The following is a 137,596-nucleotide window of genomic DNA, read 5'->3' as shown; positions in this document are numbered from 1 at the left end:
CAACACTAATTTTGGCGCGGCTTTGGCAGGTTCATGTCACGCCTAGGGTTGGGTATTGTTTAACTTTTTTTCCCCCCGATACCGGTGCTAAAATGATACTTTTAAAACCGTGCCGATGCCTAAACTGTGCCTGAATCGTTACAAAAAAATAGTTTGTTTATTGCTAAGGCCATACGGTAAAAATGAAAGGCTTTATTAAAAATGTAATAACATAACAATAACTTATTTCCCCATTAAACTGCTGTTAAAACAACCACTAGATGGTTGTTTTTCAGACAATGGCAGCTGCAGACTGTTGGACGTCCCGCTGTTGGAATCCTCTACAGTAAAATACAGTCACACGTCACACCGTTTAGTTGTCAGCATTTAAACGTGTTTAATCCAGCTACTAGCTAACTGTAGGCTAACGTTACCTGCTGCCAAGTGTTGCTGCTAACGTCCGTTTTGGAGCATCAGAGAGCAGCTCAAGCACTTAAGTGGCACTGAAATGAAGCACCAAAATCCGCGTTACAATATGGTCCGGTAGATACCGGTCGTTTAGGCACCGGTGCCATATTAGCACCAGGTTTTGGTACCCAACCCTAGTCACGCCCATAGTTACTATATATAGTCAGTAAAATACAGACATCATGAGCAGAGATATAAAGGATAAAATAAAGGAATTTCACTGAATGTGAAATTGTAGAAAAATGGGCATTACTAATGCCAAAAAAAACTGTAGTGACATGTTGCAGACGCAGTTAATGCCACAGCCTCAGAAGGTCGAGCCGAAATTCAAACGAAATGGTCCGATATTAAAGATGCAAAAAAAAGCACCTAGCGCTACATTGAGAAAGTGTTTGCCTTTTTTTCACATTCAAAGTTTCTATTGAGGTTTTCGAATTTAGCTTCAATTGACATTTATTTTTTTATTCTTACACCTATCTTTTCTTATTAAACAGCAAAATCGTGAGAGTTTCTGTCTTTCGCCTTAATGGCTTTTAAAATCGCAATTTTGAGCTCATTGGTCAATGACAGTTATTTGATATTAGGGCTGGGGATCGCCACTGATTTTCCCAATAAGATTTTCAATTCAATATTGATTAAGGATATTTCAGTAAGAATATCAATTCTGCTCGGATATGAAATAGATTCTCGGATAATCTGCTTTAAATTGTACAAGAAACCCTCTAAATTGGTGCATTATTAAAAATATAGTTTACTAGGGCTGCAACTAACTATTATTTTAATAATCGATTAATCTGTTGATTATTTTTTCGATTAATCGATGAATTGGATAAAAAAAAAAGCATTGATTTACATCAACTCAATACATACATACTTGTTTTAGTTAATAGTTGTGTAAAGGTAAGTAACCCAAATAGCAGATACAGACAAGACAGAGAGACACACACTTAGTCATTAAATTATTACCATCATTGTAGTAAGTGCAAGTTAAGTTCATTTATACACCACACACTAATATATTTGTCAACAATAACTGATATGGGACAAGCACATAATATATACATGACAACAGATTGAAAAATAAATGGGCCAAAAAAGGCGAGTGAATAAAACCGTGTCTTTAGTCTTGCAAACTATACCACCCCTGCTTTATTACTGTTATTAACAAGCTAATGCTAGCTTGTCATGCTAGTCAGCTGGATAACGAGTAAACCGCAGCACCAGAAGAGCTACTGGAGAACTTCACTTCAGAACGGAACAGAAGTAGGATAGTGTAGTGACTTTACCCTGCTGTTGAACTCCCTTCCTCCTCATCAAGGACTCCAACATGTTTACGTTTTAGGTGCTGACTCATCACCGTGGTGCGCCCGTGCCATGCCGTGTCGCTTTTGCTTATCTTGCAATTAACACGTTTTTGATTTATTTAGTCCCACACCTTGGATGACTTAGGTCGTACTGATTTCTCTGCCTCCGCCGTGTGTTTCAGAACAACGTTACGGGTCTCTCCGGTCTCTCTCCGTATTTCCTCTACCCCCGCTCTGCTCTTTTTTTCTTTTCTTGCGCTCCGCTCTGCGCTCAACTCAATTTTTTTTTTTTTTATCTCCGCGACAAGTGCCGTAATAGTTGCGCGACACAACGAATCGATAATTAAATTCGTTGCCAACTTTTTTAGTAATCGAATTTTATTGATTTTATCGATTTGTTGTTGCAGCCCTATAGTTTACATTAATAATTAACACCAAAATAGTTAAGTAACATGAGCACACTACAGCTGTTTTGGTTACTGGGAAGGGCTGTATGTTTTGTCTGGTTTGTAAAAGGTTATTGATTAGAATGCAGACAAGATGTTCCTTTTAGGTATTTTATTGGAATGAAGGTGCGTATAAAACATTATACAGGTAAAGGGTAATTTATTTTTATTTTTCTCAACCCATTTTCCCATGCATTTGTGTCTAATAGACTGATTTGACCAAAATTCTTTGAAATTGGTACAGTTTTGAACAAGAACGCAGAAACGGGCCTGCGCGAACCGAATGAGGTCATTATAGTTGACCGACCACCTGTATTCATTTGAGCCAAAGGGAGGGAGGGAGAGAGAGAGAGGTGGCTGTGAGGCTCGCGATATTGGTGTTATGTTGTCAGGAATTGGACCTGTTGCTGCCAGATATCTGTGATGTGTCCTGTGATATACCTCGGACAAAACGCTATGTCACAACATCAGAGAATTTCCCCCTCTAATCAACAGGGCTGTGGTAGAGACATGAGCAAATATGAGCCATTGTTAGTGAAAATCTTTTAGATAACACAAAACCATGGATGTATTATAGCCTATTGACCGCACAAAACACTTTGCAGCCTTTTATCTATTTCTCGCAGTGCAATTAACACAACGTAACATTAAGTAAAATGAACAACAAACCTCAATATTACTTAGTTACCAAAAAAGTGCTTTCTGTTGTGCAGAGAGAGTGGTGAAGAGACCACTATTATTAAATATACCTTAAGCCATACATTCTGAAAATGGCCATGCCAGTTTTTCACTCGCCAAAATTTAGCCGAACTTTGTAGCATTGTTTAGCAACAGGCTAGCATGACATAGATCCTAAGATTGTCTAGTTTTTAAGTATCTCCACTCTAAAACCTTTAAAACTTGTTCAAAATGAAGCCCGCTTCAGCCTCTTAAAACACAGATCTTGGGATTTCATTAATCAATTTGAATCGGAAAATCAATTTATTTTTATTTCTATACCCAGCCCTATTCGGTTTAGCCTTAGTAATCTCACACGATACTGGAGATCCCTAGGGAATGTTGACATGTGTTTGTCGACAGTTCAGTTTGCAGGCTCTCTCGGTAAGCTGACGGTCTCCAGCGTCAACAACCCTCGCAAGATGATTGATGCTGTGGTGACAACCCGCACAGATGATGAGGTCTGTTTGCATGTTTCTCTTCTTGTACACAATGGTCTCTTTAAATTGACTTGACTTTGCTAAATTGACTAACAGTAGAGGATGTGTAGGATATGTTCAGTGTTTACAATTGAACACTTCCTGAAGCTGCTTCACAGTTACAGTCACAAACCCTTCTCTTTCACTGTAAAGCTTTGAGGCAGCTGTAGGAGGTGCTGAGTTTAAAGGATATTATATTATATATAGCATACTAGCATTTTTAGGTTCATACTTGTATTGTATGTTTGTACACGTTTACATGGTTTAATGCTAAAAAAAAATTAGCATGCTACTTTTCTAAAAATTTCTACTACTGCCCATACAGTGAATACAAGTGCAGCAAGCCTGTATTCACCCTTGTATGAGACTCTCTGTAGGAGCTCCTGTCTCATTAAGCCCCCCACCCAACAAAGTCCAGTCTGCTTTGATTGGCCAGAGTGTTTCCTGGAATCTGCTTTGCGCTCCGCAGCCTCTGCTGTTGTTTTACTAGTTGAAGTTGGAGCAACTGCAATGGAGCATATAACAACTAACAACTTTGTACCGTGAAAAATCACCAATAAAGGCTTCTAAACCAAATACTACACAACCGGAAATTGAGGAGAAATTACCAACATTGGCTGCCAAGATTACAGTTATATGGTGTTAGCATGCAAGTTACTAAAATATTTAGCAGTAGGCAGAGGTGTATAAAGTACTAGAGACCCATACTTGAGTAAAAGTGCTCTATCAAAAAAGTGTCTTGAGTTGAAGTGCTCTTTAAGCACCCCACTTAAGTACTAAAGTATTCAAAGTATTCATGTTGTATTTGCAATACTTAAGTATTGCAAATAGTTTATTTTAAAATGTACTCCTCAAGTACCAAAAGTACAAGTATTGTGTTATTAAAGAAAGCAGTCAAATTTTGAATATATTGTTGGAGTTGAACTTTTTACTTGGTATTAAGACATTAAGTGCATTACAGGCTTACAAGCTGTACATTGCTGGATATATGAAGGAAGTTTCTGAAGTAAACCCAAAAAGGTGCATTAATGTCACAGCTGTTATAACTACTATTATCTGCTAGAACAGTGGGTTATTAATCATTTATTAACAAATACTGAAATAAAATGTGTGATGTAGTGGAAAGTTAGCAAGCTAGCAACATACAGATAAACTAGCAGTTTCACATCACAGGGTAAAACGGTTAACATCCAAGACTCACTGCAGACTGAAACAACTCAGGACTAGCTTAATCTGCTGCAACAATGGCTAAATAGAGTACAAACTTACATTGTCTCTGACTTCTGAACAGGCGACCATAATGAAAAGAAACGCGACGCGATCTCTGGGATTTCTTACGTAACTAACGTAGCCGTAACTACACACACTGTAACCTACACAGTCTCCGTAGCGTGAGACATTCACAACAGTAACGAGTAACGATGCAGAACATACAAAATGTATCGGAGTAAAAGTATTAAACTCATCGAAAATATGTACTAAAGTAAAAGTGGAAGTAGGAGAAAAAATAATTATAAGTACAGATAGTACTGAGACAGATTTTTAGTACTTAAGTACAGTAGTTCTACTTCGTTAGTAGGCTAACGTTAGATTGTAATGGAACGAACGAAGCAGCACTTTCTACCGGCAGAGAAAGGCTTCAGAACCAAACGCTACTCAATCGGACATGTTTCAGCAGTAATGCAACCTGGAATTGGGGAGAATTTAACGGAGTTAAAAATTTGTGGAAACCCTCTGCTGCACATTTCACTAATTATTTGCCTGGCTTTGGACAGAAAAGCCTGTCAGCTGCCTTGTGCTTTGTTGTAAATAAAACAGAACCACAAAAAAAACATTTTGTGGTTCTTAAAAGTAAGAAATCCATAGGGCAGTGGCAAAAAAAGCAGTTTGAAAACAGCACAGTAGTGTGTAGTGCCATAATGTTATATTTTACTCCGGTTTTTCTGGAATATTTCCTTTGTTATTAATGCCGTACCTGTTTTTTAATCTGAAGTATTTTTTGACTGTCTACCTCCAGGAAAAAAGAGAGAAGCAGGTTTGGAATAAGAGGCGACAGATCCTCTACACTGTGGAGAAGGTAGGTCAAGGAAGCTGTACATGTCAAGCACTTTTTCAAAATGCAGGAAAGACTCTTGGATCCTAAATGTTTTCATGACTCTTTTTGTACTTCCTTCCATCTATGTCTGTCCTCCAGATGTACAGTTTGCTGCTAGAGGTTCAAGACTTTGAGAAACGTTTTGTCCAGGTGCCAGAGGAGGACAGGGAGGCTCTTCTAGAGCAGCATAAAACCAACACCTTGCAGCTGTGCAACTCTCTGCGGGAGAAGGAGTGGGACGACAGGTAGGAGGGAAGGATGGATAAAGTACAGTACAACTAATAACTGCGTACAAAACATAATTTTATGTTTGGGATAATAAGAGAGAATTAAAATGCCCAATACTGTATATGCCTATCTCCACGCTATTATTTTCTTTCTCCTGATTAAGAGTGAGTGATGAGCAGTGTGTGATGATCATGTCAGTGAGGAAGGGCAAGCGGCTCATCTCCAGGCTCCTCCCTTTCCTGCCCTCACCCCAAGCTGCCGCCATTGTCATGGCGATTTCTCGCAACCTTCCTGCCTTGGCCAAGAAGGACAAGCAGGACCAGGTAAACCATTTCACAATGCAAGCTCTCAGCATTATAGTCTTTCTATGCCTTTTTTTCTTTAAAGGCGCAGTAAAAAAACAAAACAGGTGCTGCGCCTTAAGGCCTTTCCACACCAGGGATGTTTTTTTTTGTGCAATTCATTGTAGGGGTGGGCGATATATATCGTTTACGATAATATCGTCATTGTTGTGTTAACGATGTGCAAATTGACATTATCGAGTATTTAAATTAGAAAAAAACACTTCAAAACACGTATTGGAACCATAGATTGGAACGCTACACATTCACTAATGTCAACAAAGATGGCATTGCGCGATTGTGCAGCGGCTACTAGCTCTCCTGTCGGTGTATATTTATACAAGTACAGCCACACTGAACTAATCAATATAGGACTACAATACAACACAGCTGTTAGAGAGCCTTCCAGGCGGCTCACAACATCCCAGAGGACACAGCCAGACCGGGCGCTCCAGGTTGTTGTCGGCGCTAGCACTCCGAGCTAGCTACCGGCAGGATGAGAAAATAACTCCTGCAAGAGTCAGACCAGAGGCGGAGGACTGCATTTTTGTGCATAATGAATGGAGTACCGACCGCAGGATCGTTGCCCAGCACGTCTCACCTGACCTGGAGCCCTGTCGGTAATATACAGGCCATTTTATTTACTACGAAAACAGCACACTGCCGTCTACATATCCCCCGATGCTAACGTTAGCACAAGTTTGGCTCACTGCTAACTATAGTGAACAAACTGCAGCGCGGGGGGGGGGGATACATATTGTAGCAGGGGGCTTTAACAAGGCGTCCTTAAAGTCTGTACTCCCCAGCTTTTTTTTCCAGCATGTAGATTGTGTTACTAGAGGGAAGAACACACTAGACCATGTATACTCTAACATCAAGAAAGCACACAGAACTGCTCCTCTCCCTCACCTGGGCCAGTCAGATCCAACTATTCCTGATCCCAGCATAAGTCCCGGTCAGAAGGACTATACAGCCAAGTAGAAGGACTATCAGTACCTGGCCTGACACTGCCCTATCCCAGCTCCAGGACTGCTTCCAATAAGGACATGGTTGTGTGCAATATGTTACAGAACAGAGCCTTTTGTTTATTATTATGATTTCATCTTGCTTGTATGCTGCACAACTTACATTACAGCAGAGATGTGCAACTGAAGGTGTACTCAGAGTTCAATGTTCCTACACTAGTTCAATTAGTATTAGTATAGTAGTATTTTGTACTGTCTTTACTTGAATACTTAAATTTTAAAGAAAATAAATAAGAACTGTTTTCATTCAACATTGTGCCCATTATCATCAGTGATTAAATAATTCAGACTTTTAAAAACACATTTTTAAAGGATATCGTCTAATTATCGTTATTGTCAAAATCGGAAAAAATATAGATATTATTTTTTGTCCATATCGCCCACCCCTAATTCATTGTTATTTTTGTAAGTGTTTTCATTTCTAAGCTTTCGCACTGTGAATAAAGGCATCAGATTATAATACAACAACATAGAGGCTGTAGTCCAAACCATAAAACAAAGCAGTGTTTCCCATACATTGATTTATTTGGGCTGGTTGAAGGCTGGCTACTGTTACAATTCCAAACGGTTTTCCCATTTTCTCATTAAAAGACCAAAGCTAATCTAATTAGACACAGTAAACATTGTATATGTTATAAAGACAATTAAACGATTACATATATTGAGGCTTGAAAGCCAGGAATTTTACTCTTATGGTTTCCTTGTGTAACGTTACATCTAGCATTGGCTATGATTCAAAACGCCATGGTGTTGCATCAGATGAAATAAGATCTATTAATGCAATTGTAACACTTGACAGTACACCGTATACGGTTCAAGTTTACAGACAACGGTTTCCTCGTTAAGACACATGAAATGTTTGTCTTGTTCTGCAGTTTCTCATTGAATATCATTCATGTGAATAAAGAATTCTTTTGCATAATGAAATAGACCCAGTTTAATAAACTATGCGATTGTCAGAGTTTTACAGCTACCTGCACTTACTACTAGCTGTCTTTCATCCTCTGCCCTCCTGTTCAGGTGCTGTGCTGGTTAGTGGAGCCGATTTCTGCTGTGATCCAGTCATTATCCAGCTCTGCCCTTACAGACTTGCTCCAGGAGCTTCAGGGCAATGAGGGCCAACTGGCCACAGTATTGCACAACAAGGTACACACACACAAAGAACATTGATATTATAGTAATCAAATACTATTACAAACTTTTCAAGTTGAACTTTTTGATATCCCCTTCAGAACACAAGACAAACTAATCTAAAATTTGATTAAATGCACAGCCCTACCCTGACAACTGTAAACTGCAATTGGGTTGTGTTTACTGGAGAAAATGTGGTTCGCAAAGTAAGATGCCTTTAACTCCTCAACCATATCGTTAAAGGTGCAGTAAGTAAGATTGTTGATATTTGAACAACTGCCAAACAAATACAACCCCCCCTTCAAAAGCTCCACCCCCCAGATTAACGGACAGCCGGCCAGCACATTCACATACCTGCCTCCCCCCTTTGTTTTCCATTTACAGAGCCAGGGCAGGGCAGGATTTATTTATTTATTTATTTTTTTTTTTTTTTTTTTTTAGCGCACACAGAAAATAGAGAGCTAGGTGACTGTGAGGAAATATTCACTGAATTTGACAAAAAGTGTATTGGATTAGCATCACTTACCATACCCTTGAACTCAGGTATGGGGTCTTTGTAATAGAGATGGTTTAACATGGAGCTTGGTTGATTTTCACTTTTGTTCAACCCTCTGGCCAGGGGGATGAGTTGGCAGAGGGAACGAGTATTTTACTTGGAGCCACTTTATCTAAACTAACTTTGGTCATCTGCAGTTCAAATGACGAGAAAAGTCTGATGCTCATCACCTGTGTTGGAAAGCAGTTCCTGAACACCAGAGCAAGTCCTCCACCCTGGCTCCAGGTTTTTGGAGTGCTAATAAATGAACAATCCAGTGGGCACGGTTTGATTAGAGAGCCGTATCTCTGTAGTTTGCTCCATTCAGCGTTCCCTCAACTAGGCTTGTGCCGATTGGTGATCAGATTGTCTATTGACGATTGAAGGAAGGATCAGTGATTGGTATTTCCTATGCTTATATCAGAGTTATAATATATAGAATCCGTACCTTCCACATCATTGCTCCTTGTTTTTGCTCGGTTGTTCAACCTTGGTGTGTCAAAATCACGTCCAACCAATTACATTTACCACAGGTTGATTCCAATAAAGGTGTAGGTACATCTCAAAGATAATAAAGGGAAATGGGAGACACAAGAGAAACAAATTCGCGTTGCAAACACCTTTGTTTGTTTCTGTCTAGTTTGGTGTGACACTGCTGTATCTGATCCTGAGTGAAGGAGAGAGGATGCAAAGTTCCGACCCTAACTGTCAACTCATGGATGACAATCGATGGTAAGCTGTTTGTGTGTCAGTGATGTCAATTACTTTCTTGTGTAGTCTCATGGAGTCAATGTCAATTAATACATTTAATACAATGGAAGTGTATCCAGTGTTCCATAAGATGCACAAAAATGCGTATTGTTCATGCCAGTTTACTAATTTGTGCGGTAAGAAGAAAATCAATACCACAGCAGCTCTAGTCATAATGACGCATCCCAAAATGGCTCTGTGCCCAAGGCAAAACCAAGTCATGAGTCATTTTTCGTTCCTTTTCTCTTCATGCTTCTTTAATTATGTCTCACTTCAGTTGTTTGCATATTAATCCACACTGACCTTCTCTTTTTACATCCAGGACGGAGTTGGTGTTTTCAGTGACGAGGGAGTTGCTCAGCGTGCCGACCTCATCGCTCTCTTCTCCCCTCTTCACCCCTCCCAACCTGCTCTCACTCTTCTCACGCTACGTTGATCGGCAGAGGCTGGAGCTGTTACAGGACAAGCTACAGTGAGTTACATCAACGCACAAAAAGTGTCATGTTGCATTTTGTTAGCTGCTTTGCGTGGACAAGCTAGCACAAAGAAAACAAGCTGGTTATACTGAAAACCGCATTCGGAGTTACTCCTTTTTTAAATAATTTTATTTAAGTGTCTGTGTTTATATAAGATATTTATGTTGTAATGTACATAAAGATCGTGTTGATGTAAACTGCTAAGATGATTCGGGAACTATTGAATGAACATGTTCTTTCATTGTTGTAGGAGCACAAGTATAAAAATAAAAACTAACAGTTTGTTCATTGCCTTTCTCAGGATCTCTTCTTTGTCCTGATAGAAGTTACAACAGACATCAACACAACCCCCTGCCCACCGGATGCAGACGTGTGTGTGTGTGTGTGTGTGTGTGTGTGTGTGTGTGTGTGTGTGTGTGTGTGTGTGTGTGTGTGTGTGTGTGTGATGATGAATTGAATAATTTTGAATTGAATTTTAATACAGCAGAATCTCTTTTGTGTTTAGCTTCTGGTGTTTGCTTGTCTGTGTGAATGAACGACAGTGACGGCGCATGAGAGATGGACTGTATGATGATGATCTGCATTTTTAAATATCTTGTTTACGATTATGCCTGTGATGAACCTTCAAATTAAAAAGTATTTCTATTTCTAGTGTTTTAGTCTGATCTTACACTGCTAAAACCAAACGTGTGAAACATTATGTAGTCCACCTACAACATTGTCAAACTCTCAATGGACAGTTAAAAAAAAAAAAAAAAATGCTGCCTTTTTCGTCCTTATCAAAACCTGGTTGCATAATCTCGATAAACACATTCTGCATATGAATGCAACGGGATAAGAGTTTGTAATCGGAAGTGTTCTAGTTTCTGTTTGTCCTACAATCACAGTTGAGGAGGCTTTGGATGATGTAGGTAAACAGTACATGTGGAAAGAAAACAAGGCGAAACGCATGGCGGAATTATAGTCTTGCTTTGCCAGACCTTCCTCCACAGCGCTGCGGGGGAGGGTCTGGTTAGTCAACACAACATTCCGGGATGGGAGAAAAACATGCTCTGGTTTATTGCCATTTCTTTAAACCAATCACAATCGTCATGGATGGCGCTAAGCTCCGCAGGGAGCCGCTGCAAAATAGCCTCGGGAAGGAATTTGTTTTGGTGGAATGTGTACATTCAAAAGTAGTTTTAGTCGTGCGAGAGAAAACTCAGATTGGACAGATGGTCTAGCTAGCTGTCTGGATTTACCCTGCTCTCTGCAGTTGTAAACTGAAGAGCAGTTAACCATAGTCCTCACAAATCCACCGGAGTTTAAAATTCCAACACAAAGAAAGAGGAAGGAAACAGACATCGGCGAAAAGACATGCATCCGCGGAATTTCCTGCGGCACCGGTGCAATCCCGGAAGTGGAACATCTTGGATATAGACAAGCTGAATAGAGGAGGCAAAAGAAAGTCCCAACAGATGGCATATATATTTCAAAATGAAATCCTTTGAAAATGGCTAATTAAGGCTATATTTTAACTCTAACTCAGATTGATCTGAGAAGGAAATCTGCTGTTTAGAGACTCATTTCACTTCAGAGTGACAGCAGACGACCTCACACTGTCACTCAGTCAATATCAGACCATTCTTAAGAATTTAAAAATTAAAAGCCCTTGAAAATGGCTTATTAATGCAATATTTTAATTCTGATTCAGATTGATTTGAAAAGGAAACTTCTGTTTACGCACTTCAGAGACGTACATAGTACACTACCACAGACTGTCACTCAGTCATTATACAGAGCATCTGAGTGGGATTGCTCCTTGGGCCCGTGAAACATCATATCCCACTGATATATCTTTTGTGGACAAGGAAGCATTAAAAAATATTACAGATACACAAAGTTTACAAAGTATTGTGTATTCTTTTCTTATTGTGTACAGTTTACTTTTTTTGTTTATTCACATACTTTTATTTATTAAGACATTTTATATTTTGTGTGCATGTAAGTGTACAGTATCTGGAAAATTATGTGCTGTATCTACTGTATATTGTTTGTGTGTATAGATTGTGAAAATCAACATGAGACTATTCTAATATTGTCTGAGTGTTATTCTGAGCTGCTGTGACTGAAGTGAAATGAGTCTGTGTGAACAGATCAGTCTGAGTCAGGGTTAAAATATAGCATTAAGTTATTTTCCAGGGCTATAATTTCAAAATTCTACATCAATTTGTCTGATATTAACTGAGTGACAGTCTTAGATGGTGTACTATCAATCTGAAGTGAAATGAGTCTTTGTAAACAGGTTTCCTTTTCAGATCAGCCTGAATAGAGTTAAAATATAGCCTTAATTAAACATTTTGGGGGGGCTTTTATTTTGATATGCTACATCAGAATGTTCTAATATTGACTGAGTGTGAGGTGGTGTTATGTTAATCTGAAGTGAAATGAATCTGGTAAACAGGTTTTCTTTTCAGATCAACCTGAATCAGACAAAATACAATGCTTTAATAAGACATTCTCATGGGCTTTTATTTTGAAGTCCTACATCAAAATGGTCTGCCATTGACTGAGTGACAATCTGAGGTGGTGTACTATCACCTGAAGTGAAATGAGTCTGTAAATAGGAAGTTTTTCTTTTCAGATCAGCGTGAATCAGAGTTAAAGTATAGCGTTAATAAGCCATTTTCAATGGCGTTAATTTTGAAATTATACATCAGAATGGTCTGATATTAACTGAGTGACAGTCTGGGGTGGAGTACTATCAATTTGAAGTGAAATGAGTGTGTAAACAGGAGGTTTCCTTTTCAGATCAATCTGAATAAGAGTTTAAATATAGCCTTCAAGGGCTTTAATTTAAAAATCCCTACATCAGATGTGAATTCTTTAAAATGTCACTTTGGGGTGGTGAAATTAGTCTCTGAAAAAGATAGGTTGTCTTTGAACACAAATTAAAAATGCTGTTTTAATGCCTTTGGCAGCAGCCATAAGGGGGGATACTAACTTCCCAGGTGGTGTTATGGTAGGAGGTGTAGTGCACAAATTTATGGTTTATGCGGATTATATATTACTTTTTGTGTCCGAACCTAGCAGATCAGTACCCTGTCTACTCGGGATCATTGACTCTTTCTTGATATGTTCAGGTTATAGGGGAAATTGGTCCAAGTCAGAAGCGTTACCTTCAATGCCCCGTAACAGCCTTGCAATCAGATGCATTTTGGTGGCCAAAGCAAGGTATCGTATAACTTGGTATCTCATTCCCTACCCAGTTAAAAGACCTAGTTAAAGTTAGTTTGGATACATTATTTAATTAAATATGTTGTGATGTTAATAGATGGGCGACTCTCAAAAGCAGGGAAGGTCAATGTTTTAAAAATGGTTTGTGTTCCAAAGCTGAACTACTTTGTCCAATATCTTCTTCTGGAGATTCCCCTGTCATACTTTAAATGGTTTGACAGGATAACAAAGACATTTATAGGTTTGGGTCTACCGAAAATGTGCTATTATTACTTTGCTTTTTACTTTAGGCATGTGGTCCACTGGTCACTTCCTACTGAGAGAGCCCCACCCTGGTATTGTATCTGTTTTTGCCCCATTATCACCCTTGCGATGCCTGTCTGTTAAACTGTATGGTAAGGCAAAAACACGTCAGATAATCTCTTGCTTAAATCTCGTTTGAACTGGATCCATATCTAAATATTAATGTTTAGCGAAATCAACAATGACATTATTTTCTCTATGAAAGCCATTGACAAAGACGAAAACTGGACATTTAGGCTACTCGATAATTTTATTTGAGTTAGTTTTGAAAACAGACATCACAGTTTTTGTTGTTGTTTTTTTTTTTTTTTTTTTTGTAACGCCTCGTTTTTTTTGTCGGTTAACGACAATGATTTTTCCCGCCTAGTTTTTGTTATTTCGTTAACGATTATAAACTCGGTGTGTGTGTGTGATTATGTGTCACAGAAGTGGTTTTGAGTACTTTGCCAGGTGTTTACGTGTGTGTGTGTGTGTGTGTGTGTGTGTGTGTGTGTGTGTGTGTGTGTGTGTGTGTGTGTGTGTGTGTGTGTGTGTGTGTGTGTGTGTGTGTGTGTGTGCGTGCGTGCGTGCGTGCGTTTTTTGTAAAAGGAGGCTGACCCACACAACACTCACTATAAACCAAATCTACCTACGGGTATAAATAGTTACCTTGGCCGTGACGGTGTCAAATAATACATGTTTAATATTATCTAAAACATTGTTTTATTTAAGCGGACGAAGATGGATGGATGGATTGTTTTATTCCGTAACACACAAATTGGTAACTAAAATTGAAAAAAAAAAACTAAACCTTGCAACAAAAAGTTAGTCAAATTAAAATAACCTCGAGGTATCATTACCTATACAGGTCTGGTAAGTATCTCCACGTTGGCTTAGTGTCTCTTCTGTGGTGTTAGGCATAGTGGAGGGACAATCGTATAGTATGGGATTAGTTTTGTGACTTTAATTCCAAGCAAAACTTCTGAAGTATCAAACAAAAAACACTAACTCAAGCAAAAGAATTGTCACCTCAAAGGTAAAACTTAAAACTTGCAAACAAAACATTTGTGTAGTTGTAAACTATTGGTCTTATATTTGTTTGATATTATGTCCTTTTGTTTACAGTTCCCTCTGCTTCTTTCTCAATGATCAGTCTTTTGCTCTCTCCATCACGTTTGCAGTCATGCTCCCAGCTTTCTCCTTTGCGCTCCCTTTATAGTTTTGTGCTCATCTGTACTTTCCTAGTTATGACAAACACTGGCTATCCTAACTCTAATTACATGTCTTCTGTTGCATTTGCAAGCAGGTCAGCAGAAGGAAAATGTTCATAGTGTTTTTAAAGCCTACACATTTGCTAATGGCTACTTAAAAGCAAGTTATTTTAATTGTAAATCACACAACCTTGGAAGCCTCAGTTAGTATACTGTCCTGTAATTTAATGTGCTTACATTGTCTTACTGTAATTATATTTTAAAATGCACATAATATATAAAAACATTTTTTTACATTCACCCTTGTCTGTTTGGTTCATTATATAAAACAGGAAATAAGGTTGAGACTATTATAATGCTTTATTTTTAGTCCAATATAAAACTTCACATACATAATGGATATTTGAACATATTTTGCTGGGGCCCCGGTGGTAGAAGAAGCTGGAACTCAGTGTCATTATTTGCAGTACATCACAGGTCAGGGTCAGTTTTTCATCACCAACAATACACAAACATACTGAGTAATTGGGTTATGTATATATTTCACATATTCAGTTTCACCTAAGGCAAGCTGTATTTCTCTGCTGACTTGTGTCTGCAACAACACGTCTGAGGGTGGTGCAGGAATATCACACACAACTCCTGGAACGCCTGGGATCATCTGGTCTCCTGAGCTCACTGAAGGCCCACCGCTCCAGTCTGGACGACAGCCTTTTCTGCAGGACAGTTCTCTGAAGGGCTGGGATGCGGCTGTAGTCCTTCTCTTCCTTGACTTCTTATTGTAAAGCTTGAAGTACCTTATTGGATGATAAAAAGTGTTTGAAATTAGCTCAATAATAAATAATTGTAATAAAGCCTGCACTCTAGAAACATTTTTCTAGCTTTCCTGAACACTTATTTCTGTAATATTATTGATCACACTTTCTAGATTCCTACCTCCACGTTGACTACATGTGTAAAGTAAGATATGGCCAGCCACCAGGACACATGCACATCACATCAAACCATAAGGATCACTAAGAAAAGTATTTGTCAATACTTATTACAATAATAGTTAGTTAAAGTACATAGTTTGGACAGTAGTAACACTATGCATTCATTCTAAATATTGTTGCCATTTACAGTGCTAAAAAATACGTCTGTTATCTGCCATCTTAAGGTAGTGCAAAGAAAGAAGAAACGGTGTGTACAGATGGAACATTATCTAATGTCGAACTATATATAATTCATTACATTCACCGCTTCTACATTGTACAACTTAACCAATACCCTAGCATTGTGTATTATCAGGCCAATAGCAACCACAACAATTAGTAGTTAGCTGGATAATCATTTTTCCTAATAGACCATAATATAGCTACGTTACTAACCTAAGGTTACCTGGGAGAGCATCGTAGCTCTGCTCGGGTCCTGCAGGTCTCTACAGAGAGAAGACGATAATTAATACAGCTCCATTGAGTAAGGCCACACGAAGAATACATGATTCCCATGGTAAATTATTAGCTCAGTAAGGTAGCCGGTGGCTACTAGTTTTAGATAACGCTAGCAGTATAGCTAACGTTAAATGCTAACTTAAAAAAGCTTTACTAGCTAGCTAGCTAGTAACTTAACACAACGAAACAACAAATGTCTAGTAACCATGCTTGCAACGTAGATCACAGATAATATATATATTAATAATACTTACACTTTATTAATCTTGTAGGAATCCCCTGTGGAGTGGCTTGTGTGTCCTCCAGACCAGACTCTGAGTCTCTAACGTTAGTTTACCTGCACTGAGGCTGGCTGTCACTCAAACTTTCCCTTAACTTTACCTTAACACTCATTAGCCAATGGGGACGCACCTCTGTAAGACCCGCCCACGCGAGATATTTGTGTCAGAATCACAAGCAAAAACTCAGGGAGCGCAAAGGAGAAAGCTGGGAGCATGACTGCAAACGTGATGGAGAGAGCAAAAGACTGATCATTGAGAAAGAAGCAGAGGGAACTGTATACAAAAGGACATACTATCAAACAAATATAAGACCAATAGTTTACAACTACACAAATGTTTTGTTTGCAAGTTTTAAGTTTTACCTTTGAGGTGACAATTTTTTTGCTTGAGTTAGTGTTTTTTGTTTGATACTTGAGAAGTTTTGCTTGGAATTGAAGTCACAAAACTAATCCCATACAATCAACAATATGCTTCTCTTTGCCTTCACACTTAAAGACCAGACTCCAGATGTGTTCTAAATGTTTAAAACTGCCCCCGAGTCCCATAGTATTGATCAGGAAACCCACAGTCAAGATCTCTACAGGAAACTAGTGCAGCCACTGAGCTGAAAAAATAAGAACACACTGAAGCCCACGACTGACCAAACTTCACCTGCAGCCTCTCTCTGCTGAGCCTGTGACGAAGGACGGCCTCTTCAGGCAGGTAAAACTGGCTGCTTGAGAATCAGCCAATCAGGAGCGGAGCTGCGCTGTGCGCTGCTGTTCGCTGAAGAAGACTGCTTAAGTGTCAGTTTCGGGAAATTTTGGAAGAGAGAGGTGGCGTCGAAAGACTGAGCAGTTTTATATTTAAATATATATATATATATATATATATATATATATATATATATATATATATATATATATATATATATATATATATATATATATATTATTTCTAAGTTCCTAGATTTGTATGCGTGCAACTACCAGTAAGTAATACTGATGTTTGTTATTCGTTTTTATCTCATAATTATGTTACACTGTGTTTATTGCGATGCAATAATGTGGTGGCACGTTGCTGCTTGTTATTGTATAACGGCGGAGCCTCGCACTGCACGTGTGTTTATTTAGAACGCTGCATATTAACGGAGGTGTTGCTTAGCAAGCCTTACGTGTCTCAATTGGAAACCATTGTATGTTGTTCTTGCACAATGTGTAACGTTGTTTATGTTAAGAAAGAATTCTGCTATTCATAATTATTATATGTTCAGCATGTGGTGTATCGTTGCAATTAATGTGCAGTAAAACTAATCTTTGAAGAGATATAGTGTACAAAAGCATGTCTAAGTTTTGTGTTTGCTTAGCATTTATTATGACACTCATTTTAAGTGATATATAACAAAATTATAATGTAATCATTATTTGACATTTATATAGTCTACATTTTACTGATTTATCTCTGTTTCAGACACTTTTTCTAATATTGGAATTTATTATTATTATTTATAATTTTTATTATTTATAATGTTTTTAAGCTTACCATCTTGTTCTTTTTTCCTAAGGTAGTTCTGGCATAGCTTGGACTTATGTTTTGGGTCATTATCTTGCTATAGGATGAACCCCTGACCAACTAGGCGCATACCAGAGGGTACTGCATGGCGCTGCAAAATGCTGTGGTAGCCATTTTGGTTCAGGGTGCCTTTCTCTCTGTACAAATGACCGACCAAACAGCCCCAGACCATCACGCTTCCTCCTCCATGTTTGACAGTTGATGTCACACACTGAGGAACCATCCTTTCACCTACTCGACGGCGAACAAAATCCTGCGTGATGAACCAAAGATTTAAAATTTTGATTCATCAGTCCATAACACCTTCTTCCAGTCTTCAGTAGTCCATTGGAGATGTTTCTTGACACAGGCAAGCCTCTTTTTCTTATTCTGACGTCTTAGCAATGGCTTTCTCGCTGCAACTCGACCTATCAAACCTGCAGCTCGAAGTCTTCTCTTTACAGTTGAAACTGAGACTTGCTTATTACGACCACTATTAAGCTGTGCTTGAAGCTCTTGTCCTGTGAGCCGCTTATCACGCAAGCTGTTGATTCTCAGAAACTTGTCTTCCGATTCTGTTGTGGCTTTGGTCTGCCAGACCTCTTCCTGTCAGAGTTTCCCCCAGTTTCTAAGTGCCTTTTGATGGTGAATACTGTACTCATTGACGCCTTGACTTTCTTCGCAATATCTCTGTAGGAAAGACCAACATTCTTAAGTGTTATGATGGTCTGTCTCTTTCATTGTTAATTGCCTTTTTCCTGTCATTTTTATAGCAACACACTACTTTCTGCAGTGCAATAGTGTTCAAATAATGCTCACGAGGGTATGGTACCACAGTGTGTTCCAACAATACTTTTATACAAACAGAGGGGGTTGTAAGTAATCCAGACAAGTTGGAAAACCTGTGGGAATTGGTAGCACCAACTTTCAAAGTTTGATCAACCTCCATTGCTGCAGAACAGCTTTACGTTGTTAACCCATTTCTTGTTCCCTGAAAAAGGCCTTTTTGTAAAATACTGAAATGTACATTATTTTTCAGTTTTGGGTAAACTTACTTTTTTTTAAACCTCAGGCAGTTCACCACTTACCATTTCAAGCTATTCATTGGACTTGAACTGCTAAAATTTGAATAAAAAACTAAAACAATTGAGGTGTTCTAAAACTTTTGACCATTATTGTGTACAAGTCTCACAGCATATGGAGAGGGGGGAGATAAATCAGACCCTAAGAACTATGTGACGTTCGTGGCAATGTATACTAGACTTTGTTGATTAAAAGTCAGATTGTCTTCCTCCCAAAACACCTCACCACCAACCATCTATAAACCCCCCCCAAAATCTAATTAATAAACATGTACACCAGACAAAAAATTGTAAGATAAAATATATATTTACTTTTTTGTTGATTTCAAGAAAGCTTTCAACTCTATTTGGCAGAGGCTACTTTTACAGACTTCTACACTGGGGTATAAGGGGCAAAATGTATGATCTGGTTAAATCAGTGAATTTGGAAAGTATGTGTGCTGTTAAAATTGGAGAAAAACTGAATTCTTCACCCAGAGAAGAGTTATTCGGCAGGGTTGCAATTTAAGTCTGACCTAATTCAATGTGCATATTAATTGCTGTTGAGCTGGATCAATGTGCTGCTCATGGCCTCTCCCTCGATAGAGAGGTGAAGTCTCTGTTTTATGCTGATGACCATGTTCTACTGTCTCCTACTGAACACGGACAACAACAACAGCTGGACATAAGCCGCATTTTGACTGCAGAACCCTTTCCCCGGAACTAGGAACATTTCAAGGAACTTGTTACATTCTTAATGTTAATAATCACATTCAACCACGAAGGTACAAACTCAGAACATCAAGAATCGCTTAGAAGTACACCAGCTTTAAATAAGCCAAACTAATGCGTAAGTGCAAAATGTCAGTGCAACAAGTGCCATTTTTTTTTTCCTATAATCATCATCTTCTTAATCTGGGTGCAGTCGGAAGAGATGTGTTTTTAGCCTGCGGCGGAAGATGTGTAGACTTTCAGCTGTCAATGGGGAGCTCGTTCCACAATTTAGGAGCCAGGACAGCAAACAGTCGGAATTACGTTAAGTGATTGGATGTTCCTTGGGGAGCAGCAAGCAGATTGGCCGATGCAGAGGGGAGTGGATGGGCTGGGGTGTAAAGTTTAACCATGTTCTGGATGTAAGCTGGGCCTGTTCCTTTCCAGCATGATATGCAGGGACTAGTGTCTTGAAGCAGATGTGGGCAGCAACTAGAAACCAGTCAAGGGAGTGGAGGAGCGGTGTAGTGTGAGAGAATTTGGGAAGGCTGAAGACCAGTCAAGCTGCTGCATTCTGGATGAGCTGCAGAGGTCTGATGGCACTTGCAGGCAGACCACCAAAGAGGGAGTTGCAGTAGCCTGGGCCACGTCCGGGGAAAAAAGGGGACACGCCAAATCTATAGATGAGCCGCAGCTGAGCCGCGCCTGATTGAACCGTACTTATAGTTAGGCTAGAGGAAGGTGTGAAAAAAATGTATACTGGGAACCAAGCGATCAGCCCATTCCGAACAGGCATGCGATCAAAACGGGTCTAGTATTTTAAATGCCATAGTGTCCATGTTTACCTATGGCTGTACCAGTTCATCAAATAGAAAATAATCTGGTCTTTGACATTATTTAATACACATTTAGCCAAACTTCTGCCAGACATATTTGACATCTTTGAAAACTTTGAGACATTGACAGGAAATTTACATTACTGCATGGGATTGGGATGGCGCAGTGGATGTGACACATGCCTTTGGTATGAGAGGTCTGGGTTGTACCCACTGTCATACAGTACATCAACCAATGTGTCCCTGAGGAAGACACTTAACCCATAGTGCCCTAGATGCGTGCAACCTCTGGAGCAAAGTGCTGTAAATCCACAGTTGTGCATGTTGTGGTTAAAGTTATGGGATAAGTGTTTAGAGTTTTGAAAACTGGCATTGAAAAACGAACTACAGATTGGTTTACATGAACTGCTGCTGTGCAGACTGTAGTTAGAGTTTTGCACATCTGTCTCCAGTTGTGCCCACTGTTGTGTAGCCATAAAAAAAATTTTATGACTCGATACATAGATAAACTGATTGCTGGATGCTGAGTATCACTGAACCCACGGATGGAGTTTGCATGTTGTTTGAATCATGTGTTAACATGGACATGAATATTGCGGTTATGAGGCTTATCCTGTTTTTGATCACATTCGGGATATGATGTTTACATGGCACAAACGTTCCCTCATAGCTTACAGCGCATCCACCTCTCTCTCCCACAAAACGCTTCAGTAAAAATATTTTCATAATCTGGTTGTCATGATATGATGAAAGTACGCTAGGAGCACAATACACAAAATATTATAAGATCGGCTGATTTCTGGCGCAGTAAACTGCTTCAGCGGGTGGTTTTTGTGCATACTATGAAATAGAATAGCCACTGCCTGTGTTATTATATTTCCTGGGTCACATGATAGTGATATAACCAAAAGATTTATTTGTTTGAAAAACTAATACAATAGCTTTAAATATTTAGAATATTAAGAAACAATTAATTATACAGCAAAATTTGGTAGTGTTACAACTCTACACATGTTTATTTTACTTGTACAGTACACTATAATTGTACATGTTATCTCAGTATTTGGTAATTCATCTGCTTTAACACCCTCTGAGGTGACAGTGTGGCCCATCCCATGTAGTTGACACTGCTCACCTTGTACTGTATCTTTTCTTTGCTGGATTTTACATTAGCCTCTTTAGCTCTGGCCATCACTTTTCTACTATCTAATCATGTTTTTTTTCTCTGACAATGCAGCGATTATCAAGTTGTCAGCAATTATGTGGACTCCTCGAGGAATTTCCCAGTATTGTGTTTCAATATGCATTCATTAAAGTGAATTGACTGGCAAAACAATCAAAGGCAGTTAATAACAACACACAGACCAAAACTAAAACAGACATTCCGCACCAGAATGGAAATTTCAAAGGAGATAATACTGGCTTTTATTTAGCATTGTTGTCAGAGAAGATAGTATTTCAACTTAGCATGTTTCCTTAGTATATGATGACATATTGTGGTGGTCATTTTTCATTTAATACAATAAATATATTACATATTGTTCCTTTAAGAGTCATGTCGAGTTCAGTCACGTATTTCTCTATTGTGATAGACTCTGCCATAGGATGTGCCCAACACTGATGTCACTCGAATACTGTCTTATCTTGTCTTAAGTCTTATGCTGGCAATAGGCTCGGAAAGCTGTTCTGGGAAGCACCGCGATCTGTCACACGTTTTCTTCCTCTCAGAAACTATTCAAAAAGTACTTGCAACTACAATACTTAAATGCTAGCAGGGTTTAAACATGAACATAAAAAACAAACAGTTTAAAAATATTTTAGGAAGAAGGGTGTTGGTTTACAAAATTTACTAATTTGTGTCACTGAATTGATCAACACAGGGGGTATTCATGGTCCACTACTGCCATCTTGTGGGAGGGGGTTGTCAATTAAAATAAAAATAAAAAAAGGTAGTTAGTGGCTAACAAAGACTACACATGTATTCAGAGCACTCACATAAGAACGTAGAGCCGCTAACATTCTAAACTCTATATTACTCCCCCTACATTACTCCCACGCATAAACATAACATTACGTGCCTGTCATTGGCCCATAGTTGTTTCCAGATTTCTTATCTAGAGTAACAGCATTGTCGTGTCAGTAGCGACAGAACGCAGCGACAGAACACAACTCTGCTGTGTAGAAATAACTTTTGACAACGATATCGAGAGGAGGTTTTTAATGTTTATAGAGTGAAATTCAACAGGTGGCTCCGTGGCGCAATGGATAGCGCATTGGACTTCTAGTCAAGCACTTGAGCAGTGATTCAAAGGTTGTGGGTTCGAGTCCCACCGGAGTCGAATTTTTTTTTTTTTTCCCAGTCGCGCTCCTTAAATTACAGAGATTTTGTGACACAAATAGTATGGTTCTGGTGTATGTTGGTTTTTAAATGCAGTCACCTAACTTGTGTATCCGAGTGGATCATGGTTCTCTTAGCTAACCGTTTTGCTTTCCTGCTTTCTTTTACTTTTAGCAAAAGTGTGACTTCAGATAACAAACAAGTCACATAGTATTGATGACATGCTGAAATAAATACATAAAATTCATCAATGAATGAATAAATGTTGGCAATTAAAATATGAAATATGGAAATAGATAAACATTTATTTAGTTAATTGTTTAAGTATTCATTACAGCATATTCATGTTTTGTCAATTTTATTTATTTATTAAAATATATATTTAGTCAATTAGTCAATTATTATTGACTCAATTATTATTATTATTACTTAGTCAAGTAATAATAATTAATATTATTATATAATTAATTATATTATATAAATAATTAATTCTAATTATATTATTTAATTATAAATATTGGTAATTGATTAGGAAATTAAAAAAAATGATTATTTCTACAAACCCACATTTATACTTTTCTATATTTCTACCTTTTTCATTTATTAATTTCGTTTCTGTATTTATGTTAATGAGGTAGATGGTAATCTAATCTATCAATCTAATCTAACTGTTAAACAAGATTAATCGCAGAATTGATTCAGGTCCACTTTGCCTTACAGTGTGGTTACCACCAACCTCATTAACATACACAAATACTGAAATTAAGTTTTAAGTTTTTTAAGTTAATCATACATTTATTACTGCCTGTACCAACATTTTTGAATTATTAATTTATGCATTGAATTATTTTTGAATTTATGTCAGTATTAATTTATTTTAGCATTTATCTATTGATTGATAATTTTTTGTCTTAAACATTCCAAAATGACAAAAAACAAATAACTACTCTGTTGTTAATAGATTCGTTAATGTTGCTGGAATTACAGACAGTGGAAAAGTGAAATCTTAAATTATAACACACATTCATAATTGGAACATTCTATCACTGGCATCCCTAGTGGTCACATCACATGAGTGAAACTATAGCCAAGTGAAATTTTTGTAAGCCCTGTGGCAGTTTGTAGGTTCAGTTTGAGGCATTATGTATTAGCAGGAGACAATAACTATTTATTCTAGCCACTAGATGGAGGCTATGTGTCAGTCAATGTGCAGTTTAATAATCTCCAGCCATGGTCAAAAAGAGCAGTGAACAATAGCAGCAAACAGACAAATAGGACAGAGGAGAGAGGAAGTCTGTTAGTCTGTATAGGCAAAGTGAGACAAGAGTCAATTAGATCACTGATTATGCAAATGCTGAGGACATCAGTGGCCTTTCTTCTTCACATGGTTGCCTCTCTGGCGGTAAGAAAATCCAATTTATTTTCACTATATCATACTAAACACTATACTCTAATCATTCCATTTGGGTTTTCTGAGCGTAGATGTTTGAGATATAAAATGCCAGTTCCCAGTACTCATATTTCTGTATAGTATCTGTATCTGTGTCTCTGTGTCCCAACTGGCAGAGTCAGGTTCTGTCTGAGGTTTCTGTCCGTTTCTGTCGCACCAAATGCTTGCTCTTGGGGGGAATTGTTGGGTCTCTGTATAGAGTGGTCTAGACCTACTCTATCTATAAAGTTTCCCGAGATAACTTCTGTTATAAATAAAAGTGAATTTAACATCACTTAATGTTAAAGCAATAGTTGAATACAAGCCGTTTAATGTTGAAAACTGCAGGGATTATAGTTTTTTTTTTATTCTCATCTCTTTGTTCATCACTTAAACTGTCAAGAAGCCCAACTTGTTTTTTTTTTATCTGACCAACTCAAGGAGATTTTAGAAGGTTCACTGTTGATTTAAAACTATAAAAACGCAAAGCCACAGAATGTCAAACATGAAGCATTTATTCTTTTATATCAGTTTTTATCTGGAAGCCGTAGCTACTGGTTCTGGCTGTTGTATCCCACTACCCTTAAAGTCTGTGTGTATCGCTCGATGTACCAGTTACTAAGCTTCTCTTTCTTTCTCTTTTCAGGCCCCTGTGCCATGTGAGGAGAATGTGGTCCATCTGGAAGCAAAGATCCAGGGCCTGATGAATGTGATCAACAACCAGCATCTCTACATCCAGGAGCTCCACAACAGCCAGGCACAGGATCTGGAGTACATACCCAACTCACACCTGGGCCCTGAGAACCTCTATAGAGGTAGGGAGAGATACATACATTAGTGTTTAATGTATCTGCCTTTACTTCAAAACTTCCTACATTGTGTCACTTGTTGGCTGTCCTACCTGCCTATAAACCAGTATTTAGTGTTAAAGCTATTAGTATTTTATTAACAGTGGATTAAATGACCAGTTGTAAAAGGGTTTGCTTGTAGCAGCAAACCCACAGAGAATAATCACCAACTCTTTTAGCCTCTATTAGCTCATTGTTTTAGTTTTCTAGCCTAAATACTGCTCATATTGACCTTGTTTCCAACTGCAGCAGATGTTTGGTTACATTGTGGAGTTGGTAAAGACCCAAACAAAGCTCAAAGAAGAGTAAATATTTAACCTTACATTTATTTAAGCTAAAACAACTTTGTAAGGCTATCATGTCAGAGTTCCTCTGCCACCAATGCCCTATTTTAAAGCCCTGGTAACCAACTTTAAGCAGGCAGCCAATCAACAGTTAGCATTTAGTAGCTTATGCTGCCTTTAAATGTGGTTGTGTTTACTGTGTTTACAATAAGAGTCCATGAACACCCCTCTGTTGGGGTCATTACGACCTTGTAAGTGGGAAGCTCAGAGTTCACGAGTTTTGGTGTGTTTTCAGAAATGGCGCAAAGGGTTGCTCTGGTAGTGCTCTCATCTACCAATTGGAAGGATGTGGTCATTCAATCCCTGGCCCCTGCAGTCTACATGTACACATGTGAATGTGTGTGAATGTTTATCTGATAAGCAAGTGGCACCTTGTTAGCAGCCTCGGCCACCAGTGAATGAATGTGTGTTTGAATGGTGAATGGTACGTGTACTATGGAAAAACACTGAGTCGTTAAGACTAGAGAAGCGCTATATAAATGCAGTCCATTTACCATGGTAATTCATTGTGGATGTAATTATATTACTGTTAATATATATGTTAATATTTTGTCATTTTAGTCGTAGATATAGAGTTTTTTTGTTCGTAATTTGATATTAATTAATGTTGATATTAACGGCCTCATCTTTTGCCTTTAAATTTTTAGCATTACGTTACCTGCTTGTTCGCTTGCTATAGTGCGCAACTATTTTATATTAATGAACGTCCGTTAAATTCAAGCCGTTGCCAAATTACTTGATACAAAGCAAATTAAAGGTGCTCTAAGCGATGTCATGCGTTTTTTAGGCTACAACATTTTTTGTCACATACAGCAAACATCTCCTCACTGTCCGCCAGCTGCCTGTCCCCTGAACACACTGTAAAAAAAACGCTATCTCTGTAAACAGTCCAGGCTCCACAAACGGCAACGAAAACAAACTGCGCCAACCTGCACCACGAAACATAAACAGTGTTCCAGCCAATAACCGACAAGAAGGATTTGGGGTCAAGGTCAAGGTAACTTTATTGTCCCTGAGGGGCAATTGTTTGTACAGCCAGCAGACAGATATAAAGACAAGACACACAACAATACAGCCAAACATGAAATACCCAGAGTATCTGAAACACAATAATAACAGTTCTGGCAAATTGTTTAAAATGGAAATGGAAGTTGGGATAAAAGAGTTTCTGAGTCTATTGGACCTGCATCTGGGCATGGCACCGGCCTGAGGGAAGTAGCTTAAACTGGCAAGTGGTGGCTAGGGTCAGCAGCAATGGATTGGGCCTTCTTTGCCACTCTGTTGGAGTAGATGTGTGGGGAAGTTGATGCCTGCAATCTTGCCATGTCCTAACAGTACTCTCTAGTCGTTTTTTGTTTTTTATGGACAGAGAACAGGGAGGGGTGGAGGTTTGGGGGTTAGTGTGTGGAAGGGAGGGAGAGGGGACTGGGATGAGGAGGAGGGAGGGGTGAGCTAGCCTTCGTTTTGTTTGAAAATACAGTGACAGTGATATCACCCAACATAGCTTAGAGCACCTTTAAGCCTTTCAGCTCCACAAAACTGTGTATTTGTCAGTATGGCTATGTTTACAAAATGGTGTAGTCATCAATTAAAATACATCACTTTACAAGATAATTACCTCTTCTGAAGAATCCATCATGTTTTTTAATGTTCCATGTTAGCAACTACGTGGAGGAGGGGGGGGTGCGCGATCATCATCATCAAAGCTTGCGTCATGTGGATGCTCCGACAGTGTTAGAATTTAGAATTCTTCATGGGGGCGACAGAAATTACTCACTATAGCTTTAATGCCGCCATTGCCGAGCGGCACTGTTCTAATGACTTACCACTTGAGTTCCATTAAAAGTCAGCATTAGGCAACATTTCTGCGCTTATTATGATCATGCAGCTGGAAAAAATACTTCCAGCCGCTAGGAATCTAACAAACATGTAAAGCAAATATGTCTGTGCGTTTCTGTTTGTTTCTATTGCGTTAATAGCCTACCAATTATTCACCTACATGGTTTTAAAATTTTCCTTGTATATCTTTGTGCATACAGACTGCTCCGAGGTGTTTGCAGACGGTAACGTGGCCAGTGGCCTGTACGTGATTCGTCCGGACGCCTCTCCCACCGCACTGAGCGTCTACTGTGACATGAACAACGGAGGAGGATGGACTGTCTTCCAGAGGAGAAGAGACGGCACAGAGAACTTTGACAGGTGTGTGTGTGTGTGTGTGTGTGTGTGTGTGTGTGTGTGTGTGTGTGTGCGTGCGTGTGCGATCCCGCATGTGTGTAAATCCTATACTCACATCTTAACTACATAATTGTCTCAAAAGAATGTCAAAGCTTGCCTCGCTTTTTTGGTTCCTTTTTTGTGTATAAATTAAATTCTTTCTTGCACGCACACAATCATTGTGTGTCCAGAGCGTGGGTGGAGTACAAGCATGGATTTGGAGACCTCTACTCCCCTGATGGAGAATTCTGGCTGGGCAATAATCGTCTACATGATCTCACCTCACAAGGTGTGTGTTTATGTATGTGTGGGTTTGCATGATTTGTTAGACATTATAGGATTGTTGCCTGTGTAACTCAGTGTTTTCTAGGAAACTACACCCTGCGGATCAACATGGAGGACTTTGAGGGTAATCAGCGCTATGCAGAGTACAAGAACTTCAAAGTGGATGATGAAAAGGTAAAACAGAGACACAAAATAAAAAATTTAAATAGTATGAGAAAGTAAAATGGCACTTAGTCCCATGGTTGAGGGTTGTCTTAAGAGTTGTTGCAACAAAAAGCCAATTCCTTCCCACAGGATTCAAGATTTTCAACTAAGTCATCTCATTCGCTTATTCGCAATGTTTAACACATTTTTGGAAAATGATATGAATATGCAAACTGGATTAAATCAATAAAGCTTTTGTAATTATATGTCTGCCCACTCTACTCTTAGCTTATAACCGTCTCTCTTCTGATTTGCATTATTTTGTCTTTAACCTCGCCCTCTCTTTATTTCCCATAACAGTATTCTTATTTAGACTGTTTTATGACCTTCGTTATGGGAACAACAGCGAGGATGTCTTGCTCCAGTCCTGCCAGCTGTTCTCATCTCTTCCTATGCAATCTCCTTTAATTCATTTTTCTTTGTCTTACCATCATACTACTGCCCCTTACTGCTCCTTAATCTCCCTCTCAACACATGTTCCTCTTCTTATCTCTATCCATTCACTTTTTTCTCCATTTATCCCTATTGCCATCTTTCCCATCCTCTTGTTGGCCTATCTTGATGTCATTTTTAATAATGCCCTCTATTCAGAACAAAACCTCATCACCTCCATCAACCTACAGTATCATAAATGTGATGATAGTGTTGATTGTATATAATGTTTTCTATTTCTAAATTAAAAGTTTGTTCCTCATTAATACAAGAATCAGATAATAGTGTAAAATGTAAAAAAGAGCTTTTGCAACATCAACGATTCATTCAAAACTCTTTGCTTTTACTCCCCTGTTCACGGAAAGGACCAGTACCAATTACATGTGAGAGAGTATACTGGGAATGCAGGGGATGCCCTGGCTGATGGCCCCCCTTTTGCTGGGCAGAAATGGACCAGTCCAGGCTTGGACTCAAGCAGGGTCAAATTCAGCACCTATGACCACAAGAATGACGGTGACACTAGGTGTATCAGACACAGCAAGTCAGGCTGGTGGTTCAGCAGGTAATAGACTCATATTTTAGCTTCAATCTCACTGCGGCATCTCAATTATGTGGCTAAGAACAACATGCAAATTAATAATGGAAAATAAAGGGATAAAAGTTGAAAATGGCTATATATACCAGTATATATGTCTAATCTTTTTTTTCCTTTTACTTCCTCATCACAGGTGTGATTCAGGCAACTTGAATGGTCACTACTACAACGGGCCGTACCAAGCAATGGCGGATGATGGGGTGGTGTGGTACACATGGCACGGTTGGTGGTACTCCATCAAATCCGTAGTCATGATGGTACGAGCCACTGACCTCGAACATCCGCCACTGGTAATTGCGCCGTGATTCGTGATTCCAGAAAAGCTCCTCATTGATGTGCCTCATGGCCGATAGGCTGAAGGCAAGTTTGGAAGCAACGTGTCTCCTTACTAGAGCTAAAAAGCTTACTGTTTTTTACACATTTGACTTAAACTGAATATATTTTCACCAAAATGTATACCTTGCATTTATTTTAATGTTCAAAATAAAACAATGTTGCTTTAATCTAATGTCATATTGTATTTATTCTGTGTTCAAAATAAAACATGGTGAACTGAGGCAATTGGAGATTTTTCAAACAGGCCTGTTATCGGTCAGTTACAGAGTCTGGGAGTTGTTCTGGTGATTTTATATGTGACCCAAAGCAAAAACAGATATGTTTCTGTTTGGACACAAGGTGATTTTAGAGGAGGTGGGGGAGTCGTATGCCTTTGTTAATGAGAGATTTAAAGGAAAAAGTAAAGGGGGAGGGGGGTGAACACTTTCCTGGCAAACACTTCTGCATATTTGGCTCTGAGATGCCTGCTCAGATTTAACATCCGAGGGTGATTACATTCCACATAGTTGATTAAGGTAGAGGGTTGTGAGGAGCTTACACGGAGGAACAGATATCCTTTGGATGAAAAGTTCATGTCAGTAAAGGTCAGTTCCTCAAATGAACAAACTGAATATTTTTTCCTGTTTGCCCACAGTAGGACATCAAGTTCATCCACTTCTTTCAGAGGTCCAAAGCAGATTGATTGAAGTGATTGAGCTTTGCTCTTTAGGGAAAAAAACATCCTCTTTAAAAGAAGGGAAAAAGCAAAAGAATCCATGCTAATCAAGAAGTACCCGTCATTTTATGATTATGCCAAACCCAAACAACTTTGAGTATGTTTTCACAAACCTACATATGCCACAAATCCAAGGTTTTCTCTTATCCACTCCTTTAGCAAGAGTGGTATAAAAGAGCAGGATGAACTGAACTTAAACTGTACAACATTTTAGAAATAAAAGGTAGGAATAGTCAAAACAAGAGTGAGGCGCCAAGTACAGACCCTGAGGTGTGCCTGTTATTTGTTTTCTTCTTTTTTGAAAACCAGGCATTTGGTAGAGAACAAGGCCAGTCCCACTCTCAGACTTAAGTGCATCGGTGCCACTGCAATGTCTTTTCGCTTTCAAAATAAGCGTCTTTAATGCAATTTATTCCAAATGTACAAGTTTATCATTAATATCCAACAACACTGCTGTGACTGAAGTCTTCCTCTGTATTTGAAACAGCTCTGTGAGGCTTGTAAAGGTTATGAGGAGAAGCAGAAGGAGAAAGGGGTTGTCGCTTGTTGATGGGGTTATCTGGGCGATACAGGTGCAGTTGTGGGGAAGGAGGCAGAGTTCTGTGGTGAGTTGAAGGGTGAGGTGGGTGAGAGGCGGCGGGGACTCGCCAGCAGGTCACCGTTGTGCAGCTTCCACAGTAGCTCCTCATTCTCCATGGACAGACGCTTGTTGACCTTGGACTCTTTCTGCAGTGTCTGCTGGAGAATGGCCTGTTCACTGGACAGCTGCCTGCAGGGGGAGACAGAGAGCTTGGAGTGGGCTGAAGGGAGACACACTGTTGCTATCATGGTTCATAAAGATTAAAGAACTTCTGTAAAACATGCTTTACACTTTTTAACACTGGTTAACTAAACTTTCAAACAAGATGACCAGCAAGATGATCCAACAAAATATACTCAAATGTCCTTGTTTCACTGGTCAGATGATACACTAATCAGAAAAACAATATAGATACTGATAGACATGCTTGTGATTATTTTACCTATTCAGATTATTTATTCATTTGAGATTATTGTTAGTGTTAAACTGTTTAAATTCAGGGCCTCATAATAAAGACACTTCCTTTATTGTGATATGTGTCACAATGTCTTATTTTACAGATTATGAGTTAAAGAAAAGGCAAATGTGAGAGAAAGGTCAGATGTGAGATAAAACCACAGGAAAGCATGACTGATGACCTTTTGTTCCCTCTGCATGAGCTAAAAGTCCAAGGACAGTGAGCTGAATCTCCACAATTATTTCACATATATCACATAACTATTTAAATGTGTCAGTAAAAATCCTACCCTAAATTAGGCTAGGATTAAGATTATGAGACTAGATATTGTTTTAGATTTTGGATATTGTATAGCGTAATATGACATTACTGGTGTCTTTCCCAGTAACAACTTTATGTAATTTTCAAAACTTACCAGACTGTTCTCGCAGTTCTATTATTTACTTTTACATTTTTGTATATCCACATTACTGATTATTGTTTGTCACAAATCTCATTGTGTAAATATTGTGCGATACCGATAGATTACCCTACAATATTGTCGTAATATTGATAGAGGTATTTTGTCAAACATATTGTGATATTTGATTTCCTCCATATCCCCCAGCCCTACCCTGAGTTTTAACCTGTTTGTAGTCACTGCCTCAGAGGGTAAGACCTCATAACACTTGGTATCCCAGGCTGGTTAAATCAACAGTGAGTCTTATCTGTACAGGTCTAATATTGTCATGAAGTAGAGACAGATGGATTACTGAGAGAGAAATGGAGCAAAATTAGGAGGCACATAGACTGAAAAATCCTGCTGTAGAGCACATGGCAAAACTGACGCCTCTGTAGAGAGATGAATCACCATCTCACCACACACACACACACACACACACACACACACACACACACACACACACACACACACACACACACAAACACACACACACACACACACACACACACACACACACACACACACACACACACACACACACACACACACACACACACACACATAGCACCTGGAGAACGTACTTGGAGAGAGCAGCGTGTTTGTCCATCCTGGCCTTGTAGTCCTCGTTCTCCTGTTGGACCTTCGTCAGACACTCCTGCAGTTTCACATTAGTCTCCAACTGTGACACACAGCAACAAAAAGACTATATGCATATATTCCTCTGAACGGTGACAATATGTCTGGACTGCATGCTTTGTGCTCATCTTCAATTTAGCAATTTTCTATTTTACAGTGTACAAAAAGTCAAAAAGTAATCAGATTTCTTTCTGAATATTGGACTTTTGTGAGAATGAAAAAGCCTCTAAAAAAGCATTTAGACCACAAGGGGGCAACCGACACTCCAAGATGATAATATTTGAAAGAAAAGGATACTTACCAGTTTGTCCATTTCCATGAGCTTCTTCTCCTTATGGTGCAGCTGGTTGTTCTTGATCTCCAACACCACCTTAAGACTCTCCAGCTCCTGCTCCAGGTAGACTGTGTGGGAGTCCTTCTGCACAAACAAACAAACATACAAGTTAGAGCAGGCTACATGAAACTGTAATGTCCTCTGTGGGGAAAGCAGCTCCCTGAGACAGCAGACAAAAACAGTAATACTGATTACAAGTCACCATGTGATCATGCTTATCATGTCATTTCTGTGAGCTAAAGGCTCTGACACACCAACCTGATGGCTGACAGTCGGGAGAAAAGGAAGTCGGACTGATCAGTCGGCTCCCTGAGGTCAAAAAAGTGTATCGGAACACACCGAAGCAACTTGAGCGTACGTAGCGTGCGCGAGACGTAATATGTCTCCATAAAAGCAGGCGGCGCTAATCTGTATTGTCGCCCAAAAAATAAAAACCTGAAATGACGGAGCATCTCTCTAGACCTAGTAAACACAGAGCATCATTGTTTTCATTAGAGAGTGTTGATAGTAGTCAAGAAGGATCGTTTGTGTCATTACTTGCTGAACGGAAGAAAATACTATGGCTAGTAATAAGAAGATACTGGTGTCAGCTCCGGTTTTCTCGTGCACTAATTCGCAAGTCAAGGGCTAGCACTCCATCAATCAGATTGGTACACACAGGGTGCCCCCCTAAAAATATGATTACCCCCCCCGGTAGCCCCCACCAATCCATTGGCCTAGAGTGCTGGCAATCTAGGCAAACAATGAGTTCTGTCGCTTGGCTCCCTGTTCTGCCAGTCTTCCCAGCCCTTGACTGTGTTGTGGCAGACTGAGTCTATAGAAAATGTGTATTGTATTCTGATATACAATTTGTTTAAAATGAAAACAAGTGAAACTAATAACGAATGTGATGTTTTAGTTAGCAGAATTACATTATGTTTATCCTATCCAATATTTCTAAGTAGATTTACTATGCTGTATTTTGATAAAATGTCCCCCCCCCCACACACACACACACCCACACCCACACACAAGATGTCAGTTCATGGGGCTCAGAATAAATTTAGAGTGTGTGCCATCTTTACCAGATTTTTGTCAGTGAGTATTTGCTTCCTCCTCTCCTCCTCTGCTTTCAGCTTCTCATTCAGAGCTGCCTTCTCTGCTGACAGCTCAGATATTTTCTCCTGGTAAGGGGGATAGAGGTGGACAAAAACAGAAGACATAAGAATTATTGAGTGAACAATGAGCTTTGGTTCTTACCAATTTACTGACTTCAGAGTCAGAAACAGTAGCAGGTAAACTCATCCAAATTCTTCACTGTGGACCTGAGAGGGATTAAAACACTTTACTGCCAATATAAAGAATAAGCAAAGCGTTTGTTTTTGTTTATGTAGGAAAGACTCCAGAGGTGCTACACATTAGAACTTTTAGAATTCATCTTCCTGCAGAAATATGTCCTTTTTCTTTAAATGTATTCATACCTATCATAACTTTGCTTTGCTTTCAACATTAAAACTGAACTATTTACTCCACCGTTAAATTGAAGTTGTATGGCGGGCAGCACACTGACACATTATAAGAAATAATCTTTCTATGATAAATCATATGCACTCCTTTTGGTCTTTTTTTTCCTGGAAAAAAAAATGCAGAAAAATAGTTTTTGGGTAGCAAGGCAACTTCGTTTTTTCTATCCAAACTGTAAAATGCTGTGGGAGAATGCTGCAGCACATGTTTAGTAAACCCTAGTCTCGCTTTGCCAGGGCCACGTTCAGCCCCGACAAAACATAGCAACACGTTTCTTTAAACTGAAACTGGGGTTTGTAGATCGCACTGTTATGTGCGCAAGCGCTGTGCCTTTTTACTACCACAAGTTTACATACACGTCTCTGCTGATTGGGTATCACCTGTGACACAGCCAATACTGTAAACGATAGACAGTATATCGGACAAATATTGAACAGAAATTAAAAGTGTGCATATTTATTTTGTTTGCAGACATGGAAGCTCCTTGGTTGGACAAAAATTTGTTTAGTTTTTTCAAACCAAGAGAAAAACGAGAGAAAACATAACTCAAAGCCTGTACACCGTTCTGAGGAAACATGTCGTTCAACCAGGAAACTGTAGCAAAACGGTGCATACTGTTATGAGATTGAACGTAACCCAGACCTTTCTCCACAGCACTGCGAAGGAGGGTCTGGGTAGTCCACACACCATTCCAGGATAGGAGAAAAACATACTCTGGTTTATTGGCATTTCTTTAAACCAATCACAATCGTCTTGGGTGGTGCAAAGTAGCCTCGGGAAGGAACTTCTTTTGGTGGAACGTGTACGTTCAGGGGCGTTGGACTGGGGGTAAAACCGATACTGATTACCAGGGCCCAAGGGGAGAGAGGGCCCTTAAAAAGTCTGGAATATGTTTTATTTCACCTGGATATTTTCATTTCCTAATTAAATTGCATAATGCATGTCAGATGAAATGTAAAGTTAGTGTATTGGCTGAATAACTTGGTTGATTGATTTTGTAGCCTATACAAAAAAGACCTCACCCACCCCTTGCTAATGCACCAAATGGTTTAGTCCATCTGCACGCATTTTGTTTACGTTAGCTAGTTCAGTTGAGCATCTGGTGGAGCGCAAACTTCTGCTGTAGAAATGTCTTTCTCAAAGAAAGCCAAATCAGGCTACCAAAAAAGAAAGGAGAGACAGGAGAGAAAACAGAATGAGGGGAAACAACTGGTAACTAACTTATTTACAAAGAAAGGTGAGCACAAACTAGAAAACGAAATCCATGGTGCTTAACTGCTTGAATATCTCCGTGCCTGTTAGTGCTAAAAACAAACTGAGACAACCCATAGAAAGAGCAGAACATACAGTTTCAAATGATAATTTGGTTATGCTCGTAATCTGAGGTAAAGGCTAAATAAATAAACTACACTAGCAATGCTGTTTGCATATAACACACCATTGTAATAGCCTAATTTAAAACATGTTTATATTTTAAATGAATAGGCTATAATGTCTATAATTAGCAATAATAGGCTAATCAGTGTCATAGGTAGCTTGTTAGCTCATCGGCGGATACATATCATGTCACCATTATAGTTATGTCAGATTTAGTAGAAGCAGATGTTAACATTGTGAAACACATGGCCCTCAGTTTCAGAAACTGTCACAGCAGGGAGCAACAGACCCCTCAGCCTCCTTTTTGGATTTGAAACAAGGGAATCTTATATCAAAATTAAAGCAAACCATGTTTAGCCATTTTGACTGAAAGGTGTTAAGCAACACTAACATCTTAGTGTGTTTTATTATATTAGGTTACAATTAGGATGGGGGTGTTGAGGAACATGGGAGCCCATCAGGACTGCCTATGCATAGGGCCCAGGGTCTGGTGCTACGCCCCTGTGTATGTTCAAAGGTTGTTTTAGTCGTGCAACATAAAACTCAGATTGGACAGATAGTCTAGCTAGCTGTCTGGATTTACCCTGCAGAGATCTGAGGAGCATTAACCATAGTCCTCATAAATCCACCGGAGTTTAGAACGCCATCATAAAGGAAGAGGAAGGGGATGGGCACCTGGCCGAAAAGAGAGATTTCACCAGAGCAATCCCAGAGGGGAACGTAACCTTTAACCACCATGCACTGTAAGATCCTCTGCTCTTATCTGCTACAGGTCTACTGCACATTCAGTGCTTATGCAGGGAAAATTAGATACACACTTTACACACACTGTTCATACTCACTGTGTTATTAAAGAAATAGTTCACCCAATAACAAAATAAACTTTATATAGTAGGCCTACTCACCTCTCTAGGCTCTCTATGGTCCCAGAAAAGGTTTTCAATCAAATGGTGTTAAAGACATCGGAACACCCGAAAAATGAAAGCATATCAGTGCAAACAGACTTTGACGGAGTCCGAATGAAAAACAGCAAAAAGGTTCTAAAACATGGCATCAGGATTATGTCATATCTTGCGAGCACAGAGAAAACATGCTCACGAGCAAATTATATAATTTCACATGTGCAGATATTACTTTTTGCGCACCAATTCAACAATCAAGAGTTGTACAGACAGCTGCGAGTGTGAAACAAAACATAGGGAGAGGGAAAGAATGGCACCTGAGTGTATTAAACTAAGTTGCACGTGCCTGCAAGTGTCTGCTTTGCGATTGCTGGAGGGCATACACGCTCTGGCAGGTAAACTCTGCTCTCGAATTTGATTTCTGCTCACCCTAATGAAACTGACTTTGACGGAAACCAAGGGAGGCACTGGACCCTCCTATGATTGGTCACTTTTAGGGCAATCTCACCCACACAGAGCTTATTAGTCTACCTTGATTGACAGCTATCGTTCAGAAAGCCCGGTGTAGCCTACCGGCCAAAAAACTAAAGTTTTGTGTCTTTGACAGCACCGTAAATAAAGTAATGTATAAGTGTCTCTCATCTGTTTTGTTGTTGGGATGCAATGCTTTTGAAATGTTCGTAAATCCTTGCCAACGTACTACCATGGCTGTTGTTTAGCCTGGCCAGCCAGTTTGATTAGCCTAATCTATAACAGAAATTTAGAGTCAACTAGCCAGATACTTTGTGCTATCTTGCACTACATTGTTAAAGTTACTATATGTAACTTTTTAATATTTCTGAAACTGTGTAATTTTTCATCTGATGATCATAAGTGACCAGTAACAGTAACTGAGACTAAAAGTGAAAAGAACGCTATTATTATATAGTTTTTATTAATGCCTTTGCCTGGGTCCGATTTTCCCCGCAAAGTCACAAAATGATTCTTTAACAAATTTCGTTAGTTTATAATAGGAAGAATTGTAAAATATAATTTTCTTGAAGCTGTTGAGTCAGAAAGTTTTAAGTATTAAGTAAACCGGACACGTTTAAAAGGGAGTCGTTGCTTGAATAAAGGAGACATTGCTATTAAATATAAAGTAATTAGAAAACGTTTTTTTGTCCAATGAACATCAATTGCAGCTTAATTGCAAACAGGTGTAAAACCGAAATATTCCCAAAATGTGCCCCTTGTATGGACACAATCAATTAGCATTAATTAAACAAACTGGACTTTGGGGTCAAGTGTAGTCAGATCTGGGCCCAGGCCCCTTACAGCATCAATTCCATTTTATTTTTATATTTAAAATTGCCACCTGCCTCAAGAATTTGGTGTTCTTCTGCAAAGCAGACACACTCGCACTTGGTGGCTGCTCTGTGCGCGTGCTGCTTAGTTTAATACACGCAGGTGCCATTCTTTCCCTCTCCCTATGTTTTGTTTCACGCTTGCAGCTGCCTGTACAACTCTCGATTGTTGAACTGGTGCGCAGAGTAGGGCTGGGCGATAAAACGATAACGATATGTATCGCGATAGACACGTAATCAATATCAATAGAAAATGCGGCCGATAAAATGTTCGATAACTTGTTTTTCTTCATCAGAAGAAACCAGAGATTGTGAAGCAAGTTTGGTTGCATGAACAAAGGCACTCGCTCTCTGGTAACCTAGCAACGTAGGGAGTGACACTCTAACAGCCAATCATGTAACAGTATCAAGTTTGGTTGCGCCACATCGCTGTCTCGTGTTCTTCAATAACAGAACCGGCGGCGTGGAGTGATAAGTGGAAAGTGAGTGCCGCAGCGAGCGAGGAAATTGTTGATAAAACAAAAGTCAGTATGGCAGTTTTTGGGGATTTTATAAGTCTGACCGTAGACAGACCAATGTCGTCAGACCGTCGTCCCCACCAACACTGGTACTACCACAAACTTGTTTTACCACCTTAGCCGCGCTCACACTTTGGAGCACAGCCGTATTCGCCAGCAACGTCCAACAACATCTGCATCTGCTACACGGCACAAGCAGTAGACCACCATGGAGAGGTACTCTGCATCAGCGCCTTACTAAACGCTACAAAGAAATAACGGAGGCAGACATGCTGAGCACTGTCCAGAAGCCAGGTTACCAACCTAGCACTAAACCTGCAGAAAATAGTTTCTCAGGTTTCTTATATTTAACATTTTGCACTATTTTATTACACTTTATGAAGCATTTCTTACTTATTCTTTAATTTTGCACCTTAATGTTAAGAGATAATTGTTAAGTGTTCATTGTGATTTTAGACCTATGTTTACATTTTAATTATTTGAGTGTTTTCCATGGTTGTGTTGACATTCCTGCTTTATAACTGAGGGGATTATAATCAGAGGAAGGTTAAGTTTAAAATAAACATGTTTAAATTTAATATATTTTTCTCCTGGTCCTTATTTTAAATAGGTCATAAAAAATATCAATAATTATCGATATCGACCGATATGAAACACTTATATCGCGATACAGTTTTCAGCTATATCGCCCAGCCCTAGCGCAGAGTAATATCTGCGCATGTGAAATGATATAATTTGCTTGTGAGCGTGTTTTAGATGTCTCAAAACCTTTCTGAAACTTCCTGTGCAGCATTATTTTTCCTAAGTTTCTTGTATCCATTCGTGGGCTCACTAAACTATTGCTAAAAGCATCTTTTGAAACCTTTGTGTTAATATTAATATATGAACGACTCTTACAGAGAGAGATGTTTCAGTCTCCTTCAGAGTTTTATTCAGGTTCTCCAGGTCTGTCTGCTGGATTCTCTTTAGCTCTGAAATGCACAAACATATACACGAACACACATTTATTTATTTTTACATTACATTTACATTAGCATCAAGTGATCGAGCAAAATAACGGACTAGCTAATCAGTAATGACTAATCTTGAATACTCATTCAATATTTTAAAGCAATTAATGCATGTACCGTTAAATATGGAAATAACTTCAGATAATCCTCAGTTTTATGAATGACAGTGTTAGACCGGTAACAAACTTAAAATATTGTAATAATATTTAAAATATTAAGCTGTGGTATGTATTTGTCCTGCACACACCTTGTGTGGAGGTCTCATACTCCAGTTTGAGAGACTCCATATTCTGGCTGTGACTCATTTCCTGATTCTTTCTCTCTGCTTCCTGTTGGCTCCTCAGCTCCTCCACCTGAAGGATGCAGATGCAAATTAAGGTGGTGTTTACTATTTAAAAATGTCATGTTTGTTCAGGACACCCCCGTCTGTCGCTAGCAATGATGACGCAGTGATTAGTGACGATTCTCTCTGACCAATCAGTAGTCTGCAGGTTTTCACGTCACGCCACCTCGCTTGGAACCTCAACGGAGGTGATACTAAAAAAAGTACCTGTCAGCTAGTACCAGGGACTTTTTTTCATAATGGAAAACCTAAAAGGCGAGTAGAGTCGAGGCGAGTCGAGTGTAATGTAATGGTAATTGAGTGTAATGGATGTAATGGAAAAACGCCATTAGTAAAGCCAAGTGAAACTAATGCCTACCATACACTAGAAGACTTTGAAAAGACTAAAATGTGACACCGTCCCACATCATATTGTCATTGAGTTTTAGTCCCAGACAATAGCATTTTACTACCAAGACTTAAAATTTACAATAATATCAAACACATTTGATTTTGTCAAAACGTCAAGATGGGAAAAAGACAGATTCAAGAGTTCAGTCTGAGGAGGGTAGGATGATGTCCAAGGTGTTTACAGTAATGTAAAGAACCAGTAGAGACATTTTGTTTCCAGTCAGAGCTCTGTGCAGCGTCTTTGGTGTGTGTTTCCACCATCTTAGATAATAATGTTCAAGATTCAGAAATCAATGCATTCAATTACATGTATTACATATCATGTTTCATTGAGTGCTGTCTCTGTCACCTGTTGTGTTCAACTGTGATTATTTCATAATAAAACTTTTTTATAGGAGAGACATAGGCTGAAGAATATTTTACAAGACAAACAACTATTTGTTACTGTATACACATAGAAGAGTGACTGTAACATTTGATTAAAAAAATTAAACCATCTAACATTACTCACTGAGACAGGAAAAAGTCATTCCCGTCCAGTTTGACTTGGAGGCTAACCCTATGAAGTGTGTGTTTGTGTGTGTGTGCGTGTGTGTGTGTGTGTGTGTGTGTGTGTGTGTGTGTGTGTGTGTGTGAGCTGACCTGCTGTTCCATTAACATGCGGCATTTGTCAGCCTCCTCCTGGTACGTCTGGTGGACTTTGTCCCACTCTGTTTGGTAAAAGCTCCTCAATCTGACACACAGAGGAACATACAAATAGACACAAATTACATCCAGAGAAGAGTAAAATCACAGTGTGGTAACACTGAGCAGTTATAGTTATAAAAACCACATGTATGTGAGGATGAGTGTCCAGTTGTGAGCACAGCAGCAAAGATGAATGCCACACCTGTCCTCCAGCTGCACTAGCTCCTCCTTGTGGTGCTCCTCCTGCCTGTTCAAGGCCTCCTCCAAGCTGACGCGCACTTCCTCCTTCTCCTTCTGCAGTCGGTCGCAGCACTGTGATGATGAAACTGAAAGGAGACAAGAAGAGCGAGAGGAAATGTTGTTTGTACTACTGACTAAAAACACTTCAAGGATCCTTTAAAGTACCTGGACTTGTGTTTGGGAATAAATGTTTCATATGAAATGTGGAAGAGAAAAGGACAGAGTGACCGAGCAAGAGGCCGCCTGACAAAAGTAAATCTCAGACAGGCTTTTAGTTGGGGAGAGCGAAATAAAAAGCTGGCCATCTTGTCTCTGTAGTTTTTGATCATGTAGTGTAATCATAACACATGCACATGTACAGCTGTTCATATTTATGACAGTGTAAGTGAATTGCACTCTAAAACGTTTGCCAAATCCCAAAAAATCCAGATTCTTACATAATGGTGCTATAAAGTGTGATTTCCATAACGTACAATCATCATATCACATCATGTCAGTCCAGACTATACTGAGATTGGACATGCCTGGAACTATCAGTGTCTGAACAGGTAATGAATGTGTTTGTGTGTGTGTGTGTGTGTGTGTGTGTGTGTGTGTGTTCTTCAGCATTCTTCAACGACATTCCAGTTAAATTACTCTTACAGCAGACATGAGATCCAACCTTGAAACATCTGCAAGTCAGCTCAGAAGTATGCAGCAAGACTCATTCTTCTCATTACTAATTTGAACTCTCACAAGCACATGCCTGCTTCCCTCTGTCTTTACCTATCATCACACACCATTTTGATTTAAGTAAAAATATCTAGATATAAAGAATACCTGGACTACCAAAGATCTCTACCTCTCACTGCTTATGGGACTGTCATTTTGTCGGCACTTACACAGTTCCCAGATTTGCAGCAGAGTTACACCATGTAAACACTTCACCCTGGTTAAAATCAGAGTTCTCATAACCCGGTTAACAGACCTAGAGAACTCCTTCAGTAACCGGCGTATTCCTGCACATATACATAACCGGATCAGGTTAAGCGTCTGCGCATGGTTGTTGAACTGGAAATAATTTGTCATCGCTGTGAGTCGTAGTCGTTGCTATGATACCATACAACAAAAAAGCGATGCCTGAATCAGCGGTACATCGGGAAATGGCTAAACAGATTGTCCATCTCTGGGGCTGTCAACACTGTGTTTTGGCAAAAAAAAGTGGAGGGACCGAGCAGCCCCCGCTGCAGTCGCTGACTAATGTTAATGTTAATTAGCTAACGAAGTTAGCTTGATAATTCCACCTGACACTGGGTGACACTTGTTACGGATATAAAGACCCGAAAAAGTTGTCAGTTGTCTGGTGAGAGCACTGTGCTTTCCTATGCTGTGACAAGAGTGTGTAAATGAAATATTCAGTTGTTAAATCTGACTAATTTCGGTGGCCTGTGTGTGTAATTTTGACATCAACCGGAAGAAAAAGCCAGTTTTGAGTTTGCAGAGCGCCACCTCATGGAACTGGACCATAGACAGTATATAATGGACCAACAGACCCCGTTGCTCTGGACGGAGACCAGTGAAGGCTAGTAGAAGCACTTTTCCGGTGATGGCCAGCTTTACTGTGCAGCCTCCAACTGAGAGAGACAGTGTAAATGTGACGTGAGCAACGTGTCTGAAAGTTGTAAGTCTTCTGGTAGCTGTGCCGAGAGAAATCTCAATCATTTCCAATCTTACAGAGACGGAGAGTGTAGGTATATGTAAGGAGATAACATAAGCACAGGCTAATTATTGCTAACTAACATGCTAGTTAACATTAGTAATTAAACCTAAACAGCTAAGCTGAGCTTCTCCTGTACTATACGGTAATTCCTCTACTATGCGACACAATCGTTAGCCTATTTTTACAAAAACGTTTGCTACAGAGCCATAACGTGAGGTACAAGGTAATGGAGCCTTTTATACATTGTTGTGTTTCTTTATAAATAAACAGAGGACAAATAGAGTCTTTAAACGCTTCAGATGTAAAGTTATTCGCTGTCAAGTGGCGCCAAAATGAATGCTAGTCAGTGGAATGCTAATGGGAGGTGATGGCCAGGTAGCAACAAAATGGCGCCATAGGAGGTTTGAGTTCTGAAGCGAAGCTTACCCCCTAGTTCTGGACGCAATATTTTCTTTCCCACTATGGCCACGCCAAGACCGGCCCTTCAATAGCATTCACACACTACTATTGGCCAGGCGTCCATGCTTACATGTACAGGTCCTATCCCCTGACCAATCCCCTAACACTAACCTTAACCACTCAAGGTCAAATGCCTAACCCCAACCAATCGAGCTGCTTTGTAGGGCGGGTCTTGGCGTGGCCATAGTGGGATTCGTAATTTTGCGTACCGGACCGGAGGAAGAGTTACTCCTGTCATTCTTCCCATTCTTAGCCGCTCATGAATATGAGGAGACCTGGCATAACCCGGATATTCACTTAACCAGGGTTACTGCTGTGCATGTTTGGAATTATTGTAAAGCTCTCCAAAGAATATGTTTACAGCATTTCCTCTCTAACTGGGGCATTTTGGAACCGATTGGTGGGATTGTTGTGGACGAAGTACACACGGCGATACACTGGTAAAAGCAAATTACGTTAAACCATGTATTGAGCTAATTTTTAAATAGCTCACGTTACTGTATTGTGGTAACAGTTAACTTAATTTAATATTGTATATGGCATTTTCTTTTGCGGTGAGCACATTTTCCACCAAAACAAGTTCCTTCCTGAGACCGTTTTGCAGAACCACCGTCGCTGCGTACAAAGCCTAGCGCCGTCCAAGAAGATTGTTATTGGTTTAAAGAAATAGAATAACCCAAAGCATTTTTTTCTATCACAAAATGTATGTGTTGTGTAGCCACACCTTACTCCAGTACTGTGGATATAGATCTGGCAATGCAAGACTACTCAGTGTGTTATGTATTGGAAGAGCAGGGACCAGGGACATATGGATGCCATCACTTAAAAGGGTAAATTTAATCAAAACCCCTGTACACACACATTGACTGTGCCTGCAATAATAATAATGTTCTACCTTATATAACTGTGTGGTAACAACTGTCTGTAGCTGGGACAGTTGCTGTTTCCCTCTAAATGGAGCTCTATAGAGCAGTGAAAGCGCCTGTCACCACACTGATGGAGACACAAAGCCAACGACAGCTGAGCTTTAACACTAGTTTGCTCTCTATCACAGACTGGACAACACAAACTCTGTGTGTGCGTTGTGTGTGTGTGTTGTGTGTGTGTGTGTGTGTGTGTGTGTGTGTGTAACAGCAGGTGCTTGGCAGGGGGCGGTGTAATATGATGACATCTTTTGAGAAGAGACCCCTCTTCTTCTCCTAGTATAAAAATGTCTACCTGGGGGTCATTTGTGCAGTCATGAGGTGGTATGAGGGCTTTACTTTTTTTATTCAGATAAAATGAAAACATGAGGCAGTAAATGCAAGGAAACAAGGAAAACAGATCACAATCAAGAAAATGCACCTGAGATGTTTAGAAGAAAGCCAACGCATTTCAGGCCAGAGTATTTAGAACTATATTGTTGGATGCAGACACAAGAGAGCTATGATAAAACTAAACATTTGGTTATGCTGGTTTAAAGTCCCTCAGGAACTCATAGTTCTTTTATATGCAAACATTGATCACATAAGAAGCGATGTTACTGTAATCTGTTCACCTCAAGTCCTGACTCTTCCTAAGTGTAAACTTCCTATCAAACCCTTCTTCTAAAACATGCTGCATGTTTTAGAAGCACTGTTTGATTAGAGAATAATCTCATTTCAGGATTATCGAGACAAATTGAAAGCAGAGGAAGCAGGAATGCTGCTCTAACCTGATCCTAATAGTTGCAGCAGCAGTTGTGTTACAGTAACTCTACATTGTAAACCTTCACAGGAAAACAATTTAAACCATTTAAAATTATCCACTAAGGAGAGAGACAGGAACAGGTCTTTCCCGTTCAGTTTGACTTGGAGATTAACCCTATGAGGGTTTAACAGACAGAGTGTGTGTGTGTGTGTGTGTGTGTGTGTGTGTGTGTGTGTGTGTGGGTGTGACAGCAGGGGTCTATACATTGCTGACATTCCTCATCTCTGTGTGTAAAGAGAAGAGCCAAAGGTCAACGAAAAGAAAAGAAAAGATTATATTCACTGCTGCTCTGAATGATGAACAGGGGATGGTGAACAAAAAAAAAGGCTTTCAGGATATGCTCTTCTGTTGTGTGTTTGTATATATATATTTCTATGTGCATGTTTGTGTGCAGAAATGCATGCCTTAATGTTGCTATGTTAATACAATGCATTTGAGCACAAACTGTGTAAGTCTATCCAGTGAGTGTGTATGCATGTCCTTATGGTGTGTTAGCTTAACTGTGGGTGTGTGTGTGATCTTTTTTACCAATCTGGTAAAGACTGACTATTGTCATGATGCATATGCTAAGCTATCTGAGTACATACATACCAGTATCAGTTAGCATTTAGGACACAATGCTAATGTTATTTCCAGTGGATGTCAGAAAATGTCACCTAAGTGTTTGTGTTCAGATGCCCAAATAGAAACCTTAACCACATCTGTGAATTGAACAGATTGTGAATTGAGTCATAAGACAGTCTACATAAAGTTTGTGAGAAGATTAAAGTAAATTATTAATACAATATATTCACTTGCTCCATCTCCCCTGCCTGTAGACGCTTCCTTTTCTTTGTAAACACATTGTTTGTAATCATCAAGGTTGACCTCATGCATAGTCTCAATGACAGTTAATGGCTGACTTCCAAACGCTGCAAAACTATTGAGCAGCACACCTCTAACACACAGATACATAGACATCAAACTTTCTGAAAACTCCACAGCAGTGCAGGTGATATTCTGCAGCAAAACAAGCTGCAATGGGCACATTGCGCACCTTCAATTTACATCCATATAAGTGCTTGTATTTGGCACTGACATGCTCAGATTATTATTCTAAGTGTACAACAACATTATGAAAAGGATTCCTATATCGCTATACAGAAACAGCCCTAATATCGCTATTAGGGCTGTTTCTGGTTAAGCGAAAAGGATCTTACTCTTTAACAAAAAGGTTAGATTATTTCCATAATTTTGTCAGACACTTTCAATAATTATCTGAGCCTCAGTGGCAAAAATAGTGGTTTTGGTGGACGTACATTGACGGTGCGCATTTGCCCCATATGATTATATTGCAGCTTGTATCGCGGCTGCCGCTTACAGCTCAATATGGACCAATTCTAAAGATTTTTGTTCACATTAGTCAATTAGACACCAATGTATGGGAAAATTAGGTTAAAATTTGCTGAAATTACCCTTTAAGGAAAGAAAGAAAAAAACATCAATATAACAGCTGATTCCAAACTTTTGAACGCTATTGTATTTACTGTTTTGTGCTATGAAGCCATTTCTGTTCGTGCTGTAAAGCAACAAACTAGATTTCATTCAAAATCCTACCCAGTAGCACTGACAACGTGGAGACTGCTACAGGCTGTCAATTTCCTCGATTGTTTAAAGGTCCAATATGTAATATTTGTACTGTAATAAATCCAAAAATGACACCAATGCCTCATCAGATATTAAACATGTTAAACTGAAATACTATCTTTTCTGACAACAATGCTAATGTCAGTATTTTTTCTTTTTGAAATTTACATTCCTTGATGGAATTTATGTTTATGTTTTGATCGGTGTGTTGTTATCAACGGCCCAGTTTGACAGGCAGGCCGGGTTGCCAGATATACCTGTAAAAAACGTAAACCCAGCGCGCCACAGCTGTAACGGTAGTACAGCCATGAAAGCAGCAAACAAACAAACAAACAGGATCAACGGAGATAGATTCTACATGACATAAAAAAAGAAAACAGCATGTTTCTAACAGTTGCGTGACCAGAGACGTAACAACCCCCTGGTAAATATTGGAGATGTATTTGAAAGATGGAGACAGCTTAGATCCCAAAAGCACGCAGAGTTGGCTTATTTCCTCCTGAACAGGTAAGCATTAGCTTCAGGCTAATTTATCACAGCTACTAGGGATGGGCATTTTTTGTCATTTCAACATTTGTGTACTCACATTGAATTATATAGCTAGAGTACCCAAGTTATTTTAAGCCACGAGAGGGGGGGCTGTAAATCGGAAAGAGAGGACTGTGAGTTTGCAGTGTGTTTAGCGATTGTTGCCGTAATTCTAAGCCAATGAAGTGTGTTCCGTCGGCAAGGTAGTGGTATTTTTAGCGTTTCGTATTGTAATTCTAAGCCGAGGAAGTGTGCCTGACTGGCGTGGGGAGAGGACAATGAGGTTGTTGTGTTTTTAGCAGTTCATACTGTAATTTTAAGCCGAAAAAATGTGTCTGACAGTTGGTTACAGAGCTCCGCGTGAGCACGGGCTTTTGTGACTGTCAATATAGCCAGAATCTACCGTTAGCTACTCCGCTGTGCTGTGGAGTAATGTCTGGCTATGTGAGACTAGCATCTACCGTTAGCTACTCTGCTGTGCTGTGGAGTAATGTCTGGCTATGTGAGAGCATCTACCGTTAGCTACTCCTCTGTGCTGTGGAGTAATGTCTGGCTATGTGAGAAAAGCGTCTAGCAACATTGTTGTGAATGCTGCGGTCTCAGCCTGGCAACCTCCGTGAACTTCGAGTCTGGGCAGGAGGGGGCGGGGGAAACGAATCTCCAGTATTTTGGATTGGTAGTGCAGTAACTATTTTAACCGCTAGCTGCCAGTATTACATACAATATTACATATTGCACCTTTAACATGTTTATAGTAATTAAGCAATGTACCAAGATTGAAATCCTAACAAGTCATTGATGTTAATGTTAATGTATAATATAATAGTCCTCATGTGCACATAATAATCCCATGCAAACACCGGTGCACAGAGCATATGACATATATGTTGACAGGTTATGGCCTGTGCAGAGGCTTCTTTTGCTCTGAGCCTTTGCTAAGAATGAGGAGCAGCTGCACCTTAATATTACAACAGAAATATCACCAGGTTTTGAATGGCAATGACCTGTCCTTGATAGCTTTGTGTGTGTGTGTGTGTGTGTGTGTGTGGTGTGTGTGTGTGTGTGTGTGTGTGTGTCATATGCAAATGGAAGAGACTAAGAGAAAGAGAGAGCAAGAGAGAGAGAAAGAAAAAGAGAGAGTGAGAGAGTCAGAGAGAGAGAGAGAGAGAGAGAGAGAGAGAGAGAGAGAGGGCTATGAATTAGCAGTTGGTAGCATACAGTAGGATGGTGTGTGGATGTGTAGAAGGATCCTTCTCAAGCGTGTGCTTACCCAACTCCTCTCGGAGGTTTGCCAGTTCCAGCGACAACCCCTTCTTCTGCTTCAAAGCCTCCTCGCGCTGCACAAAAGAGAAGATGAAATTGAGGAATGCACACTGAGGCTGTGTCCAAAGTCATTCACTCTTTAGTACATACTATATAGACAGTGTGGAGGACTATATAGTTTGTTAGGTAGACTACTCATTTCTCTTATCCAGCCGCCATCTAAACAGTTAAACATGGATTGTACAATAATTTTTACCATGCATGTTGGGATGATTTCAGTACACTATCAAAAGTAAATAATTCTCACATATTAACTTTAGGACACTACAAAATGGTAAACACACAATATAGTGAACTATATAGTGAACAGTGAATGATTTTAGAATTTTTACTCACTCACTGATGTTAATGATTGTGATTACAGTAAAATATTTGTAACTGAGTTTCTTTTATTATTGTTCTATACTGCTCAATCACAACAGCAGCTGTAACTGACCTGGAAAAAGTAAAAAAAAAGAGCTTCCCAGTCAAATAACACTTTTAAGGTTAACACCTAAGAATCAACAAAAAACATCCTGAGGAAAACTGTAATTTCCAGTCCCTGCCCTAAAGGAACAGGAGCCCACTATAAGGTAACAATAATGTCTATCTCAATGTTATTTTTTTACATTTATAGAGACAGACATAAAGGAAAGCCCTTTATATACAATATTTTACAATCTACCACACACAACATAAGGCTGCCTAGACCAGAAAGCACACACTTGTAAACATGTGGACTAGCATAAACATGAACTTAATGAGTTAACCAAAGTGCACTGGTGCGCTCCAAAACAGAACATTATGATCCTATAGTCCCACATTTTTATAAATTACCAAAACATTCACTCTTACACACAGATAAAATAACAGCAGCTTCACAACAGGAGTACTGGAATTTACAACGGAAACCGAACATTTGTGCTCCTGCCTTCTTGCTTTCAAACACACAGACACACAGACACACACAGACACACACAGACACGCAGACACACACACACACACACATACACACAGCCATAAAGACCATCTGTTGTCTGAGGGGTCAGCAAAGTGAAAGAGCAGACAGAGACAGAGGCAGTGGAAAAAGAGAGCCAAAATGTACAAAGGTACAAAAGGTATTAGCTTGTAATAATGATCAAATGTTTCTGTGAAACAGTGAAAATGTAAACTCTGTAGTAATATGAGAGATTATTGGAGTAGTAAAAGAGAAGATGACGGTGGCATTGGTTTAATAGTTCATAACTTATCAATGGCATTCATGATCCAAATGAGACAGTGTCATGTTTTTCTAAAGATGGACTGAAACCAACAGCTAATGTGATCAATGTGTGAACCATAGTGGAAAGTACATGCAGCTAGATTCCTGTAAATCACAGCTCGGACTGAAAGACCAACACAAGTGAAGAGAAAGAAAAGAGCATCAGCAGATGCATGTAAAGCAGAACCCCATCTACAGCAGTAAACACACACCTTGCGTTTCTTCTTGCGGCGATGAGGGGTGGCCTTGCTGGGCTTTACATGTGCTTTGCTGGCCGTGGAGCCCATGTCTCGGTGAATGAAGACACACACACACTTCAAAAAATGTCTTTCTGTTCTTCCTCTCTCTCTCTCTAACCGATTCCCTACCTCTATCACCAGTGGACATCACAAACTGCAAAAACACACACACACACACACACACACACACACACTCTCTCTCTCTCTCTCTGCCCTCCTTCTAAATGGGACGCTCTCTTTCTCTGTTACTGACTCAGCCCCTTCAACTCCTCCCACTTTCTACCTGTTCACCACCCTGTCCTCCCCCCTCTTTCCATCTGTTTCTCCTCCTTCTGCCTTGATACTGTGTGTGACAGAGGAATGCAAGTTATTTCTGCACCACCTTCCTTTTTTTTTTTTTTATCTTTATACTTATCTCCCTTTCTCTTGTTCCCCATCACAAGAGAAACACATAAAAAACTGGTGTATCTGCATTTACCTCATGCCTCTCTTATCTTTAATCATATCTTTTCTTACTTTCTACTTCTTTGTCCTCTGTATATTTAAAGTTTGCATTAAAAATAACTTACATTAAATTCAGGATAGAACTTGAACATGTTGTCTTGCTCTCAAAGTACACCACAAAATCCTGTCGATGTTTTAAGATTATTTTTTTGGGCTTTTATTGCCTTTATTTATAGGACAGATTAAGTCTTTAAGGCTGCAGGTCGGAACCAAACCCGCGGCCGCTGCAACAAGGACTGAGCTTCTGTACATAGGGCACATGCTCAACCAGGTGAGCTTTCCCAGGGGGTTATCGACACTCTTAAAAGGGGATTTGTCATTTTTAACTTAACTTTTATTGTATGTCTTATTTGGTTTTAAAACTGTCTACATTTACATCAACATATACTAAATGTAACCAGGAAAAGTGGAAATGGCAAATCAAAACAAAAAACATCTGGCATCCATAAATAATCCATGAATTAACTTAAGACACTTTCTTGCTTTGGAGGCATTTCAATTACACTTCAATAGTTTCTGGGTATTAAAGTCCTTTTAGACTCACAATGCCAGACCTTCCTCTATAGCGCTGCGGAAGAGGGTCTGGCTAGTCCATACAGCATTCTGGGATGGGAGAGAAACATGCTCTGGTTTATTGACATTTCTTTAAACCAATCACAATTGTTTTGGGTGGCGCTAAACCGTGCTCAGCAAAACAACAAAATAGCCTCGGGATGGAACTTGTTTTTTGTGGAACGTTCAATGGTTGTTTTTAGTTGTGTAACAGAAAACTCAGATTGGACAGGTAGTCTAGCTAACTGTCTGGATTTATCTGAGAAGCAGTTAACCATAGTCCTTATAAATCCACCAGAGTTTAAAATTCCAACACAAAGAAAGCGGAAGGAAACAGACATTGTCCAAAAAGACATCATCCGGCGAAATTTCCAACGTCACCGGAGCAATCCCGGAAGTGGAACGTCGTGGATATAGACTATAGTCCTTTGTTTAGACCTCTTTCAGCCATCAGTGGTTGCCAACATATGAAATGGCTGCACTGTTGCACAAAACAGATAAAGAAGTTGTACTGAAAACGTTATACCAGTATGCTTTTCAGAGTGGCGTATAAAGATAACCCCACCCACACAAACTTAAGCCCCAATCCCTTTCACTAAACCAAACACCCTCAGCCCACCCCCAGGGAAAAGTAGCTCTGCATCAAGTGTGCAGTTTATTCTCACCAGTCACCTTTCAAGTGTGTAGGGCAGATTAGATAGCATTGGTATTCATGCTTTAGATAAAAACACACATTATCTCAGACACGCATATCAAAAGCTTCAGGGCTTTGACTGCAGCTGCTGCATTCCTCCACTCCTCCCTCCCTTCTATTTATCACTCCCCCTTCACCTCCACTTTCCACGAGGCCATCCATCTAATCAATAATCCAGTCAGGAAGGCTACTGCACTGTAAACCTCTGAAAGCTCTCTCAGCTGATCTTTACATGTTACAATCCCACACTTGCTGGAGAATATAGCCACAGTAATTCAGCATTTATCCTAATAAACAAAACCATTTTAATCCAGCCTGATTCAAAAAGCCGATGCTGAGAGTTGTGTAACAGTTAATAATCACACACACACACACACACACACACACACACACACACACACACACACACACACACACAGTATGTGTGCAAGTTAGTACTGCTGATAACAGGTTACTCAACAGATAATGAGCTTCTTTCCCTCAGAGAGAGACATGCAAGTGTATGTGTGTGTGTGTGTGTGTGTGTGTGTGTGTGTGTGTGTGTGCTTGTAAAAACCCCTGAGGCCTCGCTGACTGAAGGCATTAGTTATTAGCTATTCTGCCTGTGCTTCCCCAGCAGCCCCTTCACCACAAAAAAACATGACAATTCAACCAGACAGCACCAAAGAGAAGAGAATAAAGAATGAAGTTTTAAAGTGACAACAGATCTATCCAAAGTGCTAAGTTCATATACATACAAACACAAACAATCACACGCATGAGGAAACCGGTCTAATGAAGGGTTTTGCACACTGGATAAGGTGTGCCCAGCTAATGATAGTTATTGTGGCTAAACCAAAAAGACTTTAGTAATTAAGTGTGTTTGTGTGCATTCATTTTAATTTCCCATGCCATTATGATGTGCAAATACAACATCACTAGTCTCAGTAATCATACAGCAAATATTTACTGAGCAGCCTATCTATGTCCGGGACTCTGTGATTGATGCATCCTGGTGCCTGAATAGGCCAATCAAAAGTCTTTAACTCATGAGAAACCATCCCACTACAATATAACTGACTTCATGTTTAACCCCCTAACAAAAGGGTATGCAGTCTTACGGTGGTATCAAAACCTACATATCTTTTATTGGATTTATTACACACGCACACACACACACGCACACACAGATTCATTAGCACATCAGTGTCACGCAGCAGCATAATATTCCTAAATAAAAAAACAACACTTTATATTACCAACAACTGTGAGTAATATTTTAATTATAGGCTGTGGATGCTTTGCTCTAATTTGCCAAAGGGGAAGGATGGTGTGCAGATAACTAATAGTTTCCCCTCATTTACCCTCTTGAAGCTGCACTAGACCATATTGTATACATGAACAAACACATCCACTTTATCTGCCTTTAAAGTAAAGTGGTGTGGTGCTACAGCAGAAGAAAGGGACCCATCCCCACTAAGTGATGCTGTAGATCCACCCTATTTACCAGAAACAGTATTATTATTTGTGGGGGAAATCCCACTAACAGCAGGTACAATACAGGCTGTACCCAAAATATTCTCATTGAACAGCAGAGCAAGTTCCATTCAGAGAAAACTTAATTCAAAAATTAAAGCTGCAAGCAGCGTTGGACGGGCCCTCGCTCCTCTGCGTGTGTCGGGGTTACTGGCGGACGCCGCTCCTTGCGACCGTGCATTTGCACGGCACTCAGACACTGCAAATTGTCACCAATGAAAAATGAACTCCCTGCTGAGTTCAATGATACCTCACAAAAGAATCTACGTCATACAGTTCATTAGCTGACATTAAAGGGGGCGTGGCTTAAGCATATGGGGCAGGGGGAAAACCCTCACCAATTAAAAAGGAACTCTTTGCTGAGTTCAATGATACCTCACACAATAGTCTACATCAAACGGGTCATTTGTTATAAAAAGGGGTGTGGCTAAATAATAGGGGGCAGGCCAAACCATCACCAATGAAGAAGGAACTCTGCTGAGTTCAATGATACCTCACACAAGACTCTACCTTAAACGGTTCAAAAGCCATAAAAGGGGGCTAAGTACATGGCCGTGGTTAAAGTAGGTGCTCAGAATCACATGTAGACCACACATATAAGTTTCATGTAAATCGGATGATGTTTGTCATATAAGGCGGATTTCCTGTTACCAGCGGGGGGCGCTATGACCAAAATTCAATTTTGCCCTGTAGATGTCCTCAAGACTGGACCCTTGTCAAACTTGAGAAATTTCGGGCAGATATGATATGATGAGATGATACACTAAAGTTACAACAACTACTTTGTTCATCGATAAATGTTAAAAAGGGCCGCCACACCGTTTGACGAAATTTTTTTCTTTTAAGAACTTTTCATCATTGAGGTCTTTAGATGAACCAGACCAAATTTGAAGTTGATCGGATGAAATCTCTAGGAGGAGTTCGTTAAAGTCTAGCACCTTGACTTTTAGGTCTACATCCTGTTGCCACTAGGGGGCGCTATGACTTTGAGCCAATATCGGCATGTAGATGTCGTCGGGGTTGGACTCTTATGAATCCTGAAAAGTTTCGAGCCAATTGGACACTTGAGTTACACCCACTTCCTGTTTCGACGGCAAAACGCACAAAATGGCCACCCCGCCACAGCCATGCCCTATGACGCAAAGTTTTTCTTTGAATAACTTTTCATCGTTAACGTCAATTTTTTTTCTTTGTAGGGGCGCTAGCGAGCCATTTTTGTGCGCCTATTCCCGAAACCCTTAAAATACGTACGTATTTAATAGGTACGTATTTAAAGGGTATTTATAAAATACGTATGTTAAGCACCTCAAAAAGGTGATTCATTTGCCATAATAATAATAATAATTCCTTCAGTTTCAATAGGGCCTTCGCAGCTGTCAGCGCTCTGGCCCTAATAAGACTGAACCTACTGTACAGCCACATTAGACAAAAAGACATTTTTTATATTCTAAATATTAAGACGTAAACAATCGTGCTTCCTGGAAGCCAAGTGAGAAATGACATAAACAATGAGCACAATTTTTTGAAAGCTGACATAGGTCACAGTTAAGATCAAAATGATTTTGGAGGCACTACCTAACAAAATGAGAGGTTGTATATTTGTGTGCAAACCAGACATGCTTAGACAGGACAGTGAATACTGTAGCTGTCCAGATACTAATGTTAGCTAACTCTATGCTAGCTAACAAGCTGAGTGGAGTCACTGTTGTCTTTAACAAAGTCTTACAACATTCATAGTGTTAACCTCTCATTATCCCCAATATGTCAAATCTAGATTTTACAAATCATATCTGTCATGGGAGGTAGGAACTCCATTGTTTTCTTTCATCAAAGAAAGTCCCTGTCTGGCAATATTTGCAGTGTGGGCTGATTCCTGCGTGGCCTTTCTTGCCAACACTCCTGAAAACTGCATTTATAGTACTTCTTCAAGCTTTCCTAAATACCAAAACATTATCACCAACATCAGCAGTGGTTTGTCAAACAACCATACAGTGTGCTCCTTCTCTGTATTATTTAAAATTGAGGCTAATATAACGATGTGTAAAACATTTGTCACACCCTCTGTTTTTAATGCAGTGAAAAAAAAACAGCAGGTAGTTTGAGTATATGCTCAATGCTTTGTAAACATAGAAATAAGTCAGTACCTCAGTGAAGAGATGCTGGATGACTGTAGCCAGAGCCTCCACTCTCTTATTCCCCTGGACGAGCATATTTCTCAGCTGGTTGATGGCCTGGTTCTTCTTCTCTGCCTGCTCTTTCTGGTTCTGGTTCTGTTTAGCAGTGACCATCCGGTCTGCCACAACAGTCCCGGCTGTGCCAGGCTTGGATGCATTATGTAGGCGGGATCCTGTTTTGGGGCTGGATCTTGACCCGGTTTTGGCTTTAAATCCAAGACCAGATGCTCCAGTGGTGCCTGACCCAGTGTTGGTGGTGTCTGTTTCTGGCACTTGGACAACTGCTGCCACTGCTGCATTAGCATTCACCACCTCTGGTACCTAGCAATAAAAAACAACATACACAATTTTAGGGAAAGATTTTAGCTCAATAGGTAAAAAAAAACACCTCAAATGTTTAAAAGTCTTAAAAGACTTGAGTCCAAACACTAGCAATTAGTAAAGAAGAGTCACCGTTTTAAAATGTTGAATCACATTAAAGAGATAAAGTCTTCCTAACTCTTTTGTTAACATGAGAAGATGACACATGAAACAGGAATTCTTAGAACAAGTAGACAAACTCCAAGTGCAGAAACACCACAGATATAAAGATCTTGTGGATTACCACTGTAGTAGCCAAAAAAGCCGTTTTTGTGTATATTTAAAGAACAATAGTTATTATTTTAAGACTTCCCATATTTTGGTTATAGTTCTGATCCACTGATTTTGATTGACAGTTAGGCCACTGATTGGCAAATCGGCCACACCATAGTAATTGTGGGTATGGTATAATTGATAAAGGGAAGTTGGAAACACGGGTGGAGGGTTTTTTGGAAGTCCTAGCTTTAGTTGAGACCAAACAGTTTTTTAACCACCATCTAGTCATCTTGTTTCATCTTATTTGATATAATTTAAGAAACCATCAGTATTGTTTATTTTCTCTGATTCACACACATGCAACATTAGCCTACAACGTTTTGGTAGGATCATAAAGATTTATTTCTATAGGTAGGATATTTGTGTTGAATTATTATTCCTGGATCAACAACAAAGAAACAAAGGTGCACTGACTCTGATGAAGATGTAATCTTACATCGAAACATTAGTCACTGTTATGCACCTTAATAAATAAAACCATCAAGTAAGAAGACAACTGTGTTGCATCGGCAATTTTTTGCTATTTTGTGCTGTTGTGTCCTGCCTTGGCTGCACCAGATTGTTGTGGTCTGCAGAAGCGCAGAGAACTTTTTTCAGAACCTTTTTTTTTCTCAATCAGATCTTGCTAAGTAATGGTCACTGATGTAGTATCTTGCCCATGACTGAGCTGAATTTGCATCTTAAAGCTCAAAACCTAAAAAAGAAAAGGACATACCAGGTCAGGTGGAGGTTGGTGCTTTTTCTGGCTGTTTCCTCCTCCAGGTGCTACTACCTGTGAGCTGCTGTTGGTGTTTGTTGGTCTTGCTGGCGCCTCCCGAGGCTTGTTTTTGTCCACTGCAAGAGAACGGCGACCTCTTAGTGTGTGGGTGGAAGGTGCAACATTCAACATGGTATCCACTTACTCCCAAAACACACAGAATACTCACTCAGCCAAAGTGTAAAGTATCAACCACAGCAGGGTCTGAGCTAAAACTACAAACTCTTTCATCCTCTGAATAGAATAACAACGGATGTGTGAAAAGTAAACTTAAGAAAACAGAAGAAGCAAATCAACACATGCACATATGGGTCAATCTGGGGTCTAAACACAACCACCACAACACCCAAACACAGAAAAATAAAAATCCTGCCCCCACACACACACACTCGTCTCGTACATTTGCTTTCATCTGTTAAATGAGAATACGCCCTGACTGGTCAAGGCTGACACAGATGCATCATGGGATTGTGTGGTAATGATGGCCAGTGTGTGTGTGTGTGTGTGTGTGTGAGAGATGGGCCATGGGTGTGCATTAAGGAATGCATTACCAGAGACAACGCAATTAAAGAGACAGAGAGACATTTCTCTTTCTCTCTCTCAATTCAAAGGGGCTTTATCGGCATAGAATCTTCAATAACGATTCTGACAAAGCATCAAACTCTCTCTCTCTCTCTCTCTCTCTCTCTCTCTCTCTCTCTCTCTCTCTCCATTAATGTCCAAATTACATTATTGCTAAAGCTAAATTATATATTATATATTATTATTATTAATTATTATTATTATTATTATTAAAGAATTCGATTTTATACAAGGCACATATTGTAACAGACAACATACTTTGCAGCTAAAATTGCACATTGATTTTTCTCTCTATATATATATTATATATATTATTATTTTCAAAGAAAACCTCTCTGAAATCCTTATATTTCTCACAGTATCAAAGTGAGATTTTATCTCAATCTCTCTTTTATGACAAAGTGATAGTGAAGTGGCCTAATGCTACAAAGAAAGTCAGCACGGTGGTGACTACTACCACCACTGTCAGTAATCAAATATTTGACAGATGTCACAGACTGACAATCATCAAAAATCACACTTATAGAGAGAGCTACAATGGAGGCTCTCCTCAGCCACCGACAGCTGGGCTTCCTCCCAAATCACACTTGCTAAAAAGACATGAGGTGTAAAAAGCCTCTAAATAATTCAATATGAACCAGCAGACTGTTGATATCACAGAGGTTTCCTATGCAGACATGCAGCCTTTGGGCCAATACAACCTGCAGGATGAGTGTTGTGGTGTTGTCTGGAATTTTATGCTTTGAAGATGAATATTATTTCTGAGTCCTGGGACTAATTGAAATATAATTTTCATCAAGTGCCAAATGCAATTAGTCTTAGCTGAAACTGTCACTGACTGACTGAGATTTCAATCGAGAGAATCACTGGGTACAAGTCATGTTTTATCCTTATTAAGTTAAAAAATGATTAACCCAATTTAAAATCTAATCCAAATTCTACTGAACTCAAATAAATAGGCCTGTATGCTGTAAGTCAGTTTGCTGGCTCAGACTCAGGTCCCGAGGCTAGTAGTGACTTCCTTAAAGATACTGCCACCTACTGGCAGCAGAACATGCTCAACCAGAGCTGTCATCAGAGCACGTGGTAAGGAACAAAAAAGGTTGAACATAATTTAAAATGGATTGGACTGCTAAACACTTCAGAATGACAGCGATTAGAGGGAAGAGAAAATCGTTAGCGCACACTGACATTTGAGCAACAGTTGAATTAAAAGCTGACTCGCTTTAAATCAATGAGTCACCTTCAGCAGCAGCTAACATCAAGGTAAACATCACTCTAAAGTATATTAACCTGCTGCTGCTTTCTTACAGTCAGACACTAAAGGGCAAGCAGGAGACATGACACTTCCTTTGTGTGTATGTTTGACTTTGTACTACCCTTAACTTCAATTACAACAACCCACAGCTTGATAAATCATACTGCGAACACTAAAGCTCCGGAATCATCATTAAAACACAGCAGGTGTGTTTCACTTTCACCTGATCAATGTTCAGATCTGATAAATATTTACCATCTCAACACCAATATCAGCAGGACACATCGCTCTGATCAATAATTCAGTGTAGGGAAAATAATGGTGGGTGTAGGAATATGAAGGAGACTCGGAGGTGAAACATCTTATATTAATGTATGCCTCATATGAAATTGCACACATTGGATAAACAGTCAAAATAATATTGCATAATAACTGTGCCTTTTAGATGTTCACTGTTTAAAACAGAAAATCAGTTTCTCCGACATACAGGTGTCCAACCTGGTCACATGAAAATAGCAGTTTTTTACTGTGTCACAGAGCCAAAATTCACATGAGAGCTGGATAGAAACACACGTACAGACAGTCTCATCCAGGTTTATATAAGCTGTAAACATACTGCAGACCAGTTGAACACTGATATGTATTGTGAATGTATTGTATTAGTGAAAATAAATGCTGTTGTGCTGGATGCAATGCTGCCACAATGATTATTGCAAGTTAGTGTGAGAGGGATACAGTACACTGACACTAAAACAGACTGCACATTATACACACACACACACACACACACACACACACACACACACACACACACACACACACACACACACACAGAGTTATACTTTTATGTTCATTATGTGTTCATTATGTTTATATTCCTATGCTTTTATGAATTACGATGAAGGGGAAGATACTCATTTACCAACAGTCTGTTTAAACTAACATCAAAATGTAAAAAATCCTCATTCTCAACATCCACATCCTCCACATTGTACACTTACTGTAACACTGTTGTATACCTTGACACTGTCCAATGCTGTCACTGCTTTAAATTGGACAGCAAGTGCATTATATTTAGGGGTGTCACGATTCTTCATTCTTCGATTTGACTTTTGATTTTAATGTCACAATTCGCTTCCATTTCGATTCAAACATTTTCTTTCCAGCAGGCTTGACCTTTTGTTGCTTGTTTCCATAAGTAAATAACGGGGAAGGCAAAATGTTGCCACACTGGTAACTTCAGGGAAGCAGGAGGATTTTCCAGTCATGTTGTTTCTCCGTCATCCCGACTCCGGACAGTGGTCATGGTGTCTGGAAAAGGGCAGCTGCAGGCTACTGCTAAGCTTACGTTACCCTGTGTCTTTAGCTGCATGCTACCAGCTGGTAAGCTATCCTGTTGTTTTGTTTTTCTCCGGATGTGCGCCAGTAGGCAGAGGTGGAGAGAGAAAAAATACTGGGGGAATCGACGATTTTAGATACATCTTTCAATTTATCTAATTGTGACACCCTAATTACAAGGTTCCACTTCTGTTTGCCACAGATGAAAGAATAAAATATGCCAAACACTGAATGACAATAAACACCTTGGATAATGTGTTGCTCTATTCTGTCCTATAATTAGTGAAATGCAAAATTATCCAATGCTGGGATGAGTATTTCCTTTTCTCTGCGTTTAAAGTACTTGTTTTAAAATCAACAAAACAAGTTTTAGGAGAAAAAACTATCATGAAAACTCCAGTGACATAAGTAAACGTTCATAATGGATATAAGTGCTCTACACATATTTGTTTCATTTCTGTCTTCAATTGAAAGTTGCAGAATAAAAGTAAGGTATGAATTAATATGATGTGAATCTGACACTTGCAAGGCTGAATTACAGTTGATAAAACAGTAAGAGTTTGTGTGTGTGTGTGTGTGTGTGTGTGTGCGCGGCGTGTGCGTGCGCATGCGTGCGTGCGTGTTAGATGATGATTTGTACCTGGAATCTGCCAGGCAGTCATGCAGAGCTGCTGAGCCCAGACTGAGAGGGAAACAAGACTGTTAGCATGCACATCACGTCACAGAAGTAAATCCTTGCTGTGTCATGAGAATCTCCTTCAGTACACATTAAGATGACCTCCACTTCATAACACATGATAAAATAGAGAATCATCATATGAATTGTTGGAGCTGCATAATAAATGTTGGCTGTTTTTTTTTTTTTTAAATGCTGAGTTTCAATATTGGTCTATAGTTATATGATAATGTGATGTATTTAAAATGTTGGAATATGTCGGCCATCTTATTTGTACCAGTCTCATGATCACTCAGCAGGAGGACCGTCTGCTGTGTGTTTACTCAGAACATCAGTTACCAGTACGGAAAAACTGGTGAGGGACTGGAGTTGGGGAATAGAAAAATGAAAAAGGTGGAGGAGGAGGAGGAGGAGGAGGAGGAGTAGTGGGGGCTTTGTGTCCAGTTGTTGCACAACTACATCAACTGTGTCATGTCATCTCTATAAAATAGCTGTATTGTGTTCAATCGCCTGTTAAATTACTGTACTTTCATGAAAAAGTTGACAAAGCTTCCTGAACAAGTTTCTTCACTTGTGTGGAAGTGTTCATCTAACCACACATATGACTAATACACAGTTTTGGCAGATTGCCATGTTGTGTGATGGGGATGACACCAAATCCCATTTTAGATTTCTAGTCTACGGTCAAACAGGATGAAATCAACTCAAATTATAATTTTTAACAGATCACAGAGTCAACACTCATCCTAACAGTAGAGCTGGCTCTGGGTGACATGTTGTGGGCCTATCTTTCATAAACTCCCTCATTAAAACAGACAAACCCCCCATAAACAGAGCCAGTGGAGACAGACAACTGAGTTTACTGTGCGGCCACATGATGCTGAACACAGACTCAGACAGATTAGGGTGGGATTATTCTGTATGTGTGTTTGCAAGACAAAGAAGTGTGCCAGCAAAGCAGGGAAAACAGGGACAGCTCACCACACATACACTACAGGTAGTTGTAGAAACCCTAATCTCCTTAATCTGCTATATTCACATTATTCAAATGGATACAATCTTATCCCACTTTATGAAGAGGCACAGGGCTTGACTTTTTGAGGCACTTGTCCTTTGGACAAGTACATTTACGTCTCACTTGTCCATGAACAAAAGTCACTTGTCTAGGTAAAGAGTTATCATTTTATCATTTTTTTTGTGTTTTGCTAATGCAGAATTTGAACAAACCATTGAAAGCATCCAAACACTATCAGTTAATGCTGATAGTGTTTGGATGCTTTCAATGACAGTAGAAACAAAAGTGTCCCAAGAATAGATTTCCCATTCAACAAGAAAAAAGGATCTCCAAACTCCCTAATACAAACTTTGCATGCCAGTGTGCAGAAGTTAATATACTGACATTCTAAGTGAATATTTTAAAGTTTTTCATTACTTTCAGATTCCTAGTCAATATTCTAAGTTACTAAGTCAATATATTGAGATACTTTGAGATATTGAGTCAATATATTGAGATTGTAAGTCAATATTTTAAATGTTCTCATTGCTTTGAGATTCTTAGTCAATATTCTGAGTTACTAAATTAATATATTGAGCTGCTCCCACCGCAACCCGACACCGGATAAGCGGACGAAGATGGATGGATGGATGGATATATTGAGCTACTGATCCAATATTTTGAGCTATTAAGTCAATATATTGAGATACTAAGTCAGCATTTGGAGATAAATCAATATATTGAGATACTAAGCCAATATATTGAGATTATAAATCAATATTTTAAATGTTCTCATTACTTTGAGATTCTTAGTTTATATTCTGAGATACTAAGTCAATATTTTGATCAGAAGTAGTGGTGACTTGAACTTATACTATATCTAAAATAATTTTGTAGACATAACTACAAAATTAAATTTAGTAGATTTTGCCACTAAATGTTTTTTTTATACAATTTCACTTTCTACCCAGCAGAGGCTGATTTACCAAGGGATCCTTTAAAGGTGCCCTGTCACACGTATTTCATTACTTTGTGGTAATGTCTGAAGTTCTTCCATGAACTCTAACATTTTTTAAGCTAATGAATAGTAATGAGCTCAGGCAATATGATGTCAGACTGACCAGCTTTTGTAATTGGCCTGATTTCTCTGCTTATTTCTTTCCAGTGGCTAGAGCTGACAAGGTTGCAGGTTGAGGAGGTTGCAGTTCATTTACACATTCACAACATAAAACAAACACATATGGACCTAACATATTTCAAAAAATGCACCTCTAAAAGGTGTAGCTACTTTACAGTTGATTTATAGCTGATATTTTATCCGGCAAGTCGCAGAGCTGAAGTTTTACAATAACTGACAAACGAGCAGGAGTAGTAACGCTACGAGGCAGAGAGCCGCTAAATGAGTCAAATTTTTACTTCATGCTTCATCCACACAACGCACACTGCTATTTCCACGAGTGACAACAGTATTCGGCTCGTTTTCTGTGAACGATGTGGCGAGGAGGTAACGTTAAGGTGGAGTTAGCAAGCTAATGTTAGCCAACTAACACCAGCTGGCTCGCCATGCTTTCATGCTGCATTGCTTACAGAGAATGAGATGAACAGCGGGCTGGGTCTAACGGTAGCGGTCCGCTGACCTGCTGATTGTGGGAAAAAAAAATGTATTTGTTGCAAACCGGTAACATAGACGTAATGAGTGGCACATAATGTGAAGTAACATGGCATTTTATTTTGTTTGAGTATTAACTTGTCCGGTGGGGCAAGTCAATTTCTCTTCCACTTGCCCTACAAAAAATCCACTTGTGCCAGACAAGTGGACAAGCCTTAATGTCGAGCCCTGAGGCTGGTTCCAACAGAGCCTCGATTAGGATGTAGATTGGTGATTTGAATTTAGATCGGATTTGCCCTTTGACTTCCCTGGCTTGGATTTTTCCCAGAGCTTAAATTGCCATCCTATAATGAACCACATTAAGTATATAAACCTGTTCGTATACTTTAAACTAAGATGATAAAATATTGAACACATAACCATAATGGTGTTGTTGGGGATTGTTGGGGGTTAATAAGGAGGGCCAAAGTGTGAACTGTGAAAAAACATGCACTGATTTAGTTTTTTTTTAGGATGCACAAATCATCTGTCCACTGATGGGCATGGTTGCTTCAGGTTGTCTTGAGGAACGTAAATGTGCAAACATAGCAAGTAATGAAAGACTGCAGGGCTGGAAACATCAGGAGTTTACTAATGATCTGCTATCACGTACAGAAACAAGTGTGCAGAGTGCAGTGTTTCCTCTATGTTGATTTGACCGTGGCGGCCCCCCACGGCAACATTTCTTCCCCCCACGGTATCAGAAATAGGGCTGCATTGTTAGAGTGCATGTTGGAGAATAGCGCGGACACACAAGGATAACTAGCCAGTTGAGATTGTGGGTGTACATCCTTGAGAACTGTAAGACGTATAACTTATGTTGTCAATTCATTTTAAGCCTGGTCTTGCAAATTTAAATTAAGACCTGCCCCCACTGCTAAAAAAAGGAAACACTGGAGAGTCAATGTTTGCAAGTGTAATACTGTATGTCCACTTTTTGTCATTTGTCAATCATGTCACCTAGTGTAATGACAGAAAGACGGACGGCTTTATGTTTTTACCCTCGGTCCACATGTGTCAGATCAATCAGTTCTATAAAAAGATTGTGAAGGCAGTAGAGACAGAAAACCTTCAGTAGAGGCACTGACCACAGACAAACAGATGGACCTAACTGCGTATACTGCGACCTAAAGTATATTTATGCAAATAATCATACACTGAATTTTAAAAAGGCTGCAAAAAGAGGCAATTTTGAGTATGTTTGTATGATGTATTGTTACTGGTGGTAGAAGATAAGTGCTACAAGTAGTGATTGAATGTTCTCAGGTTTTAAAACGTGTCTACTGCAATTTCTAGCAAAGTCAAACCTGCTATTGCCGCCATGGGTGGTGTTTATTAATGAAGTCGCAGCCTTCAAATAAAAACAAAAAATGTACAATGCCAATACATCTGCATTGAAAATAAAATACAAATAATGAAATGTCACTGCTACAGAAACCCCAAATTACACAAACTTGAGTATTACACTTCAGTATAACACTTTCAGAGATAAAGTAGGCTACTTGCTGTACCTGAACATGGGGGTTAGATATATTGTAGGCCTATACCAAAACTACACTGATAGTGTTAGTTACTATATACAATAACAACTATTCAAATATAATGTAAATGTATATAATATGTGCTGCTTTGTGTTAAAGAATTAGCATTGAATAACCTATTTAATATTTTGTCAATGTCATATTACACTTTTGATTCATATTAAGGCTGTGAAATGATGAAAATGACTACGCCTTATCAATTTTGTCTGTGAAGCTTTCACAAACAACCACCAGGTCTTTGCCAGTTCCACAATAGTAAACGCAAATATGAAAGACAAGGAAAAACTGCACTCTGATCAGAAAGTGCAAGCTAGGATTTTATTGTGTTAGAATTATTTAGCCCCCTTCCCTGTTTGTTAGCACATTTGGAGTGGTATGCCTGATGTTTTCCCGTTTAATTCAATACCATAGTCTTTATCCTAGCAGCAAAAGTGAGCTCACTACAACCTCTCATATACAACAAAGTGAATTCGCGTTCAACCCGCGATGAATTTCTAATGCATTTAATGTTTCAAATTAACCTTAACAGAAATTATTTGACAGCACTAAAATGGCACGATAATTTTCATAATCATAATGTACCACTATGTTGATAGCTGACTATGCAATTCGCTAAGATAGGGATAAAGGCAGCCTATTATAATGTGTCCAGCTCCTGGCACTTGAAATTAACTCACGTCTAATAATGTAGGCCTACTCTTCTTCTTCAGTTTTATTTTTACAGGTAGCATATAAGTGATCCTATTAGCGCCCCCTGCTGTTGGCTGTTAATATCGCTTTATTAGACTATTTTTTGTGCTGACGGCCGTCGATTGACAGTTTCATGTCACTCTTATGTAGATACCTGCAAGTAAAGTGTTACCCAACAATCTCTGTGTTATTGACATTAAGCAAGACAATATAACCTGTCAATGTTTTTGTTATGACAAATTGACATTAACCTAGACAACAAAACATGGAAGGCCCAATTATCAAACTGTAAGAAACTATTAGCTTGATGTTTTAACATTACATTAAACTTTCATTAAGTGCTTGGTTTTTGCATTTGAAGATTGCAAATGCATGAGAAGATTACAATTGTGTCATGAATAATATCCTTGACCTTCAGTAAAGTGAAACCATTTAGACTTGTCATTAAGATGTCTTAAAAGTTATAAGACCAGTTTGACGACAGTAAACGCAGTACCGAGTTGATTTATTTAGTTTTGGACTTGTTGCTAAAGTAATTGCTAACTGTAGTTAGCTGCAGTTAGCTCTGTTAGCTGTAACGTTACAGCTGTCCAATTAGCTGACTCAGCCCTGGGCTGCAAAGAGCTAAACCCGGAAAGAAACCATCTCGGTAACATTAGTGCATTCCCTGTCGTGTTTTTAGTCCCAGTCTGGTGACACTTAGCTAAAGAGCATGGCGGAAATAATTGAATCCGATTAAATCGCTCCAAACTGCTGCCTGTGTGGAAACCCATCTTAACGCACATTTAGCGCTATTGGCTAATAACATAACTCACACACATAACGTAAACGCTAATCAATATCCGCAACGCGACAAGTCCTTCCGTAACGGCTGTCATTACCTAGCAATGGGAAATAGATTCCTTGCCACCCTTGATAACAAATACCTGCGCTGTGCTTTGCTCTCTGTGCTTTGCTCTGCGCCCTACCTAGCAATTAACAGAGAGCTAATCGCTTATCATGTGTAGGCGGCTTTAGGGTAAAAATACCAGGGTTGGCCAATCAGAGGCAGAGTAGGGCGGGCCATGTCTTCACCATCAAATTTGCTTGCTATTAGCTGTTAACGGAGCTTTAGCTAACGGTGACCTCGGCTAGATGGATGGAACCAAACACAGCAAAGACCAGTTTTACAACAGGGAATACACTACCCTGTATCCGAGCCAAACCCAGTTTTCTTTCCGGGTTAGCAGCCCTGGGCTGAGTCAGCTAATTTGACAGCTGTACAGCTAACTGAATTTACTAGCTAACGGCAGCAAACTACAGTTAGCGGTAACTTTAAAGTAGCTGCTAACTGTAGTCAGCTGCCTTGAGCTAGTTTTAGCAACAATAAATGTTAGACTAATGCAAACGTTATCTGTTGAAAATTCATCAAATCACCGCACTGTTGTTAAACTGTGCTTATAACTTTTATGACATCTTAATGACAAGTCCAAATGGTTCCACTTTACTTGAGGTCAAGGATATTATTCATGGCACTGTCATTTAAGCATTCAATTATGAAATCAAACTTCATGACAGCTCCAAATTGTTTCACTTTCAAGGAAAATGACTCATTCATGTTCATGATAGGTGTCATGTCATAATTATGATGGTGTTATGTCAGTCTTATGTACATCTCTTCAAATAAAGTGTTACCAAATATGGGATTAGCAGACACCAAACACTATTTTACCAATACTATATTATGAGGGATTAATAGTTTTTTCTTCATCTTAAAAAGGCTACTATTGATGGAAAGATATTTTTGGTGACACTTCAAAGTAGCACTGCAGTGGAGAGTATCTAACCAGTCAGGCAAACTACAGTACTATCAAACCACGGGAGATGGATGAGCCAAACCATTGAGAGAAACTGTAGAGTCAAAAACCACACCAAATATACTGGACATCTCTGCTGAGCCTTGGGAGAATATTCCAGTTCAACAGATATAACCTGTAATGTCCTCATCTGCCACCCCATTAGAAAAAAACCTCCATATCAGATTAAATCTTGCACGACGGAGAAGAGTGTCTGTGCTGAGTGTGTGTGGATATGCACATGTGATGACTAAAGCCTGCTCTAACCTACATTTCAGGGCGATGGCAGGCAGCAGCAGGGAAGTGGGTCTGTAGAGCTCAGACTGAGAAAACACTGCAGCCAAACACGTGCAGCTGGGCTCAGATGGGCCAGCAGGAATACACACAGTACAACTGAGAGAGAGCAACATAATGAGGGCAGTGCGGCTGAGCTGAACAGGGAGGAGCATGTTCAAAAACCAAATGAGAAAAATACTGGCTGCAAAACATGAGGCGATTAGTAGATAATATGCTGCTGAATATATAAACAGTATAGATAGTTTAAATGGATAAAGATGATTTGTCAAAGATGATAAAGGAATTAGTGAGTAATTTAGCAAAGACAAATTAATGCTTCAGAGTAAGCCCAGTGGCCTAATGATACTGGCAAAACCACAAGTCAAAATCCACGAGAAGCTGTTGAAGCCCAACTGGGGAAATGTTAGCTTAGCTTCTTTTCTCCTTGTAAGCTAAGCAAAATGCATAACAGTAATTATGTGGTGTCTTTGGTGGATTATCTTATCTTTCACAGATGTTCCTGTTCTAGTCTATATCTATGACGTTCCACTTCCGGGATTGCTCTGATGCCGCCGGAAATTCCGCTGGATGTCCATTGAAATTCCGCTGGATGTCCGTTACCTTACGCTTTCTTTGTTTGGAATTTTAAACTCCTGTGGATATGGTTAACTGCTCCTCAGATCTCTGCAGGGTAAGTCCAGACAGCTAGCTAGACTATCTTTCCAATCTGAGTTTTCTGTTGCACGACTAAAATAACTTTTGAACAAACAAGTTCCTTCCTGAGTTTATTTTGTAGAAGCACCTTGCCTCCATCCGGAGCGCCCATCCAAAAATGCTGTGTAGACTAAAAACACACACAAAACTAGCAGCTTTTTTTGATGGGTTTAAATGTTTATCTTTAGTTCATTCTCCTATATTGACTTAGCCTGCCATGCTAACAAGACACAATGTTAGCATCATGTTAGCATAGAGTGAAGTTTTAGGAGCCAAAGCGCTAACATTGTGCATGAAACGTCACTCTATGCTAAAATAATGCTAACATTGTCCAAAGTCCAAAATTATTTACAATGACATCCTCTCTTTTTCCTTCCACTAGTGGTGTGAAAATTTGGTATCGATCCGATACCAAGTAAATACAGGGCCAGTATCACCGATACCGATAAGATTATTCATCATCAAATTGCTAAATCTGATTGAGTTTTCATGACCTTCAGTGTTTTTGTGATTTTTCCTTTGGATTATTAATAATTTAAAACCCAGGACAGAATTTTCATATACTTGTATACATTTTTTTTGTTAACGCTGTATCTTACAGCCTTTTAACAAATTATACAGCTTGCTGTTGTTGGCTGCTTGCTTGCTTGTTTTCCCGGCGCCGCTGAGTAATGTGACGATACAACATCATATCACAAAAGGGGGGAGGAGAAGCAAAGTGTGCCTGCTCTGCGCTGTGACAGGAGCAGCATTTGAAAAGCAGTGGCACTGCAGTGGCACTTACACAGACACCAACAGCCAGGTCGCCTCTTAGATATTATCGTATTGATATTATCGATATTTGGATCGATCCGCCCACCACTACCTTCCACATAGCACTTAAAAAAGCACAAAAGCTGTACTGCCACAAAAACAACAAATGTTCAGAGGAACCCAGCAGTATAATGGCTACAGTACCTCATGTAAAAAATAAATAAACTCTGTTAACAGTGAGGACTGACTCTGTGCCAGACGTTACTAGCCTCTCACAAATAGAGAGTGCACTTTTAATGGCTAAATAAGTAAAAGCCAGATGTGGCTATTTCTGGTTTATGTGTGTGAGTCACGTGGTTGGTGCCTCTCTGAGCATGAATATCACGGCTAAAAAGAGCCTGCAGCCACGTCTATTCATCACGCCACTGCTCAAGCACTGATGCAGAAAGCACCCACACACACTTGCAAAGACCCGTGTAAACACACTTGTGTTAAGACAACTGACGGCCCTATTGTAACCCTATACATCCGTGGCAGCTGTGGTAACCGGCATAAACAATACTGAAAGCCCCCACAGTGGTGGAGAGATGGAGGCAACAATGGCTGCCAACCACGCAGGAAAACAGGAGGAGCCGGACGAGGTGATGTGGGAGGATGAAGGGCCTTTGAGGCTTATCTGGGGTCAGGCTTGCCATCTCATGACTAAAGATTAGGCTAAAAAGAAAAATGGCCAAGAAAGCTGATCTTTACATGGTATTCAAAGGCAACCTCACCCATCAGACAAAGTCAAAGAGGAGGAAGACGGATTGAAAGAGGAATGAAATATGGAAGGGTGATTGGTAGACAATATATGCAAAATAAGTATTTTATTGTGTAATAGGAAATAGATACACAATGCACAGCCAGGTGTTTTTTGCATTCACCTGCTTGTGATGCTTAGATATTTACATTTCAAAAACAATAATTCTAAGAGTTTTTCTTATCACAAAATGGACAGCTAATAAAGATAAAACATCACAGATGGATGGATGGATGGATGGATGGATGGATGAATGGATCGATGAGTAGGTTGGTGTAAAACTGAAACTAAAAGCAGCTATGGAAGATGGGAGTCGGTCACAGATGGTTGGAGGTTTGTGACACACTGCATTTATCAACTTGTTGGCATTAAACATGGGTTGATTGACTTGTGAAAAGATGGATGTGTTAAAAGAAATTAAATAATTAATGGCTGGATGATAGGAGGGCATGAAGGACAGTGGCATACCCAGACCTGCATGGAAGACCACAGTGTTTTTCCTGCATCCCGACAGCAGCTGAAGATTTCGGAAAAGTCCTTTGGCCGTCAGCTTCACATGGAAGTTGGACAGCGACAGTCTTGGAGACCATAACATTGTCTCCGTTTGTCCTCCAACACTCTTCAAGATTTGATTTCAGACTAATGTTTCTAGTCTGGGTCGTCTTTTTGTGTAAGAAATTACTTTGACTTTGAGCGCTTTCTCTGCTCCACTAACTCTCAAACAGTCCTGGGCTGCAGGAAATCCAGTTTTTTTCTTCTTGTGGTCCAAATTCCCAGTGTTGCCTGTCTGACCAGTTTACTGTTGTCAACTATTTCAGGAAATTATTTTCTTATTATAAGGCTCCCAAAGCATTTCTTTTTAGAAGAATAACTGTCTGGTAAGTAAAAATCTTCCTCTTTTCGTCTTTAATTTGATTTAAAATAATTCCACATCAAAAAGTAAGAAAAGACTTGGAGATTGTTGCTGCTGGAACTTAAGCCTTGCATCTCCATGACAGCCACATGGAGATCAATATAAAGAAGACAAAAACAGAAATCTTCCATTCAAAGCCAAACAGTCGGCGCTGCAAAACAAAAATAATAAAAACAAAGGAGAACTGGTTTCTGTAGCCGAGCAAATAGACTACGAGAAAATGGCGCCAAAAATAGCTTTGTGCTTTACCGTCGTCCAGGTGGTAGTGAATCATCCAATGATAAAAGATGGAGAGAACGAGAGAGGCAGTACTTGGGTGTTTGTATGTGTGAGGGAGGAAAGACAATCCTCATTGCGGTGATGATTAGTAGTCCATCTTTGCTGTTATACGCAAAACACACAGTGATCCGTCCCACTGACACACCACAGAGATGTGTGTGTCTACAAATGTAGCTCTCCCTTGCACACACATGCTAGGTGGTTGGACAAAGACAAGCATCTATACACTCCCTCTATTTCTCGGCTGTTTCCAAAGCTCTGTGAAGCCAGTACACACACACACACACACACACACACACACACACACACACACACAGAGAGAGAGGGAGGGACGCTGCAGGGGAGAAGGGGGAAGGAGAGTGGGAGGGATTTGAATAATCTGTCTCTGCTGCTCCCTCCCTCCCTACCATCCCCATTTTTTTTTCAGGTCTCTCGTCCTCTCTCGGTTTCTATTTGAACATTTGAATGAGAGAAAGTCAAAGGTTAGATGTGATAAAAGGACTATGATGAAGAAGAAATACACCAAGAGGGTAGGAGGAGCCTCTCTCTTTCACAAACACACATATATACACACACACACACACACACACACATGCGTCTGTGTCTCTTCAGCTCTCAGTGGCAGGTGCCATATTAAAACTATTCAGCCAAACACAAACACAAACATACTAAACATGCAGCTGAGCCGTTCCTTCAAGTTTTGCAATTTAGCAACATTTCTGTTAAAATGTCTCAATGTAGGTTGAGATTAAAGTTTTATGTAATACTGCCTGCCGTAGAGAGAGTGATTGCATCCCAGAAGTAAGTAATTTAGTCTAACACAGAGATCTTCAACACAGGGTCCTCAGAGTTACTGCAGGGGGGCCCGAAGTTATGTTTAATCTTTTTTTTTTTTTTTCAAGTTCAAAAGTTAATATGTATTGGTATGCATTAGTTTAGCTTTAACTGTGGATACTGAAGTTGATATCAAAGAGAGCCTGACAATATTATTCAAATAATATTAATCCATAATAACTGGATTGCATTTTATGGTGCCACCTGCTCATCAGATAGACATTCACACAATGATGGAGTGGCATTAGGAGCAATTCAGGTTTCATTGTCTTGCCCAAGGACACTTAGAGATGGGACTGCAGGGCCAGGGATCGAACCACCAACATCTGATTGGTAGACAACCGCTCTACCACCTGAGCCACAGCCACACATTTCACATAGCTCATTCTCATACTCGTATACTGCATGCTTTCATTTCCAGAATAAAAGTAAGCATAACTAACAGTCTTAGAACTTAGATCAATTCAAATACACTGCTCAGTGACTTTCTATATTATGCCAGTCTTACGGGACTCTAAACAACCTGTACTCATTTCAAATGAATCTTAAAAGTATAACACATGGTGCTCTTTTCAGAAACAAGGTGGTCACTTAGACAAAGAACATATATATACAACATATCTTTCTGTACTGCAGTGCTTTGTGATGGGAATACATTTTTACACAAAAATCTTTCCTGGTACAACTTTAATTTGCATGGTACAGTGCATGTGATACACACAAAATCAGACTGTAATATGAACCTTGAATCAGCCTTCAAAAATTACAACTCAGCCATGATACATAAATAGTCTCCTGTGAGCACAACACAGGTCATGGACATTAAACCAGAGTCAGAATATGTCAGAATCAAAAGGATATGTCCAATAGAGACAAAAAGAGTTCAAGAAAGTCACTGGGTGCTTTAAAAGCCCACACTGCTAACCACTGTCGCCTGACAGGCTACTGTGGTGTGTGTGAATGAGAGAGAGAGGTGAATGAATCAAATGCATTTGGGGGGCTTATGAAGTGTAGGCTGCCTCCCTGCCTGCCTGGCTCTTTCTGTCTGCGTGCTTGTGAGTAAAGCGATTACGAGGGTGACAGCATGTCTGTTAGTAGTAGCTTCCCACAGGCCCTAAAGAGACTTCCAGGCCCAGCCACGGACGGGAGACAGCTAGGCGCCCGGGTCCAGACCAGAGACACCACATGGGGGGAAGGCTGCAACCACAGGCCCTGGATTCACAGGGCCCGCATGGAAGGAACCAGCAGTACTTTACAGAAGATGGGCTTCAGTAAATATGACCAGCATTTATAATGCTCAGCATAACATGTGTTCTCACTCCATCATGAGAACAGAGAGTATCTGTTACTTGCACTACTAGCTAAAATATTGCCTTGATTCAAAAATCTTTTCTAAAACAGCTTTAAAATGAGTTTTTGTTGGTGTGACATGACATCAAAAGTGTGAAATGTTGGACTTCATGGCCAGTAGCCAATATCCTGCATGTTACTGCTGAGATAATTCAACCAGTGAACAAATGAGTGTTGAGAACTGAGCGTTAAAGCACCTTAAACAGCAATACAAGACTCAATCCAACTTAAGTATTGCTGAGATGTAAATATGGTTCCACTCTAAATTCAAAAAAACATAATTTGTGTGTGTGTGTGTGTGTGTGTGTGTGTGTGTGTGTGTGTGTGTGTGTGTGTGTGTGTGTGTGTGTGTGTGTGTGTGTGTGTGCGTGTGTGTGCGTGCAGCTGAACAGTAAACATCCAAACAGAATGATTTCATATCACTATTAAAAGTTGTACTTAACGTACAAACTAATGCAGAGTTTGGAGATTGTTTCTTAGCAATCACACCAGACTTGTCCTGCCCTCAGCCAACCAATTTCTGTCAAATACCTGACCATCATAATACATTGCAAAAAGTATTTGCTTTTAAAAAAAAACATCAAGTCAGAAGCTTTTCTTACATTACCTTTTTTGAAAACCCTCAGTCATGTTTAAAGACATTATTTAGCATTAATTTCACAACATAACATAACATAACTTGAAACCTCTGCAGCATGGCCAATAGCAGTGGCATGTTCTTGTTCTCTTACTGCCTCAAGATAGCATACATAAGAGGATTTACCAACTTAAGGAACGCAGAAAAACAAACCAATGAAACAATAAGACTTACTCAAACTCAACCAAAAAAAAATATTTCTCATCATCCTGCCAACCAGTAGTGTTCAAATAACTCTCTCTTCAAACATGCACAAATCACAACACTTAAGAAACACCAATTGAGAATACTTTAGTCCGGATCAATGAGAATACTAACGAGGCTACAGAGGCCTCAACAGCTTTAAAATGAAAAACACTGATAAAATAAAATAAATAATAATAATTTTAAATAATAATAATAATAATAATAATAATAAAATTAAAATGCCAATTATTTAAAGCTGGGAAAGGTTAAAATAAATTTGATATGCATCATTCTAGAATGATGCTGTAGAAAGCACTGGCTTTTTAAAAAAAACACACCATCTGAACCCTTGCATAAAATCAAATCAAGCCACTGGTAAGAAAGTTAACAACACGATTTTTAAGCAAAAGAGTGTTGTTCTTTCAAAGAACCTTAACAGCTTCAGATGCTTTAATGTCAATATCATTCTAGATGCACCACACGTCAATGCACACAAATCACGGTACAGTATCTGTGATAACGCAGTATGCTTGCTATTGTAGCTCTATTGCCAAGAATCCTGGGATTACTGCGGTTTTAAGACGCTGACACACCTGCAGCCCTCACACACAAACATTCCCCCCCACACACACACACACACACACACACACACACACACACACACCTCTCACACATTCATACCTGCGCTGTTCAGTCGACTGAGTCTTGCTGAGCCGCTTCTTTGCAAGGGATACTGGGATACCTGCTTTGTCAGGCCCTGATTGGCAGCAGGAGCTGTCTTTGCTGTGTTGTGGCTGGTGACTATTGGGGTCTTCAGACCTGTAATGAGGAAAACAGAGGAAGTCAAAGCTTCTCCTTTGGGCTTTGTTTTTACTCCCTGGCCAGATGTTAGACGAGTACAGCTTGTATTTTCCTGTTGCAGTTAAGGTAGCTGCAATTGTGAAAACAAATCAACCCTGATCTAGGTTTCCACCCTTTTCACTCAGAGCTAATGTACTGAAGAAAATTATTATTTTGGCTCAGTTGTTTATTCCTGGACGGGGCAGCTGTAAAACAATTTAGTTTAAGGACGTCATACTGCCAAAGCAACTGTGTAAATGGTTAAATTAATAGGTAAATTTGTTTGATGTGAAGGATTTGAGTTACACACGCACACAAGCACGCACGCACACACACACACACACACACACACACACACACACACACACACACCTGTAGCAGTGGCCCTGGCCTGCAGTGACAGAGCTCTGTTCCTCAGTGCAGGAGGCTTTGGAGCGGCAGTGATGCTACTGGGAAGTGCGTCACTGGGAGTATTGGTATTGGTGGTAGCTGCAGTGCTGGAGATGAGGGGCTTTGCCGTGCATTGGTTGCCCACAGGAAGTGTGCTTTTGCTGGGCTGCTCATCTGGCTTGGTCCCTGTTGGTGCTGGAGCTCCTGGAAATGTAGAAGGAAAGAGGATACAAGAGGTTTTAAATACTAAGAATGCTTCATATAGATGAAAGAGCAGAACTTTTGGGTGGATGTTCAAATTGTCAGCTCTTTTTGAATGTCAATGTTAGGAATCCTATAAAGAATAATAAAATATCCAACAAAGAAAATAACATTGATAAACAGAGAAACAAGGAGAAACAAGAGGACGAGGAGACAAAGGAGTCCAGAATCTGTAATTATGGGCAAATCTTTAGAAGGGATGTCTACAAATTACAACACCGAAAAAGATACAACAAAAATATTTATTAATTTAACTTTTTTTTTTTTTAAGTAAGTGCTGTAGTAGAACTAGCAGGAGACAAGTTATAATTGAGGTAAGTTTGGAGACATTACCTTATTTAATCATTAAATGAAAATAAAAAATATTTTTGTTGTATCTCTTTTCGGTCCCTAGGGAGTATGTCTTACTGCCGGCAGCAGTAGCAGCAGAGAGCAGAAGCCAACAGGCAAGTGTTATTTACATACAATTCTGGTGTAGGCTACTTACAAACTTTCCAATCCATCGTTTTATGAGTGCATAACCTATTTGTACTACTGTAGAAGTTTGGTATCATTTCGGGCATTATTAGTGGGGTCATTTATGAGATACAAACGTGGATCCATTAGCGCCTACACTTGAAGAAGGAAGAAAGAAGCTAAAGAAGAAAGTAAAAGTAAAATAAATGAAAGTAAAATAGATTACACTCTAGGCTGCTTAAAAATTGTATGGAGATTCCTTTTTTATCTTAACCAGTTGAAATATTTACACATAAATATTGATTTTTAATTGATTCGCGATGCATCGATACATCCCTGAAATGACCAACTTATACTGGTGTATTCCTGTGTTCTAAATGCACAGCATAATGACCTCAGAGTTAGACTCACAACCAACACAAATGTGAACAGCTGGCACATACCATGGATGTAAATAAATGAGTCAATAAAATGAGTGGTTGTAAAATAAAAAGAACTGTGTGGGGGTGTACTACACGGATGCTCCTCTCTGATACGACTAAATACAGAACCTAAATATTACCATGGTAACTAGGAAATGTAATCTGGTTACCATAACAACCTAGCAATCTGTAACCATCACTTTAATGTGTTGCTTTGTGAGTGAGAAAAGAAAAAAAGAAATAACCTGTAGATTGTTTAATATAGCAATGTCATTATTTTGTCAATATTTCTGTGTGACAAATAATCTCGTGATAGCTTTTTTCTGAACCACATTTCATGGTCTTCAGCCTATATTATACAACAAGTAGATCCCAGATCAGACAATCTGATTGGTCAACTAGACATTTACAATGTGCTCAAATCAGCATGACAGCACACCCAGAGCCATTTGAGCAGGGCTGGACTGGGACAAAAAATCGGCCCTGGCATTTTTGGCCCAGGCGGCCCACACCCAACGTGATTGGTCAGACACATTCCCTGCAGACAGTCCTCTTAAAATATGCGTGCATTCTATGATATGAGTTGCCTAGTGTTCAGCGTTCATGTGATCGTTTTGAATCCTTCAAGAGGGGACTCAAGACTTATCTGTTGATCTTACACTTAAATAATTCATTCATTCTTAGAATTATGATTTGTATATTTATGGTATTTTTATAATTTTTTTATTATTGATATTTGATATTGTATTGTCATTATTTTTATTATTACTATTTTAATATTATTGGCAACAACTTTAAAAACAGTTTACTGTTAATTTTAACTATTGTAAGATTCATATTTTGTCGCTTTGGACACAAGTGTCTGCTAAATACTGTAACCATAACTATAACCCTTCCCAAAAGCTACAATAAAGCTGAGAGTAGTATATGCCCTGGAAAAGAGCACCAATACATGAGAAGCTAATTAAGCCATTCAAGAACACTGATGCTTGTATCAATCTGTCAGACTCTACAACACCTGCACCACCCGATAATGTTGTAGTTTTTTTCGGGTCCTGTCTCAATCACCCACCACTCAGCATGGCTCTATGTATATATTTGTTATTATCTGTATTTATATTTTTCCAACTGTATTTATATTTTTTCCATTCCAAGTACTTACTTTTTCAATATTATTTATATTATGGTCACACTTAAATATCATTTATATTATGGTTAATTACTTTTGCTGTTATGTAATTACATATTTTTCAATCTAATTTCACGTCAATTACAATTACAGTATTTTTTTTGCACTGCCCACCTCACTTTACTTAAATACTTTTTATATAATGCCACTTTACATTCATTCAGTGTTTTTTGCACATTGTCTGTTGTTTGCCTGTTGTTTGTTTGTTTTGGTTTGTTTTTATTGTGGAAACACTGCTGCTGTAATAAGTGAATTTCCCCATTGTGGGATGAATAAAGTATTAATAAAAGTATTATCTAATCAACACTGATTTTATAGATCACACAGACTTTTCAGCTACCCAACAGGCTAACCGCTAGCATTTTCAATGTAAGTTTAAGCAGTTAGGTTACCTGACAGCCACTAACTTTAATGTTACAGCCAAACTGCTTGTTATCGTTATGACGTGACACGCACACGCGCCCACGAACACACACACACACACACACACACACACACACACACACACACACACACACACACACACACACACACACACACACACACACACACACACACACACACACACACACACACACACACACACACACACACACACACACACACACACACACACAGCCTCCCTCCCTTCCTAAAAGTCCCTGGGCCGGGACGAGAGGCGTGGCCATAGTGGGATTCGTAAATTTGCGGCCAGGAGTGGGGAAGGGGGTTCCTGGATTTCATTGGGTCAGGCCAGTGCCAATAAAAAAATTAACCAATGGGCCGCTGTGAGTTCTTTATAGGCCGGCCCGGCCAAAAAAATAAAAAAAGGCCTATTTACAGTATATCAGCGATTTGGCCCAAAAGTCCGTCGACCCACCGGGAAAATGCCCAGTATGCCAGATGGCCAGTCCAGCCCTGCATTTGAGTACACCTGGCATATCATTTAAAATATCACTCCGCCATTTCTGTGTCAACATTACGGAGTTGAATTAAAAAACATCAAAACATTTGTATTCATGTAAATAATTCAGGAACCACAGTGGAATACACAAAAGCTCTCCAACTAGTACATAAAGTCATTCATGGGATAAAATAACTTATTTGTTACAGAACTAACAGTTGTGTTTCCATGGTAACAGTTTCCCTTTCCTGACAATTGACACGAAGAGAAGAATGTGACTAAACTCTGGTCCTAGCCACATCACTGTCGTGCCAATAATGACGTTAAATCAAACACTTGAGTGTAATATTGCTTAATTATTGTAGGGATGTTTAGTAGGGGTTTGTAGAGCCTCTAAACAGCAAAGACTCGAGGACGAATGAGAAAATGTGGAGATCCCTGCCACAAAGGAATGACACTTTTAGTGACAAATAGGAACCCAGTAAGGGTCCAATATTGCGACTGTTTCATGCTTTGAAAGAGAATAAATATAAATGTAGTATATTATGCAATTAGGTCGAGCAGACAGATTTAGCAATACTGACTCAAGTGACTCAAGTGACTCACACAACCCGGATCTGTTTAGTGAGTGACTCAGAATAACCCGAATCCTTAAAAGGAATCGAGTTTGCCAGGCCTACTATATATGGGCGCCTGCTCTACCAGGTGAGGTACCCAGGGGCCCAGATTCAGAGTTTAACAGGTTAAAACATATTTTTTTCACTTGAGGTTCACTGTTTACTGTGAGCTTGTATGTTTTGTTTTATGCATTTTCATTACATGTTCATGAATTTAATTATGTTTTATGTATCTTAGGTTTATAGTGTGTGTGTTTAGTGCAAGTTTTAGGTTTCACCTAGATGCAAGACACATTTCCTCCTGGGAACAATAAAAGTTGAAGATTAAATGTCATTAAAAGTGGTGGTTCTACAAACACACTCTTTCTTTTTTATTCTGAGGGACTGGCACTAAAACCTGGTGTGAACATTTTCTTGTTATCAAGTTCCTCTGCAGCTGCTGTTGGACACAGTACCTAGCCAAACATCATCTAGGCTACTCTAGCAAAATGTTTAAAATAATAAGAGGGGTAGAGGCATACATTGCAGAGATACAGTGTTTTAGGGAGGATCTATCCTTTAAAAAATGGTGCTGTAGACACACAACCACACGTACGCACGCAAGCACGCACGCACACACACACACACATATTGTCTGTATTCTCAGTCCTGACCAGCTGTGCTCCTTGACCTCCACAGAGAAAGAGGGGATACTGCTGTGCACACACTTACTCTCTCCCACTAAAAATGAAATGTTACATGAAAACACAGTGTGTGCACAAACGGATCTTCATTAGGATCTTCATTAACATAAGTATTTAGCAGCTGATTTTAGATGACACACTGTGTGTATACGATGGAGACAGACTCTGCATGTGTGTGTGTGAGTGAGTGTGTGTGTGTGTGTGTGTGTGTGTGTGCGTGGAGAACACCAACAGTGAAAAGAGAAGAATGTTAAGTTGTATGTGAGCGAGAGAAAATACGAGAGCTCAGCTAATATGTGCAACCCCCACACCTCACCTTTGCTTATGGCTCCACTGATCCCAGATCCTAGTGCTGAGGAACTGAAGCTTGTGGGTAATCCTTTCACAGGAAGTTTTGATGTGGAGGGTGTGGCAGCTCGTTTGACCGCCCCCAATGCTGGCTGTTGATTAGCTGTTGGTTTGGAGTTGGACGTTGCGGGATCTGGAACAGCCAAAACAGATGCTCGCTCTGCGTTGGTGCGAGGTTTGGGGATACCTGGGAGAGTAATACAGAAGGCCATACATTATCTCTATCCATCATTACACACACAATATAGAAACAGACTTAAAATATGTGGTCTTTCTGATGAATTTTGAAACTAACTGGGAACATAATTATGTGTATGTATTACATATGTCTATGCAAATGAGAAAAGCCAATAGAAACCAGCTGAACAGTGAATGAAAAGCTGCAGTTTTTTAAATGCAGACCCAGGGCTTTGAAATTAGGTCAATTCTAGTAAAGCCAAACCTTTAATTACGCATGACATACCAATCATCTTACTCTAAAGCAAGGAATATATATCAGATCTACTTCACACTTGGAGATGTATTGCTGGGGACCCAAAGACATGTCCAATTTGGGGCGGTAATATAATTTCTGTATTTAATTAAAAAATAACCACAATGCATCATCAGATATTATGGAAACATGCTAAGTTAAAATACTATGTTTTCTGACAACAATACTAAAGTATAAAGTATTTTATGTTTTATTTTATGTCTGTTTGTGTTTTGGCCTGTGTGTTGGTATCAACTGCCTATTTTGACAGCCAGGCTGGGTTGCCAGAAATACCTGTAAAAACGCAAACACAGCAAGCTACAGCTGTAGTAGGCCTAAAGTCATGGAAGCAGCAAACAAAAAAACGGGATCAACGGAGATAGATTCATTCTACCCGCCCTAAAAAAAAAAAAACTTGCCATCTTTCTAAACAGGTGCATCTAGAGACAAGTTAAAACACGGGTAAATATTGGAGATGCATTTAAAAGGTGGAGGCAACTTAGAGCCTAAAAAGCCACTGAGTTGACTAATTTCCTCCTAAACAGGTGAGGTATCATGGGACACAGTGTTCTCTACAGGTTGCTTTGCAATGTAACATGTAAGGTTATTTTATTGTGGCTTATGCCAGCTTGAAGGTTATGATATGTTGGACAGTAAGATTATTCCCACTTTCTTACAAACTGGCATGCAACCATAATGTGTAATGTACTGACTGTACAGTGTATAGACAAGTTGTATAACGGGTCTGGAAGTAGTAGTACCAGCAATCTCCCACCAGCCGAAATTGTTCTCTGTTCAGCTGCCGTAGCCGACAGACAGTGCCTGTGCCCTGGGTACAGACGACTGAGAGGTCGCGGTCTTGTTATCCGCTGTTGCAGTAACATTAAGCCGAGTAAAGGTGGCTCTCAGTCGGGCATGGGGCTCCGCAAGGTCGCGGTCTTTTTAGCGGTCGTTGTTGTTACGTTTAGTCAATAAAAGGTGACTGTCAGCCGGGTACAGACTTCAACTAGAGCATGGGCTTTTATAACCTGCAACATAGCAGCGTCCAGCAACTCTGCTGCGCTGTGGAGTAATGTCTGGCAATGTGAGACTAGCATCTAGCTAACATTGACCTTGTGTGACATTGGGTTTAGCGTTCTCAACCTGGCAACTCCCGTGAATAACTCTTTTTAGTATTTTGATTTTGGCCTTCAGTAACCATTTTAAACGCTAGCTGTCAGTGTTACATACTGGGCCTTTAAATTCACTCACAGCATCAGATACCAACACAGAAATCACCCTTCAGGGTCTGTAAGGAATGCACCAGGCAGAGCAGCAGCTTGACTGCACCACTGTAAGATGATGTAGTATTAAGAGCGTCAATGGTAGCGAATAGTACGAAAGTAAGGATGTTGGTTGGGGTGGTGGATGGATCAGACAACAAAAGACTGGAGACTGGGGTTCATGTCTTAAGTGTCACTGAAACGTATATCTTGTAACTCCACCCACGTTCTTTTCCTAACCCGTTCTTGTGCCGCATGTCTAATTTTAAGCTCCTCTTTTTTTCTGCTTGTGGAGAGCTAGGTGACACATACAACTATATTGATGAGGACCGGTGAGTTAAATCGGCTGTCCGAGAGTATAGCAGGCAGACACACAGCTGACAACCTGCAAGTGGAGGCGCTGGAGACAGGCCCGGACATGCATGCCGCGCGGGCTGCTGTGGACTTGTGTCAGTCCCGCAAGCGGTTTCAGGAAAGTGGCTGCATGTGTCCGATAATGCACAGAACATTAACACTGCTACAAGCCTACAGCTGTCTGCAGACACGCGGAAAGTGTGTCAGAGCCTTCCGGACAGGTGAAATGAGACTCCATTTCCTGTGCTTTCTTTTGGAAGGCTGGCTGCCAAAAATCGCACCTTAGGCCTCCTAACTAATTAATTAGCCTGACACTAGCTATCAGTAAACAGAAGATAGTGTCTGGTGTCTGGTGTGTGCGCCAGTGTTTATGCGTTTGTGTGTCGGGCTGCCCCCACATTTGCCGACTGGCGAGTGTTAATTTCGGACCCTGCACAGTACTGTGAAACAGTAGCCGTTTAATTTACTTTGTAAATGTAAGAGAACTTGATTGAAGAAGAATTTTCAACATGCTCGAATCATCTCCACAATGGAGTTTAGTTCTGTTTGTTTTTCAACTATTTTGTTACAAAGAAAACAGAAGTGTTATAGCTTTGGCTATTTATTTATTTTACTTATATATATTGTTAATAATTTGCATCGTTAATATTGTTCTTCGGTGTTCAGTTATACAGGTTTTTCAAATGTTCTTTAATAAAAATCTCTTTTTTTCTCAAAATCTCTCTTTTTTTCTCTCCTACAATAAAATAATATGGGGGTCTATGGGGATTCACTCGCCTCAAGTGGCCACTCCAGGACTGCAGTTCGTAACTGTAAAATATTGTAAAACACCTACCTGTGAAATCATATTCCATCTTGCTTATTTTTGGTATTTCTTTCGCACGAACATCTAAACATCGCACAAAAGTCTGCTGTCCGTCCCAAAATGACGGCAGTACAGGCGTCAGGAAGGCGGTATCTATGTATTTATATCTATGAATGGAGTGAAAGACCTGTTTTCGCCCAAATCTTTTTTTTTTTTTTGGGTAAAGTGACCAGGTCAGACTTCTTCAGAAGTAGTGTGAACACTCAAATCTTGCCCAGGTCTGATTTTTTCAAATCAAATTTAGACCACTTCCATATGTGGTCCTGAATCAGACCCAGATCAGATTTTTTTCAATGTGGCCTCAGTGTGAACAACCAAGGCGGATTTGATGCGACTTGCTTAATACTGTTGGTTTTGTATGTTTACAACATATTTACAATTTGCTCTTTTTTTATTCGATCTTCTTGCTGCTGCTGTGCTGTACCCTATTATATACTGCAACAACCTAATGCAACAACCTCGTTTATCCACAGAGATCATTAACTTTCACCAACTTTCTACAAACATGAATTCTGCCTGGCAAAAGGGGAGAGAGACACAAAGAAAAAAGGCTCGTTATAAAGAGAGGGAAAAAGTTTACGTGTTCACCAATTACACACCCACACCCGCAAACGCACACGCACACACACACACTAAACACACAAACACACACAAACACAGTCTCTGTTGGTGAAGGTAGAGCAGCAGTAAAACTTGTACTGGGACTGAAGCCAGCAGGAAACATCTGGCTTCATTTGGTTTCAGTTCAGATGAAAAGCCAGCCAGAGAAAAGCAGCTGGAATTTGTTACCTCAGAAATCAATGTTAGGTAAGAGCTAGTATATATCAACGACGTTTAATTTCTGGGATTGTTCAGGTGCCGCCAGAAATTCCTCTGGATGTCCCTCATTTCGGCCGGATGTCCGTCACCTTCCTCTTTCTTTGTGTTCTAAACTCCGGTCGATTTATGAGGACTATGGTTAAATGCTCCTCTGCAAACTCAGGGTCCTCTCTACCCGACTGAGAGACACACTTTCTTGGCTTAAAATTACTCATCATTGGTCGTCTACGGCTGCTGAACAGGCTACACGGTTGTTTTGCCAAAGTTAAATTGCATATTTCCATTATGAGTTTCTGTCATAGGTCTGTCAAGGTGGTTGTAAACAGCCATGGTCCACTTGTCTGGTCCTCCGGTGATGTTAGCAATTATCGCATGTTAGCATGGTGGCGTTAGCCAGGACCAGTCGATAATCACTTCACTGTCTATGTCTCAATTGTTTTTGCGAGTAACTAACTGTAGAGTAGGCTACTCTATATAATTCAATGTGAGTACACAAATGTTGAAATGACTGAAAATGCCCGTCCCTAGTAGCCGTGAGGAAATTAGCCAACACTGAGGTTTTTTAGGTCGGGTAGAATCTATCTCCATTGATCCTGTTCGATTCTTTGCTGCTTCCATGGCTGTAGCTCGTTGGGTTTGCGTTTTTTACAGGTATATCTGGCAACCCGGCCTGGCTGTCAAAATAGGCAGTTGATACCAACACACAGGCCAAAACACAAACAGACCTCATGGAAGGAGTGATCGTAACATCAAAAGGCAGACAGTAATTTCGCCTTGGAAGTAAGCAACAGTAACGTTGATAATTAGAGTACATAAATGCAATGTTTGGCAGTATGGCGGTGTTTAGCATATATGTGTTTACGAATGTTGCCAGGCAGCCTGCCCTCCTTTATTTCCACTCGCTACTTCTTCTTTACTACTTCTTGCTTATTCACAGATATACATAGAATATTGCAATGATCAATGCCTTAAGCATAAACATCTCTGTGCATGCTTGTAGCGCAAACGCCATCTCTGGAGGCCCGCGCCCAGGGCTGGACTGGCCATCTGGCATACCGGGCATTTTCCCGGTGGGTCGACGGACTTTGGGGCCTTATCGCTGATATAAATAGGCCTTTTTTATTTTTTTGGCCGGGCCGGCCTATAAAGAACTCACAGCGGCCCATTGGTTAATTTTCTTTATTGGCACTGGCCTGACCCAATGAAATCCAGGAACCCCCTTCCCCACTCCTGGCCGCAAATTTACGAATCCCACTATGGCCACGCCTCCCGGCCCTGAGACGTGAGCTGTAATAGTTATGCTGGAAGTTTAGCATTCACGTTATAATGGACAAACGACCACCAAGTGCAAGGGAGGTGCAGAGAAATTAGAGGAGAAAAAGATTAAGAATCTACAGGCGGAGTCCTCAAAGATTTCTGACATGTTTGGGGCTGTATAGCTGCTTCAACATCAGCATTACCTGAAGCCGAGGAGGAGGAGAGGTGGCTGGCTATACAGAGAAGCAGAAACAACGATGTCAGGGAAGAAGGCGAGGAGGAGGCGAGTGAGGAAAACATGGAAGAGAGAGTAGATGACGATGTGGTAAGGACTAGACAAATTAACATGGACTTTCAGGAAGGGAGGGAGGCTGTGTGTGTGTGTGTGTGTTCGTGCGCGCGCGTGCGTGTGACGTCATAACGATAACAAGCAGTTTGGCTGTAACATTAAAGTTAGTGGCTGTCAGGTAACCTAACTGCTTAAGCTTACATTGAAAATGCTAGCGGTTAGCCTGTTGGGTAGCTGAAAAGTCTGTGTGATCTATAAAATCAGTGTTGATTAGATAATACTTTTATTAATACTTTATTCATCCCACAATGGGGAAATTCACTTATTACAGCAGCAGTGTTTCCACAATAAAAACAAACCAACAAACAACCAAACAAACAAACAACATGCAAACAACAGACAATGTGCAAAAAACACTGAATGAATGTAAAGTGGCATTATATAAAAAGTATTTAAGTAAAGTGAGGTGGGCAGTGCAAAAAAAATACTGTAATTGTAATTGACGTGAAATTAGATTGAAAAATATGTAATTACATTACAGCAAAATAATTAACCATAATATAAATTATATTTAAGTGTGACCATAATATAAATAATATTGAAAAAGTAAGTAGTTGGAATGGAAAAAATATAAATACAGTTGGAAAAATATAAATACAGATAATAACAAATATATACATAGAGCCATGCTGAGTGGTGGGTGATTGAGACAGGACCCGAAAAAAACTACAACATTATCGGGTGGTGCAGGTGTTGTAGAGTCTGACACATTGATATAAGCATCAGTGTTCTTGAATGGCTTAATTAGCTTCTCATGTATTGGTGCTCTTTTCCAGGGCATATACTACTCTCAGCTTTATTGTAGCTTTTGGGAAGGGTTATAGTTATGGTTACAGTATTTAGCAGACACTTTTGTCCAAAGCAACAAAATATGAATCTTACAATAGTTAAAATTAACAGTAAACTGTTTTTAAAGTTGCTAAGCCAATATTAAGCAAAATAGTAATAATAAAAATAATGACAATACAATATCAAATATCAATAATAAAAAAATTATAAAAATACCATAAATATACAAATCATAACTCTAAGAATGAATGAATTATTTAAGTGTAAGATCAACAGATAAGTCTTGAGTCCCCTCTTGAAGGATTCAAAACGATCACATGAACGCTGAACACTAGGCAACTCATATCATAGAATGCACGCATATTTTAAGAGGACTGTCTGCAGGGAATGTGTCTGACCAATCACGTTGGGTGTGGGCCGCCTGGGCCAAAAATGCCAGGGCCGATTTTTTGTCCCAGTCCAGCCCTGCCCGCGCCACAGTGTCTTGCCCGAGAATAAACAAAGCTTTACCGTCAGTGGATCATAATTCTTGCTTTAAAAACTAATTGCAGCAAATGCAACCAACTTATTCAGATGTCTTCTTCAGGCTCAGGATAATGTTATAACTTCTAAAATGATGTTTCAGTAGTTGTTTAACATGCCCTTGTTCACTTCCCCTCAGCACTTGTCCTCGGGGGAATCACCCCCGGGAAGTCAGGGATTCTATTTGCCTGAAAAACTGAAGTGAATTTCGTGAGATCAACCCTCAGAGAGAGCGAGTGAACAATGAAGATAACTAATGTCAGTTAATATTTACTTTATACTTTAATTTACTTTTATTTACTAGATAATTGTACTTGTGTAATTTCTTTATTCCCAACATTATCTGTAAAGAAATTCTGTTTTTGAAGATATTATAAACCTGTAGCAGTAGTATGATTTATCCTGATACAGATCACAACCTTTCTTAATCAGAAACTTATGCAGCCGATTACTAAGCCTCATTGAAATGAGTCTGCAGGTATTCATACGAAGTGTAAAAAACAGTAATAATACTTTTTTATATGACATAAGCAGACATAGAACAAACATAAAAAACAGGAATAGAATGCCATATTTAATAATATTAATAATAATAATAATAATAACAATTTGGGCTGATGGTGAACCAGGGCAGGTGCGTTCAATTTTAATTCCTCGCTTTTGCCCCACCCACTATCACTCAGCTCTCCAAGTGGCCTCCATGCGACACATGCTGTTACGTAATCTCAAGGGCTGAGGGGAAGTGAAGGAGGGCATGTTGAACCACTATTGAAATGCAGCTTAAGTGGTGAGATGTGCAGATGCATGATGAGCAGTTCATGTAACACATAGTGAACTAAGGAGACAATTTACTAAAAAGTGTTGCACTAAAGCAAGACCTGACCTTAAACTAACCCCTTGGACAAATGTGGACTGGTCAGTTTACCCTCATTTAGGTGAAATTCTTTTAGCTTATAAGCAGATTTAATTGTTTACAGAAGCCTATCACATCGAAGTACAGATACAAACACTGAGCTCATGAATACAGTTGGCTAAACCTGTAATGGAAAACATATGTAATGAAGTAATCGAGTCACAACCAAATTTAAAATTGCCCAATGTGCGCACGCAGGCACACACACATGCACGCACGCACGCACAAACTAAAAGGAATCCATTGATGCTGATCTCAGTCTAAGGTCAAGAGGCATCCGTTTGTTCCTGTGCATCAGCCAAGAGGACAGAAAGCTTTTGTCTGTCAGAATGTGACCTTTATAAGGAGAGAGATCTGGTTTTACACACACACACACACACACACACACACACACACACACACACACACACACACACACACACACACACACAAATTTCAGCATTTTCTGCTATCTACTCTACATGACACAATGCAGCTCAGTGATTATGGAAAACAAGTTACACACAAACACACATACACACTCAGTGGAATTACGGGGCACTGGGCACCAGACAGGGGACACCATGTTTAGGTTAGGCTAGGCAACATGACATCATGACTTCGCGTAAACATACACCCGCCGCTTTCCTAAAGCCAACTGCCGTGTTATTTGTACACATTTTGAGCTATCCACGTGTATATCTACGCACAACGGGCGGCAGTCGTCACAGCGTAAACATAAACGCCACTTTCTAAAGCCACGTGGCGTTATATCGCGAGGCTACATGTTATCGCAAGGCTACTGTTGGGTTTAGGAAACGTCACACGCGGGTTGGGTTTAGGAAAAGAAGAACCGGTCAAGTGCATCTCGCTGCAGCCTGCGGGAAGGCGGGGCCATCAAGCCAGGGATAGTCTGTGTGTGTGTGTGTGTGTGTGTGTGTGTGTGTGTGTGTGTGTGTGTGTGTGTGTGTGTGTGTGTGTGTGTAAATAATGCTGGTGTTGATGAGACACTCCTAACCCAGACTGATCTCATGAAGTGGCGTATGTATAACACGCCAATTCGTATGCCATTACTGGCGTGTTATCAAGACGCATACTTGCTTTTAAGCGTGTTTATCAACGCCGTTTGCCTCCATTGACTTACATTACCTTGCGATTGTGTGTGAACTGACGACGTAGCGAATAGTACGAAAGGGCAAAAATCCACATAGGGAGGTTAGTTGGGGTGGAGGATGGGTAAAACACCGGACTTTCACCCAGGAGAGCGGGGATCGTGTTGTGATGTTTCCTTTCCACGTTTGAAACTGATGATGTAGGCTAAACACAAACGGCATTTCATGCAAAAACAGTTACGTTTTCATGTAGTTACTGTAATTGGGCTGGTGTACTTTTTCGTTCATTTGATTTCTGATTTTGAAACAATATTCAAATTTGAAAAAAGGGTAATTTTAAAGCTTGTTAATATTAATGACAATGTGTTCAAACAGAAAACAAGCCATATTTCATTTAAATTAGCCCTCAAAAGTAGAATGGTGTGTTGTTTTGTTATGGACTTTCATATTAACAGCAAGAATTCAGTCTCCATTACAACCAAATGTACAAAGGGGCGATTTTGCTTTATGAACAATTAACAACAGGTGAACCAGAAGCATATAGTGGAACTCAAAAAATTTGAATATTGTGCAAAAGTTCATTTATTTCAGTAATTCAACTTAAAAGGTAAAACTAATATATTATATAGACTTAAAGCAAGATTTCAAGCCTGTATTTGTTATAATTAAAATTTTATAATTATGGCTTACAGTTTATGAAAACCCTCAGAAAATTTTAATATTGTGAAAAGGTTCAATATTGTAGGCTTAAAGTGTCACACTCTAATCAGATAATTAATCCAAAACACCTGCAAAGGGTTCCTGAGCCTTTAGATGGTCTCTCAGTCTGGTTCAGTGGAATTCACAATCATGCAAGATGCTCCTCGGATATTCAGCTTCACTCAATGACCTGCACAGTAACACACCTAATCTAAACATTTCAAAAGGTTGAACGAGGGTTGAAGTTGCATTTTAACAGGGCAGTGCAAGTTGCGGCTGTGGTTTAGCTGAAGCTAACGTTGTTTGAGCTTTCACGTTACAGTCTTACGTTATTTCCGAACCACTCTTTTCGTTTCAAAATCGGAAATCAAATGAACGAAAAAGTACACCGTTGACTTAGCTAGTGTAGCAAGCTACGTGAAAGAAGTTGAAGAGCCAGAGATATAGAACTCTGTGGAAGTTTATTCAACCGCTACACACACTCGCTACACAGAGGTCATCAACCTACCCCAGTGTTTCAGTCATGGAAACCCAACAAATGTAAATAAACATGAACACATTATCAAGACTAAAACCTAGGTATCATAAATGCATAACAAAAACACTAACAGAACATAATTTACCCACTTAAACTAAACACTTAAACAACACTAATAACCTAGTCCCAAGATCCTTTGCAGAACAGTCAACACAACGGCATCCTGCTGGCTGTTACACTAGCATGCAAACAATTAATTTATATGTCTACGAGCATATTAGCAAACTACCCCAAGAGACAAATACCGAAGAATATTGATAGAAAGCTGGGCAAACTAGTACTTTCATACTTTTTAGCATTGGCTAATTAGCAACCTGCCCGCCATTAGATGTTAGCTTCCGAGCTAGTCATGAAAACAAGGCTTTCACCGGAGTCTTACGTTATTTCCAAACCAATCTTTTCGTTTCAAAATCGGAAATCAAATGAACGAAAAAGTACACAGACCCAATTACAGTTCACTGTTGTTGCATGAAATGTCATTTGTGTTTAGCCTTCATCAGTTTCTATCATCTAATGTGAAACAAGATGATAGAATACGAGCGTATGGGGAGTGAAAAAAAAATGGCTGACTTGGATGTGGGTGTGGACGCAGGCTGCAGCGAGTGGCTCCTCGAACCGGTTGGGATTAGGAAAAGAAGAACGGGGTTGGGTTTAGGAAAAGAACTGGTTGGGTTTAGGAAAAGAACGAACGTGGAAAGGACATGGTCCCTGCTCTCCTGGATGAAAGTCCTGTGTTTTACCCATCCTCCACCCCAACTAACCTTCCTATGTGGATTTTCGCCCTTTCATACTACTCGCTAACCTGACTCCGCCAGATGGATTGCTTCACATTTGCTCGGCATATCCATCTGGGAACTTTCCGTTGGAGAACTTTTGGGAAGGGGCGAAAATGGTTAGCTGATTGGATGAACCATCTGTCTATCACCTATGTTGGTGATAGACAGGCCAAATCAACCAATCAGATCCACGAAGCGTATGAAAATACAACCACAAGCCCGCCCCTGCTGCTGCAGGCAAAGCATAGCTCGTTAGCTCAGCAAGCAAGCAACATGTCGGTAAAGGATATTTGCCGTTTGTGTAACGAGAATTTAGGAGTAAAAGGCACCATTTCAGGTTCCCGGACCGCTGTCTGAAAATACTGGTTAGCTGATTGGATAAACCATCTGTCTATCACCACCTAACCCACCTCAAAACCAACGCTGATTGGCCTGGTCGTTTGGCGAGCGGATCAAAATTTTCTCTATCTCAAGATGCCAGACTGATCTACGAGTGGAAAACTGGAGCTCACAAGATCAGGACGGTCTCACGAAGCTAACTACTCGCTACGGCGTCAATTCACACACAATCGCAAGGTAATGTAAGTCAATGGAGGCCAAGCGGCATTGATAAACACACTTAAAAGCAAGTACGCGTGTTGATAACACGCCAGTAATGGCATACGAATTGGCGTGTCACACATACACCACTTCATGAGATTAGTCTGGGTTAGGAGTGTCTCATCAACACCATCATTATTTACACACACACACACACACACACACACACACACACACACACACACACACACACACACACACACACACACACACACACTGACTGACAGCCCTATCCATTTCACCATTAAACACAAAATTATGTTGTACGCAAAATACACAAACACAGAAGACATGCACAGAGCAACACAAAGGAAAGAAAATGCCAGCCTGAAAAAAGAAAGAGGAGAAAGGAATGAAAGCATTTGCTCACTGTATGTGACACTGTAAGGTCTGAAAAAGTGTGTCTGTGAGTGAGTGTTGTAGTAGTATGTGGAAGGCATTTTAACTCGCAGCTCTGCATTGTCAGCCTGTTTATTTCCTGAGTCTGCTGCAGACGACACACACAAACACTAAGTGTATTTGCCTGACAGACAGCTGAGAGGCATGTTGTCAAGCAGAGCAGACATACAACACATGTGCAGTGTTTTGCTGTGTGTTTGTTTACATTTCAGGTTTCATAAAGTAAATGTGTCTGCACTGAAATTGTTTGGATCCACATACAAACAGAAACCATGTTGACTTACCCTGACTCTGACTTTGGCTTTGCCTCCCAGTGCTCTGTTCACCCTCTCCCACTGTGGAGCCATCACTCTGGGTTTGCCTGGGCCCAGGGCTCCCATGTCCTGGAGGTCCAGTCCCTGTCACTGACCCTGGTTGTGGGGCTGGTCCTGAGGGCCCCTTATACACTCTGGTGCCTCTCCCCTGCTGCCTGGCACTGGGCCCCAGCTTGGAGGAGACTTTCTGTAGAAAGAGATTACGTTTAGCGACAGCGTCCCAGCCGAGGGGCCCCAGCTCCGAGCTGCGCACCGAGACCATGGTGTTAGCCATTCCCCGCTCAGAGTCAGAAATGTGGAGGCAGTGAAGGAACAGAGGGGAGGAGTGAGGGAGAGAGTGTGTTAAGACAGAGGGGGAGGAGGAAAAGAGAGAGCAGGAAACAGAGGTAGGAGGGAAAACTGGGAGTGTGCTGCAACCACAAGAGGGGTAAAAAAGTTGGTATTGTGTTGTACATTCCTCTTGAGAATCCCGGCTCTGACCAGGCCAATTTTTTTCTCTCCGTCTGTCTTACCCCCAACCCTTCCCTCTATGTTCCTCCCCCTCTGACTCTATAAACACCAGCACACATGGAGTGAGTTTGTAGATGAGGGTCTGGCATTTGTCTCAGACTTTTCATAGGAAAGACTCAGTGTATAGAAACAGTTTTGATATTTATTTGTTACTTATTTGTGCTTACATGGACTTTGGAAAGTGTTGAAGTTAGTGAATGTTCACAAATCCCTTCTTGTGTCTCAGATTCTCAGATACAATCTCTGATGTGCTTAAATTATAAAAAACTTTGCCTTGTCACCTTTACCTCCCTACCCAAAATTGCAGAGCAGAGCTTATTCAGAGTGTCCTTGTAGGCTACAGCCTCCTCGACTTTTCAGATGAGCCAAGACGCTGAGCCTAAGGATTACTGTAGCATACCAATACACACTAAATCATGTGTTGACATGCTAGCTGGCAGCTGGACTGGGCCTAACTGATGCTCTGTTAGGTAATACATGGATTGTTAGTGAATGTTACTGCATATGTGTAACAACATTTCTCAGAATATCAATAAAACAAAGTATTAAACTATAATAATGTTAAAGTTATAGTAATTGAATAATTTAGACATCTGAACTCTATGGATGGGAATATCGTCAAGGATGAAATAAGTAAACTGAGTCCCAGCAAACACAGCTTGTTATCTGCACCTTTTTTACACATATTATTTTCTACTACACATTTATAGGTTACTGTACTGTACACGTGTCTGTAGGACAGTTGGCTGTTTTAAACACCCTTTGCTGATATAACCCTGAGGCTACCTATGATAGAATACGCTGGGGCAGGTTTTAAACTTGTCACTGGCTCACTGGATGTTTAAAAACACATACCAGGGACAGCGCTTACATACTGCAAACGTACCACTCCCTAATTTAAAACATAGGGCACACTTTAAACTACTGGGACTTTGTTTCTCCTGTGTAGGTACATTATGCTAAACAACAACAACAACACAGTAAGGGATCAGACAACTAAAGCTCACTGTCTCTTGACAAAAAGTTCTTTTATTTAGTTAATGTTTCAGTCTGGAATTATATTTTACATAACTGCATCTTACTCTGAGTGCAAATGTTAATGACAATGTAAAACCCCAGTATATTATGCTTGACCACATACCATGACTGCAATATTACATTAAGCTGCAAAGCCAGATCTTAAAAATAGAACTCTGAAGAGATTTGTAACAACCTGTGCTCATATAACAAAAATAACTATCCAGGGCGATTTTAATTTGATAGTGGATTCAGTTCTGGACTTGGGGCTGCAGCACGCAGGAACCCCATAGCCCCTCTAACACTACAGAGGATTTGTAAGACTCTGGGCTTTGTTGATATTTTGAGAATTTTGAACCCAGCTGGGAGAGACCATACATTTTTTTCGTCAGTGCACAAGACATATACTAGGATTTATTTTTTTTAATGTCCAAATCACTGGCTCACTCTGCTATAAGATGTGTGATAGGAAATATTGTTATCTTTGACCATGCGTGGGTGTGCCTAGACCTGCCTCAAAGTGGGAGAAGATGCGCTTATAGGTGGTGCATTAACTCCTCCTTTTTACAGGAGCTAGAAAATACAGAATGGCTTAGGTCAGACGACAGACCACTGTGGCGTCGCCTCATGTCGGCCCTCATCGCTGGAAGTCTTAGAACACACCGTAGAGACTACAGCCGACGGCCAAGTACCACATACACATGCGCCTGCGTGAGAGGAAATAACTCTCCATACCAGCAGGCGGCGGTAATCTATTATCTAATCTAAGTCATTCAAAAAGGGAAACAGGATAATATTGCTATGATACCCACAACAAACTCGATACCCACAACAAACTTACTCGACCAGCGGCAGAACCGAACGGAGCCTACGGTTCCTCTGCTTCAATCCCCGCCGGGAAGACAGCGGACACCGGGAGGTGGCTAACTGGACTGTCCCTCTCCCGGGTTGTCATCCGTTCTCTGGGCAAAGTAGTCTCCTTACAGTGGGAGCGGAGCGACCGAACGGCCCGCAGCTGGCTCATTTGCTAACGTTAGCTTGCTAATTCCACCCACCTAACATGCCTTCATCATACATTGGTTACAGAAATTAGCCAAACAAAATTGTCACTTATCTGGCGATAGCAATGTGCTTTCCTACAATGTGACAAGAGCATTTGAATTAAACATTAAGTTGTTACATTTAACTAATTTAGAGGCTGGCCTGCTGGCTGGTAAGCTAGCTTGCTTGCTAGTGGGCTAATTGTTTAGCGGTGCAAAGAGAGAGAGGTCAATTACAGTTTTTTTTCCTCACTCTTGTTTTCCAGTTGAATAGCCAATCAGATGAATTGGCTCTTCGGCTGACAGCCAACATGCTTATAGTACTCACCCTGCTAGGATTCCTTGGTTTTTCCACAGCAGCCTCCGTCTTTAAAGCATTTTCAATACCTCTGTGAGCATCTTCACTTGGATGTTTAGTCTCCACACCTCCAGTTTCATGTTTATCAGGCACTTCCTGGACAGCTTTCCTGGTAGTGTCCAGGGATCCTTCCTCAACCAACTCAGACCCCGGAGAGCTGGTTGAAGTAGAGAGAGTTTGACTGACGGCCAAACTCTTCCTCTCTGGCTGAGCAGAGCCATTGTGGTTGGTTTTGAGGTGACTGCACTTTACTCTAATGGATTTCCGCAACACAGTCACTTTGACTGGATCTGCAGATGACCTTTGCTTTTTACCCCCATCCCCAGTCTGTGCTTCTTCCTTCCTAGTAACAACTCTCTTTCCATTGGCTGGCGCAAATTTGTTCTGCTGAGTAGAAGAGAAATTACAAATGTAAGACAGAAGACAGCTGTACAATACATGATACATGTAAGCTTTTTGGTAGAACTACAGTACCTGGTTGGGTGTTTTAGGTAGAGACAGGGTGGACCGTGATCCAATTTTAGCCTCAACATCTTTTAGATCCAGTTTGGAAACTCTTTTTGTTTCCACACTGGGAGGTCTGATGGCTGTGAACACAGCTGTCTTTGGAGCAGTTGAAGCAGCAGCGGTTGGTTTGGTTTTTTCTGCTCTGGCTGGCTGACTGGTGGTAGGTCGGGAGGGCTTGGGGCTAACTGCACATCTTTCAGCTTCCTCAGGTGGAGGAGATAGGACTTCATTAGGATCATTATCTAGATTGGTAAAAGAGAGAGATGAAGACAATATCTGGGTGGTTTCACAAAGGTCCTCAGGAGACTCTGTCTGGCTTTCCACAGGTAGACCAAGGGGACAGGGAACTCCAAACCCTTCTACCACCAGCTCTGAGCTCTCATCATCAGCTCCACTCACAGCCAGAGCCCCCTCTGTTGTCGCAGCAGAGCCACCTGGGTTCATCAGGCTGGCGCTGAGTTGACTAGTTGAGCTTGTGAGGGTCATGCTTCTTCTCCTCACACCCATGTCAGAGCTCACAGACAGAAACAAAGTATCCTCTTCATCATCATCATCAGCAGGGATTTCTGTTACATCTGAGTCTGGAGTTGAGGAGCCATGCCTTCGCCCATTACTGCTTCCACTGCTGAGTTCATCATTATTGTAACGGCTACTGCTGTTTGTCACCTGGGACAGGGCCAGAGTCAGGTTGTCATTGTCGTCCCAGGTGTCTTGGCGGTATTCACAGCTGTTTGCGTCCAGGTAAACAGACTCAGAGTTGTCGTTGGATTCTGATAGCTCTGTTGCTGTTTGTATCTTTCCCACAGGGACATCATCATTGTCATCTGGTTTACCTTCCTTCTCTGGCACCCATTTTGAAATGACAAGATCTGTTATTTTGTCTGTTTTGGTCATCTCTGTCGCCATTACCTCAAACATGTCATAATCCAGTGGGCTGTCAGTCCTGTCCCCACTGAGGCTGCTCAGACTCCGCAGGGACTCAGGAGATGACTCCCCCAAACAGGAGGAAGAGCAGGAAGAAGAGGAGGGGGAAGAGGCAATTGGTAAAGCATTCCCATTGTGGTCTCCTGCACTGTGAAGAGAGAGCCTCATGCTGGATCCATTTTCCCCCCTAAGAAGGAAATCCTCACTGGGCTTAGAAACACTCATCTTGGCCAGGAAGGCTGAGGTTCAGTCACTTGTTACAATGTTGTAACTTTCTTCCCCATGATAGGGTTTTATTTGCCCATTGACTTTCTGTTGTTGTTCTTCCTGATTATAGAAGAACTATGAGCAGTGCTCTTTACAGCTATTTAGCTTGAATCTTCTTTATACCTCTTTATACTCTCTATTTTGACAATTGATAGAATGTCCAATCCATCCTCTGTGGGGCAGTTTGTCTTTTCCTCTGGATTTCTTTACTTATGTTTTGATCATATATTTAGTATGTCTGAGTTGCAATCTATCCCCTTATACATTTTGAACACTGTGCAATATTGACTGCAGTATTCTAACATATCTCAAGTATTTCCAAAAGGGCTGTAAGTCATTGTGTCCTTGTCAAGTGTAGAACTGTCATTTAGAAAGGTATTTATTCATGGGCCCTGATCCTGTTCACATTTTGGGAGTCTGCTGTTGAAAACATCTGAAAAACAGCAAGAAGAAAGGAAAATTACATGTTTCAACTTGTAATTTTGACAAAACAGCGTAACTGTATCAATCAAATACATGGAATTATACCTCAATTGGGGATAATTAGCCTTCATCCTCTCAAACATCATAAAAAACAACACCGAAAAAATAACTTAGTGTTATTATACTATACTATTAATCATTCTTGTAAAGTATAATATACTTTACAAAGATGATTTAAATTATGAATTAAAGAAGCAGCTGAAAACCTGAAAAACATCACACTTGTTAATTGTTAATAAAACACTTAATGTAATAATTACTTAAAAATTATTATTTTGTATTTATTATACACTGTTAGCTCCTGAAACAAACACTGATGGTAAAAGATTTGAGAAACGCTGCCCTCTGCAGGCTAAAGTCAAGAACGTATAGCTTTTGGTGCATTACTGACTGCAACTACAAGAATGATTAGATACAAACTTTAACAAACTCTTTGAGGTGTTTCTGATTAACAACCTTAAGAATCCCTTGTAAAATGAGTGGGAAGAACAGTCACAACAAGTCAAAATCCTTCTGGAAGTAATGCACTTGGTGTGGAACAGATTTTGACCCATCCATCCATCTTCATCCCCTTATCCGGGGTCGGGTCAGCTAATTTTGACCTGTGTCAATTATTTTCACAACCAGAAGCCCCATGTTAAGGGGAAACCTATTTGAATGTAACACGGCTGCCAATGCATGTGCATGTGTGTGTATGTGGGTCAGGGACAAAGAGAAAAGAGAGGAGCAGCTATATAAAGGCAATCAGATCCAGGACAGTGTTCCATCTCCAGTAATAACCATAGACAGTAAAATAATGGACACAGCGATGCCTTAGACTTCGCCGGAGACCAGTGAAGTCAATTATAAGCACTTTTCCGGTGATGGCTGAGCGTACTGTGCAGCCTCAAACTGAGCGTGACAACGTAGATGTGACGTGAGCAACCTGTCTGAGAGTTGTAAGTCTTCTGGTAGCTGTACCAAGAGAAATCTCAATCATTCCGAATCTTGCAGAGACGGAGAGCGTAGGTATATGTAAGGAGATAACATAGGCACAGGCTAATTATTGCTAACTAAAATGATAGTTAACATTAGTAATTAAACTTAAACAGCTAAAGTGAGTCAAAACTGCCTGCGAGCTTTCCTGACTATAGGGTAACTGTCATGTTCCTGCTTTTCTTCTGTGTTTTGTTTGTTTATTTGCACTTCCTGTTTTATGTTGAAATCATCAGTCACTCTCATCACAGGTCACTTATCTTCCTCCCTTTGTTTGCTTTCCCGCCTGTATGATTACCGTCCCCGCCCCTAATGTGTTTCACCTGTTTTTTTTTCAGCTTCCCCAGTCTCCATGTATAAATACTCACCATTCCCACTTCCCATAATGATACTGGTCAGTGTGCAGGTACTATGTAAGCAGAGAGTATGTCTGTCACAAAATTGCATTAATTATGAAACAGGCCTGAGACAAAAGGCCCACATAACAATTTACCAGGTGGGCATCAGATATCTGGTATTCTCCACTGTGAGAAGTTTTACTAAGAGATTTACACTTCAGAGAAAGAAAGTACCAAACTTCCCAATGTTAACTCCAGAAGAGAAGTTGGCAGTTCTCCTAAGAGAAGGGACAACAGCTAACCTGACTCCGCCAGATGGATTGCTTCACATTTCCTCGGCATATCCATCTGGGAACTTTCCATTGGAGAACTTTTGGGAAGGGGCGGAAATACTGGTTAGCTGATTGGATGAACTATCTGGCTATAACCTATGTTGGTGATAGACGGGCCAAATCAACCAATCAGATCCACAAAGCGTATGAAAATGCAACCACAAGCCCGCCCCTGCTGCTGCAGGCAAAGCATAGCTCGTTAGCTCAGCATGCAAGCAACATGTCGGTAAAGGATATTTGCCGTTTGTGTAACGAGAATTTAGGAATAAAAGGCACCATTTCAGGTTCCCGGACCATATTCCAAAAGAAGGATCCAAGAGAAAAAAAGCATTAGCGAGCGGCTAACAGAATTAGGGCTACCGCTGTCTGAAAATACTGGTTAGCTGATTGGATAAACCATCTGTCTATCACCACCTAACCCACCTCAAAACCAACGCTGATTGGCCCGGTCGTTTGGCTAACGGCTCCAAATTTTCACTGCCTCAAGATGCCAGACTGATCTGCGAGTGGAAAACTGGACCTGGCGAGATCAGGACGGTCTCACGAGGCTAGACAACAGCTCCTCTGGCAGCTAAATATGTATCTGCCTGCCACAGCCTGAGGGACTCACTACCACTATGGGATCCCAAAAATGAGGTAATTGTGTAGTATTGTATTATGATTTTGATGCATCAGTAAATTTCAATAAAGCAATATAAGAAAACAAACAAAAAATTGAACTGAATTCTGTTAATGCTACTAAACCAGCTATAACATTTTGGACACATCTAAATTCAAGTCCAAAAGACACTACATTTCAAAGCACTAAAACCCCAAGAAGTGAACCCTGAAAACAGTGCCCTCAGTCAGCTGATGGAAGCTAACTAACCAGGCTCCCATCAACACTGATTCAATACAACTCATTATGAATCATTCACAATATTAACATATAAACAAGAGAAATCAAACAGGAATAACAAAGTAGACTAAATTGTTATTTGACTCTATTTGATAACTCTGCAACTATTTATTCTTTAACTCAAGCTGAAGCTGCTGTTTTTATTTGTGTGGTTTGTGTTTTATATTCTTCATGTGATGTCTTCCTGCTGCACACAAATTGCCCTTTTGGGACAAAGAATAAACTGAAGGTTTTTAAATGTGTGATATGTAATGTGCGAGTTATAGGCTAAATCGCGTCTACGTTGATTATAGGACCACCTAATGGTCCACAGGTGTAAGTGTAATAATATGTAATAATATATATATATAATGTATAATAATAATAATAATAATAATCTAATGATAGTATAACAGTCACGGCGGACATTGCATTATGAGCACTTTTGCTTTTGCTTTTTGCATTTTCCTGATTATACTAATATAATTTACTTTTACTTAAGTAATGTTTTCAATGCAGGACTTTTACTTGTAACAGAATATTTTTTACAGTGTGTATTATTACTTTTACTTGGGAAAAAGAATCTGAATACTTCCTCCAGCACTGCCTGCTTGACAAGTGTGTCAACTATAGTCTAATAAACTTGTGGATTAACCCTGTTATTCACTTCAACTCACGCACACTCACAGTGGGGCCCCCGGAAGCCTAAAGTGAGACTGATCCTAACAGGAATGGATGAGACGTTTGGTTGGTGAGCCAGAAAAAGTCAGTTTGGTTTTAGAGACTTCATGTCAGAGAAAGCGGGCTGCTCACTCCGTCTGAGTGTAATGTAGGACAATATTTGACTGTGTCTTTCTCTCTTTGCCTTTTAGTCTCTGCATGATAAAATAAATCTTGTTGGAGTATGGTTATTTACATTTGTCTATATCATAGTCATATGAAAGACATAAACTTGCCTGTCCAAGGACTGTGCACTGTTGAAGGGAAAAAATGCCCTCAAAAAACATAAACCATAATAAAATGACCTTTTATCAGTACATAATTTAGCATGGTGTTAGTTCATGCAGGACACGGAAGTTATATGCCCACTAATTGAATTTAATTAATTTAATTATTCCAATGTCAGGTTTTATTCCAGCAATGTACATCGACTACTATAGAGTGAACTAGTGTCTTTTATATAGGGAGTATGGCACGAGTGAACAAACTTGCAGTCTTGCTAGCCTACTACTGACTTACTGGGTACTCCTATTTCAGAAGAAAACATTGTACTACTACATTTACCTGACAGAGAATGTTGCAGATTCAGAATTTACTGACCGAATATAATTAAAATGGGGAGTAATTACAGACATTTGCCTCATGGACTGATGGCGGTTCGCCATGCGCCACCCAATCCAGCTTGTTATGACAGCAATCAGCAACTGCCTATTGATTCTCTGTTTAGAGTAGGGATGCACCGAACCCAGAGTTTGGTTCGGAATTCGGCCGAACTTTGGGCTTTTTGACGGAGTTTGGGTACTGCCGAACGTCAGAATTTTTTTCGACCGAACGGTACCAAAGAGAAGTAACGAGAGGCAAAACTCGAGAAAAAGAGACTAACGTTGTGTTGAGTTTCTGCTCTTGCCAAGACTATAGAAGTAACAAGAGGCGAAACTCAATAGAACGTTCCATTGCAAACAAAACTGACACGCACCCATGAACAGTTACGTGGTTGACGTAATGATGTAGTTGGAGCTAGACGGAATGCTGTAGCAACCTAGCAACGGCAGTAAGCTGAAAGTGAAAATGGAACTTGTGAGCAGAAAAAATGTTGTTTGGCAGTACTTTCAGTCAAAAGAAGGCGATTCAAGTCGAGCTACATGCTCAATTTGCAATGCCGATTTGTCTCGTGGTGACGAGGACCCTAAACTATACACAACACCGCCGCTTTTAAGACATTTGCGTATGAAACATCCGAAAGAATACGAGTTGTGCATGAAGGAATCTCCAGACAGCAGCCAAAATGCAGGGTTTGGTTCGGTTCGGGGTTCGGCAGAATCTTAACCAGTAGGTTCGGTATTCGGCAGAACCCCAAAAATCTGGGTTCGGTGCATCCCTAGTTTAGAGTCAATTACGCATTCCTTGATTCATGCTGAATCACATAATATAGGCCACGCCCATTCTGCAAAAACATTTACGTACCAAATTGGGCAAATATCAGCCATTAGGGGGCACTATAATCAATTTATATGTGTTTTGGCCAATAACTTAATGCATGTAAATGGGAAATTTGCAATTGCAATTTACTACAGACGTTGCAGCTCATCCTTGCCATTTGCCTCGCCGGCAGCGGTCTTTGAATTCCGCTTTCGCGGGCTCAGCGTTTCGTCAGGGGCAACTCGCGCTGGGGAGGCTTGGACCCCGTCATAACTGCTGGTGGTTCTAGTTATGACTTGACCCTATACACATTTGTACTGTATTCAATTACATTTTCGTTAGTTGTATCTGGGAAGCTGTGTTTTGTCAAAGTCTTGTGGTGTGCTCCTATCTTTAATCACTATTCCTGTCTATAGAAACACCCCCTGCAGATGCAAAAATCCCCCTTTAGCGTCTACGTATATGGAACTCACTGGGGATAGCAGCAGCTTGACCGCTGTAAGATGAGACCAAAAATCTGCGTAAAGGACGTTGGTTGGAGTGGTGGATGGGTCAAACAACACAGGAATTTCACAAAGAGACCAGGGTTCATGTCCGTGTTTCCTAAACCTAACTGTCCCGTTCCATTCCGTCAGTTAAAGTTACGTCCCGAGCGTTTGATACTGTGAATCACCTTAAGCTCTTGTCTAGACTGTTAACATTTAACTTTAGTAATCAAACTGTTAAATGGATACAGTCTTATCTATCAGATAGAAAACAATGCGTGCAAATAAAGAATAGTAGGTCACCCTATCTTCACTATACGCAAGGTGTCCCTCAGGGATCAATTTTAGGTCCATTGCTGTTCTCACTCTATGTAAATAACTTGCCCAATGTGTGCAAAAATGTAGACATGATTATGTATGCAGATGATACGGTAATTTTTACACAGGCAAAAAGTGCTGGTGATGCCCATAAAGTGTTAAATGTTAAAAAGACCGTATCAATGTTTTTTAGTAAACCTAAAACAACCGTGGCCGCAGTAAAAGTTTGCTAGGGTGGACATGAATTAGTTAATGTTGAGGAATTTAAATATTTGGGAGTATTAATAGACTCAAAACTATCGTTTAAAAAACATGTTAAAAAAGTAGTGAAAACGGTAAATGTTAATATACGGAATTTTAGACATATTCATACATCATTAACGGATATAGCAGCGATTACATTCCTGCATTCTATGATACTAGCTCATATTGAGTACTGTATCACAAGTTGGTCTTATACGAGTCATGCAGCTATTGGGCCAATTGAAGTATGCTACAATAGAGCATTGAAAATATTAGACAAGAAACCTTTGTCATATCACCATTGTCAAATTTTAGATAAATATAAGTTTTTAAATTTTGTTAATTTCAAATTATTTAAATCAGCCTGCCTTAATCTATAAGGTTATACATGGTCTGGCGCCTCCACCATTGAGCGATTTTTATAAAACAAAAGTCTAGCAGTGTTGCTGGGTCTCGAGTGACTAGAGCCACTATGAGAGGTGATTGTGAATTGGCATTTAGGCGGACCGCCTTTTCACAGAACGTCCTGTCATATCAGAGAGTGCGTTTCTGGAATAGCATTCCACTTTCAGTGAGGGAAAGCACAAGTCTTTCTATCTTTAGGAGTCATTTAAAAGTGTGGTCTAAGAATAATCATTGTCTATTTATACACCTGAGGTGAGTTTGGGTTTTTGCATTTTCTGTTGGCCGCAGTTTCCCCGCAAGTTTCACTGCAAAATCAAACTTTACCACGTTCACCTTTACGCAGAATTTTTCATACTGGATGTTGTTTCGTTTAGTTTTTTCCTATTTTCAAATGTACAATAAATCTTTGAACGCATATCACGGAGTGGAACTGAATTATTCAAACAACGCGTCATACAGGAGATTGTTCCCTGACTCAGCCTCTCAGCGGCTTATGGAGGTTGCAAAGAAGTTGCTACAATGACGCTAAAGGAGACTTTTTGCGTCAATAACAAAGGCCAAAGGCACCTGACCAAGCGTCGCTTTTTGACGCGATGGTAGGGAGAATTTGTGAATTTGTTGGTTCAGTCATCTGTGCGATGACTGAACCAACAAATTCTATTCAGTTTAATTCAAACAAGAGGATTTAGGACTGTTACATAACAATACACACATCAAGATCAATCAAACTGGAAGAGACCAGTGAGACTAACAACTTTAACATGTATCCTGAAACTATCTAGTTCATGATCTAGTTCTAAAATGCCCCAAAAAATAAATAAAATATTTTACAATTCTTTGGTTACACCAATTATGCTTTAGCCCCACATGATGCATTTGTCCGATCAGCTGCAGCCATCGCGGTTGTAGGAGGATTTTTTTCCCGCCCCTAGTGGGCAAGCTGTCAAGCTGTCAGTCAGCAGATATAACAGCGAGATAAGCAGTCTGGTGCCATTATACCACTGCAGAAGACGCCACAACTAATAAACAAGTGCCAGTCAAACCTCAAATAGTGAATAATAAAGTACAAAACATGATTGAAATATGATAGTGTTAGGGGCCTATGTTGCTAACCTGACTCCGCCAGAGGATTGCTTTGCTCTGCGAGTGGAAAACTCTGGAGCTCGCGAGATCAGGATGGTCTCACAAGGCTACTATCTTGCACCCAGCGCAGCACAAAGCCTGACGCAAGTGTCTTTGCTAGTTTAAGACCGACACAGTTGTCAATTTCCCGTCCAGCGCCCACATCATTTAAATAGCAAATGCACCTGGGTCTGTGCGCCCATGGGCGTGCTTACAGAGTCTTACAGGGAGGTGTGTTCATTTGCATTCTTGACGTATTGCTATCTTGAGGCAGCTGAAAGTGATTGCGCCATTGACCAACAAAAACATGGTCTAAAGTCAATAACGCAGCATTTAATTGTTATTTTAACAGCACATTAGTAAAAAGACGCAGGGAAGGAATGGGAGATGACACTGATTGGTTTATTTTTTCCGGCGTTAAACTAGCAAAAGTTAACGCACCTGCACCAGGTGCTTCACGCCATGTGGTTAAAATAGGGCCCTAAGTCGTATCGTTCCACACTGATCTACTGTTTTCATCTGCTGTTATTTTTCATCTTTATTTCAAACGGTCAGCATATACACTGCAGAAGATGAGGGCACAACAAAAGTCGGTGGACCCTTATGGACTGAAAGAAAAAAAAAAATCAACGAATGCAGATATTAAGACTTTATGACTGCTTCAGGTAGGGAGTCCAGACTTTTCTCACTTTGTTGGTGTTATTCATCCCTCCTCCTCCCCTGCTGGTGCCGGATTCTTCTTTGTTGGCAAGAAGATTAAGTCCCTACGTCCCGTATTGACTTTAGAGGGTTAAATGACATAACTATAAAGAACCGGTACCCTCTACCACTGATTTCCACAGCGTTTGAGCTCCTTCAGGGAGCTAAGGTCTTCACTAAATTGGGCCTACATAATGCTTATCATTTAGTGAGGATAAGAAAAGGGGATGAATTGAAGACTGCTTTTAACACTCCCACTGGCCATTATGAGTATTTAGTCATGCTATTTGGTCTCACCAACACCCCTTTAGTTTCCAGGTGTGATAAATGATGTAATCAGAGACATGTTGAACATCTTTGTGTTTGTCTAACTGGAAGGTATTCTAATATTCTCCCCAGACTTGCAGACGCACATCCAGCATGTGCTCCAACGCCTGCTGGACCACCAACTCTATGTGAAGGTGGAAAAAAGTTTCACCTCTCCACTTTCTCCTTTCTGGGCTATGTGGTGGCCAAGGGAAAATTTCAGAAGGACCCTGAGAAGGTGAGGGTGGTTGCTGAGTGGCCAACTCAACCAAGTGCAAGCAGATCCAGCGGTTCCTCAGGTTTGCCAATTGCTATCGAAAGTTCATATGAAATTTCAATGCTGTGGCTACCCCACTTCATGCTTTCACCTCTGCCAAGTTAGCATTTCTGTGGGACCCTTCACCACTTAAGGGAAGCTTCTGCACCGCTCCAGTTCTGGTCATTCCAGACCCACAACGTCAGTTCGTGGTGGAGGTGGACGCCTCCAATGAGGGGCCGTCCTGTCTCAGGGTGCTTCACAGAATGGGAGGCTTCAGCCGTGCGCCTTCCTTTCTCGCAAGCTGATGCGGAGAATGATGTGGGAAACAGAGAACTTCTGGAGGTCAAGGTGGCTCTGGAGGAGTGGCGTCACTGGCTGGAATGGGGCGGAGCAGCTGTTTCTTGTGTGGACGGACCACAAGAACCTGGAGTACCTGCGCTCAGCTAAGAGACTAAACTCACGTCAGGCAAGGTGGGCTTTATTCTTTAATAGATTCAAGTTTACCCTGTCTTACCTGGCTCCGAAAATGTCAAGCCCGATGCTCTGTCCTGACCCAGACCCATCCCCCCGTGTTCCCACCAACATCCTGCCTGAGTCCTGTGTGGTGGGGGCAGTCACATTGGAGGTGGAGGAAAGGGTGAAGCAGGTGCAGGTTGCTCTAACTGTCCTGGTCGGGTGTCCCATTTGTTACCAGCTCCACCCCAGGTCATCCGTTGGGCGCACACCTCCACTCTCTCCTGCCACCCTGGAGTCAAGAGGACCATGTTTGTGGTTCAACAGTGGTTTTGGTGGCCGTCCACGGAGTGCGAGGTCGGAGAGTATACTATACTTTATACTTTTATACATTTTTGTATTGATTGATTTGTATTGAAAACACTACACCAGGCCTGAAATACAAATACATGCTCAGGTCTTATACATGCTCAAATGGAGAGATGTCAAAGTGAGTGGGCTGCGACTGCTGGACAGGTGCCCCGAGGGGTTGGGGGGGGTTCAAGAGCACCTTGCTTGCCCGGTGTGCACCCAGAATAAGACCTCCTGCCAATAGTCTGTCGGTCTCCTGCAACCTTTGCCTGTCCCCAAGTGTCTGTGGTCTGACATTTCCCTGGATTTTGTCACTGGATTACCCCCCTCTGAAGGTAACCCTGACATTATTACAGTGGTGGACAGATTCTCCAAAATGGTACATTTTATTCCTTTGCCGAAGTTACCCTCTGCCAAGGAAATGGCAGAGGTTATGCTGTCCCATTTTCAGGTTCCATGGATTGCCAAAAGATGTGTGTTGGACCAGGGGCAGAGGTGTCAAAAGTATTCACATTCATTACTCAAGTAGAAGTACAGATACTAGGGTTTGAAAATACTTTTGTAGAAGTTGAAGTATCAACTCAAGCTTTTTACTTAAGTAAAAGTGTAAGTAAGTTCAGTTAAAGTATAAAAGTAAAAGTAATGTAAGGCAGAGATCTTCAACAGGGGGTCCTCAGAGTCATTGCAGGTGGGCCTCCAAATTATTGTAAATTTTTGAGTCTTTAAAAAAAAAAGAAAAGAAAATCCCTTAACATAATTCCAACATATTATTAGCGAATATAAATTCCCACTGATGATAGGCTTACTGGCCTATAGGTAAGGTAGACACTGAGATATCAGCCCACAGATATAGTTAATCCTAGATTTACTGTGCCACATATGTTACATTAAAATATAATTTATAAAATCATGCCAACAATTAATATTTTAATAGCTTATGAAAAAAGGGTATGTAAGAAGGCTTCAGGTTTCCCTAACAGTTATTGTAGGCCCACTTTAATAAGCAACTTAATTTCATACAATATGTAGTAGGGGGTCCCTGCTACATCTCACTTTAAGTTAAGGGGTCCTTGGCTTAAAAAACATTGAAGACCCCTGATGTAATGCCATTAAGGACAAAAGCTTAACCCCAAAACGTGTTGACAAAACCCCACTTCCACAAAAAACATTTTTCTAAAGGCCATAATGACTATAATAGCTAATGTTATATTAAAATCATACCTGCAAACTCAGAAGGACTGAAAAAGGGCTGCTACAGTCTGGTGTTCCAATCCTCTCCAGTGAAATACAGACACACTTTTACACCGTTTAGCTGTTAGCATTTTAACCGTGTTTATTCCAGCTGCTAGCTAACTGTAGGCTAACTTTACCTGCTGCCAACTGTAATGTTAACTAGCGTCCCGTGCGGCGATGTTTCAGTTCCCTCTAACGTACGTTTTCGGAGCATCAGAGAGAAGCGCAGGCATTTAAGTAGCACCTAAATAAGGCAACGAAATCCGCGTTGCTATTCGGTCCGGTAGGTCGTTAAGGCACCGGTGCCGTATTAGCACCGGGTCTGTGTAGGTGCGATGGATCGTGTACAAACCAATAGGGTGTCGGAATGGTATGTGTTTATACTTCTCATCCAACCACAATCAAATTCACTCTCTCCGGATGGAGCGATTTGGATAGCTTTTTTTGTGTGTGTGTTTTTGAACGATGACGAGCCGGAATGAAAACAAGCCGAACTGAAATAGGAGTAACGAGGCTATTTTTAAAATGTAATGAGTAGAAAGTACAGAAATTGCGTGAAAATGTAAGGAGTAGAAGTAAAAAGTATGCTGTAAAATAATTACTCCAGTAAAGTATAGATACCCAAAATTTCTACTTAAGTAAGGTAACGAAGTATTTGTACTTCGTTACTCGACACCTCTGACCAGGGGCCCCAGTTCATCTCACAGTTTTGGAGTGCTTTCTGTGTGTTGAATGGGGCCACGGTCAGTCTGTCTTCTGGGTATCGCAGTCTAACGGAGAGACTGAAAGAATCAACCAGGAGTTGGAGGCGGGTCTTCACTGCCTGGTCTCCCGGAACCTGACTTCCTGGTCCAAGCAACTGTTGTGGGTGGAGTATGCCCACAACGGCCTGCCCTGCTCGTCCACCGGCCTGTCTCCTTTCCAATGTGCCTACTGTTATCAACCCCCACTGATTTCAGCCCAGGAAAGGGAGGTGGGGGTCCCCTCTGCAGTAGCCTTGGTCAGACGCTGTTGGCAAACGTGGACACGGGCCTGACAGGTCTCCCTGAGAAACAGAGCCCAATACAAGAGGCTGGCTGACCGGCGCAGATCCGAGGCACCGCGCTCAGATGGTACAGAGGGTATGGCTGGCCACAAGGGACCTTCCTCTGCGCACTGAGCCGTAACTTGTCCCCTCGTTTTGTGGGTCCCTTCCCTGTATCTAAAGTTGTTAATCCTGTGGCTGTGAAGTTGCAACTCCCCAGGTCGATGAGAGTCCAACCCACATTTAATGTGAGCCGAGTCAAGCCTGTGAAGGAGAGCGCTCTGGTCCCGGCCACACCTCTCACCTCCACGCCTCATTGATGGCGACCGGTAATAATAAAAACTGCCAACACCGTCCATAAGCTTGTAGTATATTCCCAGTGTTTTCTAGACCTTTAGCCCGTTTTCTGAACACATATTTTGCCTTGTGTTTTTAATACCTTTGCCTGAGATTTACATCTTACCACTGAAGCTGATTTGTGCTTTTGAGTCCTCTGAGTTCCCTGACTGTAGGCTTAATCAGCATCGTGTGAACTCTTTTGGCTTGATTGTAACAGACGTTAGTTTATATGTAAAAGTTCTGCACTCTAGCTTTAAATTAAACAAACGTCATCACAGGCTTTAATATATTTATAAATACACAATATTCTGTGCTGATGTTTTTTTTACTCGGTACATACTTAGCATAGATGTGGCCAATCAAAAAAACCTTTGCATAGTAGCTATTTCGGTAACATTAAAGCTATAGTGCTAACTGTGTTATATCAACACAGTCTCACTCCCTACTCGTCAAATGTATGACGCATGGTCAAGGACCCTGGCGTCAAGTTTCAACAAAATAGGGGTACCCTTGACGTTATTTTTCGACGAGGGGGTCCGTCAGATAGACATTCATGTTATTCCCTCACCGTCGGATATCGACGAAAGAAAGAAACAAGCCCCCCGCCCCTTAACTCGAAATCTGAGACAGTTATTGGTATTTTTAGCCCAATAACCGCTGTTTTAATCAACATTATTCACGAGATAGTATCATGGTTTATATGTATTTCTTTTTATGTTATTATTTCGGTATATTTCGGCCAGGGAAACTGGATTGCTTTTTTGTTGATTTATATTTTTTAAACTATAATGCTACATCTATCAACATTTATTTAGATGTTATCATGGTATTCATTTCTTTACTTTAATAATATTATTTCGGTCTTATTACCGGTGAAATATTACAGTATATGCTGTAAAACAGTAACCTGACTCCGCCAGATGGATTGCTTCGCATTTGCTTGGCATATCATAACTTTCCGTTGGAGAACTTTCGGGAAGGGGCGGAATACTGGTTATTTGATTGGATGAACCATCTGTCTATCACCTATGTTAGTGATAGACGGGCCAAATCAACCAATCAGATCCACGAAGCGTATGAAAATACAACCACAAGCCCGCCCCTGCTGCTGCAGGCAAAGCATAGCTCGTAAGCTCAACATGCAAGCAACATGTCGGTAAAGGATATTTGCCGTTTGTGTAACGAGAATTTAGGAATAAAAGGCACCATTTCAGGTTCCCGGACCATATTCCAAAAGAAGGATCCAAGAGAAAAAAAGCATTAGCGAGCGGCTAACAGAATTAGGGCTACCGCTGGCTGATAATACTGGTTAGCTGATTGGATAAACCATCGGTCTATCACCACCTAACCCACCTCAAAACCAACGCTGATTGGCCCGGTCGTTTGGCTAACGGCTCCAAATTTTCTCTGCCTCAAGATGCCAGACTGATCTGCGAGTGGAAAACTGGAGCTCGCGAGATCAGGACGGTCTCACGAGGCTAGTAAAACAGAACATTACAATATGATCCGAGCAGGAAGCATTCAAAGCCGATAGGCCTATCCCACAATGCAATGCGGCCATTCATTTCAAAGAATCGGGCAGCGATCAGCTGGTCTTTAACGCTTCAATATACATATATACAGTCTGTGATTGTGTCACCAGCAACAACACGTTGCTCAGTTTTGTTCCAGTAAGTTATGAACCATAATAACGTTTAAACGAATCCGCGGAAAACTCCGGAAGTGACGTAGTACGTCCCGCTCGGCGGATACGAAGATAAAAATATATAGGCCTAACATTCGTAATATTGATTTTTTTTTCTAATGTTGTATTTGAGGACTTAAACAATAAAGATAGTTATAATATTAAAATACAGTTTCATGTATTTGTCTACGTTTAAACGAATCCGCGGAAGTGACGTGGAAATTCCACATCTCGTCTGTGAAAGAATGTTCCACGTTGTACGTGAGAATTTACACAATAAAATACTAATAATGAAAAAATTGTGTTTTATATTTAGCACTTTGATTTGCCTTATATATACTATATAAAAAACCTACAGTTGAGTGTTTAGAAATACAGCCTAATGGCTTGTTTGACTAATTTGCATTTGTTTTGAATTGTACTGTTGTGAAAAACAATAAACTATATACAATGAGAAGCATTTTTTATTTTATTTTCCATACATAGTTATTTAAAAACGCAATTTTCTAATTTTGCAGTTGATGAATATTAATAGCAAAGACTAAAGGGGAAAAACATGAGTATATTTATGTGTGGGACTTAGTTTGATTTAAAATCACACTGCATTATTAGTTGTTTTAAATAAATTACTTTTTTGAAATATCAATTTATGGTAGGCCTAACATATTCATTATTATATTCAGAAGATGATCCTCATATCAATCACCGTGGTTACAGCTTGTAGACATCCTAACCTTTGTAGCCTTTACTGAGACTACCTTTTCAAAATTAAGACGGGACTAGTTTTAAGAAGCATTTTCAGGAAATTAAAAGGATAAGCAGATTGTTACCGAGGTTTTTGTTCACTGAGTAAGATGTATATAGCTTTGTTTGGGTATGTATACATATACAACATTTGTATATATATGGCATTTTTCAGAGCAGTGGTTCCCAACTTTTTTTCCTTGGTGCCCCCCCCCTACTCATGTCTAAGAAAAGCTGACCCCCCTCTCCCCCCCCCCCCCCTTGAAACTGAAGTTGAGGTAACTCTCGAGATAGAGCTGGGTCAGAGGATATCAGAGGTCATAAATGATGAACCAATACATCGGCTCTGCTCCTATAGGCCCAATGGTGTTCATATGGACAACGTGCACCTTTGGCTGGAAGGCCCGTGTTGAAAGTGTGTGTTATCATTTAGAGCAGACACCCACGGTGAATCAGATGGTTTATGTTATACAAGGCTGCATTACAGAGAATTTTATTATGACTCTCATGAAGGTTGTGTAGAGGAATAGAAACCAGTCTCTCCAGGCAAGCACACAGAATATGGTCTGCTCTATCTTTATTCTCCATGCCAAGTATGAGCTCTTATCCTCTGGCAGAAGATATGGGTAAACTTAACATTTCTAAACTATAAAAACGTTGATGATGATATAGGCCTAATTTGGACCTACCTCAATTAAAACTTTAAATAATGTTGCTTGAGATTGAGGGTGTGCAATAGCTTCATGATATGAAGCATGGTTGTGTTGCTCTTGTCACTGTTTGTGAAAGATGAGCAATAGATTGTTGCTGTGTGATGTGCTTCAGTCTAGCCTATATCACTTTTTTTCATGTTGTTTTTATTTTAAGTATGTCAGCTGTATGATAAAACAATATGTCAAGTGTTATTTGTGAAGCATTTGAACTCAAGGCAAATATCCCTCTGGGGACAATAAAGTATCTCCTGCTAAGTGGTCTCCATGATGTGTAAAAATTAAAACGTTGTTGTAGGACTATAGCAAACACATCGTTGGAAAGGTCTCAACCTGGAGAGGAACATATGTCAGTCTGAAGAGGATACATTACTCCTGCTTTGAAATATTGACCTCTGAACCTTGAAGCCAGTACATGTATGAAGGCCTGTCATTTAGCAACAGAAGGTGCTACACACATAAAACCAGCTGTTATAGAAAGCTCTGGACCTCATCTGTCATGTAGATATGGTCACCAAATTACCTATTGTAAGCACTGTCAAATATGGTAATAAGCTATTTTCACCGATTTAACGATTCAATTTTTAAAATCTGATGACACCAGTGTGTTCTCCATCCCAAAAAACCCCAGGGTTTATCCAAAATTATACACTGCCAACTTCTACTTATGAGAAATATACCAATATACTTTAAAACTACAACTCCCATAAGAAACGCCACAGAAGCTGTTACAAAGCTTGAGCACTTGTAGTTCTTCCGGGATGGGTGGGGGGACTCGTTCGGCTCCTCTTTCTGCTGTCTGACGTGAAATGGCTTGATTCCATTTCAGATTGAGGCCGCCCGCCGGCCAGCCGAGCACACAATATATGAGACAAATACATGAAACTGTATTTTATTATTATAACTATCTTTATTGTTTAACTCCTCAAATACAACGTTAGAAAAAAACATCAATATTACGAATATTATATATTTTTATCTTCGTATCCGCTGAGCGGGACGTACTACGTCACTTCCGGAGTTTTCCGCGGATTCGTTTAAACGTTATTATGGTTCATAACTTACTGGAACAAAACTGAGGCAACGTGTTGTTGCTGGTGACACAATCACTGACTGTATATATGTATATTGAAGCGATCCTGGCGTTGACCAGCTGATCGCTTCCCGATTTTTTGAAATGAATGGCCGCATTGCATTGGGGGATAGGCCCAAGGGGGTAAGCTTGGCTTCAGAACTCGAGCCATCATGGCGCCATTTTGTTGCTAACTGGCCATCACCTCCTGTTAGCATTCCGCTGACCGCCATTTTTTTTTTACGTCACTTGACTGCGAATAACTTTACATCTGAAGCGTTTAAAGACTCTATTTGTCCGTTGTTTAGTTCCAAAGAAACACGACAATGTATAAAAGGCTCCATTACCTTGTACCTCACGTTATGGCTCCGTAGCAGACGTTTTTGTAAAAATAGGCTAACGATTGTGTCATAACCAAGTGACTTACTGTCGCATAGTAGAGGAATTACCGTATAGTACAGGAGAAGCTCGCAGGCAGTTTCGACTTACATGAGATGTTTAGGTTTAATTACTAATGTTAACTAGCATGTTAGTGATCAATAATTAGCCTGTGCCCATGTTATCTCCTTACATACACCTACAGTCTCCGTATCTGTAAGATTGGGAATGATTGAGATTTCTCTCGGCACAGCTACCAGAAGACTTACAACTTTCAGACACGTTGCTCACGTCACATTCTCTCAGTTGGAGGCTGCGCAGTAAAGCTGGCCATCACCGGAAAAGTGCTTCTAATAGCCTTCACTGGTCTCCGTCCAGAGCAACGGGGTCTATTGGTCCATTATATACTGTCTATGGATAGGCCTATCGGCTTTGAATGCTTCCTGCTCGGATCATATCGTAATGTTCTGTATTAGCCTATACTGTAATATTTCACCGGTAATAAGACCGACATAATATTATTAAAGTAAAGAAATGAATACAATGATAACATCTAAATAAATGTTGATAGATGTAGCATTATAGTTTAAAAAATATAAATCAACAAAAAAGCAATCCAGTTTCCCTGGCCGAAATATACCAAAATAATAACATAAAAAGAAATACATATAAACCATGATAATATCTCGTGAATAATGTTGATTAAAACAGCGGTTATTGGGCTAAAAATACCAATAACTGTCACAGATTTCGAGTTAAGGGGCGGGGGGCGTGTTTTTTTCTTTTGTCAATATCCGACGGTGAGGGAATAACATGAATGTCTATCTGTCAAAAAATAACGTCAAAGGTACCCTTATTTCGTTGAAACTTGACGCCAGGGTCCTTGACCATGCGTCATACATTTGACGAGTAGGGAGTGAGACTGTGTTGGTTATATTAATGAAAGTCTGTTACATTTTAGCCATTTCCAAATGAGTTGATACAAAGCTAATTGTATCAATAATAATCAGTAATGATGCTCAGAAACGGACGTTAGAGCCAACAGCAGCATCGCTGCATGTGCTCGTTAACACTACACTTGACAGCAGGTAACGTTAGCCTACCGTTAGCTAGCAGCTGGATTAAACACGGTTAAAATGCTGACAAATAAGGTTAAACGGTGTATAGTGTGACTGTTTAATAGTCTGCCACTTCTGTTGTCGGAAAAAACAACACATACGGTGTGTCTATTTGAAACATGCCTCACCCGCCTCGTGGTGCATTCACATTTATTGTAAAATACCCTTTTCCCATCTAGTGGCCAATCATTTCCTATTTCCCAAAACAACATGCCCATTATTTCAGACTTCAGACCACTCCAGCTATGTGCTGAATTCATTTTGAACCAAATCCATTGGGTGTTTTTTGTTTTAGCCGGGCACACAGCCAACCATGGAGCTTGTTAACAGGCAGGAGGCAGCAGGTTCACCTTTCCTTTATAGAAATACCTGGCCAACGTCACCAGTGCATCACATTACAGAACACAGAGAAACACAGAGCTGGTATCACTGCACACACATCTCTGCAGTCACACTGCAGGCGTGTCACACAAACAGTAATAATGACACGTTAGTTATTAACACACACACACACACACACACACACACACACACACACACACACTGACAAGGTTTCAGTCAAAGTTACACTCAGCCTATCACTGCATCACACACAAAGGACACCCCCAATGCAGAAAACGTAGTTGCCATAGCAATATACAGATTGCTTAGTCATTCTGAGAGAAGTTGAATGCGACTGTGTGCGACTGACTTAATAGCAGCTTCTGTGTCATTCTGCCATAAGGATTTTTCCACCTGATGTTTACTGGTGAGAGCATGTTTGGATGTGCATGTGTACATTTGTGTGTAAGCATTATTTGCATACATTCTATTTGGGCAAGACATAAACTCTGCTCTTAAGGTTGTAGCAGGAAAAGTGACACTGCTGACAGGGTGTGTGTGTGTGTGTGTGTAAGTGTGTGTGTATGTGTGTGTGTGTGTGTGTGTGTGTGTGTGTGTGTGTGTGTGCGTGTGTGTTTAGATGACGTAAATGAAAGAGATAAACACACTGATTCTCCCTATGATTCCACAGTAAGGAAGGTAGAGGATCTGAGCTGGTGAGAGACATAAAGAAACAGTCATATTAATGTCATAGTATTCTCTAATATGAATATTATGATTATATAATAAACCCTTGTGTCTAGAAAGCAGGTAAAATGCTTCAGACAGCCCAGTTACAATGCTCGAGAGTGAGAGATCGCAGGAGGGAAACGATGAGTGTCAGGAGAAACTATAAAATATGGTGAGTCACTGCTGACAGAGAAAGAGGCAGCATTCAAGCCAAGAGAGGGATTCTGATGGAGGTGTGGAGTTGTGTGGTGAGTAACAAGGTACTAGATGAAGAAACAGAGGTTGGCTGGCTGCCAGTCCAATCAGGACTGGTCCTGAGGTTACACTGCAGGGTGGATCGAGATGTTATACAACCAGCTAGCTCTCCCTCCCCAGCTCTGACACCACAAATATTTTAACAGATCAATACCTGGATACAGGACAGTGGAGGAGGACTAATTTGGACTATAGCCTTACTAGCAGTGATGTACTGTAGTAGTAAATATACATGCCAATCAAAACAAAAGTGGCACATTTGAAATAAAGTGTAGTGGTAAACAGGGTTAAGATGCGTTTGGCATTCACCACAACCCTTATTATTAGGCCACATAACTAATTAATAATAGTACTGATGTGATTTTGATATGTAAGCTAAACAGAGTTCAAACTAGTAATGATACTCTCTCTATGAGCACTGCAGTACAGGACCAAAACACATGATGTGTCCATACATGGTATGATCTGTACAGCGGTTTTACTTCATGAACCAAAATAATTCTTGAAACTAGCGTTAATGCACTGAAGAGCTTACACAACCCCTCTGCTCAAACCCCGTTAGCAATTTTTTCAAAAATGTCATTGGTTCTAAGACTTTTACAGAGTATAAAATCTAACATACAAATTTGGAGCTTTTCAAATCATCATAATCATCTCAAACTTTCTACACTGCTCTCTCTGCCTCTGTATGATGTATTGCTGCTTTCTAAGCTGCTGTGTGATTCTGTTTACACAGACTGAGCCACCTCTGGAAACAATGACGCCTTAGCACCGGCTGCTGAACTTCATTAGCAGGTTATGTCATCCTCCAATAGTAATAATCTGAACTTGTTATAACAAGTTGTAACAGTAAGCTTTACTGGGGACCCGAAGAAACTAAGGAATGTTAAGAAGCATTCAGTAAGTTGTCTGTAAGATTTGAGTTTGGTTGTTTCTAGCGGCAGCTTTGGCAGTAAGATGCAGGCAGGTGCCGACTGTCTGATGTCGTAGATTGGCAGCTCTAACCTATGCGATGCTTTTACATCAGTGTTCGAACTATACCGTGGCCTTCGGGGGAGCCCACTTTTTTTTCCACGGGGTGGGTCGTGCGCTTGCGACTTACAATGACTTACAAAAATACATAACAGCTACAAGTGTATGCACTATACAGGATTTAACCTATCATACTTTATCGACAGGAATAGATAGATCAAATATCAAACAGCCAGCCACAAATAGTCGATAATCAAAGCATCAGGCTGTCTTTGAGATTTCACATGAACAACAGTTAAAGTTACTCAGGCTACCGAAGAATACCATAATTCCTCCGTTCAATTAGACCTTAGCGATGCAACCCAAGCTTTCATCCTTAACAAACAGCCATGTATACAGGCTCTTCCAGTCTCTCCACTGCTGGCTGTTCCAATTTAATGGGAGAGAGAGGAGCAAGAGGGGTTAGAATCATCTTCAGCCAGAGAGGACATTATTTCTTCAGCTTCTTCTTGTGTTGTCACCCCGGTGGGAGGTGTGCTCACAGGGCTTGCAGCAGGTGAATTAGTCGTGCTATTAACATCATCGCTACACAATTTCTTAGTAAAACCAAAATTAATTAAACTGCCTTGTTTTCTTTTTACCATGGCTATATGATGCTTACTGCAGAATGGATTTTAAGGACTTTGCGCGCCAATTAATGGCCTCCAACAATGATATTTTTTCTGCGAATCTTTGAGTTAACATGTAGCCTACTAAACATGAGTTGAATTTGCACCGCAGCGCCGCCACATTTGGTGTGGTGGTGAAGTGCAATCATGCTGCGTTCATGAGTGTAGGGTAAGCTCAGGTCTACGTCCGTAGTAGCCTATATTTTAATTTAACATCTTTAATGGTAAGAGATCGCACAGGGATGAAAAATGAGCATTGATTAAGATTAAATTACAATGCCACATATGGCAGACACCTTCAGATATGAGAGACCCCCTCAGATTTTTGACTTTGGTGCTTTCATGGGAGCCAGTCCTCACTCTATGGGAGCTCGGCTCCCTCTGGCTCCCACGTAATTTGAACACTGTTTTACTTGCTCCACTGATAACAATAAGCTGTGGAGATGATAGAGCCGGGGACGCAGCAGCTAGCTAACAAGGCTAGTCGTGCTAACACGGTCAACAGTGCTAACGCAGCTAGCGGGATTACTTACCGAGGCTATCGGGGAGGCGTGGTGTTTTCCACAGTAAAGCTGTCTCATCTGCACTAGCACTGTTGCCCATATTAGCTTGGTTAGCCATGTAGCGTTAGCATTCAATCTAACCAATGTGAAACAAACTCCCTACTAGCCACTGAGGCAGAAAAACTCTTGAGGCCATACAAAGTTTACGCACTTTATTAATAAAATAAGGGGGTTGTTCGTGGTGCTGCTGCCTTCTCCCAAAGGTAGTGGCATGAGCTGGCCCAAAGCCCAGGGTGGGAAAGGGTGAGCAGGTCCGTGATGGCAAGTGGCAGTATACCCGATCTCTCCATGGGCTAGCGGTGCTGCCGTAAAACGGCCCATATTTGAACTCTACATAGTTGATATCTCGCATAAAAAAGTCTCAGAAGTGAATTTAGTGGTAAAACAGCAGATCTGCCCGACCTATTCAGAAGACTAACTGACCTCAGATCAGATAGCGGCCTAGTATGTACATTTTGGGGCGTTACAAAGATAGGTAGAGCCAAATGAGGAGGATTTGAGAAGTTGACGTCAACTTTTAGCTTTGTTCAGATTCGCCCGTTTTCAGAGGCAGTTTCAAATTGTGAGATTTGCAGAAGAAAGAAATGTCAATGGGATTTTGAGGTTCTATGTATGTCCTATTTACCCTCCAAACTGTTGTTATTCAACTATGACAGGGTAAAATCGGTTTTGCATTCTATCAACCCTTTAAAATGCATTGTTTCTCTTGACTAGCTCTTCATTAGTAATATGGATTTGACAAAAAAAAATATTTTAAGCATTTAATATAAGTCTGCAATGGCCTATATGTTAAGTCGCATTAAAACAAAGACACCTTTAAACCTTCCGCATGCAGTTCAGTGAAACAATGCTCCAACTGTACATTGTGAAGCGACTTAGTTACATGTGCAATCTTCTCAAAAAGCACTTGGATACCGTTTTCAGCACCATCTTCAAGCACTAGCCTACAGAGGAAAGAGTACAAGACTGTTTTATATCTTCGGTTTGGCCACAGCACTTTCACCTTGGCAATTATTGGAATTTGTGCTGGACTTTATATAAACTTCTCAGCACTGAAACATGGTAAGCTACAGGCAACTGGTTTAAACAGGCTACTCCAAAAATTAACATGACTTCCAAATGCAGTCTCATTTACAAAAAAGGCATTTACTACAGTATAATAGAAAAGAATCGTAATTACTATAAATGAATGTAGTTCGATGACACATATTGCCTTGTTTTGCACCAGCCAACCTCTCAAAGTGCACGGAACACTTGCATTCCAAAGGACCTATGCCCCAGAACACACACACACACACACACACACACACACACACACACACACAAACACAGTGGAAAACACACACACGTGCTAATCCCGTGCATAACTGTAGCCACATACATTACTTACTCTTCCGTCTCCTTCTTCTCAGGCTTAAAAAAACCCATCCAGCTAATAATTATGGAAGATCGCTCACACTCCTTGCTTCAGACTGGCATGTACTTGGCTGGCTGTCCACCTCCACACAGTCCTCGCTGCACTGCAAGTTCATGACTGCGTCGTATTTTATCCCATCACTGCTGTGTGTGTGTGTGTGTGTGTGTGTGTGTGTGTGTGTGTGTGTGTGTGTGTGTGTGTGTGTGTGTGTGTGTGTGTGTGTGTGTGAGCACAGGCGAGGTAAGACTACGCAGGCTCTGATGGTGGTCGAGAGAGGGAGGAGACAGAGAGAGAGAGAGAGAGAGAGAGGGGGGGATACACACACCTCCCCTTTTGGTTCTGAAACACGAGTATGCTGCTCAGTGCTGCAGTAACAAGAAAGACACACTTTCTTCAAGGTCTAGTTTGGGAGGGGATAGTCAGTCCTATGTCTGTTACAGAGTTTTACTGAGGAAACAAAGAGGCAGTTTTTGGACTGAAGAGGTAAGGGCAATGAGAGTAATGAAAAAGTAACCCATACATTCGGATGAAGAGGAATGGAGGAGGAGAAGTAGAGGGAGGAGTAGAATCAAATGAAAGGAACAATCCAAGTAAAATGACAGAAAACGAACTAAACTGCTAGTGGTATGTTGACAGACCATTACAGTCTAAAACTCAAACGCGCCTCTCTGGGGCCCCCCAAAGAGGATTTTAGCCAGCGGCAGAAAGAAATTAACAAGCGCCAAATCTAGGGTGACCAGATTTCCCGGAGCTAAAACCGTGACACTTGACCGTAGTGCTTGTGCACGCGCACACGCTTTTTAACGTGAACATGTGCCAGCCCAGGTCAGACATATACACAGACAGTAACTTCATTATTTTTATCGTAGGCTCCTCATCTAATAATAAGTCTTTTTTTCCGGTAAAATTAACAAAAACAGCCTTTTTCAGTTTAGTGTGAGATTTATGTTGAGATCTTTTCTAAAAAAGTGTTATTTATTCCAATAACACCAAAAGAACTAAAATGATTTATTGAAAGCATTGAAAGAGCATTAAACACTTCATTTCCTGCATTCTGGTGAATTTGTATGCACCTATTTCTAGCTTTTTCTGAATCAATGTATGCTGCAAATATCTTTATGTGAAGAGAAACATAGATTACAATCCAAACATAATGGAATATATTGAAGTAGGCATTCTGTATTGTTTTCAATATTTATTCTCCTTTGGATCGAGTTTTCTAAATGTATCTGAGCCAGCACACATGTAGCCGAGGCATCACACTCCTCCCTCCTGTTTTGCGTCTTTTGTTGTTAATGTATTAAACCCCTGGACTGTAATATGTCAGATGTGTTTGAGCAATGTCCAAAACTTTGTGCACATTCAAAATAATAAAAATAAAATAGTGATATTTTGAGAAAAATGAAGTTATAATAGGCTATTACAAGAATAATTTCTTTTGTCGACAGGCTTTTGTCGGGACTCAGGACATGCAATTCAAAATCGGGACTGTCCCGGTCAAACCGGGACGTCTGGTCACCCTAGCCAAAACGTCTGATATTAAGCAACCATCCACAGACGCTATATTTTACACATGCGGCTGACGCTGAACGCTCTGCTGTGAAGCTAGCGCTAATGGGATCTCTGTTTGCAGAGGCTGTACTGGACTCTCCCAGTGACCATGCTGCCACGGGGGACCGGCGAAGCCAAGAAGCCGCTGCTGATGGGTGCAGAGCTCTGCCGGAGCTCCAACTGCTGTCTGTCCACGCGGTGGGCTGTGCTGACGTTTATCAGTATTACATTTTCACTATTTTAGTGATTTAAAAGCAACCTGTTTCTTGCAGATTGTCAAGTCACTGAGAATACAGCTATTAGAAGGTAATATATGAAGTCAAAGCTAACTCTGACAGCTGTAGGGCAGCTAACAAACTTTAGCTGTCTCAATGAAGCTCCAGCTAAGATCCTATAACTCGCGACGCAGTTAAGAAACCAGAACGAGCTAACTAATGATAACATAAGCATTTTAGCTCGGTGGATGTCAATTTTAAAGTCATGTTAAAACTATTTCCCATCCTTCTTCCGATTTCCAGCCGCAGCCTGTCACTCCCCCTGTACTAACGTTACTCGGTAAGTAATGTTAGCTCACAATGCCTTGTGTTTCTCATTCCCGTAACTTATTGTTCATCAGACATGACATGAGAAGAGGGAGATAAGTATTTCAAAAAAACAAAGTCACTGTAATAGTATGAATTGTAGTTGAAACATGGCTGGCAATGCATGACGTCCAATTTAGTGGACAGATGATTAATCATAATTTCCTCCCAGCAGAAAATCAATACTTGGAAAATTCCACAACTTCTTAGGTATTACTTGATGTTAAAACATAAATTTTACTTGCAAGGGGCTCCTACAAAAGAAGGATTGGCAGGATTTTTCTCAGCATGTCTGTCTGTCGGCCATCTTGGATTTGTGAAATTTGTGTGGCACTTACAGCACCTGGCCAGTAGGTGGTATTTAAATTACAAAAAAACAACAGAGATGATTTCTAGTCTTTCCCTGTTTAGTCAGCCAGCCAATGTGGGCTTCGAAAGATTGTGGGATGTCCCAAACTGAATAATTAACGCAAATATACATCAAACTGCTTTGCTAGCTCAATCTTGTTGTAACTATGGTTAGTTACAAGTTGGTTGGTACCTTACACCAAACAACTTTTTAAGCGATTCTATTGTCGCAGACTTCCAATATCGGAACAAAATCATGAGAGTCTTGCTAGAGTCTTGCTAGAGTTGGGGTTAGGGTTGGTTACCAAACCCGGTACTTTTACCGGTACCGACCGAATCACATCGGTACTACTGAGTATTGGTTCAGGTAAAATCAAGCCAAATTTCAGTACCTGAGAGTAAGCGCAAGCTTATCTGTCCTCTCTGCATGTTGACAGAGAGCAGAGGTCCGACACACACGCATGTGCAGAGGTGCGGACGGAGCAACGTCGGCTCTGCAGTTTTGTTGAAGTCACAGAGAGTCATGGCAATGCCGATAAAGTGGTTTCAAGTGTGGTTACAGTTTTTCAAAACTTCACTCAGACACCTTTCACCGTGATATGATATTAATAGCGAGCCCGAAAGCGGTCGCGGTGCTGTTGACATTACACTTCTTATGATACGAGCAGGCACAACGGTGGTTCAGGTGGCCCTGGGGACTGAGGTTTGAGGGAAAACCTCAGTTTATTTCTACAGCAACTTTCAGCAACAAGCCAATTCAAAGTGCTTTACATGAATCATTAAAGAGCAATTCAAAATGGCCATGATTAAAATAAAACAAGCTAAAATATAATAATATACAAATACAACAATAAAAGTTACAGTGAGTAAGAAATTTATAATTATTCAATTTATTTTATATATATTTAAATATTTTTTTGTAATTACAGAGGAAAAGTACCGAAAAAAGTACCGTTGGGTACCGGAACCGAATTCCAGGTACCGGTATCGGTAGTGGTATTAGTTCAGATGCGAAAAGGACCCAACCCTAGTTGGGGTACGCTCCCATCTTCTTAATCGTTTGGTGTAAGGTCATAAAACTCACTCAATTTGATATTATCGTAAGTTTTAAGTCTTGGTAGTGAAGTTAAATCCTGTGAACATTGTCAACAACCAATGGGTGCGCTCCCTCCAGCAACAAACATGAGCAGCAAACGGCTAGAGCCAGTGTTGTTAATGATTGCTATGGTGCGCAAAGCTAAATGCTAAAGACGGAAAGTTGCCGATTTTCAACCCTCATTCAACGGGAGTTTTACCGCCGGATAAACGCGGACCTCCGGGTACTGCCGCCATTCATCTGCATGTACAGCAGAACAGAAAATCTGCAAACTTTCCCTTAAGTTCTTGCAATGTGTGACTAGTGGCAAGATCCCCAGACTTTACATATTATAGCAGTCTTTCACGTTAAGATGAATGTATTTAGACGGAGGTGGTGTCCGACTTTAGTCTGTTCAAAGTCTTCTAGCGTAAGGTAGGCATAAGATATCTGCTGAAAAACATTATTTTCCCATTGACATATTTAGCTTTTGTATGTCCGTGAAATTCACATGTTGCAGCTATTTTTAAGATAGCGCCGAGTCAGTGCCATGTCATTTCTCCGACGTAAATTGTTCCGACCTCTCAATAACATGAAAAATACCCTTTGGTCCTACAGCCCACTAGTCCAACGTCCACCAGCGATATTACGAATCCCACTATGGCCACGCCAAGACCCGCCCTTCAATAGTATTTATTGGCCAGGCGGCAATGCTTACGCAAGGCAACGTAACCCCATTTGTACAGGTCCTATCCCCTAACCAATCGGCTATCCTAACCTTAACCACTCAAGGTCAAATGCATAACCCTAACAATCAAGCTGCTTCGTAGGGCAGGTCTTGGTGTGGCCATAGTGGGATTCATAATTTCGCCACCAAAGGGACGTCGGGCTAGTGGGCTGTAGGACCAAAGGGAATTTTTCGGGTTATTGAGAGGTCAGAACAATGGAGCGTCAGAGAAATGGGCAGTCCCCGCCAAGTCACAGGCACAGCTGATCCAAACATTTTCAGTGAAAGTTAACTTCAGAGCATTATGATAAATAAGTCGTTTAATCGAATCAATCACATTGAGTAAATTAGTTGGAGAGCTTTTGTGTGTTCCACTGTGGTTCCTGTGGTGGGGGATGTTACCGCCTTTGACTCTTTTCCTGCTTCCAACATTAGCTACTTGATTGTTGGATATACCAAATTTACTTTTCTTCACTTTCCTGGAGCATGAGCGGATAGCTGAAAGGAACATCACGACTGTTGTGTGGAATAAGGTTGGCGAAAAAAAGGCTATATAGTCTATTTTTTTGCTAAGAGGAAACTCAACAAAAAGCCATTTGCCAACACTAAATGTCAAACAAAAGACAGACACTATATAGTATTAAGTTGCTGTGAGCTGTAGCCTACATTCACCCCTTCTAACCAGAGGCAGAATATAAAGTAATCTCAGAGATTATTCCTTTCCCAGCGCTGTGCAATGCGAGAAAATCTCAGAGCTGAACCGGGCAGACACAGCACTTTTCATCAGACTCACCCAGGTTAAGTATACTGCTTACTAATAACATTACTGTTGCCAAAATACCCCTGTGAATCAAATCCCCTACTTCACTGTTAACTGTCAAGCCACTAAACATGTATGGAAATTAACACCTCTGCTGAAGTGTTAAATTCGTTAATGATCATACGACACATCTCTCTCTCTCTCTCTTTCTCTCTCTCTCTCTGCACACACACACACACACACACACACACACACACACACACACACACACACCGGTTCTGGTGGTTGATTAACACAGATATGTGCTGATTAGCTCTCATAATGAGCCAGGTGGGTAGCACACTGCCATGAGTCCATGAGGCTAATGTCTGGTTACTCCACATTGTCATTGTGATATTTTGTGATTACATTCTGAATCTGCAACATTCTCTGTCAGATAAATCAGTAAGTTAGTAGTAGTGTCAAATAATTTATAATTTAAATGATTTATTTGGTAAGTAACCATGTAATAAGCCCTTCAGGCTGATTTGTGTAAACAGCTCATTTGCTGCTCAAGATCTGACCATAGTCCTGAAGCAAAATGCTGAAATGAATGCACGAGGGTTATGTTACATGTGCAATTTCTGTCTGATGTATGCTATGTCATGCAGTGTGACACCTCTGCTGTTTGGGTTTAGTTGTGGCCCACTCACTTTTGTACTGGCCCACCCAAAATACATTTTATGTACGCCACTGCCCATGCAACCCAGTCTCACGGAACTTTGTGAAATGTTCACATAATTCAATCTATTGATTCCTGTATGTTTATCTTGTTTTTTTCGTGATGGCATAACTTACTGGAACAAAACTGAGCGACGTGTTGTTGCTGCTGACAAAACCACTGATTAAATATGTACATTGAAAAGATACTGCCATTAAAGACCCGCTGATTGCTGTCCAAGAATGCGCCCCGCTCGGTCCATATCATAATGTTTTGTCTTAAAGCATACTGTAATATTTCACCGGTAATAAGTCCGAAATAATATTAATAAAATATAGAAATGAATACCATTGAAAACATCTAAATAAAGTCCAACTGGCAGAAAGAATCGCGCTGTGATCACGAAAGATGCTTCCCATGAAAAACATTAGTTTAAAAAAACGTTCTGACCATCAAGATAAACATGTAACCAAATCAATAGATTAAAGGGGTGATAGAATGCAAAACCGATTTTACCCTGTCATAGTTGAATAACGACAGTTCGGTGGGTAAATAGGACATACATAGAAGCTCAAAGTCCCATTGACACCCCTCTACTATGAAAATCTCATATTTTGAAACTGCCGCTGAAAACGGGCAAATCTCAACAAAGCTAGTTGCTTACGTAAGCATCTCAAAATCCGGAACCTTAAGAGTCACACCCCAACATTTACATAGGCTACACAACTGACCTGAGATCAGGTAGTCTTCTGAATCTAGGTCGCGCAGATCTCTGCTATTCCATTACAAAATTCACTTCTGAAACTTTTTTATGCGAGAAATCAACTATGTAAAGCTCAAATATGGGCCATTTTACGAAAATGGATGGCTAATTGCAAATTTTGTCCGACTGTGTGTCGGAATTTAGCGGCCGGTGCTGCCTGTGTTGTTGCCTCGCCGCTCCGGCCTGCATTCCTTCACAGAACCCGGCCTGCTCTGAGCTCAATTGAGCTCCGTTACGGCTGGCAGCCCACAGCACTCCATACCCGCGCAAAGTCACAGTTTTTTGGCTAATGGACTACTAAACGCCGCTGCTCTGACAGAGCTCCAGGGCCTGCAGCTCCCCTCTTCCTGCTAGCTAAATGCCCGGTGTGTGTGAGTGAGAGCGCGGTCAGCGAGCTTGTTACACCAGCAATCTGTTACCACAGGTTCCAGTTAATCTTTTAATGTGTGTAATTATAATGTGTTGAGTTATTTAAACAAACGATTGGGGAAATAAACGCCGCTTGTCCACGAGTCTCATTGATAGAGCCTGCGGCTGGATGGAGCTCTATCAATGAGAGTTAGCTCCTCTTAGAATTCCTCTGAAATTCACAAATATTCAGTAACTTGAAATTGGACACCGTTGTTAGCTTTATACGACCTTTAAGGAGATGTTGTATAAGTGGCGTGATGAAATTCAAACTGTAAATATACACAAATTATGCCGAAAATGAAGCTAACTATCCATGATTTGCAGCTAGCTACACATAGATAGGATTGAAGGGACAGTCATAGCTAACGAAACCCCTAGTAGTTACTGTTCACAAAAAATAATTAACTTGAAATCGGACACCGTTGTTAGCTTTATAAGACCTTTAGAGATATGTTGTATAAGTGGCGTGACAAAATTCAAACTGTAAATATAGCTACTCTAGTTATGCCGGCAGCTGACAGCCAGCCAAGATTAACTGGAACTGTTGTAAGAGATTGCTGGTGTAACAAGCTCGCTGACCGCGCTATCACTCTCACACGGGCCATTTAGCTAGCAGGAAGAGGGGAGCTGCAGGCCCTGGAGCTCTGTCAGGGCAGAGGCGTTTGGTCCATTAACCCCAAAAACGGTGACTTTGCGCGGGTATGGAGTGCTGTGGGCTGCCAGGCGTGACGGAGCTCCAGCTACCTCACAGCAGGCCGGGGTCTGTGGAGGAAGGCAGGCCGGGCAGTGAGGCAGCAACACAGGCAGCACCGGCAGCTGAACTCCGACACACAGTCTTACCAAATTTGCAATAAGCCATACATTTTTGTAAAACGTCCCATATTTGAGCTTTATATAGTTGATTTCTTGCTTAAGAAAGTCTCAGAAGTGTATTTAATAACGTAATAGCCCGACAAACAATGTATAACTTTGCAGTGAGACCTGCTGTCGAGTCTCTCATGTGATTCTATGTAGTTTGCTCAAACCAATCAGTGCGTAGCTCATTCTGAATATTCATGAGCATACCATATTTGGAAGAAAAGCTCTTGTTTCAAATAGAGCCATATTCACAGGGTAGTTAAGGGCCTAATAAAATAGCATTTGGGCAATTTTCAGCCCAACCAATGTTACATACCCCATTAGGAGACCTTAAGGAACAGTGTAAAATACCCTATATAATCATTCTATCACCCCTTTAAATTACATGAACATTTCACGAACTGCCGTGAGACTGGGTTGGCCCATTCCCCAAACCTGTTGCAATGATTATCAAAATTAAGAAAGCTCACTGTGGGAAATGTGGGAAAGGGTTTAGTGTTTAAGAGAATGTAAAAAAACCTAATGAACAATCAGAGAATGTTGAGGTTAAATCCCAGCAGTCACTATAAAGCACATGCTACAGCTTAGTGAAGAAAACAATGAAAACCTTTAACTTCACTCTGCATGTGGAAGGACAACAGCAACTGTGTAGGCTTAACTACATGTACATGCAATGCAGGTTTAATTGCATGTCGTTCAAGATTTACTTTGTGTCTATCTGAAATATCTCCTCAAGACAAAACCATGTGACTTTGACCCAAAGCCAAACACCAATTAAGAATCTAAAGAAATCTCCACATTTTCTCAGACTGTTTAACTGCAGAAGGGAATTAATTAATTAACGACATAATAATCTGATTAAACTTCTGATCTTTAAAAAAGGCCTTGAAGTATTCCACAAGTAAATCTAAAGGCAGATTTTTAAGCTTTTTAAGCCTGCAAAGGCTCAGAGGACAATACATGTGTCCAAACATGCACCATAAACACACACTTTGTATTTAGTAATTAATTAAACATTACATGTCTGTCATGTGTGCGTCTGACTTGTATTGACCCAGGAGAGAGCATTTCAAAAAGTGATGTTTCTGAATCTGTATGCTCACAACAACACTAGACAACCCATGGAGCAGTTTATATGAAGCACCTGGTCATTTACAACAGTACAGCTCCAAACATTTTGCATATCTATCTAATAAAGCGGGATACCTCTGTCAGTCCTTCCAAAAAAAATTTTTTTTTTTTTTTTTGTGATTGTTGCTGGCAAAAATCCTTGATTATGCGGCACGTTTTCTTAAAAAATACAATGGAATATGTGGGATATTTATGCAATTTTATGCGATGAAACTGCGGGAACTTGTAAAAATTGCGGGAACTTGTAAAAACTGCAGTTTGATGAAAATGACAAAAAAAAAGTGATTCCCCCAACACCGTGCTTTTCGATTATGTTCACGTCGCGTAATTACGTCACTTCATAACATCACTTCATAACATCACTTCATAACATCCCTTCATAATGTTCCCATGGCAACAGGGGAAAATGGCTGCTCTTGTGTGAAGTAAACGCAACATTTTCCAACTTTCTGTTAAGATATATGTGACTTTTTTGCAACGAAAATGCGGGGATTATGAAATCATGCAAGCCCTGCATATTTTGCGCGAAAATCTGCAATATATGGGGCGAAAGTGCGGTGTATTTGAAAAAATGCAGCCTCTGCATAAATATGCGGACTTTGGCTGATTATGCATTGAATTATGCGATCGCATAATCACGTTTTTCTGGAGGGACGGCTCTGTGTGTGTGTGTGTGTGTGTGTGTGTGTGTGTGTGTGTGTGTGTGTGTGTGTGTGTGTGTGTGTGTGTGTGCATATGTCTTTGAAATATCTCATGAACCATTTTTCCAATCTACTTCACACTTGGTTTTCTGGGTACCCAATGAACTTGGGGTTTGGATTTTGGAGCATTTGGACAGCATTGGATATTAAAAACTGTGAATCCATCTATCTATCTATAAATTGCAGGAACGTCTGTCTGTCTGTGTGGGTGTTATGCGCATATCTCTAGAACCGTTCGATGGATTTCACTGCACTAGTAAAACTAAACGGCCGAACAATAAACTGCTGGTGCAGCACGCAGCAGGCGGATGACACGCTCTGAACAGCAGCAGGGGTGGGGGAGGTTTACCGGCTTGGAATGCGGTTCACTTTTTTCTGCTGCTAACGTAACATGATTGCTGGATAAACCAAGCAAACTTTTCTTCACTTTCCTGGAGCACGGGCAGATAACTGACTGGAAAAATCGCAACTGTTGTGTTTTATAAGGTTGGAAAAAATTGCTTTTCCGTGTCTATAATTTTGCTAAGAGGAAACTCAATAAAAAGCCATTTGCCAACACTGAATATCAAACAAGCCAGACACTATATCGTATTAAGAGCTGTAGCCTACATTCACCACTTCTAAACAGAGAACATAACCTAATCTTGGAGCTTCCTCCACAACGCCCTGCTACACCCTGCTATGCCCTGCTACAACATGAACTACTACAACTGCTATTTCTAGTCATAGTTCCATTATCTTTATTGTTTCTATTATTGCCACTGTTCATCACACCCCCAACCGGCATCGTCAGACACCGCCTACCAAGGGCCTGGGTCTGTCCGAGGATTCTGCCTAAAAGGAAGTTTTTCCTTGCCACTGTTGCACTAAATACTTGCTCTTGGGGGAGTTATTGGAATTATTGGGTCTTTGTAAATTATAGTGTTTGAGATGACTCTTGTTATGATTTGATACTATAAATAAAATGTAGTTAAATTGAATGTTTAGAGGTAGAGTCAAGTAGAGTGAATCTTAACAAAAAGTGCTAAATGTGATAACATTGTAAACCAGTCATCATCATGCTACATCTGGAAAAAAAAGAAAGGTAATAAAAAAAGGAAAGAAAGGTAATAAATCTTAATAAGCTACAGTTTTGTGTAGTTGATAATTTTGTAGAGCAGACATTTCAGATTTTCAAATTAGAATATGCCAGTTAACCTTAGTGTTTGTGATGTTTTTATAGTTATCAAAAGAGGAAGAGAGAGGGAAAAATTGTGAAGCCCCCAATCAGCCAGCTGTCCAGAGCAGAACATAATAAAGTGAGGAAACAGTGGAAGGAAGATCAGAGAAGGCACAGGGAAAGGGCTATGGAGGAAATCTTAAATTGCACACCAGAGTCGCTGGATACAACTCCCATTGTAGCACCTGAGTCAGTGGATCCACCTCCCATAACACAGCTTCAGCCTGACCCCCTAACATTGATGCAAAAAAAACTGTTTAGATCAACAGCAACCAAGAGCATCTTCCACACCACTGAGAGCAAGCAGCTTCAGATGGAAAAGAGAGAGAGCAAAGTTGCGCCATGATATGAACATGATGAAAAGCGAAATGGAGGCTGCCAGAAAAGAAACCGAAAGATTTCAGAAACACCTGGAAAGAAAGTGCCAGGAATAGGAAAATGCTAAATCTACAAATCTCCGTGAACCATCACCTTATCGTGGTGGAGAGGTTTGTGTGTCTCTGTGAACCTGAGGGCTGTGTTGTCTGGAGCTTTGTGCTCCTGGTAGGGTCTCCCAAGGCAAAGTGGTCTCAGGTGAGGGGCCAGACAAAGAATGGTTCAAAAACCCGAATGCAAAAGCTAAGCAGAGATGGAGTGACCCTGCCCGGAGGAAGCCCGGGGCCCCCGTCTGGAGCCAGGCCCAGGCGGCGGGCTCGTCGGCGAAGTCTGGTGGCGGGTTTGCCACGGAGCCCGGCGGGCACAGCCCGAACAAGCTACGTGGCAACTCCCTCTCCATCCCATGGGCCCACCACCTGTGGGAGGAACCGTTGGGGTCGGGTGCGATGCCACATGGGTGGCAGTGAAGGTCAGGGGCCTCGGCGGACCAGACCCGGGCGGCAGACGCTGGCTCTGGGGACGTGGAACGTCACCTCTCTGTGGGGGAAGGAGCCGGAACTGGTGCGGGAGGTGGAGCGCTACCGGTTAGATCTGGTGGGGCTTACCTCTACGCACAGTCTTGGTTCTGGAACCATACTCCTGGATAGGGGTGGACTCTTTTCTTCTCCGGAGTTGCCCAGGGTGTGAGGCGCCCGGGCGGGTGTGGGGATACTCACAAGCCCCGGCTGAGCGCCGCTGTGTTGGAGTTTACCCCGTGGACGAGAGGGTCGCCTCCCTCGCCTGCGGGTTGTGGGGGAAAACTCTGACTGTTGTTTGTGCATATGCACCAAACAGGAGTTCGGAGTATTCAGCCTTCTTGGAGACCTTGACTGGAGTCCTGCATGGGGCTCCAGTGGGGACTCCATTGTTCTGCTGGGGGGACTTCAACGCACACGTGGGCAATGATGGAGACACCTGGAGGCGTGATTGGGAGGAACGGCCTCCCTGATCTAAACCAGAGTGGGTGTTTGTTGTTGGACTTCTGTGCTAGTCATGGATTGTCTATAACGAACACCATGTTCGAACATAGGGATGCTCATAAGTGTACCTGGTACCAGAGCACCCTAGGCCGAAGGTCAATGATCGATTTCATAATCGTTTCATCTGATCTGAGGCCGTATGTTTTGGACACTCGGGTGAAGAGAGGGGCAGAGCTGTCAACCGATCACCATCTGGTGGTGAGTTGGGTCAGGGGGTGGGGGAAGACTCTGGACAGACCTGGTAAGCCCAAACGTGTAGTGCGGGTAAATTGGGAACGTCTGGAGGAGGCCCCTGTCCAACAGACTTTCAACTCACACCTCCGGCGGAGCTTTTCGTGCATCCCTGTGGAGGCTGGGGGCATTGAACCCGAGTGGACAATGTTCAAAGTTTCCATTGCTGAAGCTGCGGCGAGGAGCTGTGGTCTTAGGGTCTTAGGTGCCTCAAGGGGCGGTAACCCACGAACACCGTGGTGGACACCGGTGGTCAGGGAAGCCGTCCGACTGAAGAAGGAGTCTTTCCGGGATATGTTATCCCGGAGGACTCCGGAGGCAGTTGCAGGGTACCGAAGGGCCCGAAGGGCTGCAGCCTCTGCCGTGAAAGAGGCAAAGCAGCGGGTGTGGGAGAAGTTTGGAGAAGACATGGAGAAGGACTTTCGGTCGGCACCAAAGTGCTTCTGGAAAACTGTTCGCCACCTCAGGAGGGGGAAGCGGGGAACCATCCAAGCTGTGTACAGTAAGGATGGGACACTGTTGACCTCAACTGAGGAGGTAATAGGGCGGTGGAAGGAGCACTTTGAGGAACTCCTGAATCCGACTAATCGCCCTCTATGTTAGAGGCAGAGCTGGAGGATAATGGGGGATTGTCGTCGATTTCCCAGGCGGAAGTCACTGATGTAGTCAAACAACTACACAGTGGCAAAGCCCCGGGATTGATGAGATCCGTCCAGAAATGCTCAAGGCTCTGGGTGTGGAGGGGCTGTCCTGGTTGACACGCCTTTTCAACATTGCGTGGAAGTTTGGGACGGTGCCAAAGGAGTGGCAGACTGGGGTGGTGGTTCCCCTTTTTAAAAGGGGGACCAGAGGGTGTGTGCCAATTATAGGGGTATCACACTTCTCAGCCTCCCTGGTAAAGTCTACTCCAAGGTGCTGGAAAGGAGGGTTCGGCCGATAGTCGAACCTCGGGTTGAGGAGGAACAATGCGGATTCCGTCCTGGTCGTGGAACAACGGACCAGCTCTTCACTCTCGCAAGGATCCTGGAGGGAGCCTGGGAGTATGCCCAACCGGTCTACATGTGTTTTGTGGATTTGGAGAAGGCGTATGACCGGGTCCCCGGGAGATACTGTGGGAGGTGCTGCGGGAGTATGGGGTGGGGGGGGTCTCTTCTCAGGGCCATCCAATCTCTGTACAACCAAAGCGAGAGCTGTGTCCGGGTTCTCGGTAGTAAGTCGGACTCGTTTCAGGTGAGGGTTGGCCTCCGCCAGGGCTGCGCTTTGTCACCAATCCTGTTTGTAGTATTTATGGACAGGATATCGAGGCGTAGTCGGGATGGGGAGGGTTTGCAGTTTGGTGGGCTGGGGATCTCATCGCTGCTCTTTGCAGATGATGTGGTCCTGATGGCATCATCGGCCTGCGACCTTCAGCACTCACTGGATCGGTTCGCAACCGAGTGTGAAGCGGTTGGGATGAGGATCAGCACCTCTAAATCTGAGGCCATGGTTCTCAGCAGGAAACCGATGGAATGCCTTCTCCAGGTAGGGAATGAGGCCTTACCCCAAGTGAAGGAGTTCAAGTACCTTGGGGTTGTGTTCGCGAGTGAGGGGACAATGGAGCGGGAGATTGGTCGGAGAATCGGGCGCAGCGGGTGCGGTATTGCATTCAATCTATCGCACCGTTGTGACGAAAAAGAGAGCTTAGCCAGAAGGCAAAGCTCTCGATCTACCGGTCAGTTTTAGTTCCTACCCTCACCTATGGTCATGAAGGCTGGGTCATGACCGAAAGAACGAGATCCAGGGTACAAGCGGCCGAAATGGGTTTCCTCAGGAGGGTGGCTGGCGTCTCCCTTAGAGATAGGGTGAGAAGCTCAGTCATCCGTGAGGAGCTCGGAGTAGAGCCGCTGCTCCTTTGCGTCGAAAGGAGCCAGTTGAGGTGGTTCGGGCATCTGGTAAGGATGCCCCCTGGGCGCCTCCCTAGGGAGGTGTTCCAGGCACGTCCAGCTGGGAGGAGGCCTCGGGGAAGACCCAGGACTAGGTGGAGGGATTATATCTCCAACCTGGCCTGGGAACGCCTCGGGATCCCCCAGTCGGAGCTGGTTAATGTTGCTCGGGAAAGGGAAGTTTGGGGTCCCCTGCTGGAACTGCTCCCCCCGCGACCCGACACCGGATAAGCGGACGAAGATGGATGGATGGATGGATAAATCTACAACAGAAGGAAACAGGGGTGCAGAAACTGGCTGTAGAAAGGTAAAAGAAAGTTGGCGAGTTCCTCTGTCATGATGAGAACAGTCGCTTGTTGCCAGGGAAAAAAGACACAGTGACAATGATTAAACAAATGTTTTTAAAACAAAAGAGGTGTGTTCTTGTTAAACCCCTAGCTGAACTCCATTTTTTTATTTTTTTTATTATTTAATTCTGAAATGGAAAGGTCCCACAGGCTCTCTTACAGACAATTTGTCAGATATTGTCCTTTCTATGTGACTCAGTCAAAAACGTCTGACAGGAACACTTGTGCCTGCATGGAACATGAGAATGTCAAACTGTTGTCTGAAAAACTGCAGCAGAAAGGTCTTCTGAAGACAACCAGTGTTTCTCAGCTGTTGTACGCAATTGTGTGCAATCCAGAGAACAAGGCCTGCATGTACTGAGTCTGTGCAAAATCCTGCTATGATGAAGTGGAAGTTTAAAAAACACAGACAGAACAGATGGTGACATGGTCTCAGTGGATAAAAGAACCTGTCAGAGAAGAGAAGATGACCTTTATGAACTTTGTCAAAGAGACACAGAATGGCACTTTCACTGATTTGTTGGAACTTTTTAATCGCAAGCTTGATGGCCTTGCGAAACACCACTTCAATTGGCTTCACCAGGTCAAAGGCATTGAAGGAAAGCCTGAGAGAGGATGAAATGGTCCTACATGTTGATTCTGCAGAAAACTTTGGCTGCAAACTGAACAGAGAAGTGCAAGCTTTTCACTTTGGTGGGAACAGAAGGCAGGCTACTGTCCACTCCTGTGTTGCCTCCGGCATGATGAGAGGGCTGTGTGGGCCCACCTTGAGCCTGTGATAAAAGATGTGTTGGGCAGTCAGAATCCATGTCCTACTACTCTCCATGTGCATGACCAAACTTTTACCTGCTGAGCACCATCCCCTTCCTTTCAATCAGGTTACTTGGAAGTTCTCTGAGAGGTCTCACAGGAAATGCGCACAAGATAGGGTTGGGGATGCTGTTAAAAGGATTGCTGACTCTTCTGTCAACAGGGGAGCAGACATTCAAACTCCTGAGGATTTTTACAGATTTTTTATGGAGAGACAGGCATCAAGTGAAGTAAAGTTCTCCTGGGTGTGTGAGGACCCAGGAGAATATTTGACGAAGCTGTTCCTGACGTCGTGCTCCTTGTAAAGGGAACTTTGGGAATACACCAGGGGCCTCATGTATAAACGTTGCGTACGCACGAAAAGCTTGCGTACGCTGGTTTTCACGGACACTTTGTGATGTATAAAAAACTAACTTGACATGAGAATGTGCGAGCCGTCACACAAACTGTTGAGCAGTTGTGAGAATGTGCGGACCGTCCACAAAGTCTTTTCTGGCTCTCTAACGTGGAGAATTCTAACTGAAAAGTGCCGAAAATCACTAAACATTACAAAATAAAGCTTCCACTACAGTTACTGGCATACGTCTGTGACGTTGTCTATGAAATACAGTACAGGCCAAAAGTTTGGACACACCTTCTCATTCAATGCGTTTCCTTTTTATTTTCATGACTATTTACATTGTAGATTCTCACTGAAGGCATCAAAACTATGAATGAACACATATGGAATTATGTACTTAACAAAAAAGTGTGAAATAACTGAAAACATGTCTTATATTTTAGATTCTTCAAAGTAGCCACCCTTTGTTTTTTTTATTAATAAGGGAAAAATATTCCACTAATTAACCCTGACAAAGCACACCTGTGAAGTGAAAACCATTTCAGGTGACTACCTCATGAAGCTCATTGAGAGAACACCAAGGGTTTGCAGAGTTATCAAAAAAAGCAAAGGGTGGCTACTTTGAAGAATCTAAAATATAAGACATGTTTTCAGTTATTTCACACTTTTTTAAGTACATAATTCCATATGTATTCATTCATAGTTTTGATGCCATCAGTGAGAATCTACAATGTAAATAGTCATGAAAATAAAGAAACACATTGAATGAGGTGTGTCCAAACTTTTGGCCTGTACTGTATATATCCGCTGATACTCCATAAAAGTTTGATCATATTATGTGGAAATTATTTCACATCTTTTACACAATCAACTGTTTAATTCACAGGCCACTTAATCTCTGTTAAACATGAGGACGGGAAATCAATGATAAATCCACTTAGAAAATACTTTTAGTCATCCTCTGTATTTCCCATAGATTAAATATTTACTGGCAACAAAAAGATCGGCACGGAAAATGCAATAGTGTCTGTGAGTCTTTAGTTGCTGAGGCTCAGACATCCATGGCATCCAGGAGGCGGGACGCACGGATCCATCTCCCCAGGAACAAACGCTGTGTCGGGTGGGCAAACTCATGTGATGCGTAATTGATCCCATGGATGATTTGAAGGTTATTAAGTGGACAAGGTGTACCCGGTCCTCCAAACACTGGGCCATCTTGACTGTCTTAATTCTGCACATATTTCTGTTACTGTAGTCCTATTTACTATTTCATTATTTCATCCATGCGTGGCACAGCGGATCCATGCGCACTGTCACCTGCCGTGGATACGCTGGCCTCATTAACCTTTCCTCCACTGAGTTGGATCTCCCTCGCGTCAGTTTCACTGAGCCTACTAACACGTAGAAAATGTATGGCATTACATCAGTGAGTTCAACTGCTTGTATTGCGTAATTTGGACTGACGCTGAGATGCATGTTCTTCTGTAACTGGTGTGGCGCTGCCGCTATTCTCTTGATTTCCACTTCGACATTAAACATTTTATTTCTGCCATTCACCACTCGGTCACCATTTGCCACTCTGGGCATTTTCTTTTATTGCTTATCCGAGATGACAAACCTCCAAACAGAACATTTGTTTCTCGCCTCCACCTCCGCGATCAGCACCTCAACCTCAGTCGGTGAAGTTTGTTTATTTTCGTCTGCAGCGGGATGACCCGTTGTGATTGGACAAAGAATGACGTCGGGGGCGCATTTATAGTAATTTCCATATTCATTTATGGGAGGCGGCAAGGCGGTGTCGGTCACTCATTCATGTGCGCTCAATTTCAGGTTGATTGTGATGTGTAAAGGAAAGGTGCGCAGGACCTGGCATACGCCCGGTTTTATACATGTGAATATTTCTGTGCATAGGTACTTTTCAAGTTTTGGCCGTACGCCATCTTCTGATATGAAAGATGCGCAATCTTTTA

The 137,596-nt window shown here is 40.8% G+C and overlaps 3 protein-coding genes and 1 non-coding gene across 6 annotated transcripts in view; 3 read left to right on the top strand and 1 right to left on the bottom strand.

Annotated features, from left to right (window-relative positions):
- The window catches only part of patl1 (PAT1 homolog 1, processing body mRNA decay factor), a 53,413-nt gene extending 42,788 nt beyond the window's left edge, over window positions 1-10,625 (top strand). Inside the window, exons 13-20 of one of the 2 annotated variants that reach the window (XM_028600438.1) lie at window positions 3,278-3,375; window positions 5,411-5,470; window positions 5,588-5,733; window positions 5,880-6,039; window positions 8,103-8,228; window positions 9,389-9,480; window positions 9,821-9,970; window positions 10,276-10,625. In XM_028600438.1, coding sequence (XP_028456239.1) covers window positions 3,278-3,375; window positions 5,411-5,470; window positions 5,588-5,733; window positions 5,880-6,039; window positions 8,103-8,228; window positions 9,389-9,480; window positions 9,821-9,970; window positions 10,276-10,294 — 851 coding nt within the window. In that variant the 3' untranslated portion in view covers window positions 10,295-10,625. Of the gene's footprint in view, window positions 1-3,277; window positions 3,376-5,410; window positions 5,471-5,587; window positions 5,734-5,879; window positions 6,040-8,102; window positions 8,229-9,388; window positions 9,481-9,820; window positions 9,975-10,275 lie in introns of those variants that run through there. The other variant, XM_028600445.1, reaches the window with a different exon arrangement.
- A 12,157-nt stretch (window positions 10,626-22,782) lies between these two features.
- trnar-ucu (transfer RNA arginine (anticodon UCU)) lies at window positions 22,783-22,874 on the top strand. Its single transcript is given in 2 exon segments — window positions 22,783-22,819; window positions 22,839-22,874. It is a non-coding gene; the product is annotated as a tRNA-Arg (tRNA).
- A 2,059-nt stretch (window positions 22,875-24,933) lies between these two features.
- On the top strand, window positions 24,934-29,715 carry LOC114567104 (fibrinogen-like protein 1). Its single transcript, XM_028596023.1, has 6 exons — window positions 24,934-25,117; window positions 27,534-27,693; window positions 27,900-27,997; window positions 28,079-28,167; window positions 28,995-29,191; window positions 29,358-29,715. Exons 1-6 carry the CDS (start codon window positions 25,006-25,008, stop codon window positions 29,527-29,529), a joined length of 828 nt encoding a protein of 275 aa, XP_028451824.1. The 5' UTR covers window positions 24,934-25,005; the 3' UTR covers window positions 29,530-29,715.
- On the bottom strand, window positions 29,694-119,906 carry LOC114567096 (microtubule-associated tumor suppressor candidate 2 homolog). Of its 2 annotated transcripts, none has more exons than XM_028596002.1 (18): window positions 119,731-119,906; window positions 95,522-97,178; window positions 95,018-95,434; window positions 92,093-92,309; window positions 80,072-80,290; window positions 75,227-75,448; window positions 74,696-74,833; window positions 56,670-56,788; window positions 55,289-55,639; window positions 48,348-48,414; window positions 41,000-41,123; window positions 40,753-40,843; window positions 39,625-39,730; window positions 39,265-39,338; window positions 33,789-33,887; window positions 32,692-32,808; window positions 32,336-32,433; window positions 29,694-31,044 (listed from the first exon to the last, which is right to left on the bottom strand). In XM_028596002.1, the coding sequence occupies exons 2-18, from the start codon at window positions 96,701-96,703 to the stop codon at window positions 30,831-30,833; spliced, it is 3,855 nt and encodes a 1,284-aa protein (XP_028451803.1). In that variant the 5' UTR covers window positions 96,704-97,178; window positions 119,731-119,906; the 3' UTR covers window positions 29,694-30,830. The 2 variants fall into 2 exon arrangements, with proteins under 2 accessions (XP_028451803.1, XP_028451813.1); XM_028596012.1 differs by having other exon boundaries at window positions 95,018-95,431.
- Between the last annotated feature and the right edge of the window lie 17,690 nt (window positions 119,907-137,596).

The sequence above is a fragment of the Perca flavescens genome, chromosome 2 (assembly GCF_004354835.1).
Source record: "Perca flavescens isolate YP-PL-M2 chromosome 2, PFLA_1.0, whole genome shotgun sequence".
Lineage (NCBI taxonomy): Eukaryota > Metazoa > Chordata > Actinopteri > Perciformes > Percidae > Perca > Perca flavescens.
This window is presented reverse-complemented; position numbering and strand designations above follow the sequence as displayed.

Coding starts and splice junctions, on each gene's coding strand:
- LOC114567104 (XM_028596023.1), top strand. CDS start 25,006: ATGAATGTGATCAACAACCAGCATCTCTACATCCAGGAGCTCCACAAC. Junction 27,694..27,899: donor GGCACAGAGAACTTTGACAG/GTGTGTGTGTGT, acceptor TTGTGTGTCCAG/AGCGTGGGTGGAGTACAAGC. Junction 27,998..28,078: donor ACATGATCTCACCTCACAAG/GTGTGTGTTTAT, acceptor AGTGTTTTCTAG/GAAACTACACCCTGCGGATC.
- LOC114567096 (XM_028596002.1), bottom strand. CDS start 96,703: ATGAGTGTTTCTAAGCCCAGTGAGGATTTCCTTCTTAGGGGGGAAAAT. Junction 95,435..95,521: donor TACCTAAAACACCCAACCAG/GTACTGTAGTTC, acceptor TCTTCTACTCAG/CAGAACAAATTTGCGCCAGC. Junction 75,449..80,071: donor CAGTGGAGCCATAAGCAAAG/GTGAGGTGTGGG, acceptor CTACATTTCCAG/GAGCTCCAGCACCAACAGGG.